The sequence below is a fragment of the Spermophilus citellus genome, assembly GCF_964194105.1.
Source record: "Spermophilus citellus genome assembly, chromosome: 2".
Classification (NCBI taxonomy): Eukaryota; Metazoa; Chordata; class Mammalia; order Rodentia; family Sciuridae; genus Spermophilus; species Spermophilus citellus.
Window position 1 is genome coordinate 244,081,766 of NC_138183.1, and position 144,179 is coordinate 244,225,944.

A 144,179-nucleotide genomic window follows, 5' to 3' on the forward strand; every position below is an offset into this window, starting at 1 on the left:
AATAGTATTTCTGGTTTTTAAAAAATATTTATTTAGCTGTATATGAACACAGAGTATCTTTATTTATTTTTATGTGTTGCTGGGGTTTGAACACAGTGCCTCACACATGCGAGGCAAGAACTATACCAGAGAGCTATAGCCTCAGCCCCCTTTTTTTTTAAGAAAAACTTTTTGCTTATGAATGGTTTCCCTGTTACTAAACCATTTGTCCTTGTTGCAGTATCTTTTTGAGCAAATATAAACCACTTTGGTCTAGTTTCAAGAAGAAAACGTTCTTGTGTCCTAGTGAACTGGGAGATTCAAGGAGAGGAAGTTGAACAAGGGTTGAAAGTAAAGACTTGGGCTTAGATGGGGTGGTGGGAGTGAGGGACCTGAGGAGTCAAAGGGGGAAATGCAAGGTCAGCTCAGTGAAGGGTGAGCATAGGGCTCTCAGCTGTGCTAAACATAGGTTCCTCATGATGGGCATGTTCACATACTCATTTCATGCTATCATCACAGTTTACCCTGTGTGTTGGGTGCAGAGAGGCTAAATGACGTCTCTGAGGCCAGACAACTGATGAGAAGAATAAGGATCTTGGTCCAGCTCTTGATACTAAAACTAGTATTGTTGTATACCCACTTGCACTCGAATACTGTCCTTTTCTGAGGTGATTTCAACAGAAAATAGACCTATATAGGCATCAGGTCTTTAACTCTTAGAAGATGCACATCTTTCTGCCTAACCTGGAATGTAGGGCATAAAGAAACACACCCAGAAACTCACCTTCCTGTGTCCTGTAACAGTTATGACATATGGATTCCAAACCTCTGTCTTTCATCCAGATCTAGAGGCTTAGCTATGAGGAAAGTTTTTGCTCGGGCTAAGCATAGAAGAAGGAAGAGAAGATGAGGATGAAAAGGAGGAAGAGAAAACAGAGAGGGGAGAACAGGAAGAGGAGGAAATGTCAACCACATCAAGTGGGGGACACAGCTGAATGGAGTGGAATGCACTTGGTGCTTGGGGAGCTGCTCCCAGCTCATCTCCAACTCTAGCACTCAGGAGCCATGGAACCTCCCCTAAGTCCTGGAAGGACGCCTATGTACAAACATCCTGGTCTTTAGAGGCTGTTCTTCTGTGTGCTGCTGCACGAGGCTACCTGCTAAAGAAGAGGGGAGGCAGGAGAGACGAGGCAGCTACAGGTTGTCCGGACCATGGAGTCAGAAGCTCCTGATCTTTCCAGGTAATGGTGGCCATGTGCCAGGGAAAACTTTTCCTACAGGTTGGCCGCCTGTTCCAAAAGTCCTTCTTTGTTCCTTTCTCCACCCGACCTATGATTTACCCTCCCCAGAAAGAGTCTGCCCTGTGAGTGATAGTGTCCTAGAGTCTCAAAACTAAGTTGATCTTCTAAGCCAGCTGATTTAGACAAGGACGATTTCTGGGCTTCACATTTAAACTAAAAAATTAATTTGTTTGCTTTGGGAGAGTTTTTGTTTTTCTTTTTATATGCCGAAGTCCTGAACTGCATGGAGACTTAGATTAATTATAGCTAAAAACACCATCAAGCAGTTGATATGTGAGAAGCAAAATGAATCGCTCTCTACCCACGCACACACATTTGCTCACACCATTTAGCACATGAAACAAGACCTAAAGGTGGACTAGCACTGTGCATTATCACATCACCCAACCTCAGAAGTAAGTTTCCAGGCAGATTGTTTTTTCTGGGCAGATTTTTTAACATTCTGATAGCACCTAATTACAGAGCATTAGAAGGCAACAGGAATCCAAAAGTGAGATGAATTAGTAAAAAAAAAAAATGATAATAATAAATAAAAGCAAAGAGGGCCTAGAAAACTATTATGTGTATCCATAATAGACTTATCGAACTTAAAGGTAATGAGAAATGTAATAATTTAATTCAGAAGACAAATATCTTCTTTCACAGCCCTTGGAAAAACTGCTTTTATTCTCCAAATCTTTTGCAAGCTTTGGTAATTAAGCTAGACAGAAACCAAATGCGTAGAACAGAGCACAGTTTCTCTAAAGAAAGGTATGTTTCTTCAGGTTAAATTATAAGTAATTCATCTACTGAAACTGCTTCATCCTTCCATATAAAAGGCAGTTTGTTTTTAAATAATAATAATTATTATTATATAAAAACATAATGATATAATATAATAATAGTGATTTACCAGAATGACCTCAGAACTTCAGTTGAAGGAGATGGAGGATAGAGTGGCACAGAACCTGTAAGAGAGTGGAAATGTAAGTGGGGCTGAAGTGTGGAAGGATTTAACCCCAGATCATCTGTCTTTTGGTCCAGTGCCCTCTCCTTGAAATTGCCACCTTTGCTGAAACCTTAGAGCCACTGAAGTGGGGCACATAACTGTAATCCTAGTAACTCAGGAGGCTGAAGCAGGAGGACCATAATTTTGAGGTCAGTTTTAGTAACTTAGGAGGACTCTATCTCAAAATGAAAAATTAAAAAGTGTGGGGATATAGCTCAGTGGAAAAAGTGTCCCTGGGTTCAATCCCCGGTACCATAAAAATAAATAAATAACATAATTACTGAAGCATCTTTTGTCAACATTAAACAATTACATGTTAATCAGAAATTTGACCAAAAAAATAGTTTAAGGAAATGGAAGTGCTAATTATCCTAATTGGATCTTTACCTATTGTTTAAGTGTATTAAATTATCACATGATAATCCATGAATATATATAATTGAAATAATCATTAATTAAAAAAAGAAACTAACTTTCAAATCCATAGGCCAAAGAATTTCAAAACACAATACTGTGCATTGTGGTTGACAAATATTACAAATGAAGATATGATCCTTATTCCAAATTTAATAGTGAATGGAAATTATCTTACAGTTAAAAATAGGGAGGGGAAATTCAGTACATTCAGCTATAGCCTTTAATCTTCTGCTTTAAACCACATCAAGAAGCTAACGAGGAAGGGTCTGAATGTCCTATGCAGTTGTTCTCTAAACCTAAGATTATCTTCCTGAGTGAGACATTTCAAAGTGCTGCTTTTCACAACGTCTCTTCACTGAGGAAATAACCACTGTTCTTGGGGAAGAAAGAACTGAAATCGCCCAGACCTCAAAAACCATGAAGGCATTTGGGTCTGAGAGACGGTTTATCCCTTAGTTTCCTGACTTCTTCCTGCTCACACTTCAAGATTGGGGATTCATTTTGTTGAATATTTTCCAGAGTGCCCTTTTCACTTCTTTGTTCCTCAGGCTGTAGATCAAGGGGTTCAACATGGGAATCACTACAGAGTAGAACACAGAGGCGACTTTGTCTGTGTCCATGAACTGGTCAGAGCTGGGCTGTAAGTACATGAAGATGACGGTGCCGTAGAAGATGGAGACCGCGGTGAGGTGGGAAGCACAGGTGGAGAAGGCCTTCTTCCGTCCTTCAGAAGAATGCATGTTTCCAATGGCCACGTAGATGAAGTGGTAAGAGATGAGGATGACCAGGAGGGTGAACAAGATATTGAAACCCACAACAATTAAGACATCCAACTGGCTGGTGTGTGTGTCAGAGCACGCAAGAGCCAGGAGCAGGGGCTTGTCGCAGAAAAAATGATTAATTTCATGAGGCCCACAGAAGGAGAGACTGAAGGTGTCTGCTGTGTGGATGGAGGCATTGAGGAAGCCACAGACGTAGGAACCAAGAGTCAAGAGTGTGCACACACCTACTGTCATGGTGGTGGTGTATTGAAGAGGCCTACACACTGCTGCATAGCGGTCATAGGCCATGGAGGCCAGGAGGTAGCACTCTACAGTGGCAAAACCCACAAAGAAGAAGAACTGAGCGGCGCATCCATTATAGGAGTTGACCTTGTTCCCTGTGTGCATTGCAGCCACCATCTTGGGAGCCACAGCTGATGAGTAACTCAGATCTACAAAGGAGAGGTTACTGAGGAAGAAGTACATGGGAGTGTGGAGACGGGAATCTAAGAGGATGATCACCATCATACCGCCATTCCCAACCAGAGTGATGAGGTAGATGAATAAAAATACCAGGAGGAGCAGCACTTGAAGTTTGGGGTCATCTGTTAATCCTAACAGGATGAACTCTGTCACTTCTGTGTTGTTTTCCATTGAAGTCAGCTTGAATTCACCTGGTGATTAAAGAAAAAAAAAAGGCAAGGAAACTCAAATAAAATTATAAGAAAGGATGATAGAGCAATATAAAAATAGAAAACTGGGCTGGGGATGTAGCTCAGTGGTAGAGTGCTTGCCTGGCGTGCTGAGTTTGATCCCCAGCACTGCAAAAAGAAAAACTAATATATACTGAGAATGTACTCAAGTAAGATACACGCTAGATCAGTCTATTTTACTATAGTGTTTAATCCAGTGAGATAGGTGCTATTCTGCCTGTTTCATAGATAAGAAAATTGAGATTAGGTGATTTTACTATTGGGAAAGTTTATTTAAGAAGTAAAAGTCAAAATCAGTTTATTCTTTTATGTTTCTCAATCTAAAGTCCATGCACTCGAAGGTTGAATTCTTCTACATACTCACATGATAAAAATACAAATTATGATTTGGATGTTTCTGACAGCATAGTATTTAAAACTTTACTGAGTTTTTTAAAATCCAAAAGAGAAAACTATGAAGTAGAAGTCCATTGTTCTGTGTCTTTCTCATTCCACTTCAAAGTATAGATTCACTAAAGAGTCTCTGAAATTTTCTGTGTCTTATGATTGATAGTATTAATTATAGAAGTCTTAATATCTGTATGACAGATACTGCTCCAAGGTCTCTGCCTGCATTTAACCCATTTAACCCTCATTCCAACAAGTTGGGAAGAAACTTATTATTTTCCACAATTTACACAAAGAAAAAAAACTGTATTTATGATAATCTTTCACCTTTAATTTGTAATTTATACTTTACCTTTATAAACAATGCTCCACAGGCTGGGGATGTGGCTCAGGCGGTAGCGCGCTCGCCTGGCATGCGTGCGGCCCGGGTTCGATCCTCAGCACCACATACCAACAAAGATGTTGTGTCCGCCGAGAACTACAAAATAAATATTTAAAAAATTCTCTCTCTCTAACTCTCTCCTCTCTCACTCTCTCTTTTAAAAAAACAAAAAAAACAATGCTCCATGATTGAAAACATGTAAACAGAGTACTTTTCCTTCTTACTTTAGTCTATTTCCTGTTGACAGTCTATTTTATATCTAGTTTCCTTTTCCCAACTACTATCTTCTCCTGAAATTGAGAATCTTTTCATTGGAACTCCAAGGAGTGATATTATTATATAACAACAAAAATAATCACTAATAACCACAGTGATACTACTACAAATAATAATAATAGTTAAGTGAATAATAATCAAATTCACATAAGTGAATAAGTGTTGGAGGTAGAATTAAAACACTTCCCAAGCATAGTGGCATTCACCTTCAATCCCAGCTACTTGGGAGCCTGAGGTAGGAGAATCACAAGATCAAGAACAGCCTGTGCAAATTAATAAGATCCTATCACAAAATAAAAAGGGCTGGAAATGTAACTCAGTGGTCAAGAGCCCAAATTCAATCCCCAACACTAAAAAAAAAAATTTAAAAAACACAAGTGCCGAAGTCCGGCTGCAGCAAAATAACGGTGGGGTGGGGGGGAGTGATGAGGAACTTGTATAGATTGATACAGCAGGAGTGGGAGCCGTTTATTGTAGGACAGGAGGGGTATATATACATTCCACACAGCTTATCTTAATTAACATAAACTAGATACAGCAGTCAACCAATAAGGAATCTCCACACTTAATGGCTGCTGGCGTTACTTCACAAACCACTCCCTCTGCAAAATGCCAGGTGCCATCTTGACTTGTTTACAGACTCTAACACACAACAAAACAAAACAAAACAAAAACCCTGGAGTGTTTGATACTAACTCCAGAGATTTTAAGGTTTTGTTTAAGGTCTTTGTGAGTTTATTCCTCAATTAAAACTGAGTGTAGAGTCCCGCTTCCCGCCACCTCTGCTACTCTGCCCGCTGCCGCTGCCGTCGCCGCCCCTGAGGAGCTGTAAGATTACGAGAAAGACACGGACCGGGCCGCGGTGCGGCTAGAAGCCGGGAACGCCGGGGGCGGAGAGAGCGACCGGGGCAGCGCTGGCTGTGGAGGCCGCGGCAGAGAAAGGCGTGGGAGCCCGAGGCTGAGACACACCGGAGGGAGCGAGCTAGCGCCCCGCCATCATCCCGAAATAGCGAGAAGAGGAAGATGGCGGCGGGAAGTGAGTAAGCCTCTCAGGGCTCCGCGCCCCGCGCCGCGTCTGAAAAGCTGAGACAGACAGCTGCGACTCGGCATTAAACCATCCGGCTGAGGCGGCTGGTCAGCCCTTCACATCCTACGGAGGTGGATGCCTGCCGGGCCTTCGTGGGTAGTGGCTGCAGGGTCCAGGCGGGGCTTGGGAGAGACAGTGGGGACCCGCCCTTTGCGTTGGTCGCCCGGCAGGGGGAGGCGAACTGACACCGTTTGCGGGGGACACCACTGTGGCGGAGGGCTGGCGTTGCAGGACTGCGGCGGTGGAGATAACTTCATTGAAGCCTGCTGCTACAGGTGTGTGGACCCCTGGCTTTCCCTCTCCACGCATCGGGGAAACCTTAAGGGCCCCTCCCAGCTCTCCCGTGAGTGCTACAGCCAGCCCGAGGGAGTCAGAGGCGCGGGACTACCGCTCCCGCCAGGGCTGACTGCTGAGGCCTCTTGCACCAGCTACGGGGGAGTGACTACCGGAGGGCAAGTAAAATTTGCTGAGGATTCTCAGCCCCAAGCTCTACAAACTTAGGGTCTGAGGGAATGGCAATCTGGAGGAGTGAGCCCAGTCGTTCATGAAAACAGAGCTCCCGGGAGCAGCAGACCTGGCCTGTAGCCAGTATAGTGGTGAGAGGGGCCTGGCTAGAGGAAAAGTAGAAGTGATTGGACACAAGAAGAGGCCCTAGGCACTCAGGATTGGAGAGTCGCCCAGTCTGGGAGGAGCTGCTGCACAGTGATTGGTTCCCGCGTATTGACAGGAGAGACTTGGCCTGGTGGGCACAGCGCCACCTAGTGGAAGAGAAGTTAATCAAACTCTAAGACTGCATTTATTAGTTTTTTTTTTTTTTTTTTTGATTTGGGTTTTTCTTTCATCTTCATTTTTATATCTTGTTTTTTTTTCTTTTTCTTTTTTTTTCTTCTTTCTCTTCTAATTTTAATTTTAATTTTTTTAATTATTATTTTTTTTTTAATTTTTTTCTTTTTTAGTTCCTATTTATTTCTTCTTTTGTCTTTTCATTTTTCTTATCCCCCCTTCCTTGAATTCTACCTGCCTACTCTCATTCTCCTTAGTGACTTCTTCCCTTCCCTTCAAATACCTTTCCTCCCAAGCATCAAATAAATTTATAGGAATAAGCAGTAACTCAGCAGTCAAACAGAACAAGAAGTAACATGAGCAGCTTCAAGAAACAAGGAAGAAAAGGAGTACAAACAATGCAGGACAGCCTAAATATTCAGGAGGACCTAGAGTCATCAGAAAAATGGTCATATAAAGACCTCAAGGAACACCTTAGACAGATGGAATGGAACCTTAAAGAGGATACAAGACAGCAAATTCAAGCAGCGAAAGAACACATTGAGAAGGAATTACATAAACAGCTAAAAGAAGAAGTTAAGCATCTTTATCAGGAGATAGAGATTATAAAAAATAATCAAACAATAATTCTAGAAATGAAGGAAACGATAAACCAAATTAAAAACACAATTGAGAGTATCACTAACAGAGTGGAGCAAGTAGAAACCAGAACGTCAGATAATGAAGACAAAATATACCATCTTGAAAAGAGTCTAGCCAACTCAGAAAGGCTGGTAAAAAATCACGAGAAAAACATCCAAGAGTTATGGGATAACATGAAGAAACCAAACTTACGAGTCATCGGGATAGAAGAAGGTACAGAGATTCAAACCAAGGGAATGAGAAACCTGCTGAATGAAATAATTACAAAAAACTTTCCAGAAATAAAAAAGGAAACAGATATACAAATTGAAGATGCATGCAGGACACCGAGCACACAAAATCACAGTAGACCAACGCCAAGACACATTGTTATGAAGATATCCAATATACAGAACAAAGAGAAAATATTAAAAGCTACAAGAGAAAGGAGACAGATTACATTTAGGGGTAAACCAATACGGTTAACAACGGATTTTTCATCACAGACACTGAAAGCAAGAAGGTCATGGAACAATGTATTTCAAACACTGAAAGACAATGGATGCCAACCAAGAATTCTGTATCCAGCAAAATTAAGCTTCAGGTATGACAATGAAATAAAGATCTTTCATGATAAACAAAAGTTAAAAGAATTTGCAGCCAGAAAACCTGCATTGCAAAGCATTTTGAGCAAAACACTACACGAGGAAGAAATGAAAAACAATAACCAAAACCATCAGTGGGAAGTGCCTCAATAAAGACAGAGGGCGAGGGGAAAGATAATCACGGAGAAACAAACTAATTTAAAAAAAAAAAAAAAAGGATAAACAATCAAACATGGATGGAAGTTCAAACCATATATCAATAGTAACTCTGAATGTTAATGGCCTAAACTCTCCAATAAAGCAACATAGGCTGGTATCATGGATTAAAAAAACAAATCCAACAATATGCTGCCTCCAGGAGACACATCTGATTGGAAAAGACATACACAGGCTGAAGGTGAAAGGATGGGAAAAAATATACCACGCACACAGTTCTCGTAAGCAAGCAGGAGTGGCCATCCTCATATCGAATAAAATCGACTTCAAGACTAAGTTAATCAAAAGGGATAAAGAAGGTCATTATATACTGTTAAAAGGAACCATTCACCAACAAGACATAACAATTATCAATATTTATGCACCAAACAATGGTGCTGCGACATTCATAAAACAAATTCTCCTCAAGTTCAAGATTCAAATAGACCACAACACAATAATTATGGGTGACTTCAACACACCTCTCTCACCATTGGACAGATCCTCCAAACAAAAATTGAATAAAGAAACTATAGAACTCAATATCACAATCAATAACCTAGACTTAACTGACATATATAGAATATATCAACCATCATCAAATGGATATACTTTTTTCTCAGCAGCACATGGATCCTTCTCAAAAATAGACCATATATTATGCCATAGGGCAACCCTCAGTAAATATAAAGGGGTGGAGATAATACCATGCATTTTATCTGATCATAATGGAATGAAACTGGAAATCAATGATAAAAGAAGGAAGGGAAAATCCTACATCACACGGAAAATGAACAATATGTTACTGAATGATCAATGGGTTACAGAAGACATAAAGGAGGAAATCAAAAAATTCTTAGAGATAAATGAAAATACAGACACAACATATCGGAATCTATGGGACACAATGAAAGCAGTTTTAAGAGGAAAATTCATCGCCTGGGGATCATTCCTCAAAAAAAGAAAAAACTAACAAATAAATGAGCTCACACTTCATCTCAAAGCCCTGGAAAAGGAAGAGCAAAACAACAGCAAATGTAGCAGAAGGCTAGAAATAATTAAAATCAGAGCGGAAATCAATGAAATTGAAACAAAAGAAACTATTGAAAAAATTAACAAAACTAAAAGTTGGTTCTTCGAAAAAATAAATAAGATTGACAGACCTTTAGCCATGCTAACGAAGAGAAGAAGAGAGAGAACTCAAATTACTAACATACAGGATGAAAAAGGCAATATTACAACAGATGCTACAGAAATACAGAAGACAATTAGAAATTATTTTGAAAACCTATATTCCAACAAAATAGAAGATAGTGAAGACATCGATAAATTTCTTAAGACATATGATTTACCCAGACTGAGTCAGGAGGATACACAAAATTTGAACAGACCAATATCAATGGATGAAATTGAAGAAGCCATCAAAAGACTACCAACCAAGAAAAGCCCAGGACCAGATGGGTATACAGCGGAGTTTTACAAAACCTTTAAAGAAGAATTAATACCAATACTTTTCAAGTAATTTCAGGAAATAGAAAAAGAGGGAGCTCTTCCAAATTCATTCTATGAGGCCAACATCACCCTGATTCCGAAACCAAACAAAGACACCTCAAAGAAAGAAAACTACAGACCAATATCTCTAATGAACCTAGATGCAAAAATCCTCAATAAAATTCTGGTGAATCGAATACAAAAACACATCAAAAAAATTGTGCACCATGATCAAGTAGGATTCATCCCTGGGATGCAAGGATGGTTCAACATACGGAAATCAATAAATGTTATTCACCACATCAATAGACTTAAAAATAAGAACCATATGATCATCTCGATAGATGCAGAGAAAGCATTTGACAAAGTACAGCATCGCTTTATGTTCAAAACATTAGAAAAATTAGGGATAACAGGAACTTACCTTGACATTGTAAAAGCTATCTATGCTAAGCCTCAGGCTAGCATCATTCTGAATGGACAAAAGTTGAAGGCATTCCCTCTAAAATCCGGAACAAGACAGGGATGCCCTCTATCTCCACTTCTATTCAATATAGTTCTCGAAACACTGGCCAGAGCAATTAGACAGATGAAAGAAATTAAAGGCATAAAAATTGGAAAAGAAGAACTTAAATTATCACTATTTGCAGATGACATGATCCTATACCTAGAAGACCCAAAAGGGTCTACAAAGAAACTACTAGAACTAATAAATGAATTCAGCAAAGTGGCAGGATATAAAATCAACACGCATAAATCAAAGGCATTTCTGTATATCAGCGACAAAACTTCTGAAACGGAAATGAGGAAAAACACTCCATTCACAATATCCTCCAAAAAAATAAAACACTTGGGAATTACCCTAACAAAATAGGTGAAAGATTTATATAATGAAAACTACAGAACCCTAAAGAGAGAAGTTGATGAAGATCTTAGAAGATGGAAAAACATACCCTGTTCATGGATAGGCAGAACTAACATCATCAAAATGGCGATATTACCAAAAGTTCTCTATAGGTTTAATGCAATGCCAATCAAAATCCCAACGGCATATCGTGTAGAAATTGACAAAGCAATCATGAAATTCATATGGAAAAATAAAAGACCCAGAATAGCAAAAGCAATTCTAAACAGGAAGTGTGAATCAGGTGGTATAGCGATACTAGATTTCAAACTATATTACAGAGCAATAGTGACAAAAACAGCATGGTACTGGTACCAAAACAGGCGGGTGGACCAATGGTTTAGAATAGAGGACATAGAGACTAATCCACAAAGTTACAACTATCTTATATTTGATAAAGGGGCTAAAAGCATGCAATGGAGGAAGGATAGCATCTTCAACAAATGGTGTTGGGAAAACTGGAAATCCATATGCAACAAAATGAAACTGAATCCCTTTCTCTCGCCATGCACAAAAGTTAACTCAAAATGGATCAAGGAGCTTGATATCAAACCAGAGACTCTGCGCCTGATAGAAGAAAAAGTTGGCTCCGATCTACAAATTGTGGGGTTGGGCTCCAAATTCCTTAATAGGACACCCATAGCACAAGAGTTAACAACAAGAATCAACAAATGGGACTTAATTAAACTTAAAAGTTTTTTCTCAGCAAGAGAAACAATAAGAGAGGTAAATAGGGAGCCTACATCCTGGGAACAAATTTTTACTCCTCACACTTCAGATAGAGCCCTAATATCCAGAGTATACAAAGAACTCAAAAAAATAGACAATAAGATAACAAATAACCCAATCAACAAATGGGCCAAGGACCTGAACAGACACTTCTCAGAGGAGGATATACAATCAATCAACAAGTACATGAAAAAATGCTCACCATCTCTAGCAGTCAGAGAAATGCAAATCAAAACCATGCTAAGATACCATCTCACTCCAGTAAGATTGGCAGCCACTATGAAGTCAAACAACAACAAGTGCTGGCGAGGATGTGGAGAAAAGGTACACTTGTACATTGCTGGTGGGACTGCAAATTGGTGCGGCCAATTTGGAAAGCAGTTTGGAGATTCCTGGGAAAGATGGGAATGGAACCACCATTTGACCCTGCTATTGCCCTTCTTGGACTATTCCCTGAAGACCTTAAAAGAGCATGCTACAGGGATACTGCCACATCGATGTTCATAGCAGCACAATTCACAATTGCTAGACTGTGGAACCAACCCAGATGCCCCTCAGTAGATGAATGGATAAAAAAAATGTGGCATCTATACACAATGGAGTACTATGCAGCAATAAAAAATGACAAAATCATAGAATTTGCAGGGAAATGGACGGCACTAGGGCAGATTATGCTCAGTGAAGCTAGCCAATCCCTAAAAAACAAATGCCAAATGTCTTCTTTGATATAATGAGAGCAAATATGAACAGAGCAGGGAGGAAGAGTAGGAAGAAAAGAGTAACATTAATCAGTGACATGAGATGGGAGGGAAAGGGAGAGATGAGGAAAATTGCATGGAGATGAAGGGAGACCCTCATTGCTATACAAAATTACATATAAGAGGTTGTGAGGGGAATGGGAAAATAAACAAGGAGAGAAATGAATTACAGTAGAGGGGGTAGAGAGAGAAGAAGGGAGGGGAGGGGAGGGGGGATAGTAGGGGATAGGAAAGGTAGCAGAATACAACAATTACTAATAGGGCATTATGTAAAATTGTGGATGTGTAACCGACATGATTCTGCAATCTGCATTTGGGGTAAAATTGGGGGTTCATAACCCACTTCAATCTAATGTATGAAGTATGATATGTCAAGAGCTTTGTAAAGTTGTGAACAACCAATAAAAAAAAATTTAAAAAAAAACTGAGTGTAGCTGGGCACGTTGGCACATACCTGTCATCCTATTGACTCAGGAGGCTGAGGCAGGAGGATCATGAGTTCATTGCCAGCCTCAGCAACTTATCAAGGCCCTAAGCTACTTAGTGAGACTCTAATAAAATATAAAAAAGGGCTGAGGATCTGGCTCGGTGGTTAAAGTTCAATCCCTGGTGCCAAAAAGCAAACAAACAAAAAACTAAGTTTATTCCCTCAGTTGAAACTAAACTACTATACAATATATTGCTGTTATGTAGTAATATACACTTACTACATAAATACCCATTTAATAAATATAAATATATATATATATATGAATTCATATATATATGTGTATATATATCCACCTTGTATCAGAAGCCTTTGTAGTTGATCCTGCTTACATTTAAGTCCTCCCTTCCCTGAACCCTCAGAGCTCTTGATTTTAGCTAATTATTACACAATTAGTTGGGCAACCACCCAGCTCCTCAGCATGCTCTGCACTCCTGTATTCATCTCTTCTGGGCTCACACAGCCTACCCCTTAGGCACATAAATAAATATTTGCTGAATTAAATAGACCATCAATGGCAAAGTATTGAAATATTTTTTCAGACTATTTAATCTCATATCAAACAGGCTATTGTTCTCTTGTCTAGCTGGGTGCACACTTCCTGCCAAAATATTAGCTTAGACTTATGGAATGAAAAATATTCAGAAAGAACAGTTTGTTTGGAGACAGCAGGGCTTGGGGAAAGGCTTATGTGCTAATTTTAGAGCATTGTCTCCCCCCCACCCCACCCCATTGTTTTTCCTCATCCTGAGTTGTTCACAAGCTTTCCCTGCCCCTGGTAGCAGAATGGGCAGGAGCGAGCTTAGAAAAGGGAAGAGAGGAAAGAAAGGGAGAAAATGGAATAGAAGGGGAAAAAAAGTGCTTTGGTTCTGCTTGGCCTCAGCTGGTCTTGGAGAACAGCTACAATCAGATTGGTGAGGAAAGATTTTCTATAACACATGAAGAAGAGGATAATCCAGCTTGTCCTATTTGGACAATCATGCAAGCCGTGTGGCTGGTTTCACAAGACCTGGCTCAGCCAGCCTGGGAGGCACTGAGACAGAGACCCTGATAATACTCCCTCCCTTTCACCTTTGTGAGGAATGCTACAGTAGAACCCCTGCAGGTGTCTTCTCGTGCCTCCTTTTTTTCCTCCTTCAAACAACTTCTTAGAATATCATGTTTTCATCCTTCTTTCACTTTGTAGATTTCCATCCGCCAGTAAGCTGTCCATTACATCTATCCAGCCCTTTTAACTTTTTGACAGGTACAATATTTTGTCACCTGTGCTAGACAGTGTCCTGATCTTACATATGTAGTGTCCTCTAGATCACAACACTACATCATTATAAATCTGTACACTTTTCCAGGACCAGATTTCTCAACATCAGCACTATTGTCATGATGGACTGGATAATTCTTGGGTGCAGAGGAGCCGTCCTGTGTATTGTAAAATATTGAGCAGTTTCTCTGGCCATTAGCCACCAGATTCTAGAAACACCACCCACTGCCACCAATTTGTAATAACCAAAATGTCTTCAGACATTACAAAATGTCCCAAATGTCTCCTGAGGGGTAACATTTCCCTTGGTTGAGAACCAAGTTTTAGAGTGTGTGTGTGTGTGTGTGTGTGTGTGTGTGTGTGTGTGATTAAAGAAGTTCTAGAGTTTCTAAAACGTTTGTGTTCATATCTTCATTCAATAATTATATGATTGAATAGATAGATAGAGATATGGATGTGAAGAATCTGAGACATTGAAAGATGAAGTGAATAGTTCAAGGTCTAAAGCTCCAGCCAGATCTTTCCACTCATTTGTAGAGGGAGTCCAGGAAGAAATAACTTCTGGCAAACTATTGTGATTCTTTGACTAAGGAGATATCAACCCTTTCATATCACAACCAAACTCTTTTCCCTGACACATGATAAGATTTAAAAACACGGAAAAAATTCCAAGAATGAAATGTAGCTGACTTGAAGTAAATTCCAATTTTTTTTTTCAAAAACACCTTAAGGACTTAAGCAATCATGGAAGGAAGGAAGGAAGGAAGGAAGGAAGGAAGGAAGGAAGGAAGGAAGGAAGGAAGGGAGGAAAGAGAAAATATTACTGACCATCTGAGTAATACAACATGTTCCCCATATTGAACTGTACCAGATTGCCATCTTTATCTAATATGAATTAATACCCAAAGTTCTTTCTGGATTCTCTTTATGAGCAACACTTTCCTTGATGCATTATAGTTTCTGTTAATAAACCTGACCAGATCCAGAGCAGCAAGAAAAATTTTATATTCAGAGGAGAGTGGAAAGGCCTCTTATACCCAGCACCACCCCTAAAGGATTGTGAGGCCTACATCCAAATCCTAGTGTCGCTGCTCTGTATCCTCCAACCCAAGTTCTGTAGAGACCAGGCTTTTTTCATTGAGCCTCAAATAAATACCAAAAGAATTCTTGAAAGAAAAAAATCACTGGAAAAAAATCTAAGGAAAGTGTATTTAAAACTGAAAAAGCATTTATAATTTAAGAGATTATTATCATTAGAAAGGAGGAGTCTAAGCCATCCAGATAGTTTAGAATAAAAAGTCTCATTCAAAATTGCTTATTGGGCTGGGGCTGGGGCTCAGTGGTAGAGCACTTGCCTAGCATGGGTAAGGCACTGGGTTTGATTCTCAGAATCACATATAAATAAATGAATAAAATAAAGTTCCATCAATATCTAAAAATATATTTAAAAAAAAAAAATTGGTTGTAAAGGGGGTTGAAGAATCGCTCCCAGTCATCACACCCCATTTGGCAAGTTCCAAAGATTTTCAACAGAATGACCAAACTCCAGGAAGGAAGAGACAAGGGCTGTGTTCTTTGTCACTGCTTTGTCTGTTATCATCACTGCCTAGACGGGTTGCTGGCACACAGTGGACTTAAATACCTGTTAAGTGAATTAATGGAGTAGAATTTCAGCAGTGGAGTTAGATCTTTAATGCTTTCTTGCTTTGGATTATAAACAAGTCAATTTCTCCCTGTCCAGGAGGATGAAGTAAGATAAAAAGTAAGGGAGAATCCAGCCACTGCCTAGCCTATGGTAGGTGCTCAGTACAAACTAACTTATTAACAACAAAATATAAATGTCTAAGTGAATATGTTTACATAGTAAGCTCCTTCTGTCTCCATTCTTGTGACACAAGGCAGAGGAGCTTAGGGAAAATAGAATTGAGAGTCTTGTACCTAATTGTGATCCCTTTTCTCTCAGAAAAACCCATTACTTCTACCTACAATGTGAAGAGTGCTGCTTTTGAAAAAACGGAAAACATACCTATGTCCTCGGGAATTATTAGATCTGAATTCAGAATTACCTTCAACAACTGAAGTCTGACAAAAAAAAAAAAAAAAGAAAAGAAAAGACAAGCTGGTTGGGTTCTCAGGAGCTTGGATTTGAAGTTCAAAAGATTTCCTGAGGAGACGTGGTAACGGTGTAAATGCACATCAGCTGCTGTTGCAGTTTGCTTGAGACCCTGAGTAAGTCCCACCCAGCTGTGTGAGAGGTCTGAGAGCAACCAGAACCTGGTGCCTGTGTAGATTTAGGATCCTCTGGAGAAAAGTTCCTGAAGGTCTCTACTCCAATCTAGGGCTCAATGACATGCAAACCAGTAGTCAAAACAACCTTTCCTGAGGGAACATTACTGTGATACCAGGGATCCTCAAAGACTCCTCAAGGGATAAAGGGGAGCCCCAGTTCTTTTGGTCACAGGCTATGATTATTGATGAGAAATTCCCATCAGAAATATCCTCAAGGACTGGGGTTGTGGCTCAGCGCTCGCCTCGCATGAGTGAGGCACTGGGTTCGATCCTCAGCACCACATAAAAATAAAATAAAGATATTAAAAATACGTATATATCCTCAAAAGAGTGTGCGGGAATACGTACTCTGCACTCAGCCCAACGAAGATTTCCTACATTGGAAGTTGGCTCTTCCTCTAAGACAACATGGGGAGGAATTTTTAAAACTTCATGAACAAAAATGTTTATCAAAATCTCCATTTTGCCTAAACCTTTCTCTGACTACAGAACTTCGAGTTCAAAGTGCTCTGTGAATCATAACACTTTCGGGAAAACTGTTTTTCAACCAACTTGGTTTTCAATGAGTTTAAACATGGAGCTTACAAGAAGCAAAGAATCTTATTTACTTAAAAAAAAATGTTAATCTACTTGACTAATATCCATGGGATGCCTCCTACATTTCAAGTCCTCATATGTATGCATAACTCACTTGGTGTGAAATTTCACACAACTCTATGAAAAGTGGATTATCTTTCCAATTTTACAGGTGTGAAAACTTTGGTCTATACCAAGCACATAGATCTTTTTCTAATGTTGTTCTCCAGTGAAAGGAACCAGGGCTTTTAGGGAAGATGGCTAGTTGTAGGATTGCTGAAGGGAACACACCAAAAAGACTGAAGCAGCTGGCGGTTCCAAAAAGTAAGAATGTGGGCAAGTCTGTCTGTCCCAGAGTCCCTACACTTTCACACTGTGCTCTCCTGCTCCTTTTAGGAGTCTATTTAGAAAAGCAAGATGCTCTCAGCTTCTAGAAAAGTGTCCCCCTTCTCCTAGCTTCTACACAAGTGTGTGCTTCAGTATGGTCAGTTGCAAAACGTGAAACATATTTACCAACTTTTTTCTTTTCTCTCGTGAAAAATTTCTTTTCTCTTGCAAAAATTTGCTGCTAGAATAAGCTGAATTTTTGGATAAAAGAAGAAATGAGAAGTGATCAAGTAGGAGTCAAGCTATTCTAAAAAATTAAACAGCGTAAACTGAAGTCTATTAATACTGTGAAGTACAATGGCCCTGGGCTTGGCATGTGAGAATCTGCCCCTTACTGAATGTACAATTTAGGTAAGTTGTCATTAATCTGTTTACAGCTCATCAGTGCCCTGTGGTGTGAAATGATGTATCCTCTTACTTTTCCCTCCTAAAGAAAGTTCTCAATTCCCAGGGGGTAGGAAGCTGATTTGACTCTTACCTCCAAACAGTTAAACCTTTGAGTTTTAGCGGGGAAAGGGAAGGGAAGAGCCAGTTATTCTGACTTTTGGATTACTTCAAAACCAGGTGACAGATTCTGTCCATCCATCTTTGAGTTAATGCTGCCACCTTGAGGTCATCTCGGGTTTTTCATGCAATGAGCTGTTCCCAGTGGTGGGGCTGGCAAAAGAAAGACATCTTGTAGTGCTACTTAGAAAGGTCTTAAAGGAAACGTGCCTTAGAATTACAGAAAGAATCAAACAGCTACCTCTATGGCTAAACACTTAATTTCATGCCACATAGTACGCTACACACTTAGGACCTTACCGATCACCTAGAAGTTAAGGTACGCAGGGCATCAGGGCATCATAGGCCAGAGGGGACACCTACAGTCCTGAAGCCATATTGCCAGGCATAGTTCAAATCCCTGCTCCCTCCTAGTGCCTTGAGGGCACACACAAGTTACTCAACTTCTCCATTCTTCCCCCACTATGGATTCTTAAGAGAATTCATAAAGCTACTAGGTGTGAAGAACTGGAATCCTGAGCTTTGTCATTGTAAATATCTAATATTTTGCTAAATGCACAACTGATCAGCAGTGCAACTGAAACTGTGGCTCCAACAATGACGTACTTCTTTCTGTCCATCAGCTTCTCCAGAATTTCCTGGGTATCTGTTGACTCCTTGGTCCCATTCAGGTATCTGCATTCTGGCATCTTCCTCTCCATTAACTAAAATGAGCACTGTCTAAAGTTAGCTCCACTTCAGGCTTTCCACCTGAATCCATCCTGTCTTCTTCTAACTTCCCATCTCAGAACTTCCTGTGCTCCTTTCTGTAGAGTGCTTCTTCCCTCTGTAGCATTTCACCTATATACACTTTTCTAGACGTTATTATACAGCACTTACTCTCTGTCCCTTTCACCCTCTTGCTCACTCTTATCCCATTGTCTAAAAACATGCTAAAATTTTTTTTTTTTACAATTCCCAAAACATCCCTTCTCAAAAAAAATTCTCAAAAAAAAATGTCAACCATCCTAACATACCCTTGTTGCTATACCAGTATACTTCCTTCTACCATCAAGATGATTACAAATGGTCCACATTACCTCCCACTCTGTCATCAGTCCACTGCGTCAGAGCCTGAGCTATTTCCACCCTCCTCCAAAACACACACACACACACACACACACACACACACAGTGAAAATATTCTTAAATGTAATGTCAGCTCTGGTTTCACAGAGGGACAAACCCCTTGTGATCATAATCACTCAAGACCCTGTGCTCAGAAACATCCCACACTTGAAATTTAATACCCTGTGGTTACTATCTTCAAATTCATGAAAACTTTGTCTTCAAATTTGTATTTTTAAGTTGAATGGGATTACTGAGCACGAACAGGTAGCCTTAGCTCCTGTACAGTTACAGCTGCTGCTCCCTCCCATTCTCCCGTCAGTCCCCATAATGAAATCATTGACTGTTTGTTGCCTACAAAATAATGTCCAATCTCCCCAGCCTAATAGTCAAAGCAATCTAGCCCCGAACAGCTTTTTCAGGTTTTGTTCCTCTTGATAACTACCTACTTTCTATCCAAGGAGACCCTGAAGGACAAACAGGATCCTCAATAGACTATCTGCTTTCTCCACCCACCATACCATGCATGCTTCCCTTCCCCTTCCTTCCCGCAGTTCCCTCAGGGTGGAATGTCCCAGTTTTATCTCTTTCTTTTATCTCTTTCACTTCTAGGTTCAAATGAAAACCACCTCCACTGTGGGGTTTTTCCTTTGAGGTTATGAAACCCTATGTGTGTCTTTCTATTTATAACACTTTGCCAAATTGCCCTGCATTATTTAAATCTGTACATTGTTTCTTCTTTTGTTTCCTTTCCCAGAACCTAAAACTTCAGCTTCTCCCGCTTCTACTTTCCTACCTACCATACTATGCACTACTGTGATTTCTGCCTCCTGGGAAGAAATCATCCTGTATGCACAAGCTAGAATTAGGTACTGACTGTGTGACCTCTTCTAGGCTGCAAATTCTTTGAAGACAGAGATAATTCCTTATTGGTCTAAAGTTCCCCTGAGACCTAGAAGAGTACCTAGATCTACAGATTCTACAAACTACGGATTCTACAAATCACACCTGATTCTCCATTTAGTAAACTGAATGTGACACAGATATCAGTTAAGGAGCCCACTTCAGAAAAATTTGTTTTAAACTCAGCAAACTAACGTTCAGATCACCGGGTACAGTAGTTTAAAATAGTACTGCATGTTCTCATTAGGAACCAAAGTTGGAAATCATGAATTTGTAGATTGTTAAACCCTGAGAGCTATTTGTTAGTTAAAAAAAAAAAAACAGTTTAAAGTGGTGTCTTCAAACAGATTGTTCTCCCACTTTGGACAAGGAAACTAGCATTGTAACTCATAGGAAAGCATGTTTGCATATGTAACCATAGAGAAGATGGGCCCTCCTAGTTCCTAAAGATAGCCGGGTCATCTGGGCTCCTGTCTCCATCTAATCCCTCAAGAGCCTGCTTTACCTACTTTATCTTCAATCTCTTAAATCTCCAATATCTCCATCTCTCCAGCACTTTTATTCTGATCACATTCAAAATGTACTTCTCAGCTATGATCATCCTTAGAGCTATCTTCTAACCCACTTTCATTTTCACATAGCATCTCCAAAAAGTGTTCATATTACCTGAGTGAATGAACAAATGTTCCAAAAACTCGATATTTCTGAGAAGACAGAATTAGTAAGCAGTGGAGCTGGGAAAGAAACTTACACCTGAGGTCAAGACCCACAGAATACAGATCCTCCCACTGCTCAATGGCAACTCAAATTGCATGATTTTCTTTAAAATTGGAGAATTATAATTATACATGGTATTAGGGTTCATTTTGACAAAATCATACTTGCAAGGAATTTTATTTCAACCCTCATTTCCTTCCTCCTGTTCTCTCTCCTCTACTTTCTTTCTTCTACATATACATAAAGGTGAAATTCTCTTTGGTACCATATATATGGATATAACAGATCATGTTACATTCATTCCACTTTCCCCCTTCCTTTCTCCCTCATTCTAGTTCTCTGACTCCTATTCCACTGATCTTCCCTGTATCCTTATGATATCTAATCCCTTTTCCAATTGCCTTCTTTCCCTTGCTTTGCTCTAGCTTCCACATGAGAGAAAACATTCAGCCCTTGGTTTTCAGAGTCTGGCTTATTCCCCTTAGCATGATTTTCTCCATTTTCATCCATTTGCTAGCACATACCATGACTTCATTTTTATTTATGGTCAAGTAAAATTCCATTGTGTATATATATATCACATTCTCTTTATCCATTCATCAATTGACAGGCATCTGGGTTGATTCCACAATTTGGCTATTGTGATTTGTGCTGCTATAAATACTGAGGTGGCTGTATCACTATTACATGCAGATTTTAGATCTTTTGGATAAATACTGAGGAGTGGGTCATACAGTGGTACCACCCCTTAAAAAGCACATTTTTAAGAGTGCTTTCAAGAGTGTTTACACTAATCTGCAGTCCCACCAACAATGTAAGAGTACCTTTTTCCCTATACCCTCACCAGAATTTATTGTTATTCATGTTCTTGATAACTGCCATTCTGATATGAGATTAAATCTTGGTGTAGTTTTGATTAGCATTTCCCTAATTGCTAGAAATGCTGAACATTTTTTCATGATTTCTTGGCCATTTGAAGTTTGTTTAGTTCTTTTGCCCATCTATTAATTGAGCTGTTTGTTTTGGTTTTTGTATTTTTGTTTTTATTTTTGCCATGGAGTATTTTGAGTTCTTTATATATTCTGGATATTATTCCTCTGTTGGAGGAGTAGCTGGCAAAGATTTTCTCCCATAGGCTGTCTCTTCACTCTTTTAATTATTTCCTTTGAAGGGTAGAAGCTTTTTAATTTGATGGCATCTTGCTTATTGTTGTTGTTTTTTTAAGAGAGAGAGAATTTTTAATATTTATTTTTTAGTTTTTGGTGACACAACATCTTTATTTTATTTTTATGTGGTGCTGAGGATCAAACCCAGTGCCCCGCGCATGTCAGGCAAGCGCGCTATCATTTGAGCCACATCCCCAGCCCCTTGCTTATTGTTTTTTGGTTTTATTTCTTGCATTTTAGGGGTCTTGTTGAGGAAGTCAATGCCTGCACCTATATGATTATTGACCCTATGTTTTCTTCTACTAGTTGCAAGGTTTCTGGTCTAATTTCTAAGTTTTTGGTTAATTATGATTTGACTTTTGTACAGGGTGAAAGATAGGCACCTAAATTTATTCTTCTGTATGTTGACCTCCAGTTTTCCCAGAACCATTTATTTAAAGAGCTGCCTTTTCTCCAACATGTATTTCCAACAACTTTGGTAACTACCAAATGGATGTAAAAAAAGTTGGGCTTATATCTGTGTCTTCTATTCTATTCTACTAGTCTACACACTGAACTATTCTAGTCTATTCTCTGCTAGTACCATACTGTTTTTGCCAGGATAGCTCTATAGTGTAATTTGAGATCAGGTATTATGATGTCTCCTGCATCACTTTTCTTGTATAGAATTGCTTTGGCTATCAGTTATCATAGTAGAGATCTTTCATCTCCTTGGTTAGATTAATTCCCAAGGTTTTATTTATGTTGTTGTTTATCATTTTTTATATAAATACTTTTTATTTTTTATTAGTTGCACATGACAATACAATGATCTTGACATATCATACATTTGAATCAAATGGGGTATAATTTCTCATTTTTCTGTGTGTACAGGTTGCAGAATCACATTGGTTATACAGACACGTATATACATAGAGCAATACTAGTGTCTATTTTATTCTTGTTCATTTTACAGTAGAATGAATTTTGATATATTGTACACAAATGGACCACAACTTCTCATTCCTCTGGCTGTACATGGTGCAGAGTCACTCCAGTAGTGTAATTATACATGTATAAAGGGTAAAAATGTCTCTCTCATTCTACCATCCTTCCCATTGTTTATCATTTTTTTTAAGATTCTTGTGAAGGGGATGGTTTTCCTGATTTCTTTCTCAGTTGAATCACTGTTGGAGTATAGAGAAACTATTAATTTATCAATGTTGATTTTGTATCCTGCTATTTTGGTAAATTCATTTATCAGCTTTAGAAGACATCTGGTGAAATTTTGAGGTCCTCTAGATACAGGATCATGTCAGCAGTAAACAGTGATTGACTTCTTTTGTAATTTGTATCCCTTTAATTTCCCTCTCTTGTCTGATTGCTCTAGCTAGAGTTTCTAGAACTATACTAAATAGAAGTGGTGAGAGTGGGCATCCTTATCTTATTTCTGATTTTAGAGGGAAAAGCTTTCAGTTTTTCTCCATTCAATATGATGTTGGCTATGGGTTTGTTGTAAATAGGCTTTATAATATTGAGGCAAGTTCCTTCTAAGCCTCATTTTGCCGGTGTTTTTAACACGAATGGTTGTTGTACATTAGCAAAGACCCTTTCTCCAAATGCATCAGTTTTAAATGAGCCACACACCAAAGACCATAATTTTCCCATTTGAGATTCATGTGATCAGGAAGAATATAGACACGAATCTTTGCTACTCTTTTAAGTAATAGTGACCATAAAGCTTTTCCTTGTAATTTCCCTTGTATTCGGGTTAGACTGGTGGCGAGCAGTGTAAACCTTGACATTAGAAGGTTCATGGATTCTTCTGCCATGATTATGCTTCCTTGACCTGGGTTAGCTGTTTTCTACCTAAGGAAAGCAGCTCACTGCATGGATGCCTTATGCCATGGAAATCATTCACTCTTGAGCATTACTTTGTCAATATGTTCCTGCAAAGGAAGATTATGAGCTCAAACTTAAGCTCTTCTCTTTAATCTCCCAGCATTTTCAATTCCGTCAAGCTTTCATCCTGAACCTTAAAAAAGACTACTAAAATCATACAAAAACAACTAAAAGCCTGCTATGAATTCACGGTCTCCATGGAAATGCTAGAGATAGATGCTGTGTTGATGTCTTCATATATCTCTTAGACTATTTTGTTAATGCCTTTTATGTATGGTACTTGGCAGTTTACAAAGCCTTTTCTTGCTTATTATCTCAGTTAATCCTCACAGCAAACCCACATGGAAAGTATTACCCTCATTTAGCATATTATAAAACTGAAGTTTGGAGAAGATAAGTGGCTTAGCCAAGCTTTAAACCATTTGTAAATGGTAAAATCAATATTTGAATATCAGTTTGTCTAATGCCAAGACCCCTGTTCTTGGCACTATATCCCAAACATCATAGCCTAGAGAAATGGGTTACCTGGATATATTAGTGCCCTTCCTTATCCTGTAAAAATTCACCTCATGGTCCACATCTCTTGGAGGCACTTTGCACTGTTGATACAGAGCCCAAGGAAAGCATCTACAGTAAGGAATTAGCAAATTATGGTTACAGTTCCAGCTTTACAAGTGACCTTGTTCTGCTCATGTAATTGATCACTTTTTCATAGATAAATAGAAATAATTACTGCCCATTCTCTCCCTTTATCTCCTCTACCAACACTACTCTAGATGAAATACAATAAGCTTCCTAAAGCCAGGAACATCATAAAACTTTGAAAATGAATGACTTAGCACATATTCAAAGCACATGGTGATTTCCAGTGATTTGAGGATGTTGGCAAAGATGGTTTTTTTTTTACTCCTCCATAATTTTTCCCAACTGGTATTGTCAGTTCCCCATATAGATTTAAGTCAAGAGAGCCCTCACCAGAAACCAATTCCACCAGTCCTTCATCTGGAGCTTCTAATTTCCAGATCTATGAGAAAATAAGTTTTCATTGTCCAGGACACTCAGTCTATGGTATTTTTGTTATGGAATCCATACAAACTAAGACACAGTATAAATGTAAATCTGTTTCTCTTATTATTTTCTAATTTTCCAGTCATACATTACTCATCTCACCTTTATCCGGATATTGGACAGGAACAACAATTTCAAGAATACATGTATAGGGCTGGGGATGTGGCTCAAGTGGTAGCGCGCTCGTCTGACATGCATGCGGCCCGGGTTCGATCCTCAGCACCACATACAAACAACGATGTTGTGTCCGCTGATAACTAAAAAATAAATATTAAAAGATTCTCTCTCTCTCTCTCTCTCCTTCTATCACTCTCTCTTTAAAAAAAAAAAAAAAGAATACATGTATTTTATTCTAAATATATGAACTACCCACAGGGTGTCTTAACCTTAAAATACAGTTATGTTTCACTGCTGTAGGGTAAAAATATATTATTTTAACCCACTAGGTTTTTTTTATGTTTTTTTTAGATATTTTTTAGTTGTTGTTGGACCTTTATTTATTTATTTATTTATGGTGCTGAGAATCGAACTCAGTGCCTCACACATGCCAGGCAAGTGTGCTACCTCTGAGCCCCAGCCCCAGCCCCTAACCCACTAGTTTTTAAGATGACATGCAATGTAATTTTTGTGCTTACATTGAGTTTATTTGTTCATCTATTTATTCATTCTTTCACTACACTTTAAACTGATAAAAGAATATGTCCATCTTGCTTACTCAAAAAATTTGTAACAGAACCTCAACTTAAATCAGTTTAAACAAAGAATAAACCTTATTTGCTCACATAATATCCCAGTCTAAGGTTAGGTTATTGATATGGTAGAATTGAGTGGGTATCTTAAAAGAGAAATCATGGGGATAGGGATGTAGCTCAGTGGTAGAACATTGGCTAATATGTGTGGAAGCCTGGGTTTAATCCCTAGTACCATACAATGAAGGAAAAAAAGAAAGAAATAGAGGGAGGGAGGGAGAGAAGGAAGAGAAAGAGGAGGAAGAGGAGAAAGAAGAAGAAGAAGGAAAACACAGCCTCTTCATTACTTAGTCTTACTCAGAGGAAACTCTGTGTTGGCTTCTTTCTTAGGCAGGCTCCCCATTGATAACGACAAAGATATTTCTAAGCAGCAATGGGTTTTTATTCACAGCTATTATTTCAACAAATAAGATGCTCCTTTCCAAATATATCCTGCAAAGGCGCTAGGGAACGATACAATTGACTTTGCTAAGGTCATGTGTTTATACTTGATCCAATAACTTACCTTAGTCCAGGAGAACAAGGTCGTCAGACATTGGTTAGACACAGGACTATGTCCATTTCAGGAGCTGAAAGTAAAGTCAGCTCTTCCTAAACACAGGCACAAAACATGGAAAATGCAGTTTCTTGTGGAAAAACTAGACTAGAGGGCCAAGGGCACAGAAAACTAAGAAATTTATTCCCACTCTATTGGACATCCCTACTTATGTTCATTCCCATTACTTACCACAGCCTGTTGAAGTAAAAAAGCATTCAAATCTAAAATCAAGTTCTCCTGAGTTAAGGCTTAAAGAAAGTCCTCTTTGATGTCTTGTTCCGCTCATTCTCAGCTAGAGTCTTTCTATCAGCACCTGTGATCTGAGCGATTTCTCACGGGAACCACAGCATTTGTTAAGTTTTTTTTTTTTTTTAAAGAGAGAGAGAAAGAGAGAGAGAGAGAGAGAGAGAGAGAGAGAGAGAGAGAGAGAGAGAGAGAGAGGAGAGGGAGAGAGAGAATTTTAATATTTATTTTTTTAGTTCTTGGAGGACACAACATCTTTGTTGGTATGTGGTGCTGAGGATTGAACCCGGGCCGCACGCATGCCTGGCCAGCACGCTACCGCTTGAGCCACATTCCCAGCCCCATTTGTAAAGTTTTGGTAATATTTGAAATAGGAAGATAAGATGGATTTACCTCACCAGGATGCCAGGAAGTCTATGCAATGGTCCAGAATCCATGGTCTCTAAACTTAGGCAGAAATTATCTTCCCACAGGATATTCATTGAGGCACTATGCATCTGGAGTGAAGAACCCCCTACACAAATTGTCTCTGTTCCTACTGAATACATTTGAGATATTACAGTCTTCTGGCAAAGGTCTAAAGTTGCAGCAAGCCCAACCCAAGCACTGGCTTTAAGCTGAGAATTCTTTCTTTCTTCATCTTGTGAATTCTAATGACTGCTTTCCCTAGTACTTCAGCACATTGATGGCAAGTTCTGTGTGGGGAAAACCACACAGAAAAAACTGTATCTTGAGGGCAGGCAGTCACTTTCCAGTTTCCTATTTTAGTGGCTACTGCCACTTCTCTTTTTGAAGGTCTGCTTATGACTAAGATGCTTGCTTCTAAAGAAATGAGTTTCCCTTTCTCTACTTTATTTCATCAGGAAGTTCTCTTTTCAGATTCCCAAACTGAAGATGCTTTTGATGCTTTTTAATGCCATGTTCCTAAAGGAGACCAGCACCACACATGGTTCTCATGATGACATTATTCCTAGCTCTCCTCTGCTTTTGAATTCTGAAAAGTTCTCAAGACAAGTTTCTTCAAGGCACTGGCAACACCTACTTCTTACCTTCTGTCTTATGTTGAAACTCAGAAACTCTTTTTAATATTTTTGCTTTTGAACATATGAATTCAAGACTCATCACCTACTTCCTCCTTACCAATACCTAGATTTTTTAATATTCCTATCTCTTCCCTTCCACAGAGTCCTTGGGTTTCCAGGACACTTAATATATCCTCGAATTCTGGGAAGGGTCCAGTTTGGTTTAAACCAAGCTGCACAATCCATTTCTCCAACAACAACAACAACAACAACAAAACAGTAATGGGAATGTGACCTAAATTTGTTTAGTTAGGACAAATTTCAGAACTTTTTCTCACAAAAGTTTAAAAAAGTATGTTTTCTCCCTCCACTGGTCATGGAAACAGGAGTGTGTGTCTGTCAACCATCCAATAACTGTAAAGGAAGGACATGATAGAACTTGTATGAAAAAAGCAATGGATGTCTCTTATCACAGTATCATCTTGGATATCACCTTTACTTCAAAGAATAATTGGCCAAACTAATTGAGGAACTTCTCTGATAATACAGTTCTGAGCTTAAGGCATATTTATTTCTCTCTCACTCACTCTCTCTCCTCACTGGTGGAAAAGTACTATCCTGGGAGGGTGGATTTTATTTTTCAAACACCTAGAAATTACTCAGATTCAAGAGTAAATGAGTAGGTGACCAGCTTGAATAATAGTATTTCTGTGTTTTTTAAAATATTTATTTAGTTGTATATGAACACAGAGTATCTTTATTTATTTTTATGTGGTGCTGGGGTTTGAACACAGTGCCTCACACATTCAAGGCAAGCACTATACCAGAGAGCTAAAGCCTCAGCCCTTTTTTTTAAGGAAAAACTTTTTACTTATGAATGGTTTCCCTGTTACTAAACCATTTGTCCTTGTTGCAGTATCTTTTTGAGCAAATATAAACCACTTTGTTTTAGTTTCAAGAAGACAATGTTCTTGTGTCCTAGTGAGCTCCAGCTTTTCTATGATATTCTTAAATATTTAAATTCTAAAAGAATCTCGAAGTATCTAATTCTTAGAAAAATATATAATAAAACCAAAACTTTAAGCACCTGAACATTGCATCTCAAGGCTAAAACCCAAGTTTCCCTTGACAAATTGCCAACGTGACCATGAACACCTGCATGTGCACATGACATCATAATGAAGACTTGTGAAGAGGGTGTTTCGAAGTGGAAAGTATTCTTTGCTTAGTCTGGTGCGTTCAGACAGTGGAACAGGCTAGAAGGCAGATGGTTGCATATCTGTGTGGCCCTCCCACATGCCTTACACACGTTCAAAGTTCCTATTTTATAGAAGTAACTGTCACTACTTCCTTTTCTCTTAAAAACTCCCTTATTATACATTCTAACAGAGGAGATAAATCTTGGCAAAAATCATTTACATTAAGTTATCCAAGAAATGCTATTCCCATACCAATCTAAAGATGACAAATTTGTCCCCATTTTTTTTTTAAACACCTCCAGTAAAGAAGTCTTCATTATTAAACTATTTCAGATTCCAGGATTCTAAAAATGATTTTTCTGTCATAACAAACAATTATACAATTATTTTGAGGACTATGTTAAGATATAGAACATACCTTATTCAATGTTTTAAAGAAGGATGATCTCTTGAGAGGCTTTTATAAGCAAACGGATAGGATGTAAGAAAATCAGATTTTTTAAAAACGTATAAAGTGCTGGGCATGATGGTGACACTAAATGAGGCCTCAGATATAACACAGGAAGCAGAAAGTTTATCTACCAAATAAATAAGACAATGAGTCATCAAAACCACAAGCCATTTTATTTATCAAGGATGTCAGTTAAAATCTATTTCCCCATGAAAAAGAGAAATACATTGAAGGGAGAGGCAAAGAATTAAAGAGTGGTATCATGATTCCTAACAGTAAGGACAATGACACAGCAGTGATTATTCAGGGAAACAAGGAATCTTGGAGCAGGACATATCTGAAGGCCAAGGGAGAGCAGGGCCACCAGGAGAGGTAGAAATTAGAAAGAGAAAACCAGAGGTAGAACAAAAGGTGCATGCAGAAAATATATCTGCAGAGGGACTTAATAGTAAAACGTAGGTCTAAATCCAAGTTCCGGATTAAAAAGATATAAAACTAGAATTCTAAAATAAAATTTCTAAGTCTAATCATGTAATGTCTCAATGTCCCCTTATTTACTCATCACCTTTACATTCTCTATAAGCCTATTTAAGCAAAAGGTCAGTAACAGCAAACGTACTCTCTCATCTTGGTTTACATTTTCTAGGCCATTTGACAAAGTTGTAGATTGGTTGAGATCAGAGTGAGAAGAGCTTATTGAAGCAGGATTGACAATAGGTCTTGTCATTCTGCTCCCTGAAGATGCCCTTTGACAACTGTGTCAGGCAGAATGCACACACAAAGTGCTCAGGGTGGAATTTATGACCCATGGCACTGATGCAGCGACCAGTGATGGGCTGCCCGCATCCATGGCAGAGGGTTCCTCGACGGTGATGATAGTGGAGCTCACAGAATGGACGTCCATCCAGTTCAAAGAAGGAGCCAGTAGAAAAACTGCTGAAGCAGTCCTAGAGGTGGAAAAGGGGCAGAAAGAAATACATGTGTCAAGAGGTGAAATATCAGCAAAGTAAAATATTCAGATTTGAAATTCCTGTCAAGTTATCTCCTAATTGTGGTAATTTAACTACAGGTCATTTACAAATGGAGTTTAGATTGCCCCACTTGCAAAATAGATGCAAATGGCTCACAGCAAATGCTGTAATTTATTTATCCTTCAGGAAGCCCACATGAATTCCTCAACTAAGACCATGAACCTTTTACAAGTTGTAGCTCTTCTGAGAGAAGAGAACCCTAGATTTCACCTAAATCCAAAAGACAATGGAAAATACAGACCCCGCACACAAAGCATTCTGGGTGCCAGACATTGTCCATAGCTGAAAGGTAGTTTTCCAACACTGGGCGGTTGCAACCACCACACTTGGGTGAAAACATTGCTAAGAAATCTTTTCTGCAATATGGCTTCTTGTCCTTCTCATGAAAGCCTGCAGAGATAAAATCAAAGATTCACAGTTGTAAATTTGAGCCCTGAAAGCTAGGTCAGAAGCAGAGATGAAGTCAATGACCTAACCTCTCCCAATCTCAGTGTCCCCTCATATCAAAACAGGGTAATTAAAAACATCTTCAAAGGGTTCCCGGAAAAAATAAACAAGACAATGCAGATAAAGTGTTTCAGAGTTGTGCTTGGATCACAGGAAGCATTTAACAAGTGTTAAGGGCTGTTTCTCCTCACTGCCTTTGTCCTGAGTATCCTTCACTCTGAGCAGTTTTGCCCCAGATGTGATACAGCTGACTTCTTCTTACCACTCAGGAATCAACTCAAATGTCATCTTATCAGGAAGGAATGTCTTCAGTTTCTCTTTATCACTTCATCTTTTTTCATTGTTCTTAAGACATTTACCATTATCTGAAAGCATCTGCCATCCCTCACTAAACATTAGCTCTCAGAGAAACAAGATATTGTTGATCTTGTTTCCATTATATCCCCAAAATATAAAATGACATTTAAAAAAGTGCTTAATATTTTAAGATAAAATACTACAAAATAATAATTTTTAAATGAATGCAAGATCTCAATATAATAATTCAAACCACACAAATACTTAAATTAAAGTGGATTGGTTTCTCTTTAATCTGGAAATAGGCTCAAATATTTGAAAAGCAGGCTAAAGATAAATATATTTAGTAACATAAAAATACATGAATGAATGACTTACGAATGTTGGAAAAACATCAAAACAATGTCTAAGAGAAAGAACAATGTGAAGAGAAATATTTGCTAATTATATCCTAGAAAAACAAGGCTAATATAAAGAAGCTCCTAAATGTACATATGATTTGGATTATTGTATCAAATTGAAAAGTGAAAAATTGCCAGGTGTTGTGGCACAGACCTATAATGCCAGAGATTCTGGAAGCTGAGGCTGAAGCATTACAAGTTTGAAACCAGCCTCAGTAACCTAGTGATACCCTGTCTCAAAAAATTAAAAGGGCTCAGAATGTAGCTCAGGGGTTGAACACCCTGAGTTTAATCCCCAGTACCAAAAAAAAAAAAAATTGCTTTGAAAAAGTGAAAAATATCCCTAAAAAGTGAGTCAAGTTGAAACAAATTAAATGTATACACAGCAGATAATATGACCAAAGAAAAGAAAATGATTCATTCAAATGACTTTAAAACAGTATTTTGACCATATAGACCTAGTGGGTGTACATTAAAAAAATGAACTACAAAGAAATATTAAATTGCTATTATGCACACTGAAATTTTGCTAATAGAGTAGATTTTTAAAAATGTTTTTACCACATACAAAGAAAGGGGTAACTATGCAGGAGAATAAGTAGGTTAACTTGCTAGGCTATTTTACTATGTATATCAAACATCCCATGCTGCTTTATGAAGATAGTGTATCATGATCAAGTGGGTTTCTTTAAAGGGATACAAGGTTGGTTCAACATACACAAATCAATAAATTAAATTCACCACATAAATACACTTATGGACAATAATCAGCTGATTATCTCAACAGGTGCAAAAAAATGCTTTTTGATAAAATGCAATACTCATTTATGTTTAAAGCAATACAGAAACTAGGGATAAAAGGAACTTAGCTCAACAATTTAAAAGCTATATGTGACAAACCCAAAGACAATATCATACTGAATGGAGAAAAACTGAAAGCATTTCCTCTTGAAACAGGAACAAGAAAAGGATACCTACTTTCACATCTAGTCAACATAGTCCTTGAAACTCTAGCCAGATCAGGTGAGAAAAGAAAATCAACACACATAAATCAATCACTTTCTTATATTCCAATAATGAACTTGTTGAAAAAGAAATTAGGAAAACTATTCTATTCACAATGACCTAAAAAAATAAAATATTTGGGAATTAATCTAAGGAAGGATGTCAAGGACCTCTACAATGAAAACTATAGAACACTGAAGAAAGAAATTGAAGAACACCTTAGAAGACAGAAAGACCTCCCATGTTCTTAGGTAGGCAGAATTAATATTAATAAAATATCAATATTATTAATATGGCCATACCACCAAAATCATTATACAGGTTCAATGCAATTTCCATCAAAATACCAATTATATTGTTCACAGAACTAGAAAAAGCAATCCTAAAACTCATTTGGAAAAATAAGAGTCTCAGAATAGTCAAAGCAACCTGAGCAAAAAGAGTAATGCTGGAGGCATCACAATACCAGACCTCAAAATATACGCAGAGCTATAGTAACAAAAACAGCATGGTCTGGGCACCAGATATGAAGACCAACGGAATAGAATAGAAGACACAGAGAAAAACCCACATATATCAGATAACCTAATTATCTGATACTAGACACAGGTGCCAAAAACATTCATTGGAGAAAAGATAGCCTTTTCAACAAATGGTGCTGAGAAAACTAAAATCCATATGTAAAAGGATGAAACTTAACCTCTCTCTTTCTTACTCTGCACAAAAGTAAACTCAAAGTGAATCAAAGACCTAGGAATTAGACCAGAAACCCTGAAACTGCTAGAAGAAAATGTAGATCCACCTCTCCAATACATTGGCAAAGGAATAAACTTCCTTAACAAGACTACAAGGGAGAAAATCTTTGCCATCTGCTCCTCAGATAGGGCATTAATACTCAGTATATATAAAAAATACACAAAACACCAAAAAAAATCCAAATAACCCAATTAATAAATGGACAAAAGAACTAAACAGACATTTCTCAAAAGAAGAAATACAACTGGCCAACAAGTGCATGAAAAAAATGTTCAACATCTCTAGCAATCAGGAAAATGCAAATCAAAATAACATTGAGATTTCATCTCACCTCAGAATGGCAATTATCATGAATACATAATAAGTTTTGGCAAGGATGTGGGGGAAAAGGTACACTGATACATTGTTGGTAGGACTGCAAATTAGTATAACCACTCTGAAAAGCAGTATGGAGATTTCTCAAAAAACTAGGAATGGAACCACCATATCATCTGGCTATTCCACGCCCTGGTATATATCCAAAAGAACTAAAATCAGTATACTCTAGGGATACAGCCACATTAAATGTTGGCACAATTCACAATAGCCAAGCTATGAAATTAACCAAGGTTCCCTTCCACAGATGAATGAATAAAGAAAACTTATACACAATGGAGTATTATTCAGCCATAAAGAAGAATGAAATGATGTCATTTTAAGGCAAGTGGATGGAACTAGAGCAGACCATGCTAAGTGATATAAGCCAGACTCAGAAAGCCAAAGGTTGAACGTTTTCTCTGATATGTGGAAGCTGGTCCAAAATAAGGGTTAGGGATGAGAGAGAAAGAGAAAGGGAAAAGGCATGGGAGGGGGAATTCCATCAAAATAGCAGACTGGAGGGCTAGATGAAGGGGACTGGAGGAGGCATTAAATAAAGAGGACTGGGATGGCATTAAATAATCACACAGACAGAGAAAGTACCTTTTTCTTGGGATTCAGTGACAGCTTCTCTGCCCCAGCTCCCACAAGGGAGGCAAGAGAGGCTGGCAAAAATAAATAAATAAATAATAAAAATAAAAGAGAGAGCATGCCTGAAACCATCCTATTTACTTTGGGGAAAGACATTTGAGAAAGTTCAACCCAAATAAGGCAAGGGATTGGGTTTCAGGGGATTGCTTGGTGATGTCTTGTGGTTAGCAGATTGACTGACATCTTAGAAGGTCACACCCATCTCAGGTGCTGTGTGGGATCAAAGGCAGAGCAAGAGAAAAGGATACATATATGGCACAGCCCAGTCAGAGAAGCAACATCTTCATGTGCTCAAATGCTCACGGCTTACACACACAGCCCATGGCTGGCTCATGACAAGGCACACTATAACTTAAGAATCCATAAATCTGAATAAATGTAAAATATTTGTAAGAAAAAAATTATGTTGCTTATTTAACAGAATAAGTTACATCTGAAATTTTCTGTGAGGTCTTTATATTGTCTTTACATTTAAAATAAGAATAATAGAATACACTAATCCATCTTCAAACACTTGATCTTCAAGCACCTGTTCAAGTGGTCATTCCCTCTACATGTGCACACACATGCAAGCACATATTTGTGGAGCTGGGAATATGAACTCAGGGCTCATGAGTGCTAACTAAATGCTCTGCCACTAAGCTATACCCCCAGTCAACATTCTCTTAGCTTTAAAATTCACTTCTCTGAGAGAACCAGGTGGCTTAGTCCTTCACTTAACTCAGGATTCTTCTTCAGAGAATAATTGACCCAACCACCCTATCTCAAACACTACCTAATCAGTTGGCTAGTTTGATTATTACTCATCTCTTTGACTGGAATGTATTTACCATGACAGTAGGAACTTTCTTTTCTGTTACTTATCCCTAGGACCCACAATAGTCCCCGACACATACATAGTAGTTGCTTAATGAATATTTTTGAATGATAGACATGAGATTAATAATAGAAGAGCAAAGATGAGATCATTAGCTCCAGAAATGTGTTGTAGTTGGAAAGCTTCAGTTCAGCACTGACTAGAATATGTATAAATAGGGAACTTTTCTGTAAGGAATTCTCCTTAGTACTTACTGGGGGGAGGCCACCTAAAATAATCAGCAATCCACTGTTTCTGCTGAAGACTCTTAACTATAGTACTAAATTAAAATTAGATCCTTTCCAGCAATCCTTTGAAGTGAGTTTTAACCCCATCTTTAACCCCAAATGAAAAAGAAAAAGGAAGGTTAAAGAAGTTACTCATAACTACTCAGTAGAGAAGCTGAGATTCAAATAAAGGCCCAATTTCAATATCATACTCCTAACTTAAACGCATCCTGACACTGATCTCTCCATGGGAACGAACTGACAGTTATCAGCTGAGCCCAAATATCATAACCCAGTAGTTTTATAAATATAAGCACTCTGTTTGTATCTCACTAAAATAACAGGCAAGTAAAGTATACACAGTGGACCACATAGCACCTACCCAAGAAATATTTCCAGAAATCTACCATGATGGTATGATAATGGCCAGATCACAAAATAACAATAGGTACAGCTTGAGATTGTGACTCAAATTATGTAGCTGTTGTTTCTCCCTTAGTTATTGTTACTTTTTGACATGGTTTGCTCTGTTAAAGCCATGTCTGCTTTTTAAAAAAAAAAAAAAAAAAAAAACAGACAATTTATCAGAACTCTGAGGCCTACAGATCCAAGAATCCAAACTAGTAATTTTATAGGCTACTCTATGTTCCGCCTTCTAAATGCTTGAGACGCAAAGGAGCTCACTTTACTTTCCTCCCTTCAACCCCCCAAAATATTTCTAGAGTCTGTTCTAGAGAAAATGAATACAGGAAATTCTACTATCTAAACAAACACCCACGGCCATCTTTCTTGATTTTATGAGGCAGAGTATTTCTTAAACTTTTGCATGCATCACTCATCTAAGAACTTGCTAAATTAGATTACTGGGTTCTCTTCATCCTGCCCCCATTTTTTTTGCTCAATAGGTATGGAATGGGGCCCCAGATTTTGCATTCTTAATAAGTCCCTAGGTGATGCTGATGTGCATAAAGCAAAGGACACAAAATTGAGCTTGCCTATAAGTAGGTACTACTACATGGGAAAACTGTAAGACATGCCAGCTAACCTAGGAATGACCCTCCTCTAGGCATTTACAGGGCAGTTGGTCTCAAGAGTTAAGAGAGCATGGAAGTAACAGCTACTGTTTCAACTTGGGTGACTCTTGGGAGAGGAATCAAAAGCAATCAGCCAAACTTGCTGTGATGCTCCTGCATTTAGTAATCCAATAAATTGGGCAAGTTTCCGCACTTATTTTCCCAGAAGCTCTCTCTGGGGCCAATTACCTCTGGAGGACGAATGTGAAACACTGACAATTAAAAGTTGTCACAGAGACAGGGAGGGTGTTTTTACTATGGTGAGACTTTAGCCACAGGGGAAATTAGGGAGTACCTGCATGGCCTGGATAATGAACAACTAAAATGAAAGACAGGTAGGCACTGAGGACCTAGTCCCTCAGGAGGATGCTGAGGATGCTAAGGCCCAATGTGCTTAGAAACTTGAGCCTTAAAGAGGAATTCTTTGAACTGAAGAAAAAAATGCAGATGAATTAATTTCCCAAGAGACTCTGTGGTTAAACTGTCATTACTGAAACTCTATGTGTGACTATGTGACTTGGGGTAAAAGGCAGGATGTCACCTAATTAATGGACTGACCATATGGTAGGATACCCATCTACAAGAAAGTCAGGCATAGAAATGCAAATACTACTTAACAGGAGCTTCTGATTAATAAATGGTCCTTTCTGTCAAGTGCCTCCATTAACAAATACGTTTTAAGTATAGATATGTGCTTCTTTAAAGTCATAAATGACTCAATCAGTCTTGTCTATTTATAAGAGGCCAAAGTCAAGAACAATGAAACTAGCCACCTGTGTTATGCTTTCTGGTCATCCTATGTACTGGACATTTTTCTTTGGTAACTAACTTACGTCTCTATCTAAAATATGTCTATATCCTGCTGTTCTGCTTCTAGGAAACTTCCATATTACAGTTATCTGTGGGCAGTATTCACTTGCTGATTATCCTACTCAACTAACTCTCAACTTATATGGCTACCACTGCAATGTAAATTTACTGTGACAAGCCTCAATGAAAAGTGATGCTTCACCGAAGGGCAATCTTGAAACAAAATACCTAATGATTTGTGTGAAATGCACTGAGCAAGCTCCAGTGAACAAATTACCACAAAGGGCTTTGCTAGTGGATTGTGTCTATTCCATTGGTCTATTGTCAAATAAAGCACATCACATTGGTACTACAAAAGTAAAGGGATCCAATAACTGCACAGTCAAGGGAAAGTTATGTTGTAGAGAAAACATGGAATTTGCAGAAATGAGACCTGAGTTTGAGTTCTATCTCCTCAACCATGACTTTAAGAAAATAACTTTACTTTCCTGAAGTTCAGTGTTTTCATCTACAACTAGGTAAAAATGAAATAAAACTATTCTCAAGCTAGGTATGGTGACACACATCTGTAATCCTAGTTGTTTGGGAGGCTGAGGCAAGAGGATCACAAGTTCAAGGCTAGCCTCACTTAGTGAGGCCCAAAGCAACTTAGTGAGACTTGTCTCTAAATAAAAAATTAAAAGGATTGGGAATGTGCCTTACTGATTACGTATCCTTGGTTCAACCCCAGTACTAGAAGAAAGAAAGAAAGAGGAGGGACTTCAATAGGACTACTCAGAGAGCTGAATATGTGTGCCCTGTTGTTAGTGAGACACAGTTGATGGTATCTGACTCATCCCTGCAAAATGTCCATAGGGGAGAGCATGGCTGACAGAGCCGACAGCAGCTGAATATAGACAAGTAGCTGCAAATGAAGTACAATTCCATTGGCTGATGGAGAAAAGGGAAGGTTTCCCAAGGTCTTACATGAAAAATTGAGTGAAAGAGATGATATAAAACCATTTTAATAATTTCTAAGGAAACACCAGAAGGGAACAATGAAAAAGACTATGAAGAAAGAATCTCTAAGGAACCAGTCCTCAAAGAAATATGACAAGGACAGAGTAGCCAACAATACATGCAGTGGGCCATCAAAAGAGTTCACTCCGGGACCTGTATTTAATCCATAGAAGGAGAGTTAAACATTACACAGACCCAGAGCAAAAACTCAATTTAATAACAATACTTTATGAGGTAGGACTTGCCTGCCTTCTGTTCCCATCTTTCACATTTCAACCCTAATTGTCTTGCAATTAGAGTGAGGGTGGTAGGGGCAAAGGCAGTTCAGGAGAGGTGAAAGGCCAGGTTTAAGGCCCTTCCAGGAAAAAAGAGCAACTTTTACACTTTAAAAAATCTGGAAGCTTTACTATTGCTCGTTTACTACTAAATCAGACACTGTGAGACTAAATTACCTAAAGACTTAATTTTTTATTTTTTTATAGACACAATGCCTTTATTTTATTATTTATTTTCATGTGGTGCTGAGGACCGAACCCAGTGCCTTATGCCCACTGAGCTACAACCCCAGCCCAGGACTTTTTTGTTTTGTTTTAAACTGATGTTATACCTAAAACTATTTATTAAGGTGATCAAAAAAGACATGTAATTGGCCAAGTTTTTATTTAGGAAGAGATGAGAACTTTCTTCTCTAAGTTAATTCTAAAAGGATGGAAAGTGACAAATAAAGAAATTTTCAAATTCTATGTATGAGTCACAGTTGTTCAAAAAAACATTTAAAAAATGAGCCTGTGGAGTACATTTAAGAGTTAAGCCATAATAATCATGAAGTAACATTTGACTTTTTAAACTATACATTTGTATCACTTTGATTAAAAAATCAATTATCAAAAATTTTAAGAGGTAGGGATGTCATCTAGTACCAAAATGAGTATGTTATGGTTTGGATCTGAAGTTCATGCTAAAGGCTTGGTCCCCTTACAGCAGTGTTTAGAGGTGGAGCCTTTGAAAGGTGGTTGGATTATTAAAGCTCTGACCTCATGAATGGATTAATCTATTTATGGATTCATAACTTAATGGGCTTTGGGAGGTGGTGGAAACTTTAGGATGTGGGGCCTAGTTGGAGGAAGTAGGTCACCAGAGGTATGCCCTTAAAAGGTACATTTTGGCTGGGTGCAGTGGCACACGCCTGGAATCCCAGTGGCTCAGGAGGCGGAGGCAGGAGGATTTCAAGTTCAAAGCCAGCCTCAGCAATTTAGTGAGCCGCTAAGCAATTCAGTGAGACCCTGTCTCTAATAAAATACAAAATGGGGCTGGGGAAGTGGCTCAGTGGTTGAGTGCCCCTAAATTCAATCTCTGGTACCCCTCCCACCAAAAAAGGGTACTTTTGTTCCTCTCCTCTCCTCTCCCTCCCTCCCTCCCCCTCCCTCGCCCCTCCCCCCCCCCTTTCCCTCTCCCGACTTCCTGGCCACCATGTTGTGAGCAGCTTTGCTCTATCATGTACTCCCTGTTCTGCCTCATCACAAGCCCCAAAACAATGGAATCAAGTGACCATGTATGAATCTGAATCGATGACATAAAATAATCCTCTTCTCCTTTAAGATGATTTTTCTCAGGATTTTGTTACAACAATGGGAAGCTAACAAAGGGCACTTAGATGGTACTGGTAGAAACTAGGACTGCTGCAACAGTGAAAAACAGGCTCCAAGGAAAAGCACTGCTGGCCTCTTCCTTACCACCAGCCCCTGGGGTTTAAGATGCAGCCTCCCAGTCCTACCTTCAGCACCAAACACCTCTCCACAGTGAGAGCAGAAGAAGTGCTCTGGGTGCCATGTCTGGTTCATTGCTGTTAGCACTTTCTAAAAAAGGAACACAGAGAGAGACATTAGAAGACTGCAGACCTGTCAAACATTATCTGGGTTCTAAAGAGTGATTAAAACCTACATGAAACCTGAGAGGAGAGAGATTTACTTACATCCACAATAGGAGCAGCGCAATAGGCACAGCGTGGAGAAAAAAGGTGGTGGTAGTCTTTGGGGCAGTAGGCCAAGCCACTCCGCTCGAAGAAGGGACTGGAGCCAATCTCTTCTTTGCAGTGAGTACAGACAAAGTGCTCTGGATGCCATGACTGTCCTAGGGCATGGATTATCTAGGGGATGACATAGAGCCAGAAATGGAAGCCCAGCAGACTACTTTTAAGGACTGAGGTTGCACAACTCTGTAGGCCACTGCATTCCATGTAGACAACAATCCCTGGACTTACAGCACACTTGAGGTGGTCTCCTGTCAGGCTTAATGAATAGTAAAAGGGTGTCCACTTTCCTGACTGATCACTCTGATAAACATGGGTACATGTTCCTTTTCATTCTACTACCTCAGAAAACAGTAGAAAAACATAGAGCACACAGGTGATAGACAAGAGATAACTCCAGTTTTCATATGGAAGGGATCCTTGGAAGAGGAAAGGGCCGACTGAGTTTTAACTCTTCTGCTCTGCACTTCATCTCATGCCCTACAGAGTTCCGGTCGGAAAGCCCTCTACATGGATCTGGTGAAGGATGATTCAGAGCAGGACTTTGTGGCTATGATTTGAAGATACATTCAGCTGAAAACTAATCAATTTAGAGCCGAAATGTTTGAACAAAGGGAGCAGTGAGATAGGTTCCATCAATAAAGATGATAGAGAAAAATGGTTAAGAACTCAACCTCAGGCATCAGATTCTCCTGGTTTCAAACCTCACCTCTGTCTCTTACTAGACTGTGGGCAGGTCAATTGATGCCTCTCAGCTCTCAATTTCCTTGTCTTTACAAAGGGAACTGGGGGGACCATTAAATAATGGCTGGTGGGACCATTAAATGAGGAAATACTTATAAAGCACTTAGCTCTGTTATCAGAGCACTATAAGTGATCAGTAATTATTAATGATTACTTAAAAGTCTTAGATATAAGTAGAAAGTACTTTCTTTGGCAGGGCAGAGAGACAAACACACATATACAAATGCTATAGGACCAGACTTAGCTCATCCCACCTTCCCAGCAATTGGTTTTTGGCAGGAAGCACAGTGGCCCTTGGGCACGGTGGCAATCCCAAGGTCCTGCAATTCCTGCTCCAAACCCCCAAGCATTGAATCCAGGGAAGCCTTGTGATCCTGCTTGTCTGGTAACTGTTTCTTGCTGGCATCTGCCTTCATCACAACCTGGTACAAGGAAACCACAAATAGAGTTAACTTTCAAGTACTTTTGTTATAGTTTGTATGTGAGATGTCCCTCAAAAGCTCATGTGTAAAACAATGAAAAAAGCTTAGAGAAATGATTGGGTTATGAGAGCCTTAACCCAACCAGTGAACAAATCCCCTTTGGGATTAACTCAGTGGTAACTGAAGGTGGGTAGGTTGTGGCTGAAGGAGATGGGTCACAAGGGCATGCCTTTGGGGTATATATTTTGTATATATCAAGTGGAGTCTCTTTTTGTTTTCTGATCATCATGTGAGCCACTTCCCTCCACCACACTCTTCTGCCATGATGTTCTGTTTCACCTGGAACCCTGGAGAATGGAACCAGCTGTCTATGGACTAAGACCTCTGAAACCATAAGCCTGTAAATAAACTTTACCTCTAAAAATTGTTCATATCGGGTCTTTTTTTTTTTTTTTTTTTTTTAGTCACAGCAGAGGAAAAAGCTGATTAAAACAACTTTCTTGGTATTTTCTACACAACCCAGGATGTTCACCTCTACCAATAGATTTCTTGGTCTTCCCTTAACTTTCCTCTAAGATCTGGAGGAATCCAACATTTTAATACCAAAAGAGAAATATTTTCACTTCCCTTTTATTCTAAATTTCTAAAGCCAAATGAAAACTGACCAACCTTCTTCTATTTCTAAATCTTTTCTGACTGTAGAAAATTGAGTACATGAATATGATATCCTCTCTAACTCTTATAATGACCTAAGTTGACAATTAGTCCAGTCTTCATTTTATTTATGTATTCTACAATCTTGGTTGAATTCCTAGTTTGTGCCAATCACAGCCCTCAGCACTTGGAATAAATCAATGTACAAGACAAACCAAGTTTCTAGCCTTATTGATTTACATTCTTTGGTACACAGTAAACAAACAAACATGTTGTAATGTCAGGTAAAGCTATAGATGGAGGATGAGACGGTGAGGAAAAACCGATTTAATGGGCTAATCAGAGAAGACTAAATATCACTGAGAAAATGATATTTGAGCAGATTATTTGTGTGGTACTTAGGGACCCAGAAATATAGACAGCTGTGGGAAAGCATTCCAGAGGGAGAGAAACCACTGAGGAAGGAAACAGTTTGGCATATTAGAAGACTTTGAAGTGCTGGGCTAGAACCCAGGGCCTTACACATGCTAGGCAAGTGCTCTCTACCACTGAGCTACATCCTCAGCTCCTGATACATTAAAAGAAAAGACAAAAGGCCCCAGGTGCCTAGAGTTGAGGGACTGAGATTGAGGACAAGATGATGGACAGAAAGGCTAAGATCAAATGGGGCCCTCATGGTAAAGACTTAGGTTTTATTCCAAGGTGATTGGAGCCACTGAAGGATTGCAAGTATCAGAGTGAAAGAATCTGACTGACAATACCCCTGTAATGGTTCATTGCAGAACTAAGTGTCCATAAGCCATAGGAAAGCAGGGAGACTATTACATATTGACTTAGGCCAGTGTTAAGAGAATGGAGAAATGGTCAGATAAGACATGCCAATAGACTGGATTTTTTTAAAGCAAAATTCCAAGTTAGTTATTATAAGGCAAGCAACGGGAGATTCTCAAATTAAAAAAAAAAAAGGATACTTAACTTGTCTCTCACCACTAATTCCTCATTCTGCATTGTCCTATTCCCTTCCAATTGGGCTACCACTACCTTCTATCTAATGCTTAGCTGATCAGAAGCTACTATGGCTCCCTTGCCTCCACATCAAATGTGCACTGGTTAGAAGGACATTCAAAGTCTCTCATCTATTGCCTTCACTTTACCTTTCCAGTCTACCTTTTATTATGCAGCAAAAGGCCTCTTTGTTCAATGCCAGCAGGCTCCTATGGTCTTCTGATCTTGATGGTTACTCTCTACCTTCAGACCTCTACTTATTCTATTTTGCTGCCTGGAATAACCTCATATTATTTCACCAATAATAATGCTAATTTCCTTTTTCCTCTATTACATAATGCTAGTTAATGTTCAAGAGGTAAGTAAGGCTAACATCTGAAGGCCCTGAAAGGGTGACCATTATTAAGAATAAAAATAACTAAATTAAAAAACCACAGTATAGCTGTATCTACATCTGTATCTACCTCTTGTGTGTATATTCTAGAATACTTTTAGATAAATAAAAAGTAGGATACTAGATGACTGGAGAGACAAAGATAACAGGAAAATAGTTTAATGTAAACTTGTTTGTACTTTTGATTTTTGTACAATGTGAATGTAAGGTTTAACTAAAAACAAATATTTTAAATTTAAATTTAAATATAACAAGAAACATGCCAAATCAATCACAAAACACAATATCATAATGTAAATTTTTTCTAGCATTTTCAGATATACAGCATAATGAGCCAGTTTACCCAGATTGACTACAGATATTAGCTAATCAAAGAACATTAACTTATTAAAGAAAGTTTGCTTGGAATGTTCATTCATTTGTCTCTCTAATAAATATGTGCTACTCACTATGTGCCAGGCATAGCAATGTGCTGGGCACTATGAGTCCCCAGGTCAGTCACAGAGATAAGGTCCCTGACCTCTCCAATCATACACATTTTTAATGCCTTAAATTGTTTTCATAGTTATGTCTTGGATGTATATCAACTCTCCAACCAGATTTAGAGTGGTTGAATCCTCTATCTTACGAATTCTATATTATATTCCTTTAATAAATTCTTAAGTCCATTTATTTGATTTCCATTCTCTTCCAGGACATGTGAGCTTGTTATTTATGTTCTATAGGCAAAAATAAGGTGGTAGGTTTTATCTCAATATGAGCTTGGGATTCTTTATCTTCCTACTTTGATCTTCCCTGCCTTGTCTCATTGGCCTCTTCTGTCCTGCTCCATCAGGTCTCCCTAACAGTTCTTAGATACATATGCCCTCTGGGCTTGTTGCAAATAAAAATACTGCTCATCTCATCTCTTTATGCTCAAACCCCACCCCTTCTTCAGAGTCAGCCCCAAGTCCCATCCCCTCTCCAGTAAAATCAGAGTAGCCTCACCAAATCCCTAAAGTTTGCTCTACATATTTTGGCAAACCACCTTTTACTCTATAGAGGCTTATTACTCATTTTACCAAGCATATTCCAAGCTCCTTGATATCAAAGCCTGCACCATATTATCATTTGTTTCCAAATAACACATAGTACAAAGTTGAGTTTCTCCATGAATTGAATTTAGTCTAGGAAGGCAGAACTGAATTCCTCAAAGAATTGTGCTTCTCTGGGCCTCCTTTATCTTTAAGGAACTTAGCTCATCCAGATTGCACCCACCTTGGCCTGCATTTCACTCAAATGGGCCATGAGTTCATCCAGCTGAGCAGCTGCTGAAGTTTTAGGAAGTGGTGGTGATTCCTTTGGCTCTTGAACTTCACTATAAAGAAAGAGAGAAAAAATCATATAAACTTATCAAAATTCAAATAAATGTTAAGTCACACACAAAATGCACTTTTTTAAAATCTATTTATTTTTTTAAACAGGGAGAGAGAGAATTTTAATATTTATTTATTTTTTTAGTTTTTGGTGGATACAACATCTTTGTTTGTATGTGGTGCTGAGGATTGAACCCGGGCCGCGTGCATGCCAGGCGAGTGCGCTACCGCTTGAGCCACATCCCCAGCCCTGCACTTTTAACTATTAACCCCTTAGGCGTAAATCTAAAATCAGAAATAAAATAATCAAAAAATAGCTCTTAGATTAAAAATCTGAACAAGGTCTCTATGCTTTTTGTCCCTGGTCATCTCAAAAAATGATGTTTTCAAGTGTGTAAAGGAAAGGGCTTAACATGTAACTGAGAGGGTATTTTCCCCCAACTATGATGTACCAAGTAGCCACTAAATAAATCTTTAAAACCATAGCCATACATTTTTAATTTTAATCATATTCTTTTTAAAAATTATAAGGTACTATATCTCCCCCCTCAGGTACTGTCCAACAACAACAACAAAATAAATAAATAAGAATATAAAGCAGGCATTAACAAGCTAAGGTCCATGGGCTAATTCTGACCATGTCCAACCAATGCTGCCTACAGGTGTTCTCTGCAAGGCTGAGTAGTTGCTACAGATACCTTTAGTCCACAAAAACCTCACGTTAATTCCTGGTTCTTTGCAGAAGAATTTTGCAAATCCTTGGTATGGAAAATTGAGATAATGTACATCATGGTGATTCCATATTTAGATAATTGGGAACAAATAAAACATCAGCCTAAAAATAGAATATAGGAGCTATTTAAGTAACTGCATAATCATTAGTAAGATTAACCAAGTATGAGGAATAAAAATAAGGCTCAAGTAAAAATTAAGCAAAAATTATCTACTTAAGAAACAGAAGAGTACTTCTATATAATTATTATGATTAAAAAATAATTAAAACTGAATGTTCAAATAGCAATGAGAAAACACACACACACACATCCTTGGAGTTGAAAACAAAGTGTCACTGAAAGAAAAATATATGAATGTAGTTAAGTCAAATACTGAAAAATAAGAGAGATCACAAGTAAAATTTTTAACTCAAGGCTCTAAAAAAAAGACTCCTAAAATACTTAAGCAGGAGTTAAAGCCTAAATTAATGAAGCAGAAAACAAACAAGGAAAAAAAACTGATAGCTTTTAGGGAATATTGTACAAAACTTCCAAGTATAAAGAAAAATAGGGAAAATGACCCAATTAATTCTATGAATATTACAGAAACTTGATACTAAAATTAGACAAAGAAAGAGCATTGTGTGTGAGAGAGGAATCTTAAAGACAATAGCAGAGCTTGCTTTGGTGACACATGCCTATTATCCCTGCAGTTCAGGAGGCTGCAGGAGGATCACAAGTTTAAAGCCAGTCTCTGCACCTTAGTGAAGCTCTGAGCAACTTAGTGAGACTCTGTCTCAAAATAAAAAATAAAAAGAACTGGGGATGTGGCTCAGTGGTTAGGCCCCACTGGGTTCAATCCCTAGTATAAGAAACAAACAAAAGAAATGTTTTTTAAACAATCATGGGTAAGTAGTGTTTATGTCAATCATCCTGAAGGGTTCAAGATTAGGAAAAGGGATAACATAATTCATTATGCTAACAAATAAGAGAAAAGCTTTCTAAACATGTCAATAGATACTGAAAAAGCAGTAGAAATCAAATTTAATGATCATTCCTATTGTTGAAGATTAAGGAAAAAAAGAAAAAGTCCTTAACCTGATCAAATGTATCTATAATAAATATATACTAGCCTCCATATTTACTCATCAAATACAAAACACATTTTAATTAAGAGATAAGCAGAACACCAATATTACCATTATTTCTTATTTTCAATATTATTTCAGAATGCATTACCAAATATATTAAAAATAAAACAGTATTTGAAGAAAAAAAGCAAAGCACTCTCACTTTTATTTTCTTTTAAGATAGGTAATATGATCACTGACCTAGAGAACGTAAAAAAAAAAAAAAAAGTGACTGAACAGCTATCAGAATGAAGACAAAACACCAGAACCATTACTATATACAAGAATAAAATGAAAGAATGAATTTACTATCAACCAGCACTAAGCAATTAGAAAATTAAATGGGATCCATAATCCAAGACAAAATTACAAAATATTAAAAAATAAATCTAACAAAAATGTAAGATTTCTATGAAGAAAAACACTGGAAGACATAAAAGAAGACCTACATATAAGATTAAAATATGAGCAAAGGATCTGGATAGACATTTCTCCAAAGAAGACATACAAATGACCAAAGAGTATGTGAAAAGGTGCACAACATCATTAAACATCAGGAAAATGCAAATCCAAGTTACTACGAAATGCTATCTCATACCTGGAGGATGCCTATTATCAAAACATCGAAGATAAATATTGGGGAAAATGGTAAGGATGTAGATTGGTGCAGTCATGGAGAAAAAGAGTGGGGAGGTTAAAATAGAACCATTAAAAATTGCTGGCATATGATCCAGCAATCCCTTTTCTAAGCAGATACACAAAGGAAATGAAATCACCACCTGATAAAGATATCTGCACTCCCATGTTCTTTACAGCACTATTCAGAATACCCAAAATATGGAAACAACCAAAGTGTCTGTTGATAAACATTTAAAATGAAATAGGTAGGTAGATAAGAATCTACCTACCTATGTACATACATACAAATAGATATGTACTGGAATATAATTCATCCTTAGAAAAGATGGAGTTCTTGCCACTTGCCACAATGTGGATGAATCTGGAGGACATTATGCTAAGTGAAATAAGACAGACACAAAAAGAAAACATTGCATGATCTCACTTATATGTGGAAACTGAAAAAAAATCAAATATATAGAAACAAAATAAAAAAGTGCTGTCATGAGTGAGGTAGGGAACAGGAAATGAGGAAATTAGGTCAGACATTACAAAATTGATGTGTAACCCAAACAAGTCTAGTGAACTAATGTACAACATGAGTGCTATAGGTACTATATTTGGGATTCCTACTAAATGAATAAATTTTATCTGCTCTTGCCACAAAAATTTAAGAATAATCATAAGATGATGGGTATGTTAATTTGCATCATTAAAGTAATCATTTTACTATCTATATGTACCCACAGCATCAACATGCATAACGAGCTTTAAATATTCACTATAACAATTATTTTTAAAAAATACCCACACAAGCAGAAATGCATGCTATGATGTCACTTTCCTTCAATTAATTAATTCAAATAAAACCCTAATAGAATTATTCAAGCTATGAAACAGATGCTAAAACTCAGGGCTAGAACTAACCCAAGGAAAGTTAAAAAAAATGAGTTGAAGAAGGAAAATTTGTTGCAATAAATGTAACATCTTATAAAGTAACAGTAATTTCTCTCTCTCTCTCTCTCTCTCTCTCTCTCTCTCTCTCTCTCTCATTTTGCTCTCTCCCTCTCTCTTTCTTCTCTTTCCCTTCTCTCTCTCTTTCTCTCTCTTTTTCTCTTCCTTCCCTGTTAAATCAGACACCACTGCAATAAAGATCTTTTGGTCGCTCAATAAATGAATAAATAAAGTGACAGTAATTAAATGTGTGTGATATTTATTAAGAAATAAATAAATATGAAGGAGAAGACTGTAAAACCCAGAAACAGGATCTTACATCTATATGATAAATGTGGTATTTCAAATAATCAGAAATAGGCTATTGGACTCAGGAATAACAAGGTATTTAGAGCATAATAAATTTAGAACCCCCACACACCCTAAAGCTGAGTAAATGTGAGACAAATTAAAAATACATTTTTTTTTTTTTTTTTGGTTCTGAAGATTGAACCCACAGGCACTCAGCCACTAAGCCACATCCCTAGTCTTTTTTATTTTTTATTTTAAGACAGGTCTTGCTAAGTAGCTGAGGGCCTCGCTAAGTTGCTGAGGCTGGCTTTAAACTTGCAATCCTCCTGCCTCAGCCTCCCAAACTGCTGGGTTTACAGGCGTGTGCCACCATGCCCAACAAGATACAAAAGATATCTTAGCCTAAAAATACTACCATAAAATGGAGAATTTTTTTTTTGTCATTTAGGGTTGATGAAATCTTTTCTAAGAGAGGCATAAAACTTTGGAGTGAGGTCAAAAAATAAAAAATACTGATAATGCCAATCTTAAAAAAATACATGTAAATATTTAAAACATACATAATATTTGAAAATTTGTAAAACTTCTATAAATTGATAATAAGAACACCAACTAATAGAAATCTTAACAAAAAGCTTTTAAACAGGCAGGTTTCAGAAAAAGAAACTCAAATAAATGTTTATCAGTATGTAAAAATATGCTTAATCTCATTAATCTTTAAATAAGCAATTTAAGGCAGTGAAATACAAATTTATATCTATTAGTCAAAATTATAAAACCTTAATAACATGCAGTGTTGGAAAGTCAGGATTATACATACACATATGCTTTTATATATACCATGAGTTATATAGGTTTACCTTATCAAAGCAACATCTATCAATTCTTCAAATAGATATAAGTTTCAATTCAGCAATTTCACTTCTAAGATGCTCTTCTACAGAAAAAAAATTGGATACAGACAGACAGATAGAGGTGGATATATGTACAATATACACAAAGATATAAGAGCAATACACATACATATATAAATGAAGATATATGTTCAAAAAATTTATTACAATAAGGTTTTTTTGAGCAAACTGAAAATAAACTAAATGGAGCTATAGCCAAATTTTGGTTTATTCATGCTACAGAATAACATACTGCCACCAAAAAAAAAAAAGCAGACATAGCTTTATATGAACTAAAAAGGATTTCTAAGATATATTGTTAAATTATAAAAGCAAAGCCCAGAACAACATGAAAAGTATCCTCCCATTCATATAAATTTGGGTTGATGATTTTTTGCAGGTGGGGGGATACCAGGGATTGAACTCAAGGGCACTCAACCACTGAGCCACATCCCAGCCCTATTTTGTATTTTATTTAGAGACAGGGTCTCACTGAGTCGCTTAGCGCCTCACTTTTGCTGAGGCTGGCTTTGAACTTGCGATTCTCCTGCCTCAGCCTCCCAAGCCACTGGGATTACAGGCATGCATCACCGTGCTTGGCTCATTCATATAAATTTGAAGTACATAGTAAGTGTGAATATGTGCACAAAAGTCTGTAAAGAGGTATACCTCCCAGTAGTTACCCATGAAGCTAGTAATTAGTTGGTGGAAGAAAGACTCCAAGGGGAAGAGGGGTATCTGACTTTTTAACCTTTATATTTTGGAATCCACTGACTTTTTACACATATGAGTTTATGAAATATTTTTGTATCTTAAGTTGTATTTTCAAAACAAAACAAGGGTCATCTATACTAGAAAAATAGTAATGTACATGGCCAACAGATGAAGTGGTAGGCGTGGCAGATGGGGCCAGCTGTAGTGAAACTCACAGGTGTATCTCATTTGTTACCTAGACACAGACAGACAGACACACACATACACTCTCATATATAATGATTGTTTAAACAATCTTCAGTAAAATAAATACAGTCACAGTATGGAGATCCTTATTTAAACTTTGTTTCAATGTAGAAAACTTAAGAAGAAATATAAAAACAAAAATTTAAACCATACATATACCCCCTCTGAGGAGACAATTATTTTGTACATTTTAGCAGCTATCATTGCAATTTTTTATAATTTTGTCTAATTTTAGACAATTTAAGTGGTATTCTATTCATACGTTATGCATGTATTTATCCATGTTTTGTAACTATAACAACAGCTAGCATTTATTGTGTGCTAATAGTATGACTGACCCTTAATAAAGAGAACACTGTTCTCTTTAAATCTTTACAACAACCTTAATTGCTAGGCACTGTCATCCCAGAGGAGAAAAACTGAGACTGACAAGAAGATAAATTTTTTTCTCAACAAAATACAGGTGAAAAATAAGAATTTGGGACTGCAGGCTGCAAAGTTTGTGTTCTCTATCTTCCAAAATAATGCTTAAAGGCTATATGATTTCCAAATATATAATGTGCTATAATTTATCAAACCAAGTTTATTGTTAGGCACATAGATTTCTCATTTTTGCTAATATAATCAATACTGTTAAATAAATACTCACACCCATTTGCAATTATTTCCATAAAGTTAATTTTAGGAAGTGGAAAAACTGGGTCAAAAGGTATCACAGATAACTGGCTCTGGAATCAGTTCTTAATAAACCTTAACCAAGAGAACTTAGCTAATAAGTCATCAAATCAACACTAATGAGAGAGAGAGAGGAGAGAGAGAGAGGAGAGAGAGAGAGAGAGGAGTAAAACCATAAACAAGAGAAAATATTCTTTCACTAAAACTATTTCAAGAATGAAAACATAGCCTTACTGCTTTACTTATTATTATATATGTGCCAGCCAAGAAAAGCATAGAAGGAAAATGTTACCCTTCTCTCTTAAGAAAAAAGGACTCATTTGGGTTCATGCTCCAACTCTGGCTTAGTTATTTTTCAGTATTTAACAAGGAAAATATGAGAGGAAAATTAATATCTTCCTTTCTTAAAACAAAAAAAAATTGTCTTTTAAGTACCGCAAGGTCCTCTGCCAGATGCTAATGTTTTATTTTTGTTTTTAAATCTAGGAAGGAATCATCAGGTATATAAGTGACTGATTCAGTTCTTCTTGATACAGAGCTCTTCCTCAAAACTTTCAGTCATAATCCCTTAGTACTTGCCACCACAGACATGCTCCTGGGAAGCACATCCTGCTGCTCTGTGTCCAAGCATAGAATAATTGTAGTTTCTTATCAGGATCTGCCCATTCTTAATCACTTGTACTTATTCAAAGAATCCCACTGGTTTTTAACTGTAGTCCTACTGCAACATATACAAAGAAATAGATCACTGCCATAATACTGTAATAATAAATGAATCAACCACATAATATTCTAAATAAGAAATGAGACCTTGCAAGGGGGTAGGAATGATGGTGGAATGAGTTAAGACATCAGTACCCTAAGTACATGTATGACATGAATGTTGTGAAAATACTTTGTATACAATCAGTGACTTGAAAAATTGTGCTCTATATGGGTAATATGAAATGAATTGCATTCTACCATCATGTATAACAAATTAGAATAAATTAAGAAAAAAGAAATAAGACCTTTAAGAGTTGTAATCATCAACTCTTAAAGTGCCCACTGAGGGAAATGTTCCTAGAAAAAAAGGAACCTCAAGTCTTTGAATTGTCCCCTGAATTTTTAAAGATAGTAAAAGTCACCAAAAATGACTATGTCACCAGAAATGACTTATTTCATTACTCAGAGATCTTATTAACACAAATCACAAGACATACATTTAAAAGAATCTGGACTTCTTAAGGAAGGAGTTTCATTGTGTCGGAGTTTTTCCCATTTATTCTTCTGTTCCATTTTTATGAATTGCTGCTCCCTTTTATTATCAAAATTATTATTTTTGTTCATGTAAAACATACAATTCTAAATTATTGCTCATATTACTACTGATGTACAACTGTTAGAAATTTATTTCATTACTATATTCACAGCTGGTATTGAACATTTTTTTCAAGTTATATTGAAAACAAGGTTCAGTTCACTGAAGCAAGCCAGAGTAAATGGTGGAAACATACAGAGATCAAGATTCTGAGTCTACCAAATGTCTTCTTTGATATAAGGAGAGTAACTAAGAACAGAGTAGGGAAGAAGAGCATGAGAAGATGACTAACATTAAACAGGGATGAGAGGTGGGAGGGAAAGGGATAGAGAAGGGAAATTGCTTGGAAATGGAAGGAGACCCTTAGGGTTATACAAAATTACATACAAGAGGAAGTGAGGGGAAAGGGAAAATAATACAAGGAGGAGAAATGAATTACAGTAGAGGGGGTAGAGAGAGAAGAGGGGAGGGAGGGGAGGGGAGGGGGTATAGTAGTGGATAGGAAAGGCAGCAGAATACAACAGACATGAGTATGTCAATATGTAAATCAGTGGAAGTGTAACTGATGTGATTCTGCAATCTGTATACGGGGTAAAAATGGGAGTTCATAACCCACTTGAATCAAAGTGTGAAATATGATATATCAAGAACTATGTAATGTTTTTTTTTTATTGGTTGTTCACAACTTTACAAAGCTCTTGACATATCATACTTCATACATTAGATTGAAGTGGGTTATGAACCCCCAATTTTACCCCAAATGCAGATTGCAGAATCATGTCGGTTACACATCCACAATTTTACATAATGCCCTATTAGTAATTGTTGTATTCTGCTACCTTTCCTATCCCCTACTATCCCCCCTCCCCTCCCCTCCCTTCTTCTCTCTCTACCCCATCTACTGTAATTCATTTCTCTCCTTGTTTATTTTCCCATTCCCCTCACAACCTCTTATATGTAATTTTGTATAGCAATGAGGGTCTCCCTTCATCTCCATGCAATTTTCCTCATCTCTCCCTTTCCCTCCCATCTCATGTCACTGATTAATGTTACTCTTTTCTTCCTACTCTTCCTCCCTGCTCTGTTCATATTTGCTCTCATTATATCAAAGAAGACATTTGGCATTTGTTTTTTAGGGATTGGCTAGCTTCACTGAGCATAATCTGCCCTAGTGCCGTCCATTTCCCTGCAAATTCTATGATTTTGTCATTTTTTATTGCTGCATAGTACTCCATTGTGTATAGATGCCACATTTTTTTTATCCATTCATCTACTGAGGGGCATCTGGGTTGGTTCCACAGTCTAGCAATTGTGAATTGTGCTGCTATGAACATCGATGTGGCAGTATCCCTGTAGCATGCTCTTTTAAGGTCTTCAGGGAATAGTCCAAGAAGGGCAATAGCAGGGTCAAATGGTGGTTCCATTCCCATCTTTCCCAGGAATCTCCAAACTGCTTTCCAAATTGGCCGCACCAATTTGCAGTCCCACCAGCAATGTACAAGTGTATCCTTTTCTCCACATCCTCGCCAGCACTTGTTGTTGTTTGACTTCATAGTGGCTGCCAATCTTACTGGAGTGAGATGGTATCTTAGCATGGTTTTGATTTGCATTTCTCTGACTGCTAGAGATGGTGAGCATTTTTTCATGTACTTGTTGATTGATTGTATATCCTCCTCTGAGAAGTGTCTGTTCAGGTCCTTGGCCCATTTGTTGATTGGGTTATTTGTTATCTTATTGTCTAATTTTTTGAGTTCTTTGTATACTCTGGATATTAGGGCTCTATCTGAAGTGTGAGGAGTAAAGATTTGTTCCCAGGATGTAGGCTCCCTATTTACCTCTCTTATTGTTTCTCTTGCTGAGAAAAAACTTTTAAGTTTAATTAAGTCCCATTTGTTGATTCTTGTTGTTAACTCTTGTGCTATGGGTGTCCTATTAAGGAATTTGGAGCCCGACCCCACAATCTGTAGATCGGAGCCAACTTTTTCTTCTATCAGGCTCAGAGTCTCTGGTTTGATATCAAGCTCCTTGATCCATTTTGAGTTAACTTTTGTGCATGGCGAGAGAAAGGGATTCAGTTTCATTTTGTTGCATATGGATTTCCAGTTTTCCCAACACCATTTGTTGAAGATGCTATCCTTCCTCCATTGCATGCTGTTAGCCCCTTTATCAAATATAAGATAGTTGTAACTTTGTGGATTAGTCTCTATGTCCTCTATTCTAAACCATTGGTCCGCCCGCCTGTTTTGGTACCAGTACCATGCTGTTTTTGTCACTATTGCTTTGTAATATAGTTTGAAATCTGGTATCGCTATACCACCTGATTCACACTTCCTGTTTAGAATTGCTTTTGCTATTCTGGGTCTTTTATTTTTCCATATGAATTTCATGATTGCTTTGTCAATTTCTACAAGATATGCCGTTGGGATTTTGATTGGCATTGCATTAAACCTATAGAGAACTTTTGGTAATATCGCCATTTTGATGATGTTAGTTCTGCCTATCCATGAACAGGGTATGTTTTTCCATCTTCTAAGATCTTCATCAACTTCTCTCTTTAGGGTTCTGTAGTTTTCATTATATAAATCTTTCACCTCTTTTGTTAGGTTAATTCCCAAGTATTTTATTTTTTTTGAGGATATCGTGAATGGAGTGTTTTTCCTCATTTCCGTTTCAGAAGTTTTGTCGCTGATATACAGAAATGCCTTTGATTTATGCGTGTTGATTTTATATCCTGCCACTTTGCTGAATTCATTTATTAGTACTAGTAGTTTCTTTGTAGACCCTTTTGGGTCTTCTAGGTATAGGATCATGTCATCTGCAAATAGTGATAATTTAAGTTCTTCTTTTCCAATTTTTATGCCTTTAATTTCTTTCGTCTGTCTAATTGCTCTGGCCAGTGTTTCGAGACTATGTAATGTTTTGAACAACCAATAAAAATAAAAATAAAATAAAATAAATAAAATAAAAAAAAGATTCTGAGTCTAACATTCTATCTACACATGCTAGCATTCCGGGCTCTGAATTATACTGCCTCTGGGATTCACAAAAGTCTATAAAATATTTACAAGTGGATTTTATATAACTCTCCCACACATGCCTACATAGCAAGTATCATTCAGAACAGGGAATGTATCAAAGTCCAGTCAGGAAAACAGAAACCACAGTGAGTAAACAAAAGGAATTTAATCAGAAACTTGATTACACAGGTGATGGGACAGCCAAGAAGCAAAAGAAGAGAATGAGGTAACTCAGAGATTAGCCACAGCAGGAATTCATCACAGCCTTAAACCAAAAGGATAAAGAAAAGAGGAAAAGCTGCCAGAATGCAAGGGCCCAGGTCAATGAGCTGGAACCACAGCAGATCTGTCACGCTCCAGCTGAAGCCATAAAAATGTAGCTGATGACAGATATACTATGGAAAGACAGCAGCTGGGAGAAATGCCCTGGATTTCCTCCTCTGTACCCCCCAATCTCTCCACAGTGCCTCATATTGGTCACAGGAAGAGCTAACAAGAAAGCCTGAACTGCAGAGTCAGCTCCCTGTAATATGGAAGAAATGAGGGGGAATGGGCCAAGGATTCTATGCAGAGCAAGGGGTGTTGATGTTAGTACTGGTGTTGCTCGAGCTGGTTTTCATGTTATGTATTTGTTCACTTGTATTTCTACCTTCCTTCCTGCCTTCATGGATTTAAGAAACCGAGTATTTTACTAAGAACTTTTTGTGTACCAGGCACTACTTTCTTATTGTTTTGCTTCATTTGTTTTTTGTTTTTTTTTTTTTAACTGGGGCAGGGAGGGGGAGGTCAGGGGAACAGCTCATCCCACAATTTTCTGGAACTAGAACTAACTGGCAAAACATATATTAATAAACTGGCCTCACCCCCACTAAAGTAGAAAATGCCCTCAAGTGAAGAGTTTAATTTATTAAAGACTTCTTATATTGAGTCCTTCTGCTGTCTTTGCCTTGTGTGAATGTATTACTGATTGTGATTCTGAAACCAAAATAGTGTAGTAGAACATGCAAGAATTTCTACTATCTAATATTGTAAGCCCTTTGAACTTTTCCCAGACAATTGTCTGATGTTAAAAACTATAAGCTATGACTGAAGAGAGAACAACAACAAAAAATGGCCTTTAAAAATTTTCAGACTACCAATTCTGCTTGTGTCAGGAGAAAGGATTTAGTAAGTGAATCTGTTTCAGTATGTAACTTTCACTAAAGGAAACTTTTCACCAGCTAAATGAAATTGGAAGAAACATTCAAGAAAGAAGTATATATTCAAGTCTGCCATGGAGCCCCACTATCTGATGTTGTTGGAATCTTCCTTATGTTTCTTGGGTATGTTTTCTCTTATGTGAACTACAGCACATATCTGGACTGGACAAGCTAAAACATCTGTGGTGACTCTGGGACTATTTAGACTTTTTCAGATGGCAAAGGAAATAGCAGAGCCCACAAGCCTGGACAGCCTGTCTGGAAGCCAGGCACCTGGAGAATCTGCCAAGTCAGGTAAGCAGAGTTCTACATCTGCTCAAAGAGAAAAAGGAGGAGCGTAGAGGAGTGATAACCATTGACACTTATAAACCAACTGCTCAAAGAGTGACAAATCAAAGTTATTATCTAATATCGTTAGTTTTTTTACATATTTAGTAAAAACAGAAACCCACCTGTAGACACTGGGCTCCTGGATACTTGTAGTATACACAAGGTGCACCTAAAATATATAAGTGACAAAGAAGAGCAAAGAATGATTTCTGTTGTTAAAATATTGGTTCTTATCAACATTAGGAGTTACAGGATGTTTTTTGCCTCTAAAGGGGGCTCATACACGCCTTTAATCCCAGCAGCTCGGGAGGTTGAGGCAGGAGGATCACTGAGTTCAAAGCCAGCTTCAGCAATGGCGAGGCACTGAGCAACTCAGTGAGACCCTGTCTCTAAATAAAATACAAAATAGGGCTGGGGGTGTGGCTCAGTGGTTGAGTGATCCTGAGTTCAATCCCCAGTATCCCCCCCCCCAAAAAAAAAATTAAAGTGAACTGATAGTTCTGAGATATCAGAGTAACTCACTGAGATCTCATTTCCTAAGACACAGGAATTACCAACCCTCCTGTGGAGAAAGGCCAAACTTTATAGAGTAGTTGGCATGAGAACAAATACTAGCAGTCCCTCCCTGCCTGAAAAGCAATGAAATAGAGAAGTACACCCTCCTCACATAGGAACCATAAAACAAACAGAAGGGCAAGAGTAAAGCCCCTTTATTTAACCACTCAGGATGGTGCCGAGAGTATAAGCTACAACACAATCAAACTTGACATTGGAAAAGAAATACGTGTGAATCCATGGTGATTCACTAAATAAATACTGAGTACCTGTCATGTACCAAGACAGAGGATATAACAGGTCAAAAAACAAAACATAACAATCACATAAAACTGAATGTCCTGCTTCTGGTGGTAAGAAACTGATAAATAACAAATTAATAGGTAAAGTTAATCAGGGGGTGCAAGATGCAAAGTAGGGAAGAGACTGCAGTTATAACTATATTAATCAAGTAATCACTGAGTAGAGGTGCTTGAGCAAGAACTAAGATGAGGAAAATATACATTATTAGTGGTAACATGATTCATGTGGAAGCAATGACTATAAAAAACACTCTGGAGCGTCTTGTGGCCTGAGGAGTGGGCACCAGGGAAAAAGGGGCAACATCATGCATACAGAGTGGCAATTTAACCTACTGTTCAAAGTGGGACACTTTTGAGGGCAAGGGGGAGTTCTAAAAACAATTCACATATAATTTTTGAAATATGTATTTTTATCAAAAATTTAATTTTTATTATATTGGTGAACCTACAAAATAATTCTACTCAATACTCACTTTCTAAATAAAAATTTCTAAAATATTTTAAATGACTATATTTACAAACATTAGGGCAAGTTTCAGAAACTCATCTGAACATTTAAATAGCACAAGTAAATTAATTATTCTTGATATATGGTCACAAACCTTAATCAGTTTCTTAGCATTGCTGTCTCTGACATTGTGATATAAAATTTTTTTGGAAAATATATTCCTTTCAATATGGTGCTATCGTTCTCACAAAATTGAAATCTCCTTCAAGGCTGAATTCTATGGTTAATATATTTGAATTGCTGATAGTTTTAATTTATGCCTGCTTGTAGACCATAATTTTTTTAACTGGTTTGAAGAGACCTTCACTGTGAATTTGTACATTCAGAGCAAATTCTGCTAAATGGAAAATATTCTCAATTCTATTTTTTATGCTGAAACGTGTAAATATTTTGGGACAATATTTTCACAGGTGCTGCCTTTCTGCTTCTCTTTCAGAGCACCTTTCTTCAATAATATTCTTATAAGCCAAAACTTTGATATACTTTGACAATTTTATTTCATTCGGTGGAGTATATAAATTTATTCAATTAAAATAGGGATCAAAATCTGATTTTTTCAGAAGCACAATTTTCAAATTAGTAATTAAACCATTGAACTCTCATCTTTAGATTTGTTCAATTCTCAGCTTTTGTAGCAAGAAATCTAAGCTGCTGCTTTTTCAAACTCATTACTCCCTAAAAGCTTCAAAAGCAGAATTTTAATGCTATATTCACTGAATAATTTAAGATTTCAAACTCTTACTTTTTGGGGAGTGGAGGAATATCAGGGATTGAACCCAGAGGCACTTAAACACTGAGCCACATCTTTAGCCTTTTCTATTTTTTTTTTCATTTTGAAATAGGATCTCCCTGAGTTGAGCATAACGCAGGCTAAATCTGGGTTACTTCATGAACTGAGACATTTCCAAATCGAAGGATGACAGGCAAGACAGCGAGGAAATATATACAGCCATGTAAAATTGTGTCCTTATATTCAGTATCAGCTTCTGTCACACGTTTTCTACATCAGTTACTTATAAACTCCATGTATATATACTAATATTTGTAAATTTGAAAAATTTTGGTTTCCATATTGATTGGTAGACTTTGAATTTTGTTTGGATGCAGTCGTGAGTTTTGTGCACATCAAAAGTAATTCTGAGTACATTTCTGTTCCATAGGTTTTGAGTTAGTAAGAACATTGTTTTTTACCACAAGCTTACCACAAGCTGTGCTTCACCAACATTTGTATTTATATTATCACCACAAAAAACAATATTTTATCTTCAGTGTCAAATTTTTCAATTAAACTTATGATAACCTTAGCAACATCAGATGTTTCCTTTTTTAAAAAAACTAGAGAATGAACTTCCACATAATCCAATTCTTTGAATTGGATGAAATACAACCAAAACATTTTTGTAATTAACAAATTTTCTAGTGGAGACATCTGATAATATTGATATAAAACTGACATTATTTGATGGTTTTTAAAGGGAAACAACTCTTTAATCATCACCACTTCAAGTACAAGCACAAGAAAACTTGGAATGGAAATGAGCAAACTTGATTTAGAAGAGTCATTTGATACAAAGGGAAAGGTGTGCTTCACACTGACACGTAAACACACCTCCTAGAGCAGCTGCATGTTTAATTGTCTAAATTTGTCTTAACTTTTGAAGTAGATGCCAATTCTTCTCCACCATATTTGTGCCTTTTGGTTTTCAAAAGGACAATGATATCTCTACTTGCTCCCATCGTGGATTTGGTAAATGTTGACAAATAAAATTGTGTAAGTCACACATTTATTAACAGCTTCTTTGAGCAAACAAAACCGTAAGTTTTGGCTTCATTTAAGCTAACTTCTAAAAGGCTTTGTTGTAAAGTTAAAAAAGTGTTGCCAAACAATAAAACAAATCCTTAGAGCTTGACAGAAGCAAATAAATAATCTGCACTAGAAAGAATATTCAGATTACACTATACTCTATGACAAGAATGCTTCACTTCTATTTCCTAAACATCATTTGTATAACATTAAGCCACAGCTTCCCATGTTTCTTACTGACTCCGAGGTGGCTCTGTGCATGTCACATATAACCACATGGACAATGGCAGGGCATGAGCAGGTATACAAAGTGGCCAACAGGGAGAAAGACCTCACAAATTTTCCTGCTACCACCTAAGATCAGAGAAGTCAGCTGTCCCTGACTGCTTGTGCTTGATTCTTAGCTTTAAGAGCCAGCAACTTGAACATTCAAGGTACTAGAATAAATGAAAAGTTACCGAGGAGGGATTTGTGTTACCCTGATGGGGCAGGATCTTTGAAGCCTCAGCAAGGTTACTCTCCTTTTTGGAATGCTGATCCAGGGAAGGAGGAGCTGGGTTAGAATATTCATCATTGTCCTGGAGGGTGGAGCGTTCCAATTCCTCCAATAAAGCATCTATATAAGAAATAAGAAAATTATAACATAGAATAAGTCTCCAGAATTATTTTCTCTTTAACCAGTATCCCCATTCATCTCCTTCTTCTCTTGGATAAAGTTATTTTCAAACACCTTCCCTTCCTCCTTATTTCACTTACACTGTGACCTGTTATACCAGGAGATAGTTAATGCCTCCTTATAATCTGGCTTCTTATTTCCTATGGTTGCATTCGATATCATAGTCTCACTCTATACTCTGACTTCTTATATTGCAAGTATTCATTTTATTCATTCATTAGGGCAGACCACCCACAAGGATCCTCAACTAGGAAAAGATAATCCTAAATATAAAGATAGATCCTAAATATGTTTCTTATCAGAAAAATATAAGCAATTTTATAAACATCTTAAAAAATACCAGGGAGGTAACACATTCTTAACCCTGGTGATTTTTTTGCTGTTGTTTTAAATTTCAAGAATGATTCCAAACAAATAAAAAATTCTCAAAACAAAGTGTAAGTATTCTTTTAGGGTGTGGAGAGAATCAGAAGTTGAAGAGAAGACAGATATTGCAAAATCAAGATGTTGCAATTCAAATAGTTGGGACTTGTTTCTCTTGTAGTTTTTTTGGGAAAACTTTATAATCATTATACTAGCACTTTTCTGTTATAATGAAATTAATAATAATTAATAAAAATTAACACACACCAGCCACAGTGCTCAGAAGTTTACACATTTAATTGTCATAACACTTTGAGGCAGATGAAATTATTGTCCTTAGTTTTAAGATTGAAAAAGAGACAAAATAACCAGCACAGGTGCAGAACCAGGACTTGAATCTGGGCTGATTCCCAGTCCCCAAACAAAGTTGGAGGTCACAGTCCCCACTTCTCACATGGATTCTCCAGGTCTTCTTGAGCAAGACATTGTCTCTGAAGCTGTTTCCTCATCTACATAAAGAAGTAGTTGGATAGAACAATATTTTTCAAATTGTGCATCAAGACTCATTAGTGGATTACTAGTGGATTTTTTAACCACAAGTTAAAGTTTGTAAAGCAATGAATTATATTATTTCTAAGAACCTTCCTAGCTCTGAAGTTCTCAAATAAAGAAAATGAACTTCACAGTTCATTCAAATTAATAAACACTGATTTTCATTTATGTCAGATTTGCAGAGTACGGATATTTCTTAAAGGCATAAGAAAAGATCTAATCGTATTTTACAAAAAATTCTGTGGAACTTTCTCAATCATGCATACCACAAAATTTTGACATTCATGTACCATTTTATAAATAAGAAAAATGACATAACTCTTCTGGTCAAATTACCCTTCAAAAATAAAGTTATGGGGAAAATAGCAGGAATATCTAGAGATTAAAAAAGACTTAAGGGCCAGGCTCAGTGGCACACACCTGTAATCCCAGCGGCTTGGGAAGTTGGTAGGAGGATCGCAAGTTAAAAGCCAGCCTCAGCAAAAGCAAGATATAAGGCAACTCAGCGAGACCTTATCACTAAGTAAAATACAAAATAGCGCAGGGGATGTGGCTCAGTGGCCAAGTACCCCTGAGTTCAAATTCCCAGTACCAAAAAAATAAATTAAAAAAAAAGACTTAAGGGATTTATAGCTAACTTCAATATATGATACCTATTTAATCATTAAGTACACTTTAAAACACTATACTTTTATACACCTTTGAACACTGAATAGTCAATAAATACAGTTAGTTTATTCTAGGTGTGATAGTTTTGAAAATATTAAGTGATTTCTGTTAATTTTAGGTGTGATAATGATATTTCATGATATTGAGAGAAATCACTATTAAAACTGTTGTGAGTGTAATACTGGTCTTATGGTATAAATATACCCTTACATTAGCAAATCTGAGAAGTAGCTTTAAAATGATACAGAGATGGAAGGAATAGGTGGATATATAGAGAGAGGTATATATATATACATATATATATATATATATATACATATAGGTATATATAAAAATTGATTATGTATGTTCTACCTTTGCATATTTAAAAATTCCCTTATTATAATGCAAGATTTTTGGTTTTTATTTGTCTGTGTATGTATGTGTGTGTGTGTTTATGTGTGTGTGTGTTTATGTGTGTGTGTTTCTAGTACCAGTGGTGCTTTATCATTGAGCTCAACTCCCACCCCTTTTTGGTTTTTATTTTGAAACATGGTCTTGCTAAGTTGCTCAGGTTGGCACCCAACTTGACATCCTCCTGCCTCAGCCTCCTGGAATTACAGGCCACTATGCCCAGCCTATAATGAAAGGTTTTAAAGAACAAAGAAAAAGAAAATTAAGAAAGAGAAGTAAAACTTTTTGTCTCAGAATTTCATTAGCCAGACTCAATACTAAATTTCAGAATTGCAATTGTTTATTATATTAAAATATAGCCTCTTTTTAATTTTCTACTAAGCTTTGCTACAACCAGAAGTCAAAGTTCTTCCTAGATTAATAAAACGCATTTACAGTAAAAATTGCAGGAAGCGGGAGACCATATTGTGATGCGCATGGAAGCATCAGCTATCAAAAGTCACGAAAACTCTCCTGAGTCATGAGTTAACAAGGCTTTCTCTTCCTGTTTCCTGAAGAGTTTCTGCCTTTTGCCAGATTCTGTAATCTGAAGATGACTCATTTCAGTATGACAGATGAGATTATTGGGTATGGGGAGTTACTAGACTAAAAACCCTTTAGTCCTCTCCCTAGTGCTTCACTATGGAAATCAGTACCTACATTAATATGGAAGGAATGCAGTGAGGGATCTTGGGGGTCTCCCAAGGTTGAAATGATCCATAATACTCCTGGTTCTTTTTATCTACCATCCTTGTGTAATGAGGATTAAGGTAAAACCTATGGGGCTACAAACTCCTAACCTCTAAGGCAGTACTGCAGAGAGGAAAGATTTGCTCACCTAAGTCACACTATTCTCAACGGTATTCCTTTGCTGAAGCGGGAGGGAAACTGTCTTAGGGTAACTATGGAGCATGGGGTACAGCCATCAATAGCCCACTGGATAATATGTACATGTTAGCTTCCAGGGTACTTGGTACTTTCTACATTTCTCAAAAAGGTTTCTTTAACATCCATCCTGCTCAGTAAATGCAAAACTACACAATTTCTTAATGGGGTTATTTCATTGACCAGAATACCTGAACTAACACAATTTTAGTACAGGAGAACACCTTGCGGCTTAATTGGTTTTGATATCAGATGCTCCTGGGAGTAACACTGAACAAGTTATTATGGTTTTTTACCTGAAAAAAAAAGTAGATAATATCTATTTCAGAGGATTGCTGCAAATACTAAAATGATTTACAATATCATCTAGTTTAAGCCAATGTCACTGAATAAGTACTAGTTTTCTTTGATTATCTTAATGAAATTTGGTACCCTTTAAAAAAAAGAAAACCTGATGGGACTCAGGCAGAAATGCAAATTCTCCCAACACTCACAATTCATAAGAATTTGTATTCTATCCCAGGTTCAAAATATGCTACCTCCTATCAAGTGTGGTGTAGTAGGCCTATAATTCTAATGGCTTGGGAGGCTGAGGCCAGGAGGATCCTAAGTTTAAGGACAGCCTCAGCAATTTATCCAGATTCTGCTTTTAAAAAAACAAAAAATTTAAGGCTGAGGATGTAGCTCAATAGTAGAGAGTTCCAGCTTCAATCCCCAGTACTAGAATTTTTTTTAAAAAAGTCAATCTCCAGTATCAAAATAGACTTTACTTCAAAACAGTTCAATATTTATTAAACATCAACTTTTTTCTTTTCATTAACATTTCTCCCCTCCTGTTATTTGTTCTTGTTCCTTCCTCTTTCTCCAGCTCTGAAATCACACTCCAACCAACATTTTCTTAAAGAAATTGTACAAGATATCTCATTTATGGTTGTTGTTTGCACTCTTGACACATTTGTGAACACACACAAATCCTGAACACTGAAGAATTAATACAGCTTGAAACCTTGGTACAAGTTCGTGGCTCAATATTAGGAGACTGCTGCAACCCTCCCCCCCACCACAAAAAAAAGGTTGGCAAAGCCTACTGAATGAGTACCAAGAATGAAAAACTTTGCATTACTCCAAAGCTTGAAATTAGTTCCACTGCCCATTTTTCTTACTTGCCTCAAAGTGTAAGGAGGAGGTATTATATTTTCAGGCCACAGTAATCTACTCCTTCTGGATTCCTCTGAATAAAAAGCTTACCAACAAAATCACTGTAGTTACAGTACTATGTCTTCTTGATTTAATACTACGCCATAGAACAAATAAAACCACTCTGGCCTTTCTCCAACCTCTGCGGATCCTTTTTTCTTGTACTTCTACCTCATTTCTCTTCCTCATAACACCATCTCCCCCCATTTTCTTCCTTTCACATGGTTTCTCCACAAATCACATCTCTGCAGTTGTCTAGCTGTGTAGTCACCCTGTGATCTCCAGCAGTCCCCAAAAGGGAAAAGCCCACAATAAAAACTGACAATTTCGGTCACAAATCTGTCCAGAAGCACTTGTCCCAGAGCTCACACTGTAGTAAGCACCAAACTCTCTGCATATTGTGCCACTGCAAACAGTAAACTTACTGTTGCCCCAGTCATAATTCCTCATGCTCACTCTTGTCTGGATTGAGGATAGATGCGAAAAAAATCTTCCAGCACTATTCCCTGTCTGACTGCAAATACACCCCACCATACATGGAGATGGTGGCCAAGTCTTCATCCTCTCCGTTTCTCCTCCAAGACACTCCTCACTCACCCAGCTCTTCCATTGTTCCACACCCAAGATGCTCTGGTCTCACAGGTTGTGAAGAACTGCTTTGGCATGTGGTGAAGAAGAGGACCACAAAGGAACTAAATGAGACCGTCTAAAGCAGCCTCTACAACTTTTTTTGGTTCCTGTATTTGCTTAACACTTCCTCTCTTTTGATTTGGTGAATTTCTTCTTTTCTTGTAGGTCACAGTTTTTAAAATGGGACCGATATAGGAAGCAGGTTGGAAGGTTTGAGTTTTGGCAGTTCATTGGTCAGGGCGATAAAGATTCAAAACTAATTTAACACCTGCTATGTGCCAAAATTCATCTTGAACTAATGGGAATGGCAGGTATACACTTGTGGGTTTTTTTCCCCAAGTGTAGATAGATAACTCATGTGACTAAGAAACTGCTCTTTTTTGTTTTTTTTGTCTGTGAAGCTGAGGGACCATAGAGGCACAGCCACCTTAAAATTTCAATCAGCATTATCCAACACCAAGTTCTTTACTAAATTATTCATAAATTAAATTTACTTGCTTTCCTGTATAGTTTGTAAGTCCTTTAAAAGCAGGGCAGAAGTTGGATTCTTGGCCACAGGCTTATTCAGTGGTCCAAAATGCAAACATCTATGAAGTAATGAAAAATAAAACTGGAAGGTTTAAGATACAAGGTACTAGACTGTGTGGACATTTGAATTAAACACAATTCCCCCCATGTGACATTACCCTGTAGCAGTTTTTGTTTTTTTTAACTGACACTGTGATTAATTTTTTTATCACTGTTATTTTATTGGATTGGGTGAAATAAAACATTTACTAAAGGCCTACCATCAGGCAGTAAGGAATTGTAATAATTGCCTCTTAAAATACATTTTACCCAGTTTTTAGCAGTGAAGTAGGTTCAAGGAATCGTAATTTATAACACACTAGGTAGCATTTCTACTTACAATAATCCACATTTTAGGTCAAAGCCCACGATCTTTCTTCTAAAACACAGTGGTCTTTTGCTTGTTTGTTTAAGGAATCATTCCACTTTTTTTTTTTTTTTTTTTTGGAAAACAGATATTTCTCTGTATTACTTTATGCAGCCATTGGATGTCAGTGCTGTTTTAAAAGTCTGCTCACTGCAAATACTGAAAAATCCCCCAATGACACTATGCCAAACGTTTTTACAACTGGAAATGACATTAACTCTATCAAAGTGCAAAACACTCAGTAGTGAATATAAAACATTTGCCTAATCTTAAGTGGTAAGTAAAATACTGGAAAGAAAAAATGTACTTCAGCAGTTATCTGCAGTTCAATTTAATGATTAACGAGAAATTTGGAATTGAGTCCCCAGATCTTCTTTCCATCTTCCTCCTTTTCAGGATTTTAACCTAGGATACTTTCTTTTCCAGAGGTAAAGAACTATTCTTGCAAATCGTTCCTTGATTATTAGGGATTAAGGGAAGGAATGGGAGAGGACCACGGCATTAATGACTACAACTTGAAGATCATCAATGGAAACTCCCTTTTGACGCATCAGGAAAACAATTTGCTTGCACACGCTAGCGAGCAGAAAAAATAACTTCTGACAAAGCTGCGGTCCCGACCGTGTTTCCTGTGCAGCAGTAACATTCATAAACCTCAAACTTCCGGGTGGGGAGTTTAGCTTCTCCGAGGTCACTAAAGTCACGCTAATGTCCCTTCACGTCTCTCTCCAGCTCAGGGACCACAGCCAAGCCAGGCAGTGACGCCAGCTCCTTGACGCCTCAACATCTGGCAGCAAAGCCACTTTATAATGAATTCCACACATTTTATTAAAACTGAACTGAGTGGGGCATTGCTAGACCCCTGCAGACCCGATGGACGCCGATTCGTTCCCTGACCTCCAAGGGCTGGCAGGAGAGCGGGTCAGACACAGGAAGACAAGACGAATAATACAAAATGAACGCTAGCCGGCCCCATGATAAGCGTTATTTGAACAAACCAAAGTAAATAAGGATTATGACATGGCCACTCCGGACGCTAACGCCAAGAAAGCACCAAGAACTCGGAGATAGCCTTCCGGGCAAGCCTTCCAGCAACTGGCTCAGCAGCTGAGCCCGGATGTAGGCAGGCGTCGCGGCCTAACCCGGAAACGTTGCCTCCAGGAAAAAAGCAAACTACCTTTCCCGTCGTGACTTGGTCAAAAACTCCCAGCATCCTCTCCGCCTCTGGTTTCCTATCATTTTTCTTGAAGCGTAGGGTCAGTACGACTTCATTTCCCAGGATGCCCTTGGCCAAATTATCCATGCACATGCGTCAAGAGGCGGGCCCACGTTACTCCGCCTCCGACCTACCGCCGCCATTTTTTCGGAGACTTTCATCCGGCAGCCGACGGGGCTTTTTTTCTTAAAGGAGAAGCGACAGCTCAAAAAAATTTCCCCCTTCTCCCCGCAAGACCTGGCGGCGTTGGGGACAGAAAGGACAGAGACAGGGAAGTGGGGTAGGGGTGGAGGCGGCAGAACGCCCAAGCTACTTCTCTGGTTTAAGGAAGCTTAGAAACAGCCCTTGTGGCACTTGCGGCTCCTTTGGGAGGCAGGTGCGCGCGCAGCTAGTCCGGGGCGCGCGCAAGGCGGAGAAAGAGGTACTTTTTCTAACCACCCGCCTCCCTCCCTAGATCTACCCCTCCCACTGTCCCTAGCGCGCATTGAACTCCGGAGGGGGGAAAAGGTCACTTTGTGATTGTCGCGAGACGCAGCCGTTTAACGGTGAGAACGGGTGCGCGGGGAAGGAAACCTCGCGCGCTCCCTTGGAGCTGTTTCCTGATTGGCTGAAGCAGGGGTTGGGGGCGGGAACTTAGTACGTCGCTGCGTCAGGGACCGCGGGAGTACGGGCAGGGAGGCCGATCCTCTTCTTCGATTGGTCCGCTGAGCGTTTGTGGCGGGCGCGCGCGCGTGCCGTCAGCGGTAGCGGGTCTTGAGTGGCAGGGGGCGGGGGGGCACCCTCGGAGCGGGCGGAGGGGAGGGGGGGAAAGGAGCTGTGGGTGAGAGTGAGCCGGACGCTCCGGGAGGTGAGGGGGGCGGGGGGAGCAGCGTCGCGGCCGCCGCCGCCTCCGCCTCCACCGCCTGGAACGAGGGGGTGGGGGACGGACGAGCCCCGATGCCGGGGGAGACGGAAGAGCCGAGACCCCCGGAGCAGCAGGACCAGGAAGGGGGAGAGGCGGCGGCCAAGGCGGCTCCAGAGGAGCCCCAACAACGGCCCCTTGAGGTGGCGGCGGCGGCGCCTGCTGGGACCACGAGCAGCCGCGTGCTGAGGGGAGGTCGGGACCGAGGCCGAGCCGCTGCGGCGGCCGCCGCCGCCGCTGTGTCCCGCCGGAGGAAGGCCGAGTATCCCCGCCGGCGGAGGAGCAGCCCCAGCGCCAGGCCTCTCGACGCCCCAGGGCAGCAGTCCCAGGCCGCGAAGACCCCGTCTCCAGTTCAGGGCAAGAAGAGTCCGCGACTCCTGTGAGTACCGCAGCATTTCAGGCGGTGGTAAAGACCCCCCTCTGTCTGCACGCAACCCTCTCGGCTCCCGTAGCGCCCACTCCACGTGACACCCTGCCTGCTCTGCCCCCTGCCGGCTCTGCACGCCAGATGTCACGCCGTTTCCCGATTTGCGGTCTATCGCTTCCCTGCACCCTGGTGTCCTCTGTCTGGCCACTTTCCCGCTCCCTGAAATCACTCTTTGTACGGTGCTCTCTTTTGCTCCCTGATGACCCCACCTCTTCCCTGCCGCCCGCAGGCATGTCCCTCTCTGGCATCTGCCAACCCCTTTGTCAGCCTATCGCTTTCCCTTCGGCTGCTTTCCAGTATTACATCACATCCCCATTAGGAAATCAACAGCAGGTTCCTTGCCTTCAAGAATGCCCCCCCCCCAATTAATTAACCCAAGAACCAATTCTAATAGTATGTTTATGTTTTTACTCTCCTAAATTGACAAATTCATTTTTCATTTTTTTTTTTTGTAAGAATTTGATACTTCTCGTCAGGGCAAAGACTATAGACTATTTTGTATAACTAAACTAGGTGAATACTTAGTTTTTGTTTTTACCAAGTAGCATGTTTTTTCTCTAGTTATGCATGTATTTTAATAGGAATGTGTGCTTCATTCTTAAGAGAGAGTCTGGAAGGAATTATTACTTAGAGGTAATAGAAGAACCACAAACAAATGGCCTGGAGCATAAATATTTTAAGTAATTTAAATATAATGTTCACATATTAAGAACACTGGAACACACAAAATTTTAAATTACAAAGCTAATCACATTAGCTATTGAATTTATTGCTGAGAACGTCATTTGTGTCCTTAGACCAAGTGAAAAAGAAAACTAGTAAAAGCAAAGAAAATTGAAAGCAGTGTCAGTTTTAAGTTTCCATTCCTCCAGTAGAGAGAGTGGCAAGGTTTGACTTGCACTACACCCAGTACATTTAAAGCCTAAAAGAAACTTGTGACCTGGCATCCTTGTGTTAGAAACCTCAGGAAAAGGAATAGAATTCAGAGGTATCATTTTGGTAGAGAAGTGCTTTCAAAGTTCTAAATGCCATTTAAGTTAATGTAACTTAGAGAATTTATTGTATAAATTGCAGTTCTGTGGACAATAAAAATTTGTATCTAGAAATTTTTCAGCTGCAGTTGGAATTCTAATTGCTGTAGATGCATTTCGTGTTCATAAAAATTTTAAAGTTCTATACTTAATTTCTTGTAAGTTTCAAAAGATAGGTATTATTAATCTTATTTTGATATAAATTCCTTTGGTGACTTTTTTTTACCTGTGCTTCAGGTACTGTATTTCACTATATAATTGTGGCAGATTTCATGCCAATTTTTTTGCAAAAAGGTGGGGTATGACCATTATACAGATTTTTTTTTAAGTGCTGGTATTACTTAAAATTCACTTATTACTAAATAACTTTGGTGCAAGATTAGGATGCACAGAATACTTGTGAATATATGTTAATTAAAATTAAGTAGCTCAAATCCGTGCACATTTGTTTGTGACACTTTAGAGAATATATTTGTTTAAAACAAGTTAACACATTCCTTGTTATTAATTCATGCATTAGAATCAAAATATTACAAAAGAAACTTTACTCAAGAAAATTTATTACAGTGTTGCAAAGTATGAATTTTAGGAAATTTAATCTGAGTCAGATCTTGCTGGGTTATCATTGTTTTTTTTATCTGATGTGAAGTCCTCAGTGCCTCAGGAAAGGTGTGCTTACTGATGGTACTGCAGTGTTATAAACAAAATCTGTTTTCAGAAATACACTGACAAGCATATCAGTACTACTTTTTTTTTTTCCTATTTTGTGTTTTTTATTTCTTACATACATGACAATAGTGGAATGCATTACAATCATAATTATCCATTCACAGCACAGTTTTTCATAACTCTGTATATAAAGTATGTTCACACCAAATTATGCCATTATACATGAGCTCTCATCATTTTTTTTCTTGCATTACAATTCTTAACAAAACACATTTCTCTTTTACCACTATATAAGATAGTGTCTCATTGATAACATTCCTATGAGACCACATTTGTTTCAGTGACATTGAAGGATATTTTTATGTATAAGCATAGTGTTTAGGGACTTGCTATTACATGCCTTAAGGAGAAGACATTATGCAAGATGTTGATTCTCCTTATTTTTCTATATATTTAAAGTGATTTCAATAAAATACCACATATGACCACTTTTTAAAAAAAAATGAAATTCACTGACAATTTACATGTACTGAGAATTCTAGGCTTACAACTTGCAGTGCATAAGAAGACATCCTTATACCACTGGTGAATACATTGTTCTATTTACATTTTTAGCAGTGTGAGCAACAGAATTATACCATGTAATGATTGCATGATGAAAGTTATAAACCAATTTTTGTGCTAAAAAATCAAGGTGACGATTATGTGGTGAAATATGGTATGGGGGATACTCCTATGATGTGAGTTTGTAGAAATTAGATATATCATATGAAGACCTTCATATGTTTCCTGGCATATAGTAAGTACTAAATAAAACGATGTATTGAGTACTGGTGATATGGTATAGGTATGAGTGGTTCGTAATGAGTGGTTTATAATGGTGTTCTTCATGTCAGTTCTACAAAATGTGTTATACATGAAAGAAGTTAATACTTGAAATACTTTCAAAATTTGCTTTCATTTTCACCTAACATGTTAACACATTGGTGTTAAATACACCTTTATCTTAAATACAATTTTACTTACATTAGTAGTTATATAGGCTGTTATGATTTTTATTTTCCCTAACTTGGCAAAAAGTACTAATGTATCCTTTTATTTCCACAGTATAAATGTTAAAGCAATTGAATTTAGATGAAGAGAATTTAATTCTAAGTGTTCCTCCCTCTCATCTAATATTATAAAAGATAGTAAAAGTAATGGTATTCTTTTATAGCATCAGAATTATCTTTTGACTGTGTCCTTAAAATTATACAATTTTATTAGATTGTTAAAATAAAAAGCTTTAATGATAGCATTTATACCTTTTCTATTTATTCCTTGGTGTCTGGGAATCAATCAAAGGAGTCCCAAAGAAATTCAGCTTGTCACCCCTCCTTGAGCAGTAACTGGGCCTGATACTGTTCTGAGCTGATAGCAAAAAGGGTGATTACACACAACCCTTGTCTTCAAGGAACTTGCAATGAAAGGGAAAGATGCCTTGATCAGTGAAGATTTGTTAAACATGTATGCATGGTTTCTAGAATTTCATTCACAAAGCACATTTTTAAGCTAATTTTTTTCTTAGTCCTTTTGAGTATTGAGTTTCTGCTTACTTAATTATAACCTGATTCATCTGTTTTCCAAATAACATTATGATAGTTTTTAAAGGAGAGGTTGAAAATTTAATCCCTATTAATTGCTTATTCCATTCAAGTTCTTTTTCCGTATCCTAGCTTTTTAAGCTGCAAAATCCTAAGCAACTGTTTTAACCCATATTTATTTTTCTCAAATAAAGTGAAGCAAAGTGTACCATAGTTTAAAAGCTCAGTAAATTTGAATTAACCAAACTTCTGTTCCTATCATAGGTAAATTATTTAGTAGTTTAAAAAAAAAAAAAAGCATTGGGTTTAAATCAGAAAAGTTCAGGTCCCAGCTTTATAGTGCTAAGTGGCCCTGGGCAAGTCACTCAGGGTCTTCAGATCTGCTTCATCTGTAATTGATATTTTATGAACTTATAAAATGAGCTTTATGGTTGGGTGATAATTAGGTTATAGTTTCATAAACTTTAATATACATATATCCTCAGCCTTTTTTATTTTTTATCTGGAGACAGGATTTTGCCGAGTAGCTTAGGGACTCACTAAGTTGCTGAAGCTGATCTTGAACTTGGAATCCTCCTGCCTCAGCCTACTGAGCCTCTGGTATTACAGGCATGCACAACCACTCCTGGCTGAATTTATAATTTGTTTATTCACATTGAAATGTTTAGGAGTTAACGGGGAGAGTAGGAAATGTTTATAAGTGAAGGGGAATAAAGAAATTTTTAGTGAATTTATTCAAGAGAAAGGCAGGAAATTTAAATGATAGTCATTAAAAAGTAAAGTCTAAACAGCTAGTTGTAAGGAAAGATATACTGAATTTTAGCAAAGTTTATGCATTCTTATTACTTAATAGTTAGACTCATCATTTGCTGAATTTTAGCCAGTAAAATTATATACATACGATTCTTGGGCTGGGCCTGGGGCTCAGCGGTAGAGCGCTCACCTAGCATATTCAAGGCACTGGGTTTGATCCTCAGCACCACATAAAACGAAATAAATAAAATAAAGGTATTGTGCCCAACTACAACTAAAAAATATATATATTAAAAAAATTCTCAGTTTATATATTCTCATTTAATCTTTTAAATAATTATATAAGGAACATGGTAACATTATTTTAGTAATTTTGGATGTGATTTTTCCCCCTGCTTTAATGTTAGAAAAGACCTTGCTTTTTACTAATGTGAAAACAATGAGATTATTAATATATAAAATAGCTTTTCATTCTGCTGTACAATATATGCATATCTTGTGTATTTCAGATTTTTAAACTTTATTAACATACATTTTAAACCTTTATAAGTTCAGCTAAAACTGGAGTATTTTTTTTTTTAAAGAGAGAGTGAGAGAGGAGAGAGAATTTTTAATATTTATTTTTTAGTTCTCGGCAGACACAACATCTTTGTTGGTATGTGGTGCTGAGGATCGAACCCGGGCCACACGCATGCCAGGCGAGCGTGCTACCGCTTGAGCCACATCCCCAGCCCTAAAACTGGAGTATTTTTAATGGTCATTTTTCAGGTTCAGATAAAAGTTGCAGCTGAAGGAAAGGCATTGCTTTTAATTTGTGGTGTATAGAATTCTATTTTGCTGCTGGCTATGCTGGCACACGCCTGTAATCCCAAGGGCTTGGAAGGCTGAGGCAGGAGGATCTCTTCAAAGCCAGCCTCAGTAAAGCAATGTACTAAGAAACTCAGTGAGACCCTGTCTCTAAATAAAATACAAAATAGGGCTGGGGATGTGGCTCAGTGGTTGGGTGCCCCTGAGTTCAGTCCCCGGTACCATAAAAAGAATTCTATTTTGTTGTCCTTTTAGGGGAGGAATTGATGAAAGTAATAAAATTTTAGGTGGCATTTTTTCCTTATGTTTTTGCTATTTCTCTTTTGAGGGCTATGAATATGAGAAGAGGCAATAATATCCTGACTTGAAAAAGCTTAGAGCATTGTTTCCAGAAGGGTTCAATTGTACAAGACTGGAATCTTGAGTGATCCAGGATCCTAGAGCAGTCAGTATGGTGGTAAAAACATTGAACCATTTCAAAAATTTTTCAGAAATTTAGCTTCTATTCTTATTTTCATTTAAAGATAAGAAGATTGATGGTTATCTTATATTAATTGCACATTTATAATATAAATGAAAGTTATAATCTTTCAAAAATATATGGAACAAAACGTGGTAACTATTATTTCTAAAGAGGACAGTCTTATGTATTATTTTGTGGCTTCTGTGTTATCTGTAAAATAAAAGGATCTTCAATTGTATTAGGTTTACTTGGGAAAAAAAGAAAAATGAAAAACCTTTGTATTGTTCAGAGATGCTATGTGGCACCTTTATGGTGAAGATCCAAAGCCTCTTTTGAATTTGGGTAATGGGTATGGAGGAGTTCACCTTGCTATATCCATGAGTCATATATATATGACAGAAATTTTCCCAAGTTAAAAAACATAGGATTTTTTTTTTATCTGTAGGCTTATGACACTTTATACTACTGCATCTAATTTGAAAAGTGCAAATTATATTTGTAAAATTCTTCTATTGCTTTTGAAATTAGATTTTGATTTAACAGTAATTTTAGGGTCTTTTAAAGTTTCCAACCTTTTTATTATAAAAATTATAAGATCTACATAAAGTAGAGAAAAACGGAATGCCAATGTTTAGCACCTAGATCCAGAAGTTATTGAGATTTTTGCAATGCTTGCTATACCGACCCCCACCCCACCTGCAAAAGTATTTTAGATCCTCTCCCCAAATGTTAAGTCATTTCAAGCATTTGTATAAAATAAGGACATTCATTGAAATATTTTCCTTGTATTAATGTTTATAATTAAAACTAAAATATGTTTTGAGTGATACTTTAATTCTGTTCTGTCAGGTATTATAGCCACTTCAAACTGTTTACATTAATTAAAATTAAAAATTCAGTTCCTTAGTCACACTGTATAAGTGTTCAGTAGGCCTATACAACTGATGTATTGGACAGTGCAGATGCAGAATATTTCCATCACTGTTGAAAGTTAGTCGTATTTTACTCTTGTCCAAAACTGCTTTAGATGCTTTCTGTATCTCTCTGGAGATGAACCTAAAAGAGATAAATATGTATGTTTTCAGGAAATGTGCAAGATTGCTCATTTAATGTTTGATTCTTATTTCTTTCAGATGCGTAGAAAAAATAACAACTGATAAAGGTAAGACTTGGTCATTTTTACCTCTCTTGTATATGTATGAATGACACTGTGTTATAATCTGGTAGAAAGTAGAATAAGCTGCAGCCTAATTCAAAAAAATTCCCATATAAAAGGAACTTTTGTTCAGTAAAACATTAGTGAAGTTGATAGAGCCTATTCAGATGTCATCAATCAGATTTAGATAGTAAAATATCTTGACAGTATTTAGAAACTCAACAATGAAGAACCACAATTTTTTTTTTTTTTTTTTTTTTTTTAGTTGTAGGTGCACAACATGCCTTTATTTGTTTAGTTTTTTATGCAGTGCTAAGGAACCAGTGCTAAGAACCCAGTGCCTCACACATGCTGGGCAAGCGCTCTGCCACTGAGCTACAGCCCCAGCCCAGGAACCATAATTTGATGACAGTTTATTATAATTTTTAAAGCTATTTAGCCTTTTTTTAATGAAGTAATGAATAAAGAAGTAATACATAGTATATAGAATAAAGTGTAGGCAGTGTCTATACTGGTAGAGACTAAAATTTTGATTGCAGTTTGAAGAATACAGAAAGAAAATGTTCTAAGATTTCAGCCTGGTGAATAATTAATTGAAGTTATTAGGTCGTTTCTATGTAATGTTTTAGCCAATTAAATGTTTATTGAATCTAGTTTTCTGTTTGTCTGACTTATGAAGGAAAGCTGATGTTCACTTTTTTCTTTCTAAATACTTTTATTTAAGAGATTTCATTCTGGCTTTGTAGGTTGAATTATAATTACTGCCACTTGATTGAGCCAGTAGCCCATTGATTACATTTTTCTTTTCTAGTTGTTGGTTGTGTTGTTTAATGTTAAACTCAAATATGTGGGATCCTCCTTAAAACTGGAACAGTATACTCTAATTTGTATTTCAATTATTGTATATGCTTTGACTCAGTACTAACAACCAGTTTCCAATATCTGGAGTCTACTTAATAGTTGAGAGTTGACCAGTGGTTTTGTTTTTGTTTTTCTATGTGATATTGGGGATTAAACCCAGAGACACTTTTACACTGAGCTACACACCCAGCACATTTTATTTTTTATTTTGAGAGTCTTGCTAAGTTGCTAAGGCTGATTTCAAATTTGGGATACTCCTGGTAGAAAGTAGAATAATCTCCTGAGTACCTGGGATTATAGTTATGTGTCACGATACCTAGCTACCAGTTAGTTTTTTAAGGTCCACTTACAGCCTGCTTATTTATTTATTTCCATACGTGTGTGTGTGTGTGTGTGTGTGTGTGTGTGTGTGTGTGTTCAGGCAAGAAATATTACATACTAGGCAAAGTTTTGTGTAGAAAGCTTTGCATGATTATTTTGTCTGCTCAGTTAAGTGAAAACAGTAGTTATATCTGCCTAGAATGGAAGGTCTTATGTTCAGAGATCATTTTATAGATTTCTATGATGTAGAGAGAGAGGGGGTCGGGGGACAGACAGACCATAATCAAGTACCAGAGCAGTTCTTATTTAAAAAAACAACCTGCCTTCATCAGAACTATAGTTACTTTATGTGTCTAAAGAAATTACTTTGGGTTGACTTGAGGACAATTTATATAGAAATTTTGAACCCCCTTTTGGGGGTAAATGATCTTTGTGTAGATAATATTAAACCAGAAGTTGAAGTTGGCATGCTATTTAGTTTTGCAGCTGTGGAAAGATTACAACTTTATTCTGGGTAATTCAGTCTCAAAAATCTCATCTCACTTTAATCCACTAGTTAAATGATCTGAGTCTGTGTATTCTCAAACTCCCATCTCCATGTCTTCATTAATTCACCTGTTAAGAGTAGCTGCTCAACCCAAAGACCTGTATCTAACATTATAGGAGAGATTAGTGAAAAAGTGAGGAAGATTCTAGTACTCACTTTTTCCTGTACTATTTGATATTTACAGTTCACCTCAATTCTTTATTGTATGTCAAAAAGTTACCTGTAGACCCTGGCAGAGTCTTTATATTCAGTCTGCTGAATTTTTATTCATTTGTATTTCAAAGAAACTTTTTGAAAACGTTTTATTTTTTAGAAGTTATGACTCTCTTTTATTAATATTATGATATTTTTATGATTGTTTTTACTCGTATTTGCTCCAAACAACCAGAAAGATATGCTTTCCTTGAATTGAAAAGAAGAACCTTTGACGTGTTTCAACAAGTAAACAGTATTGTACAAAGAAAGCAGCATTCCATGATTTTTAAGTTGCAAAGTGCTACATTCATTTTTCAAACTAAAGAAATAATAAAGAAGCATTATCATGAATTTCTGTTCCTACTACATTTATTTAACCTTGATAGGTGTATATAAAACAAATAGAAAGGTACTTTGCTAAGTAATGGTTATTAAATTTATTCAAAAAGTGTAAGTGAAATTAAATCAAAGCAACCAATAGTGTACTCACAATAATAAAGTAAAAGGGTGGTTTATCTAAATGTTTATCTAAACTTATCGGCACCTCTGCTTTCTCATAATTTTAATTTCTTTTAAAAACTATACATAAAACCTAATTTTTTCTCCTGTCTTTTGGGTTCTTAGTGAATAATAGTTAAAATTGCTTAAGATCCAACATAAAAATTGGACATTGTGATGCTTTAATGTTTACTAATGGATGTTTTAGGTGTTTCCTGGAATAATTATCAATACTACAGAGTTAAGTAAATGTGGGCAGTGTTTTGTGTTATTAATGATAGAATATACTGTAGGTTTTCTTAGGAATTTTTTTCTTTTTTAGTACTATGCAGTATAAATACCAAAATGTACAGCAATTACCTAATTTATTTTACTATGAAGCCCTCTCTAAAGAATATCTAATAAAACCAGTTTATGGAAGACATTTTGGGATAACTGTTGCTTGAAAATTTTACTGTATTAAACTTTGGGACTCACCTTTTATTCAGAATAGTTCTATTTTCAGTTACTCTTGTTACAGAGAGGTGATCTTTGACAAAGATTAGTCATTAGATGAATTCAGAACATCTGGAAACTAGATTATTTAGGACAGTTTAGCTCTTAACTCTTTGGCACCTAGTTTATTGTATTCAGCAAATATGTGTAATTATTACGAAAACATTAGCTTGTTTTTCTTTTTATTCCCTCTGCCTTGTATCATATCCTCAGATATTTGTTTTAGATTAATTTAGTCTAATTTATAGATTTTGATCTCTCCAATCCCTGCCCCTATGACCACCGCCACTCTTCCTCCTCCTGGGGTTTGAACCATGGGGCTCTTTACCACTGAGCTACATCCTCATCCCTTTTCATTTTTTATTTCGATCAGTCTCCCTAAGTTGCCAAAGCCAGCTTTGAACTTGGATCCTCCCACCTTAGCCTCCCAAATAGCTAGGATCATAGGGATTCACCAGCATGCCTGGCTACTTGATTTTTAAAAAAATTAGAATCAATTGGTATTCAGTACTTTTTTTATAATTTTACTTTCAATAGTTTTTTATTTTTACTGTGTTGAAATACACTTTATTAATTTCTTGTCCTTTAAAATCAGTCTCCTGTATCACATTGTTTTCTTTTGTAGACATTCAACTTCACAACATAATATTGTTTCTTCTATCCTTTAAAGATGCATCTCATTTTCAGTATTGTTAACACAATATTTGTATTATTCCTCAATTCATAGAACAGGCATTCTAGTTTTTTTATCTCACCCCAGCAAGGAAATCTCACTTTGGCAATTTTTACCATTTGAGTTTCTATACAGAATAAGATGTGCAATATACTCAGGACATGATCTTCATAATTCTTGAATAATTTTCAGTATTCTTAATCACCTTGTTTTATTAACTATAATAAAATGCTGTCAGTTTTGAACATAAAAGAACTGTGGAAGGAAATTCTTTGGTGAGATAGGGCATGTATAAACCCAATCCCAACCCTTAAATGTAATATTAGTTTTAGTTGATGCATTCTCTTTTACATATTAAATTGTATTCTAAAGTGAGCTTAAAAGAAAAAAAAATCTCTTCTCCTGGTTTCTCTTAATACTGCTTAATATTAATGCATCAGTATTAATAATCCAAAATGGAGTTTCTTGTTATAGAAAACAAGCAAAGTGGGCTATCGATAGACGTATACAGAGTAGTCTAGATAGATTTTAGAAACTGAAGTTTCTGACTCTGGTATTGATACTACTCAAGCCTCAGAGCTCTGACAGTACATTAAGTAGGGGTTTATTCCTTTTCTTTCTTTCTTTTTTTTTTTTTTTTTTTTTTTTTTTTTTTTTTGGTAAGTGGATACAATACCTTTATTTATCTTTATGTGGTGCTGAGGATTAAACCCAGGGCTTCACACTTGCTTATAAGCACTCTACTACTGAGCTACAACCCTAGCCCTACATAGGCATTTTATTTTTCCTTCCTTATAAGCCCTTTATCATAAGCAAGAGCCATATTATTTCTCAGTATGAGAATGAACTCAAACATCTTGTTCCTTGTTAGGGAATGGCCCAGATCATTTAGTCTATTTTCTAGTTCAAACTTCCAGATCTCCTATATTTCTTCTGCTCTTGTAAATCCTTTTGGATTATAGAGGCTTAGAAAGACTTATCATCTTATTTCACTTATAGGACATTTTGTCAGATAAATGGGTCTTTCACAAAAATAACAAGTTGCCCATTACAATTCAACTTCTGACACATTTATCTTTATTCTGCTATATATAATAATTATACTAAGATGCCTTTTCTAGTAAACACCTCTTGAGAGTTATAGCAGCATGCTTTGATGGAAGAAAGGGAAAACTAATGTCCTAGGTGGGTAAATTCATACCCAGACTTTAAGAATCCAAAACCCCTAAGAAAAACTCACCTACACATGAGGACATAACATTGTCTTCATTCTAAGATGATCTGAATGGACAAGACACTCTCACAAAAAGGAATCAACTGATTTAATGCCTCTATATCCAAGAGAGATCAAACTCCTGAATTAAAACTAGCCAGATTAATCTCACTACATTCAGGCAAAGGCCCCTTTAGCATCTGCATTTAATTGTCTTAGAGCAAAACTGTGCCTGTCTTCTGCCTCCCTATTTCATTAAGCCTGGCTAGTTTCTTTGATTCTAAACTCCCAACTCGTAACCTATTTGTTGATTTGTGTGTAATTTTGCTGCTTTGTCAGTTTCTAAACCCTGTTATTTTATTTACTGTAATCTTTTGTAAATTTTGGTATTGTCTATTGCTGTATTTTTAAAAACATCTAAACATTTAGTGACTTAAAGAACAACCATTTAATATTTTTTATTTGCATGTTTCCTCTCTTCATTGGTCTTTATCAGTCTAGACTTTTTATGTCAAGGTGGTCTTGGACAGTATTCCAAAATGCTGCAGGCAATTGCTACAAAGCTTTTGCCATCCCACGAGATATAAGATAAATGTATTCTTTTAAAAAAAATCTATTTTTTTAGTTTATCTGCAAGAAAAATTAGAAAATTGAAATTACAGAATTAAAAAATAGTACAGTTTACAATGGTATTGATAATAGTGTAACAATAGGAAATGCTGTTAAGAACATATCTTGGAGAAATGACATACTCTGCAATAGATTATGCTGGGAAAATTGCCCAGCCACATGCAGAAGAATGAAACTAGACCCCTTTCTCATCTTTATGAAAATTAAATATATATTAAAAATTATCAAGTTGAGGTGACAAATGTTTTAATTAGTTTGATTGAATCTTTATACACAATCCAGATACCACATTGTACCTGACTGTTTGGAATGAAACTCTTCCAAGTTTCTCCATCACTTTATCAGCTAGCCACTGAAGGCCAGGACAGAAGAGCACCAGCATAGGATCTATTGACATAAGTCTCTTGCAGGGTGGCCTTGTCCTTTCACAGATCTGATGGCAGGCATGACTTCAGGAATACAACTCAAGGCTAAAGTTTGGTAAGACCAAGTCAGGAGTGGGGCACACCTGGAGAGCACACATAGAATTTAGCACAGGCAGGGAGGGAGAAAGAAGAGAACATAGCAATCAGCAGTAGATATTGAGGAATGGGTGTGAGTCACTTTAATTTCATGGGTAAATGCTTGAAGTGGGGAGCCTGGACTGCTAAGCAGGAGAGCTCTTATTTCTGACTACTCAGGCCATTTGGGTATGATTTAAAACTGGTAACTGTCAGGAATGAAAGCCCTGCCTCTGGTAAAGCTAAATCTGCAAAGTGGATGCTGAGGCAACACAAAATTAAAAATGTTCACCTCACCTATAAGTAGACATGATTTTTGTCAACTAAAAGCAAATTTTAAAAATCAGACTAACCAGCAGATGAGAAATTCAAGTCATAGTTGGTATTGCCTTTTGAGAATAAAATCCAGAGGGGTGGAAACAGTCTGTTGCAGTCTTGAATTTCTTCATGAAATATCAGTCTCTGTTTTTAGGCCTTTGATCTATCTTGTGTTTGACCAAACAGCTGGGTACTGCAGCCGCCTAGCATATTGATACACTTAGCCATTAAGTTCATATTCTTAAATTTTTGACAAATTTTATCATCACTTTTTGATAAATTTGTTACCTTTACTTAATTATATGTTTGGTATTTCTTAACCTTTTCTGTTTTTGTCTTGCTTTCTCAAAATTTGAGATTTTTTTCCAGCTTAATTTCAAATCTTCCAGGTTTTATTTTTTGCTCTTATATATTTTTAGATTTCCAAGAGGGTTTATTGTTTGTTTGTTTGTTTTTAAGTAGTGTGCTCTTCTGCTGTGGTTTGAATATCTCCTCCAAGACTAATGTTGAAATTTTTGTCAATGTGGTGGTATTGGAAAAAGTCAGGTAGGAGGTAATTAGGTCATGAGATCAGTGTCCTTCTGAATGGATTAGAGCCTTTATCACTCGAGTGGCTTTGTTATAAAAGCAAATTTGCCTTCCTTTGCTCTCCCTTGCTCCCCCCTCTTGCTCTCACCATGTGATGCCTTGCAGTATGTTATGCGGGAAGAAGGCTCTTTCTTGCAAGGTCTGACATCCTCGTATTGGACTTCCTAGCCTCCAGAACTGTGAAAAATAAAGTTCTTTAATAATTACCAGTCTGAGGTATTCTGTTACAGCAACATGAAATAATCATAAGACATTTTCTAATGATGTCCTAGCCTCCCATCGAAGGATGCATTTATACATTTGTTTTTTTTCCTGTATTTCTTCAAAGTTTTTTTTTTCCCCATTCATTTAGTCTGTCTTGCATGTGTATATGGTTCTGGGAATTGAACCCGGGGTCCTGGATATGCTAGGAAAGCACTCTACCACTGAGTTAATCCCCAGCCCCTGTTTAGTTTTTCTTACTAGAGATTTTCCTCAAGTTTCTGGTTCTGAGGTTAATAGAGATAAGAAACTGATTTTCTTCTTTACGCGACAGCACCGATCACTTCTGATACTAGATCTGTGGTGATGGTTTCACCACAAACCAAGCAGTCAGTTCTGTAGAGTTCTGTAAATTGAATTCAGTTTTGACATTCAATTTAATTCTAATATTAACTACCTGGAGATAGCATTAGATCCCACAGGTAAAAGGTTTAGTTTCTCAGGCCCCGGGTTGTTTTACCTGTGCTTCTGACCACTGTGAAATTGAGTTTCCACAGCCCAATCCTTGGATTTAGCTGTATTGCTAGAGTGGCTCATAGAACTCAGGGAAACACTTCCCTTTGATTATAAAGGAAATGACAGGATGCAGAAGAAGAGATGCATAGGGCAAGGAATGTTGAAAGGAGTGAGGGGCATCTATACCTTCTGGGTGCATATCCTCGAGACCCTCCACATGTTTAGCTATCTGTAAGCTCCTTGAACTCAGCCCTTTGGGGTTTTTATGGAAGTTTTGTTATGTAGGCACAGGCCATTGGCCTTTAATGATCAACTTAACTTCAGCCCTTGCCCCCTCCTGGGAGGTTGGTGGAATGAGGCTGAAAAGGCCCAAACTCACCATACCCTATTCTTTCCTGTGATCAGTCCCATACTGAATCTACTTAAGGGCTAGTACTAGTCAAGTTTATTAGCATATAGAGAGGTATAATTCCAGACATTCCAAGGAGTTTAGAAGTTATATGCAAGGAGACAAGGATAAGGACCAGCGTGGTATGTATTTTGCAGTACTACACTAGTGTTCCTTGATGTTCTTTTGATGTTTGGAAGAGTGCTAAAATGCTAATTGGAAATGCTGTATGTATGTGTCAGACACCTCCCCCCCCCCCCTTTTCTCTTCAGGGATAGTTTGGGAATAGCTTTTCCATGAAGCAGTTCATTTTCTTTAGAGATTCTTGTATCTCTTCTAGGTAGAATTGGTGGGGAATGAATGAGACAGATCCTCTATGATCCTAACTTTTGCTTCCATTTAACTACCTTTTTTCTCTGACTGTAATTTCACTTCTGCCCTCAACTGGAACTGTTAATACCAGAGCTCTGTTTATTTTAACCCCTCCTAAATGGTAAAATTCCACTCAAAAGGCAGCATGGGATGAAGAAGTCTGGATGTTAAATTTACTTTAAAAAACTTTTCTAACTGTTCTGCCTCTTTTGATTCTTCCCCACATATATATATTATAGATATCTATATATTGTAGATATCTAAATATGACTCAACAGTTCCTTAACCTTTCTGAGGTTGTTTAAAATGTATTCGCTTGTTTCTTTTTCACAGCATTTATTTGATCTTAAAAATCACTAAGCACTCACCCTGGATTTGTTCTTCTAAATCTTTGTTGAAATCACACAGTTGATATTGTCTCCTTGTGTTCCTTTGACTTTGCAATTTTTAGTCACAATTCCTTTTCTGTCATTTTAGCAGTGTTTTAGGAGAAAGCAGAAACAAAAGTGTGTATTCAGTTTGTTCTATTTAACTGGAAGCCCCCTAAACACCCTTTAAAACCTTGATTAATTCTGATAATCATTTTATTCCATCAAACCTATGTGAATGATATTCATTCTCATTAAATCTGCTTTTGTTGTTATTTGGTTTGTGTCTTAAATCTTGAAATTTGAGGAGTGGATTAATGTTTGAATTGGATATGATTTTAATGATCATTTCCTATAAACTTTCCTTTTATCCATGAAGACATTGAGACCAAAGAAAACTTAAAGATTTGGTGTGTCTTCGTTTTTGCTACCAAACAAACATCATAAATTTAGTGTCATAAAACAACAGTTTATCTCTTTGTGACTCTGCTACTTTTCTGGGCTAATTGGGCATTTGTTCAGCAACTGAATGGGCTTGTTAACATATATAGAAATTGTTGCTAGTTGTGGGTTCTCTGCCACATGGCCTCATCTTTTAGTAGGCTATACTAGCTTCCTTATTACATGCCACTCTTTATGAAAGGGCAAGCACCACTGCAAAAGTAACTATTCATCCTCTGCTTATGTCCCCTTGAATCTTATATTTCATCACTAAAATTCTCTAACTTCATATTTAGTTCCTCATCAAATTTTAATATCACTGAAAGTCCCATGCTTTGCCATGAAACTGATTAGAAAGTTGATTAGTAAACATGGCATTAGAAAGGACATCAGTGATCTTGGGAAAATTTAACTTTTCCATGCCTCATTTTGCTTTTCTATAATGAGAAAAAAATAACTACCTCATGAGGTGTTTTGAGAATTTAGTGTGTGGTAAGACTGACTGATCACATGGTAATGTTAAGGACTTATTAAAGTTGTTATTAACTAATTAACAACTAGTCGAAGTGCTAGATCCATCCATTTTAAGTGAATTTGCTTATGTACTGTATTTTCACTATGTATTGGTTCACAGTTTTGATTTTTAAAACCAGTGCGTGAGGAGTACAGTTAACTTTCAGTACCCTTACACAATCCTCCTCAACTCACTTTTCATTTCCTAGCTCTGTCTAGCATCACCTGTTTCTCATGTCTCTAATTATTGCCATCACCAATGTTACTACACTTTCTAAAGCTATTATTTGTGACCTCTTCTATTTCAGTAGGCTTTTAACTGATAAGACGTCTATCCTCTTCCTGTCTAGTCTTCAGTCAGACTAAACATTAAAAATTCAAATCTAATCATGCTACCTCCTTACTTTCTTAAACTCTTTTCATGGCTATAGGATAAAGTGCAAAACCCTTCAGGGACCTTCTTAATTAGACTTTCTGAACAGTGTTATAAATGATGACAGTTTGTGCCATGTTTCCCCTTCTCCAAACATTTAGGTCTTAACTTTGATTTCTTAGTTCGGTATATTAAATGCACTGTTTTTCCTTTCTGCTTGTATCTTCCAGCTAAGTACTTCTTTATTCTTTCTCTTGGGGCGCCAACATCTTTTTTTAAACTTAAGTGTTGACCTAATTGTTAGCTAAAGAAACCATTAAGTTAAATAACACTGGTTTTAAGAGCTGTGGGTTCAGAGAAAAGCATCTTTCCACTTTCTCAGACCTAAACTAATTCACCTAATGCCTGTACTTTGAAAGTTAGTAGTATTACTTTGTGATTTTAGGGTTGATCCTCAATTTTTAATATCTGTAGAAATTTTGTGAAAGTTCAGTAATATTTGTTATCCTTTACTTCCTTTTTTATCAGTGCTCCAGGGACTAATATCTGCTTCAAATAGTAAACAATGAGAGATAATTAGAAAAAGAAAAATCTAATTTGCATATTAACATATATATGTATGTGTGAGTGTGTGTGTGTTATATAAACATTTGTTGATTTATAACTGAATCAACCAAGTTTGGGTGTAAAAATCATTTTCTTTAAGTTAGATCTGCAAACTTTTTTCCTGTTTGTAATCACACATAATAAATTTCTCTGGTTCTGAAACAATAAAATACTACTTGCAGTTTTAGATTTAAAATTTTATTCTGATGGAATAATTTGTGTGGGTCTTTTAAGTCAGTATATTTTATAAATGGGTTCCTCTCTTGGCACTTGTACCCAAGACTGAATGGAAATGAGCCAAATCTAAATTGAGCTCTTGCACTGATGTTCTCCATTCTTCTTTTATATGATTAGGTGTGGCGTAGTAGAAGGGTATAGACTTTGGACTGAGATAGATACTCCTGGGTTCAAGTCCAAGTTTCAAAATTTAATATGTGAGCTCCTTTAATTTAATATGTGATTTCCTTGTAGTTACTTGCTCTCCTCATCTGTAAAGATTACTAATTATTTGAGAGTTATAGTAACTAAATTTAGATAAATTGAAAAAAAAATACTTCTGGCATTACTAAGTACCTAAGGTTTGCTAGTTTCCTGGAATACTCTCAATAGAGATGAGAAGAACTTTTAGTTTGTTCCCCAGTATGTCAACCAAACACACCCTGTTTGATTCAATTAAATATTAGTTTTATTTAACTTTTGTAAGCTGCAGTTAGCAAAAGATGGCAACCTGTGGGTCAAAAGACCAGATCATATTAAGATGATCCTTCTAATTTGAGGTATTTTATCACAACCAGGTAGCTATCATCACTTGGAATTTGATGCATTAGGTTGCTTAGTGTTGTCTTTGGCTATAAAACTGAGAATCTCTTGTATCATATTTTACTACCTTGAAGAATTTTTTTAAAATGGTCCTTCTGGTAGTATCAGTTTCTCATTGTCTCAATTTATCATATTACCTACTCTTACTTGGTCTTCTTTTTTAAGAATATAAGTTGTATTCAGTGTTACTACATATTGCTCATAGATTGACTGGCCTGATGTCTTTCTTCACCTCAACTACTGTGGCTTTTGTCTCTTCTTGCTATTTATATATCATGGTATCTCCTCAGGGTTAACTGCTATTGTGAGAAATTACTAGAAATCATCTTTAAACAAGACAAATTTGTTTTTGGCTCTTTTCCTATTTGGTCATAATTGTTTATGCTAATATATTGTCAGACCTGACTCTGTATGTATATGTATTGAGATGGAAATCACTTAACAAAGACTTAAAAAATTAATCATTTTAAAGCATGCAATTTAGTGACATTTAACACATTTGTAGTATTGTACAACCATCTGTCCCGTTCAGAGCATTTTCATTAAGACCAAATAAGACTGATACCCTTTTAAAAGCAGTCATTTCCCCTTTTCTGTTTCTATGAATTAAACATACCAAACATCATAGGCTAGCAATCCAGTATACTCTATAGAGTATACTTTGCCCTTTCAAAGCTGACTAGGTGCTTTGGCTTACTGTTGCTTCCTGTCATTGAAAGAAAATATTTTACTGTTAGCCCAGGAAAGATCAAAATTTAAAACTGAATGTCTTATCACTTTTGTACTATAATAAAGTCAAAGAATTGGAAGTTGTACCATCTTAATTTGAGAACTGTCTGTATCATGTTTTTCCCTTCAGTTGTTTTTTTATCTTTTAATTGATTAAAACACTTGTCAATATATAGTATATTTGTATCATGTAATAGTTTTTAAATTAAAGTATATTTTGTCTAATATTAATATTAGTATTATTAATTGAATTACCTCCCCCTAAAGTCCTAACTCAGGTAACTGTCAATGTCAGATCATCATTTGAGAATGGGATCTTTTCAGATACATAGGTCTTCGTGGTAATTTTTTTTGGCAGCACTAGGAATATTAACGTACTGCAAACATGATATAACAAAATACCCAAAAATGTGAGTGTAGTTTGGGGATTAGGTAATGTTTAGTGGCTGATAGTATTCTGAAGTGTTCAGTTGCCTTGAAGTAATAGTTGACAGGAATAGTATTAGAAGCAATCTGCAGAAGCCTTGGAAGGAAATGATGAACATGTTGAACAGTGGAGAAGAGGCAATCTTTGTTATAAAGTTGCAGAGAACTTCAGGGCTGAATTGTGCTTTATCATTGGGTGTGAGTAGAGCTTGTAAGGAATGAACTTGGATGTTATACCTGAGATTTCCAAGCTAAATGTAGATAGAACCTGAATTCTCCTTGCTGCTTATACTAAGATATGAAAAGAGAGATAGAGGAATGAATTGCTTAGCAAACAGGGAACCAGCACAAAAACAAAACAAATAACCACTCAGTACTTTGGAATGGTTTTAGTCTATCTATATAGATAACTTATGGACCCAACCTACCATCTCCGCAGTTCCCAGTATAAGATGCAGTAATCAAGGAAAGATTGGAGAACCCTCTGGTTTGATGACTGGGACCCCATGAGTTACACAGGAGAGACTGAAAAGAATTTTTGAGAATTTTGTTCCAGCAGAAAAGGACAAAAATAGGGTGAAATGAAAGAACAGTGATTGTGACAGTAGAACCATAAATTCAGAGGCCAAGCTGTAGGAGACTTCCTAGGATCAGAAGGCAGGCTGTTGTCTCAGTGGGTCAGAGTACAAAGTACTTATGCACAGAGGGTTATTATTGTTAGACCTTAAAATAAAATAAATAGGGTTTGCTTTGCTATTACTCACACTAACATCTATGTATTATAGTGTTTTCACAACCTTACCAGTATATTGTGTTACGTATTTTGATCATTATGAGCATGATGGTTGAAAATAAGCAAAAAATTGGGTATTGCCTTGTCGTTTTGTTTCTTGCTTGTTGTGAGTAGATAGAGCTTTTTTTGTTGCTCATTTATTTGACAGCCATATTTTTATACCAAGGTGCCATTTTTCTATTGGGCTGTTAGATTTTGCTTCTAGCTGAAATGTATCATCTTGTGACCTCAATATGTACTGCCTTTATCTAGGTCTAGGCACTCCCAAAAATGAAAGTCAATTTCTAATGTTGACTTTTTATTACTTGTTGTTCAGGAGAGTATCACTTCATTTACCCTTAAAATGTGATGAAATGTAGACTAACAACAGATTGTGTATGTATCTGTGTGCAGTATCTCACAGGACATCTGAAACAAAACAACACTGGAGCTGGACTTTGCTGTGGAATTGCTCTATGGATCAATTTAATCTCTCTTAACTTAGAGCTAATGGCTAGAATTCCATGAATCAAATTAGTTCAGAGTATTTTACATACTTCATAGCATATAAAATTACTGCTTTGCAACATGTTAATGATGTCAAGGAGAGGTTTTATCTAGTATCCTCATCTTGTTTCTAATATTTCAGTAATAACCTGGGTGTTTTGTTTTTTTTTCCTTTAGAAAACATTTAATTTCTCCTGATTATAGTTCTGTTTATGATTAGTAGATATATAGAGATGGTTATTGGTTAACCATAAACTGAAAAAGAATGGCTCACCTTTGGTTCTAGATCCTAAGGAAGAGAAAGAGGAAGAAGACGAGTCTGCTCTCCCTCAGGAAGTTTCTGTTGCTGCATCTAGACCTAGCCGGGGCTGGCGCAGTAGTAGCAGGACATCTATCTCTCGCCTTCGAGATACAGAAAACACTCGAAGTTCTCGCTCCAAGACTGGGTCATTGCAACTCATCTGCAAGTCAGAACCAATTACAGATCAGCTTGATTATGGTACATTAATAGAATATGAATACTTAATACCCCAATTTTTTAAAATCTTAAATGTAATGTTGAACATTTATCTAAAAATTAAAACTTTTAAGGACAGGTTTAAGGAGAATTTCTTTTAGATAATTAGTTTTCTATAATTACCTCATACAGTTGTTTGACTTAAATCTTTTGTCTGCATAGAGAAATATTAATATATAGATTGTATTTTTACTTTTATTTTTCTAGAAGTTGCAGAAGAACATCAGTCTCCTGGTGGCATTAGGTAAAAAAATGTTTTTATATTTCTTATTTAAACCTGTGGGTACATAGAACACAGTTAATTTAATGTTTTGGAAGTTGTTTTTTACTTTGAGCTCTAAGATAAATTAACTTGTTTTGATGTCATGTTTAGATTTAATGTTGATCTTAATTTGAGCTTAAACCATGTAATTTTTCGTTGTGCAGTTCAGAATCTGTGTCTTAAGTGTCTTCTATGGTTAGGTTTACTCCATGCTGCACTAATGTGAAATGTGGGTGTTTTGACCACTGTTTTAAAAATATAAAGTCAGTTTTGTTTTGTTTTTTTTAAGTTCTTAGTGCCATCAAACAATTGTCACTTTATCTTTATTTAATAAAGTGATAGTGTATCTAGGATTTGTATGGTTTGCCTTATTATTAGGGAACAGTAGTAGATTACAGTCCAACTAACTTGTAAGGAAAAAAATTTTAATTTTAGATAACTTAATGTGAATTTTTATTTACCTCTAAAATAAATTACCAAATACAGAATAGTTAGTCATGATCATTATAACCAGAATTTCTTATTTCTGTTTGCTTATTTTTAGTAGTGATGAGGAAGAGGAGGAGGAAGAAGAGATGCTAATCAGTGAAGAAGAAATACCATTTAAAGATGATCCAAGAGATGAGACCTACAAACCTCACTTAGAAAGGCACGTCTCAGATTTTATTTTATTCTAGACATGTCAGTGAAAAATGGGGGGGGGGGGCAGGGGGTTATAGCTCAGTGGTAGAGTGATTGCCTAGCAAGTACGAGGCCCTGGGTTCAAATGAATGAATGAGAAAACACTGTTGTATGTTTTTATTTTGTTTTGTTGCCTAACTAAATAGGTATAAAAATAATTTTAACTGAGTAATTAATATTCACTTGTTTTGTAAATCTGACATTTTTTCACTCCTACAGTTCTGATTTGCATTTACAGAATTTTAATTTGATCTTATCCAAATTATTAGTTGTGTATGTTTTATCTTACCAAGATGTGATGATTTGCATGGATACTTAGAATTTGGGGGTGTGGGACTTACCTGTCTATACAACTAAAAGGAAAATTGATTTTTTTAGGTTTCTTTAGCCTAGGGGTTTTCCCCATGAACTTCAAGCACATACATCATTACTGTGCATTTGAGGAACCTTTGGATTTCATAGGAAATCGCAGTTTGTGAGCTGAGGATCTTAACAATGATTCTGTGCCTTAACCTTTGAAAAGGTTCTTTGCAGAATGCAATTTTGAATTGCATTTGTGTTTTCAGGGAAACCCCAAAGCCACGGAGAAAATCAGGGAAGGTGAAAGAAGAGAAAGAAAAGAAGGAAATTAAAGTGGAAGTAGAAGTGGAGGTGAAAGAAGAAGAGAATGAAATTAGGGAAGATGAGGAACCTCCTAGGAAGTGAGTTGGCAAATTTTATTAAAAATGGAAGTCTAACAAATTTTGAAGCCACTAGTGGAATAAAGCATGTACATACTTCAAAATATACAGTTTTTTTTTTTTTTAATTTAAAAATATCTAGCCTCAAGTAGCTGATAGTTTCATTGGAGAAGTTTCATTGGAGAGACCTTTCACAAAAGCTTGAAAAATCTTCACTTTAATTCAAAGCAATAATTTAAGTCTAAATAAGAAGCTGAGACACTGGCTTTATGGATGCAGAGGGAATAGAAACAACAGGGAAAAATAGGGCAAATATGGGTCCTTCAAAGTAGAGCAAATAAGCCAAATGTAATAACCTCGATGCTATAAAAATTTTCTGTGTTAGCAACCACATTTCATTTTTTGTTATATTGCAAGGGAAATTTAGTTTCCATTTGTAGGATTTTAAGATAATAAACTTTTTAAATCTATTTTTTAAATTTGATTAATATAAGTGATGAATTTTCGTTCTAATGGATCATGACATGTGATTCTGTAGTAATGCATAGTTTATGGAAGGTGTGTGTCTAATCTGTGATACAGACTGATTTTGAAAATGAAATCACTTCAGAGTAAAATGTTGCTAATTTACCAGATACATCTTTGATCTTATGTATTCTGTCTTATCCTTTGTGTTGGCAACCTGCTCTTTGTCCTCATGTCATAGGCTCAGGTATATGCCTTCGGCCATCCTTCACCACTATAAATTTCAGTCTAGAATATGTGGTCAGTTACTCTTTCTTTAATTATAGGAGAGGAAGAAGGCGAAAAGATGACAAAAGTCCACGTTTACCCAAAAGGAGGTGAGGAATTTCTACTCCTGTTCCTGTGTACCTTGTTTCTGGTGATAGGTACTTTATTAATAATTATTTAGCTCTCATAATAATTCTGCAGGGATGACTTAATATTTTCACTGAAGTAGTTTCATTAACATCCATGATATAGATCCTGTTTTATTTTCATTGCAGAATGTTGAAGTTTCTGAAATTCTTAGTACTTCCTTTACTTCTTGAGGGGTTGCTAGTTTATTTGTGCTGATTATAAACTATGAAACATTTGGCAATTTTGGGTTACTTCAAACACGAATTCTTTGCAAGTTGTATACTAATAAAGAGGTTATAATCCTTCATACTGTAAGATAGTTATTTTTAATAGTACATGATGATACTTTTCTGTTCTTGATCTTTCTCCTGTACTGTGATAATAGGAAAAAACCTCCAATTCAATATGTCCGTTGTGAGATGGAAGGATGTGGAACTGTTCTTGCTCACCCTCGCTATTTACAGGTCAGTGAAGTTGTTACGTAAGACAGCCTTAAGTAATAAAATTATTTAATCGTTCTTAGTTCATAGTACTACTCAAAACAAAATAACCTGAGACTGGGTAATTTATAATGAACAGAAACTATTGGCTCCTAGTTACAAAGGCTGAGTATGGCCTTGGTTCTGTGTCATTCCATAGCAAAAGGTAGAAGGGCAAACAGTCCTTTTTTTCACATTAACAGCTTCAATCCATTTATGAGGGCAGAGCATTTGAACACTTCCCATTGGACCCTGTCTCCTAATATTGAGGATTATGTTCCCAACACATCAGCTGGCTTCAAGCAGCTAATCATTTCATTGGAGAGACCCTTCTCAAAATCTTGAAAAGTCTTCACTTTAATTCAAAGCAGGGATTTGAGTCCAAATGAGAAGTCAAGACAGTGGGAATAGAGGGAGTAGATGCAGAGGGAATATAGACAAGAGAAAAATAGGGTAAATATGGGTCCTCAGAATTAGAATGCATAAGGCAAATGCAATAACCTTTAACCCATTGTGTGTGGGTTTTTTTTTTAAGACAACATAGTACTTGGGCCAAAATAGAAGGATTTTCTTGGAATTATCAAATATTACAGGATTTCCCAAACTTGTGATAGAAGAGTTGATTGTAACAGCACACCAATACTCACAATAACAGATTTCATTTTAATGTGTATCAAAAAAGCATGTCAAACCAGTGATTTCTTAGAGACTGTGCAAAATGAATAAAAATTTTAGTTTTGTTTTTGTTTTTCTTCAGTGAATAGTTGTTTAAAAATTGAGTAGTGGGACAGCTTATATTTAGGTCTAGAGAGAATATGAAAGTGAAATACTGCTTAGATACATATTCGATGTTTAGCAGCAAGTGTGGTATAAGACTGGGCCTATTTTGGATTGTGGTTCTGTAATGATAGCTATTATTGGAAGGTATGTTTGCTGCATTAAACTCTGTAAAATATGTGATCCCATTATTCTCACAACAAAATTATAATTATTGTCTCCATTGTACAAATGAGAGCTGGAATTTAAATATGTGAGTACATCTCCTAAGATTTCTCTGCTTGTGAATGACAGGTCCAGATTGGAACCCAGGTCTATATAATTCATAGCCTATGTTTTTAACCATTTTACTATACTTCTTCACTATCCATATACAAAATATTTGGTTTACCTTCAGCACTTTCAACCTAGTTGAGAAAAGAGCATTTAAAAAACCTTAAATTTTTTTTCTATTCCTTTTAACTTTTCTTTTAATGTTTTAGCATCACATTAAATACCAGCATTTGCTGAAGAAGAAATATGTATGTCCCCATCCCTCCTGTGGACGACTCTTTAGGCTCCAGAAACAACTTCTGCGACATGCCAAACATCATACTGGTAATTTTTAAAACAAGATTTTATCAAGTAGCCAGGTGAACTCATCTTTAGGTTGGCAAATGGATAGTGATAAAATTTTTCTTAAAAGAATCTGCAGTCAAGCATGGAAGAAAGGTTTGATAATAAAACAAATTTTACAAAGTGTGATCGAACTAGGGCTTTTGAACTTTTTGTCTGTTGACATCTTTGAGAACTTAACAACTAAGATAATGATCCTTTTTTAGTAGAAATGGGATTTAAAAATTTTTTTCCAGATATTTGTAGTAACTGTTTGCAGGGTTAAAAGTGGGGAATATTGGAGAGAAAGCCTAAACAGTAAAAGAGGCTGCCTTATAATTATGGTTAATCATAAATGTCTTCTGGGACTTATTGAAATCAAAAAAGCTAGATTTGGGGATTTGCATGCAAACTCTTGTTGGAATTGTCAACTAAAAAACAGAAGCTGAGTGCAATATATATTATAGAATAGATTCATTCCATTCATTTATAGCCATTGACAATCTCAATGAAGTGAAGCTTATAATGCAATTTGAGTCAGATATTGGTGGCATATAATACTAATGTGGTAATTCTCAGATACTTTATTACATGCTAACCTTTTTGTTTTGGGAGGATAAGGCTAGAAATTTTTGTAGAAATAAGTCCTCCCCAAGATTATACTGACTAGCATACTTTTTTAAATTTGTTCTGTATGCATGACTTAGACATATTACCACTCCTCAGTTTCCCTAACTATAAATTAAGATACCAGTATCACAGAACTACTGTCAGGATGAAATGAGATCACATATAAAGTTCAGGTCACTGCACAGAGCCTGGCACATGATAGACATTTTTGAAACATTGGAATTTAATTTGGGTCTTGATCACTCTAAAATCTACTATCTTTGCTTCATACCGTGTTTCTGGAAAGAAAATAGTATCCTTACTTTGTTTCTTAAATGTGATTTTTCTGCTCCTCTGTCCCTGTTATTATTGTTATATCCAATAGAAAAAACGTTTCTGGCAGCCAGTTTAGAATATTTCAGCTATCATAAGTGTACTGTGAAAAGAGAAGCTGTTACTAGTTCATTCTGTTCCAAATGTTTATATTTAATTAATACAATTTTAATGTGTCACTCTTCCCTTTCCAAATTAGTGTATATGAACTCCCTTTTCTAGTATAAATTATTTTAAAAATGGATTCCCTACCCAGATTTGCCATGCTGTTATGGAGCAGAACAATTGGACAAGACTTTATTGAGGCTAAGAGTTGTCATTATGTTAGGGTTTGGGGGTTTTTTGTTTTGTTTTCGTTTTTCTTCCATTCAGTGCTGGGGATTGAACCTAGGCCCTTTCACATGCTATGAAAGCACTCTGCCACTGTTCTACATCCCAGCCCTGTCACTGTTTTAGAACTCTGCATTTTTAGACCCTGCTATACAGTGGTGGAACACAAACCAACCAACATTGGCATTACTTGGGTTTTTGTTAGCCATACAGAATCTCAGGTCTTGCCTCAGACATGGTGAATCAGCATGTATGTGTGTTTAATAAGATTCCTAGGTGTTCCCTATGCATGTTTAAACCTGAGAAAAGAAGGTTTTAAACTATTTGGGAAGTAGTATTGGATTTAATTGTCTATAGTTCACCATTTAACTTATGTTCATATTTTCACTGTGACTGTATCCAGTAATTTTAAATGGATCAGAAAATATAGTGAACATTAATTCAGCAAATATATATTTAGCACCTGTTTGTCCATTGGCTGCCTAATCAAGTAATAGAGAAATAAGTGCAGTGTTCTTTTGTCCCATCAGTTTCATACCACATTACCAAATTTATCAAAAATGTTAGGGGGAGTTATGCAGTAACAGCGGTAGTTAAATGCTGCAAAAAGGTGTAGGGGAGAATAAGGTCTAGAAATACGAGTACTTTTTTGCATATGTTTGAGAGAAATTTAAATTGTGGTAACATTTTTTTAACCTGAAACAGATATAATTACTATTTGAGATATGGATCAATTTTATTTTTTTATGGGGGGAGTGGCATTTAAAGTTGAGATTAGGATTTCAGCTCTCATTTCTATCTGTGATTTTTTATTTTTTATTCTTAAACTACTGAATATATGGACTAAAATATCCAAATAGCATATTTCTTTTTAAATGTTTATTTACTCAAAGTGTTTAACATTGAAAATAGTATCAGTTTTACTCTAAATTGACCTACCTGATCACCTGCTCATTTGTTTTGAACTAGTGGAAATATTAATAGGGTGTCTAAATGGAAAGCTAACCACATTTTTTTGCTTCTTAGATCAAAGGGATTATATCTGTGAGTATTGTGCTCGGGCCTTCAAGAGTTCCCACAATCTGGCAGTACACAGGATGATTCACACTGGCGAGAAGCCATTACAGTGAGTATTTACTGGCAAACATCTGGATGAGAAGTGCGTACACTCCACATGAGTATTTTCCTCTTACCAACATCTCTCCTACCACTTTTATTAGCTTTTGTCAAATTAAAGAGTGGGAATTGTTTAGGGCAGCTACTTAGTGACCTTTTTCTTCGTTTTACTTGTTTTTCAAGTAAACAAAAGAAAAAAATTGTATTTTCACCTAGTTGTTTCCACATCCTTCACTAGCAGTATATGTTACTGATTATTTGTTATATGCTCTAAATTCTCACCTAACTTTTAAGTAAGAACTTCGTTTCTTTTAATCGCACATTTTATCTTCCACTCCCCTTAGATGTGAGATCTGTGGATTTACTTGTCGACAAAAGGCATCCCTTAATTGGCACATGAAGAAGCATGATGCAGACTCCTTCTACCAGTTTTCTTGCAATATCTGTGGCAAAAAATTTGAGAAGAAGGACAGCGTAGTGGCACACAAAGCAAAAAGCCACCCTGAGGTGCTGATTGCAGAAGCTCTGGCTGCCAATGCAGGCGCCCTCATCACCAGCACAGATATCCTGGGCACTAACCCAGAGTCCCTGACACAACCTGCAGATGGTCAGGGTCTTCCTCTTCTTCCTGAGCCCTTGGGAAATTCAACTTCTGGAGAGTGCCTGCTGCTAGAAGCTGAAGGGATGTCGAAGTCATACTGCAGTGGGACAGAACGGGTGAGCCTGATGGCTGATGGAAAGATCTTTGTGGGAAGTGGCAGCAGTGGGGGCACTGAAGGGCTGGTCATGAACTCGGATATTCTCGGTGCTACCACAGAGGTTCTGATTGAAGATTCAGACTCTACTGGACCTTAGTGGAAAGGAAGACTTTGGACACTGGGACAGTTCAGACTTTGTATTTAAAAGATAAAAAGGACAAAAAAAATTTAAAGCATTTAAAATCTAGTAAAATAACTGAAGGGCCTGCTCTTTCCATTGTGGATCACAGCACACACAAACCCCATCCCAAGAGCTCCCTCTGTTCTCCCTCTTATAAAATTGATGTTGCCTTTAACAGAAAGGTAGACAAAAAGCAGCAGCAGCTCTAAAAGTGAGGGTTAATCCTCATACTCGGTTCCAGCCAGCAGCAGACTTCTGCTCAATTGGCAGATCCCCTTTCCAACCCGTAACTCTGATGTGCTCTGGATCAGCTTTTGACTCAATAGTATACTACTGTCCTTTCAATCCTATCTTCTCTTCCACTGCTGCCCTATGGTTCTGGCTTCTACCCACTGCAACACACTTATCCTCAAATACTATATAATTCTAATCTCTGGAGGCTGGCAGCTTGACTTGGCACTTTAGGGCCCCTTAACAGGATGTGCTGTTAAAACAGCACATGTTTCTCACCCCTCTTTCTCCATTCCCTACTGGGTTTTGGAAAGGAAGGATACATGTGGACCACCTCCCTCCTCTTTGATCCCAGCACCTCATTCCCCCTCCCAAACCTTCATATGGCTCTTAATGGTGCTTATTTGCTTGGAAGCAGGCTCCCAAGAGGGAGGGGGCTGCCCTCTACACAGTCTTTTTGACTGTAAGATAGGGCTGTGTATTAGTGAGACAGTGAGAAAAGTCCCAGGCTAATGGCAGAAATTTGCACTTTGAACATGTGTGTTTTTGTGTTGTGGAACCTGATATTCCTTATTTATTAATGGAAAGTCTGATTTTTTTGGGGGGGCGGGTCTTCGTTGCTATATTTTGTGGGGCTGGGAGAGATTAGATTATTCTGACATGGGATCCTTTCCACAAGAGGTACTTTGAAGGCAAGGCATAGGGTTGAAAAGCACAGCCAGCCTCTAAAATCATAGCTCTCCAGTGGCCTTTAAAGAAAGCTGGTCCTCAGCACTAACAAAATCACTACAATAGCCTAGTGCTTTTTTTGGAAGCCTTCTTAGGGAAGGATAATGGGTTCGTGGTAACCAATGTGCTCTTTTGAGATTTTAAGAGCATTGAAATTTAAGGAATTTTGAGGGGATGAGGATGGTTGTTCAGGTCTGAATTACAGATATGAGATTTTTTTTTCTTGTGAATTTCCTTTTGTCTCTATCATTTCCTTTTATATATCACCCTTCTTGCCTGTTGGTTGTTTTGGTTTGTTTTTTTTTTGTTGTTGTTGTTGTTTTTGTTTTTTGCTTTGCTTTATCATTGGTTTGCGGCAGCTCCCTATTAGACACTGTTAGAGAAAGAACAAAGTGTAAGAGTCCTAAATAAGTCAAAGAAAACTGCTGATTTGTTTCTCTTTTAGTAACACCTCAGAAAAGACTTCAGTAGACAAAGTTAGGCTATATGATAATGGCTTTGGTTTTCACCTGAAGTTCTGGAAATTACCACTTCCCTTCAGATAGATTTTCATGGGGTGTGGATTGCTTATTACTATACATGGGCGTTTTTGTACAAGCTTGTAACTCTCAAAAGACTAAAAACTTATTTTATTTTGACTGATTTTTAGAGTCTTAGAAGGGCAATTCCTATCCTGTGTACCTCAGAAGCCAGAATTGAAAACTTAACCCTATTTGTTTATTGTCAGAAATGTGTGATGGCTGTTGGAAAGAATGAAGTTTTGCTGAGAACAAAATAAGGAACAATTTGTTTTTCACAAACACTAAAACTACCAAATTTGTCAGTTTTCTCTTTGATTTATTTTTTCCAAAAGGGGGGTAACAATGTCATCTCTGAAAGAGGCTTACTGTACACCTACTAGTGTCGGTAGTTGGGATTCCAGGGAATAGGGAGTGAGACACCTACAGTAAATAGTCTTAAATGCACTATTGTTTCAGAGTGTTGCAGATCTGCCATCTCTCCGATGTGAGGGTAGAACATGGAATAAGGATAGAAGGGATACAGAAAAGATAGAAAGGATGCAGAATATGCTTTCCTGCCCATGGGGAGGGGTTTGCAGTTTTAATTTGGTATGTTGAGTAAATTTGAAAATACTAAGATGGATTGAGTGGGTCTACAACAAAGTTCCGTTTTATACTGTTTCACTAACTAGCATCTATATCCCACACTTACCTTTTTGTCTTTGTCACACCTAGACTTTGTCTTCATGAACTTCACTTGCACTGGTTAGTCATCAGATATTTTAGCCACCTACACAAAAGCAAACTGCATTAAGGGGGGGAAATGCACTTCTCTGGGATGGGGGAATATGTTCTCCTTTGTATCACACTCCCCTCCCCATAAAAAGCAACTAGTTAGTTCCAATTGGAAACTCCTATCCTTCCCCTTTGTTGGGGGTGGGAGTCCTCTTTCACAGCTACCATTTGCTGACAATAAATTATTGTAGCAGTTTGCAATAAATTTTAAAATATTTTTCATGGAGTTTATATTTTTCCTTTTGAGAAAGGAATGCTAGCATAGTAAAGAGTCTATATAAGTAAACTATCTAAGCCCCATTTATGTTCTGCTCCCCCTGCCATTGTTTATTTCATTGTCTTTCCAAGGAGCTCTTTTAATCTTGAAAATCTGTATTTCATACTCTTTATTAGTCTGATTTTGTTACCTTTTTAATAACTTGCCACGTCGTTCTCCAGCTTGAATTGGCATTTCTAAATTCTGATAATGTCATTGAGATGTCACTATTCGGTATTTCTAGAAGATGTACTTCTCCCTTGCTTGTGATTGCCCAGGGTTATTTTGAACAATCTTAATATGTTTCAGACAGTTTAGATACTGGCTGGGAGTACTGGGAATAAGAAAATTATTTAGGTATAGAAAGCATCCACATAGAGCACTTGAACCTCCTTTGTACCTGTTTGGAGGGAAAAAAAATCATAAAATATACTACCAACCTAAATAAGATTATTACAGTCTCATTGTTTGTAGTACCATTTTTCCTCCTGTCTTTCCCACTTTCCAATGTACTCAAGAAAATTGAAAAATTGTAATGGATCAATTGAAAATATTTTATTTCCTGAAAGCCTTTTTTGCCTATTGTAATGTGCAGGACCCTTCTCCTTTGATGGAAGAGATGGGTAGTTAAGATACCTGAATCTAGGTTGAAAAGGTTGTGTAAAAAGAAATTATAATAAAAGGGATACTTTGCTTTTCAGATCCTTGTTTTCTCTTCACCTAGGTAAGGCATACCCACAACAAGTATGTAAAGAAGAAAATAAAAGTTGTCCTCCTGGAAGCAACTTGTCTTCCTTGGTTCTACTGAGTTAAGTTATCCTATGGGTGAAACAATTGCTAAATGAGAAAACAGTGCTCTTGACACATTTCATATTCAGTGTAACTTTGTTTGCTGGTACACAACTGATTGCTTTTTCTGAGAATCAGGCACTTAACATTTGACTCAGTTTAGCTCTTGATGTTTAATGCTGGAATGCCATGTGATTCAGTTATCAACAAATTTAGAAACTTCTTTGATAGTAGCTTTCCACTAGAAAAAGTAGCCCTATATTGACCTAATAGTGGGGACATTAAGGTTGCTGTGAGATCATTAAATCACTCTAATGATGATTTAAAAAAACAAAAATCCTTAATAGCATATTACACCAATGCTTAATAAGACCTGATATCTGTGTGGAGTCTTTAACTCTTAACAATAGACACACAAAACTATAATACTCTATAAACAGTCTCACTATAACAGCTTGGCTGGCCTCATATTTTCCCCATTACATCTCTATTTATATTGTTAATCTATGTAAATTTGCTCCTGAAATAGTGTGCATTTCAACTCATTGCTAGCATCTGTGGTATGAAATAGTGAAAGCTAATCAGTCCATTTGGGGATGAAACTTTTGAGACTATCCAATTAGCATCACCCTGAGTTAAATGCAATACTCTCCAAGCACCTTCTAAATCTTCTGTCCTCATTTCAAAGCCTAGCACATTCTCTTATTTTGTTAAGCATGTGGTATGACTGGGACAGGGAAGAAGAAAAAGCATGTTGTCACTTGAGCGAGACTGCGTAAGAAATGTTACCAGGTAAAGAACCTGTTTCACATTACCTTTCCTTGTACAAAATGTGAACTATCTATAAAGAATTGGAAAGTCAGTGGACAAAACAACTGTAGAACCAAAGACATCTACATAAATTTTAGCGTAGTTTATTGTAGATTTTGTGCACGTTATTTAATGTCTTAAAGCGTAGTTTCTTAGGATGGCTAGTATTTACCCCAGAGTTACTCTAAGGATCAATGAAGTTGTTTTAAAGCCTTTAGCAGAGTGTCTAACCCTTGGTAGGTATTTGATAAATGGCATCTACATGAATAATAATATTTTTTGACCATCAGGCCAAGAAAAGAATAAGACATGGGGAGCATAAGGGAGGATGATGATATAGTGAGCTTGATTTTAATCATATAAAATAGATTACATTAGGCAGGGATGTCCTGAGGATTAGCGTGATAGTGACTTTGTTGCTAAGTACATAAAGCAAAACAATGACATAAAAACAAGTGTGCTAAGTACTGAGTGGAGGAGAGAGATGGAGGCAGACGCTGCAGGGGAAAAAAAAAAAAAAAGGCTGATTAAAAAGGGCCCTTTGATTCCACAGGCACAAAAATCCACAGCCAGGAATTTGCTGCCACCTCTGAGTCAGGCAGGGGGTGGGGGTGCACAATCCCATTAGAGAATGCCCAGTGGATTTAGTCTGTGAGAGTCACATTTCTTATTTGGACCAGTGTAGACAGAAGCAAACCCAGCTCACTTGTTTCTTGGGACAGTTAGGGGATGGCTTTTGCAGAGCATTCACCACGGACCCCTCGCCCATGGGACCTCTGTAGCCGTTCCATCTGGCTAGCAAGGAAGATTCGTTCAGACCTGACTGCCCTTATGGAATCTTATGTAAGTCGTCTATTTTCCCATCATGTCTTCTGACCCAGCTCCTTAACATCATATTCCAGACCCACAGCCAATTATGAAAGCCCTAATCACAGTCATTCATGTACTGGATGCCTATTATTTGACATGGCCCTTTCTAAGCTCATGTGAGCTTATTACTGCCTTCCTCCATGATGCTTACGAGTCATGTTCCTTGAATGAGAAAATATATATGGTGGTGTAGGTAGGATTGGCTCTGTGTCTTGAAGGCTGTTCCTAATTGGCCTGTATTCTGAATTCTTCCAGAATAGATTAACCTTGGGCCCTCTAAGTTTGTGTACTTCACAGGCATTGTTATAAATTTTTGAGCTGTGTAAATGAAAGGTTTATATGATTAGGCGGAAGAACAGTATGAATATGGAAGAAAATTTTAAATCCAAACAATACCTATATAATATTAGCCACCCACTTTTCAGTACTATACACCTAAAGTGTCCTAGTATCTGAGTGAAAAAATAAACTATCAGAATAAACCCCTGGAAGACTCCTGGGAAACTTGTGAAACTGTCAAATTCTAAAGGTGTTCTGGGCTGGTTTGCTGATATAGGGGATCCCTATCAGTCTTCACCTTAGGCTTACCTTGGAAATACTCCAGACCATTGTGGAAAGTTCTGGATTTTTGTTCTCTGAGAATCGGTTTATCTTTGAACAACCTTGTCAGTTAGAAATTAGACTCTGATTACCTTTTCTTTTGAGAAAAGTAAAAGTGTAACTCTTTTTTTTTTTTTAAGAATTGATCTCACATTCAGAGTGGGCAGTGGGAATAAAGAGATTAGGAAATTCTAAAATAGCTACTTTAGACTTTCCTAGATTTGGCTAGTGTCTTCATGTATGTTTAAAATACTTGAACTCTCCAGTATAGTTAAATATTTCAGTTTCTAGAAAAGAGTGGAAAATCTTCTAAATTAGTAGTGTATTTCACCCATTAGAACTTAATGAAAACAAAACATTCTTCCAGGAAAAATGCAGATATTCCATATTGGATCTTCTAAAGTCCAGTTATGAATCCCAAGTAGAGTTTCTGTTCTGGACATTTTATTTTCTTTACAACTTGGATCCTTTACCAATGAGGTGAATGAGGTTTTATATGTGATTTTAAATAATATTGTTGAGGTGATCACAGCAGATTATGCCATGTTTCCTGTGACTTTGGGCAGGTGAAGCATCAGGGCCTGAACAAGAATGTCAACCTGGACTCTGTGGATGGTGTGCCAGTAGCAAGCACTGATCAGTGGAGTGAGCTGACAGAGGCAGAGAGACTCCAAGAGAACCTCCAAGCTTACCGTACCTTCCATGTTATGTTGGCCAGGCTTTTAGAAGACCAGCAGGTACATTTTACTCCAACCCAAGGTGACTTCCATCAAGCCATACATACCATTCTGCTCCAAGTTTCGGCCTTCACCTACCAGCTAGAGGAGTTAATGGTGCTCCTGGAGCACAAAATCCCCCCAAATGAGTCTGACGGGATGCCAGTTGTTGGAGATGGTGGTCTCTTTGAGAAGAAGCTGTGGGGCCTAAAGGTGCTGCGAGAGCTTTCACAGTGGACCGTGAGGTCTATCCATGACCTTCGTGTCATTTCTTCCCATCAGACAGGGATCCCAGCACATGAGAGCCAATATGTTGCTAAGGACAAGAAGATGTAGCAGTTAGCCTTCTCTGTCTTCCTTGCTCTCTGTTCTGATGGAATATACATAGTTTTCTGGGGCCTCGTTTTCCCATCTTCAGTTTTTGAAAACCTTTTAAGACCACAAGCATTTCCGTCAAGTAGGATTGGAGACACAGACAAATGGGTAGAGAGGTTTACATAGCTTGGGGTGTGGGTCTGGGTGTAAGACAATGGGAGCAGGAACAGCATCCTTCCACTTTAGTGTTCTAACCATTCTACCCACTAAGTAACCTTTACCATTGTTTAACAACATTACAGATAGAAGAGAGAAATATCTCAAACTCTAGTTCTGGAAGATTTCTGAGAAGACTAAACCAGTGAATGGACTCTGTACAGTCATTCATACTCTTAGATAATAAAAATAATAATAGCCAACACTTACGGAGTGGCTGCTGTATTAAGGCAGTGAACCAGAGGTCTTACATATGTTATGTATAACCTGTACAGCAACTCGTGAGGAAGGTGGTGTCATTCATCTCTGATGAAAAAACAAGCTCACAGAGACCATTAAGGTCATGCAGTGCCAAGTGACATACTAAGTTTGAACCCAGATCCTCACTGTAAAGCCGATGTACTTTTTACTTTAGAGGCTTGATTATGAAACTGTCACTGACCTTCTGTCTCAGAGTGTTGGAAGGTGTAATCATCTATGTACAGTATCCTCCACACTAAAGAAGCCCTTACACACACTCATAAGTCAGCAGCAATTTTTAGTGTTAAAGGCAATATTCGTTGCCCATGCTTAGCAAAGAAGAGAAAAGCTGGAGATCGTAGATCCCATTTCAAAGGTGAGGCCTACAAGACTTCTGAACCTTAGCAGTTGAAAATGTGCAGTAATACAGCCTGGTTGAAAGTGTCTGCTGATGTTCTTAGATATTGGGTTGGGCACAGCCTATACCAGCTTACTTCACATTCACTATAATTAGCAATCCAGGGATATAGATCCAAGCATTTGTAGATGATGGGTGGAATTCTACCCAAGTTAAAAAGTCACAGGACTGTCACTTCACATTCTCTGAACTTCGTCATGAGGAGAGGGTGAGGCCCGCTTTTCCCACTGGGAATGCCAGAGAGTCTGCAACAATATACAGCAAAGGCTCCAGGGGATGAAAAGCCAGTAAGTATGGACACGAATGGAAAAGGCAAGGCCCATGTTCTAATGGTACATATGTGATAGGTAATATTTAACTTGTCATTAAAACCCAAGATCTTCGATTGGGGACCTCAATTTTATTAGTCAAGGTGTCTTTACTCGTAAGTGAACCATGAGTCAGAAGGGCCTAGCTCCCATTAGGTCACTTGAGGTGAGGATGGGTGACTTGACTTGTCTCCTTCCCCACGTGGGTTCATGTCCAAATTCCACGAAGTCAATGTTGTGAAAGTTCAAGGGAAGTAAGTCTCTGCCTTCTTAGAATGCATTTATGGAAATATGGGTGTACGTGTGTGTAAAAGATCAATAGTAGGTTGGAATTACAATCCCTGGGTTTAAGTATTGGGGAAATCAATGAAGGCCAGAAATAGTTTCCAGGAGGAAACAGGAGTTGTGTCACAGAGGTTGGCTGAGTACAAATAGGAAGAAATCATAAAGAAGGAAACCGAAGAGTTGGCTGCTAGAAAAAACTTGGGCAATAATAAACATTGGGGCCCTGGCTGCCAGCAGAGGCATGTTGGTTTTATTTCATTGGTAATATGGGTATAGATACATAGTTACCTAATACATGTTGTTTGTTTCATTCAAGCTTTTCCTAATTTAAATGGTTTCTTCTGCCTACCAGCAGCATTTTCAACTAATAATATATCTGCTTGCTTTGTAAAGCTCTTAGATTTATGCAGATGATCCATTTGCTTAATAAAAGTGTGAATAAAATTTCTTTATGGGGGAATAACTGATCATAAACTTTCTGGATATAAAATAAGTGACCCTTTTCCAAGTGTTTTTATCATCAGCAGATGTGACAGAGTGGACATCTGCAGAAGTGTCAGAAACCAGCAGAGCTTGGTTTAAGCTCTGCTCAGTGGCCTCTGGAGGAATATTTATGTATAAGAGGCAGATCTGAAATGGCAGCAGGTCTGGGAAAGGTACAAGCTTTAACTCTGAGGACAGCAGCCTATCTATATTTCAGTCAGCTCACAGAAGCAGGAAATCTTTACCAAGTGCATTTCTCAGCACTGTGCTAAGAGCTGGGTATTAGTTTCTCCTTCAAGAAACTTCTAAGTGCCTGAAGAGAGAAGCATGGAGAAACCCCTTAAAAAAAGACAAAGGGAAAATGAGTACTTAGCCATGTAACAAAAGCAAACACTCCTGAGATCTAAATGTTAAGCATTGCATTGTGTTTACCTGAAATGGATAAGTCAAACTGAATAAGGTACTGGCAATGGGCCATTGGTCCATTGTTCTAGGTGTGTGTTTTATGATATTGATAAGAGATAACAACTACACTGCAGAAGTATATAAGTTTTAAGGATCCACAATCCAAAAGAGATTTTTGTTCTTTAGACTTTATTCCCTTGTTTCTTAGATCTCTATGTGGATAGAATATCTGGGAAAATCAATTGATATAACTATATAGAGTTATAGTTATGATGTGCATTAAATTTAGCTCCAAGCCTGTGTTTCCACAGCCACCGGAAAGTCCTCTCTGCAGGGAGAGATTGTTTTCCTGAGTCCATCAAGGAGTCGAATGAATGAGAGCTGATAAATTTTTCTTACATTAAAAAGGTTATTTGAGAAAGGCTTGCAAAATTAGCACAAACCTGATGGCCAAGCATTGAACAACATTAGTTTTAAGATAATCAGGTACAAGGGAAGTGAGAGTTTTGATAAAAGTGGAAAGCCATAGCCTGACATTGCTGTTATTTCGGGCTGCTATGGATGAAAGCCCAGTGGATGACTCATTGTGACCACTGGTCAGATAGGGGGAGAACAAGTATTTCAGGGTGACATATCTGAAAAGTGGCTTGAAATGACTTTTGCTTCTGAATCCCCAGCTCCTCACTGGGTACCCAAGCATCGTCTCTCTCTATAAAAGAGTAAAAGATGTAGGAAGAGAAAGACCTCCACCAGAATGGGGAAGGGATTGGTGAAGAGGAAGGGGAGGGAGTAGAATCTAGACTTGATTTCAGTTGATGTGTGTGTGTGTGTGTGTGTGTGTGTGTGTGTCCGTATGATACCAATGTGGTGTTTAGTGCAGGGCATTTTTTTTTTAAAGGAATAATTTGGCCTCCCGCCTCATCTCAACCTCCACCTCAAGCCTCAGACCTAAGAATGAATCCTCTGAATGTTGGACAGTTAAAAAGGGAAAAGTGGTAAAAAAAACCTTGACCTCAGCACAAAAACTTCAATAGAACTCAGGATTACAGATAAAAACCAAGCAAAAAGATAATTTGACTATTTGATGAAATGTATATAGGGTGTGAAAAACCTGTCTGCTTTGTAATTCATGACATAAAATATATCTCTCAAGTCAATCTATTTTTAGCACATAGGAAATAAAAGATGCAAGAATGGCTAACAATAAAGTTCTCTTCTCAGCAAGACCATGAGTAGCTTCTTTTATTTCTGTGTCTTTGGATGAACAAGGGGAATTTCAAATGATTTCAACATTGGATGAAATGTAATCCTCCCAGCCAGGGCCAGGCTCAATGAAGCGTGCTGGGTAAATCTCCATGATGCCAGGCCACTGGGCAAAATTCCCAGGCCCAGTCAACCTAGAAAAGGTTGATTGGCCCTACACCATCAGACAATGCTGCTTTTCCTTTGGATAATGTAGTCCTATCAACTAGCCTGCAAATGAGGATTTCCTTGTATGTAGTTTAATTTCAAATATATGATCCCCAGTCTAATCTTTGACTGAAAGAAAAAACCCTTGCATAGCCCATGTCTTGTTAGTTTAGAAGTAGAAATTGTGGAAAATCACATAGGGAAAGATTTGAAAAGTTGCTGAGAGATTTTGTATTTCTATCCACATAGTCAAGATGGTATGAGGGCTGGGATTGTAACTCAGTGATAGAGCGCTTACTGAGCATGTGTGAGGCACTGGGTTTGATCCTCAGCACCACATAAAATAAATAAAGGTATTGTGTCCATTTACAACTAAAAAAAATATTTTTAAAAAGATAGTATGAAAGGATCATGCATTTATTTATCACATTAGGCAGCTCTGTGCCATTTAATCCTTAGAGATGCTACTTCCCCCAAATGAGGGAAATGACAATGAGCATCAATTTGCCCAAGTTCATTCCTCTAGCGTTTGACAGAATGAAGTTCTAATACTGGCTTCAAAGTTCACCCTATGACATGGGACACGTAGGAAGCAAGCTCATCTGACTCTAAAATCCATTCTCTGTCTTGGGAATTCAGTTTTCCTTAGATAAAGACAGTGCAGACTTGTGTTAAACCTTGCTCTGTAACAAAGTAGGTAAGTTTCCAAACTGGGACAGGTCTGAGTTTTCTCATTCGTGGAATGGAAATGATTACAAATAACTAGCTTCCCAGTTGTTACAGAGTTCAGACAAATTAAGTACCTGAAACAACTTACAAATGACACACAAACGTCAAGTCTATTTCATGTCTCAAGTAACCTGGATTCAGGTTAGACTGGATTGAGGAGTGGCCTCAATAGAGAATGCCATTTGCTTCCCAGGATGGACCTGGCCATAGCCTAGACTCTGCCCTGTTGGCCTTTGGTCAGTCTCACAGTCTCCAGGAATCATCCCCCTTCTTGGAAAGTTGAGGCCCAGGCTGTTCACTGAATCCAGAAGATGGCTTTCACAGTAGGTGGGGTCAGACAAGTCCTGGAAAAGCCTGGCAGGCTCTCGAGAGAGCCAAAGAAACAAGCAAACCCCTGTGTTTAGACCTAGATTCATCCATGTACTCAACATCCTCCACTTAATACAGGAAGGAAAATAAACTTCATTTAATTCAATTTCTTCATTAAACAATACAAAGAGTCCAAAGAAGTTGGAAATCTGCCCAGGTTTTCTGGCTAGAAAGTGGAAGAATGAGAATTGCAGTATAAGTCTGTGGTTCCCCGATTGCACGCCCATGCTTCTTTAAACTGACTGCACAGGAATCATCTTGTATCTCTATTTATGTCCTTTCTCTCTGGCATCCAATGCCTTCTTGCTACCTTACCTCTAATGAGTCTTTAGAAGCTTTAAGACTCCAGAGCTCCAAACCCTTTGCAATCCTTCAGCGCTCTAGCAACTCATGACCCAAACTTCTTTTGCATCCCCAAATCTCACCTGTACCCTAAACTGATGGTACTATATCCCATACCTCACCTGATATGATGGAGAAGAGGGACACATTCTGAGGTAATGGCTAAATATGCTATTCCTCCTAGGGTATGTGTCATTTGAAGAAAGCCCCCAGGGAAGATGTAAAATAATAATAATAATAATATGCTGAGGCAGGGTCTTCAGATCAGATCAACTTTTATGCCACACCAATAAGCAAAGGGTTAGGACTAGTTTCTTTTCTTACCTAACAATTCCTGACCCCTGTTCCCAAAGCTTGAGGTGGCAGAGGGTTGGGGTTATAAAAATATTAACTTGAGAGGTCACTGGACAAAAAGCCCAGTATTCCCAATCTGATTCTAAACTCTAAAGCTCAATCTTTTGGAAGTTGCCTTCCTCACTCTAACCAAATTAATCAGAAATACATATCGACACCTACTTTGAGCCAATACTAAGAATACAGAAATAAATAATAATGATATTATAAGCCCACGGTGCACAAATGATGGAGGCAGGAGATGGGAAACAACCCTTGGATCAGCAAGCTTTCCTTTATTCTGCAGAGAAGTCAATCCATCTGGCTTGGGAGAGCTCATTTTCTGGGTATGGGAAATGGTCCCCAGGTTACAGAAGGAGTCTGGGCTTTATAGTTTACAATGAGGGTGAATTAATCATTGGAGACTGCGGTCATGCAGTTTGGACAGTCACGACTGAATTGTAACTCAGGAAGGGAGTTGTAAAAAGTTTGAAACTTATTGTCACTGGGAAAAGCTCACAATCTGGTGTTCACTTATCTCTGGAGGCTCATTGTCACCCAGGACTTCACTATTTGCTCTTCTCCTTCCGGGACTCATTGGCAATGGGAAAGGATGAAAGTCCAGGACCCAGTGTTTTGGTATTCACCTCCTCCCTTCACAACCCATTGTGGTTGGGAAGGAGTCAATATTTTTTTGCCGCAGTCTGGCTGGGCAAACTAACTGGGGGGGTGACAAGCAACTTGTGAAGATTGATACAGCGGGAGCCGCTTTATTATGGGACAGAGAAGTATATATACCCAACTAATTACACACAGCTTAACTTAATTAACATAAACTAGATACAGCAGTTAACCAATAAGGAATCCTCATCATCTTAATAATTATACACAGCTTAACTTAATTGACATAATCTAGACACAGCAGTCAATCATTAAGGAATCTCCATCCTCTTAATGGCTGGCTGGCGTTACTTCTCAAACCACTCCTCCTGGCAAAGTGCCAGGCGCCATCTTGACTTGTCTGTGGCCCTCAACAATTTATTTTTGGTGGAGATGCTGGGGATGAACCTGGGATGGGATGAAAGTTTGCTTTTTCCCTCTAGGACCATTATTACTGGGAAAGGATGTACTAGAAGAGGTTTAATGCTTGGCTAATTTCCCTTCCCCCCTCCTGAGTTACACTGTCCCTCCATTTTTCCCAGGGAGCTGTCTTGTAGGAATATTATTTTCTATAACCCTTCAGATATTGGCATAATGTGGTCAATTTCATCCACAGTTCCTTTTCTTTTTCTTTCCTCCTCTATCACCTTTGATTCCCTTTCTCTTCTACTGTCCTCATTTCCACTTTCTCCTTTTTTTATATTCATTACTTATTTCTAGCTTCTACATATGAGAGAAGACATTCAACCCTTGGCTATCTGAGTCAGGCTTATTTCACTTAGAATGATGTTCTCTGGTTCCACCCATTTACCAGCAAATGCCATTCTTCCTTATGGCTGAGTAGAACTCGTGTGTGTGTGTGTGTGTGTGTGTGTGTGTGTGTGTATCATATTTTCTATACCAATTTGCACTAATAAAAAAAGAAAAGAAAAGAAAAATGATAAGGTGCAAGAAAATGATACTAGCAAATATGCATACAGTATTTATTATGTGCCAGGCATTGTTCTAATTACTTTATGTGTATTAATTACATATTCCTCACAAGAACCCTGTGAGGCCGGTGTGAAGATTCTTTTTTACAAATAAAGACATGTACTCAAAACACAGCCTCTTGGAAAAACAACAGGTGCACAACCAACTCTGGTTTGTAGTTGATATGGATGACAAAGAGCGGTGGGGGCACAAAGGACAGAAGGAGAGAGAAAGCACTTCTTCAAAGAGGCAGTTTGGAAGTCACGGACTGAGTTGTGTAGGTTAAAATTGTGCAGGTTAGGGAGGGGCAGGCAAGAACTTTGCAATTAGAAGCAGCAGGACTAGTCCGGGCTTGGCTACTGGAAGGCATGGGGCATGTTGGGGACCATTTGACATTACCAAATCTCAGGGTTCTTTGAGCACTACAGTAGAAGACAAGACTGGAGGAGGGGCCAGGACACCTTGAGGAGAGGATCATTGAAAGGAATTTGAAGATGGGGTGTACTGGGATCAACCCTCTGTTTTAGAAAACATAAGAAGCATTAAGAAGATGCTAGAGTTCATCTATTCCTCCCATGGGTCAGTCACCTTATATCAGAGAAAACATTTGGCATTTGTTTTTTGGGGATTAGCATTATTTCCGGCAACATCCTAGTCAGGGAAGACCCAGAGGAAAGGGCGGTCCCACTCGGGAGGTCTCATTTTCTATAGAGTTCTGCTTGGAGGAGCCTCAGAACAGCTGGTGGAGACAGGATACAACCAGGGCATTTAGGAGTTTGTGCCCCACGCCCAAGAAAGCGTCACCTTGACCTTCTCTAACCACTTTTGTCCCATCATCCTAAATGTGAGAATCTCAGTCTTATGTACATTCACAAGACACTAACTTAAAAAAAAAAAAAAAAAGAGCAAATAGCAGAAAGACCAGCAGAGTAGAGGGGAGGGAGCAAGGGGAGGGGGGAGGGAGGAGGGGAGGGAGCAAGGGGAGGGGGGGAGGGGAGGGGGGAGGGGAGGGAGCAAGAGGAGGGGGGAGGGGAGGGAGCAAGGGGAGGGGGGAGGGGAGGAAAAGGGCAAGTCCTGGGGACTGAATTAGAGCAAATTATATTTCATACCTTTACAATTATGTTGAAATGAACCCTATTGTCATATATAACTAAAGAGAACTAATAAGCCAAGTGCCATGGCACACGCCTGCAATCCCAGGGGCTCAGGAGCCTGAGGCAGGAGGATCCTGAGTTCAAAGCCAGCCTCAGCAAAAACAAGGTGCTAAGCAACTCAGTGAGACCCTGAGTTTATAAAATACACAATAGAGCTGGAGATGTGGCTCAGTGGTTGAGTGCCCTTGAGTTCAACCTCCAGTAACCCCCAACCAAAAAAGAAAAAAATAAACCAATAAAAAGGGGGAAAAAGCCTTAAATGTAGTATATAATATGTAACTAGAATTATATTACTATAATTATACTATAATTACTATAATATTACTATAATTATGAATTAATTGTAATTAATATAGTCACATACATAAGCTCTAGATTATTATTTCCAGCATACTCCAATGCACCCATGTCAATTTCATTGAAATATTTGCAGAATTGAAAACTTGGGGCTTAATATAACTCAGGGGGTTACATTTCACGTGAGATGTGCATGATGCTGAGTTAGCCATAAATAGATCTCGGTAGAGGAAAGAAACCATTAAGTGCAGAGCCCAGGGGCAGGAAGGAGCTTCCTCTCTTCAAGGAAATGAATGAAGGCCGAGATGGCTGAAGCCAGGCCAGCAGACAAGCAGGGCCAGTGGCCTTCAGCAAGAGACCAGGAGAAACACACTTGGCATTAAAAAGTTGAGTTCTTACTTGTTTTAGCGTGGAAGGCTGCAAATTATGGGGAGCTGTGGGCTGTCTCAGGGAGACAGCTTAGCCCTTCTATAGGGTTTAGGCTGTGGCTGGGTGACTTGGGGGAGGTCGAAGGGAGCAGAGCTTTACTCTAGATTGGTCGCTGCTAGAGAGTGGGTGCAGCTCTTTCCCTGTACATGAAGGCAGAAGCTCAGTTGCCTTCAAGTTTGGGCTTCCCCGATAGCCCCCCACTGTAAGAGGCATTGCTGCTGGCTGTGCAGGGGCGTCAACACTGCCTTACAAGAGGCACTAAATAGCCTGCCCTTGTCCAGAATGGCTGAGCACATGTTGCTCACAAAACTGCCCAAACCTCCAGAAGGCAACAAGCTCATTTTTGTGTGCTTGCATGCAACTGTATGTCCACCTGGAGACCCTTTGTGCAGAACACCAGGTCAACCCTGGTGGTCTGATGCCAATGAAAAACTTGGGGCATAGGCATGCCTCTGTAAATCTGACCAAGAGGGAAAGTTCCATAAAGCGGTTGGTTGCAGTTGTGTAGCAGGTGAGGAGCAGGGCAAAGAATCCCCAGGCCGAGTCAATCCTCATGGCTTCATGTGCAGGAACAAAAGAAATGTGACTCATGTTCCTAAAAAAAAAAAAAAAAAAAAAAAAAAAAAAGGAAAAAGGGGCAGCAATTCTACAACTGCATATTTGGTGGGTGGTAAGTGACCTTGTTTTGGTCTGTGCTTAACCAAATTACAAAGTAGGCTGTTTTGTTCCATTTTATCAAGGTCTTAGGGTAACTCTGTCTGAAGTTTTTATTCTTTGAGAATACTTAGATTGATGCGGCTCACTGAGCTGTGAGCCTCAAGCCCAGCTTGTAACAATACTGCAGTCCAGCTGTCAACACCGGACCAGTTCTGGATGTCAGGGGCTATTTTTCTTTTCACTAGTGGCACAATTATGCATAGAAAGAGATCTGGATTTATCCTAACTGCAGAGCACAGACAATAGATATACAACCAACTCTGACCAAAGTCAATGTGTAGTTAGTACTGGATAACAAAGGGCAATGCCTCCTAGATTAAAAAAAAAAAAAAAAACTTTCTAGCTACCACATTGCCTATTCTTTCTGGCAGCACCCAACCCAAAGCAAATAGGCTTTATTGAATCCTTCCTCAAACTAACCCAAGTCTAAATCCTATCATAAATCCCTCCTGACACTTATGGAGAGGCCCCAAAGTCCGCCATGATGTGCTGCCTCCTCATGGCAACAGGCCAATAAACCCAACTGTGTTTGAGTGCAGGCGTCGTCCTGGTGATGGTTGGCTAAAAGGCACTGCCAAGAGAGACCATTGCAAAGTTTTAAGCAGGAAAGTGACATGAGGGAGTCTATACTGTATTTTTTAAAAGGAGCACTCAAGTTGCTTTGGGCAAGAATGTGGAAGCAAGAAATCCAGATGATGAGAACCTGAATTAAAACAGCGAAAGTAGGCAAGAAGAAGTGAGAACAGCTCTGGAAAATATGACCGGGAACTTGGCAGGGACTACTGAGGAGAAGAATAGTGAGTTTTAAAGAGGGAGGAACCAAAGAGAACCCACTCCCAGATAGGACAGTGAATAAATTAGGCAGGAAACAAAAGAAGGGAGTAAATTTGGGGTGTGGTTTGGAAGAGGAGAAGTCTGGTTTTTAAAATCACTGAATTGACTGTGGAGAACCCGGAGCAGGGGAAGGAGTGGGGCATGAATGACGAGGAAAGCTCGAGCTCAACCCCCAAGGGCCTTGAGCACCAGGCTGACCCGTTCAGACTCGTCCTGTGATGTAGATCCACGACCCCCTTCAAATCAGCATTCAGAGAGTAAGACGGGAGGAAAGGAAAAATAAGGCAGAATCACAGAGGGTCAGGTCAGTTCCCTAAAGGCGACTAACAGGGTCCCCTTGTCCACATCCAATGCAGATGCTTCTGATTATGAGGCGTGCCAGAGCTTTACTTTACCTAAAATATATCAGGAAAGCACCCACTTGACATCTCCTGTCTTGGACAGAGTGGCATCTCCTGAGAAGCGTATTTTATTCCGTTTATTCTTTTGGTGTCCCCATCTCCTTCTCCATATGGATTTTTAGTTATCTTTCCATTAATTATGAATTATCTAAGCAAATCAACTTGTAAAGAGAAGAGGTCTGTTCTGGCTCACAGTTTTAGAGGTCTCAGTCCATGATCAGCAGGGCCCTTTGTTTTGGGAAATCTGGTGGCATCATGACAGGTGCACATAGCAGAGCAAAAACCCCTCACCTTGTGGCTAAGGAGCAAAAGAGAAGAGGAAGGAGCAGGATCCCACCATCCCTTCAAAGCCATGTCCCCAGTGATCTCAGGGTCTCCCAGTTGGCCCCACCTCCTCAGCTCTACAGTTTCCCTCCAAGAGTATCCCATGGGAAACCAAGCCATTAACACACAGATATTCGGGGGACACCTGAGATCCAAACTCTACCAATGGATAACTTCTGTTCACAAATCAAGATCCAGATCACAGCCAACTTCTTATGAAACTATCCCCCATCACTTTCCCCTATCTCATTGCCTTTCTTCTTTGCCACAACTGCTCCTCCTCATCTGCTACCATGACTGCTCCTGCCACTGACAGCTACATGTCTCAGCTGCTGACAATGATACTCTTGAGCATTCACACTGAATTTCTTGCTTTGCGCACAGCAGCTCTTTTAATCCTCATGACAACTGTTGCCCTTTTTTTCCCCCCTCCCTGGTCCTTCTTCAAGGCCCAGCTGAAATCTCCTCCCATCCCTCCCAAGATCTCTCCCAGAATTCACTTTTCCATAGAGTGTTATTGGAAGCTACATCACGTCTTCACAATGAGCAGTGTATAGTTTGTGTTCATCTGCTCTCTTCAGTGGTGAGCTTTGATTAGACCCCTTTGTGTCTTTTGAGGTACCTAGAGCTCTGCTGCTCACCTCCACACATCACATCCATCCTCAGAATGATCATGACAGCTCTAAATGATAGGCCAGGCATTACGAAAGGGGTTTCCTTGAAGTGTCCTGTTCAAGAGTTGCCACCATCTTCCGACATCAGTCTCATGACTATCTCCACTGTGTTAGTCACCTTTCCACTAATACAACAAATACTGGAGATTATCAACTTATAAAGAGAAAAGATTGATTTTTGGCTCAGGTTTAGAGGTTCCAGACCATCACTGGTTGGCCTTATTGTTTTTGGGTGAGGAAGCACATCGTGGTGGGTGTTTGTGGTGGAACAAAACTGCATACCTCCTGGCCAGGAAGCAAAAGAGAGAAGGAAGATGGGGTCCCACAATTCTCTTTAAGGTCCCCCCATGACCTACATACCTCTCACTAGGACCTACCTGTGAAAGTTTTCACCACCACCCAATAGCACCACCCTGGGGACCAAGGCTTTAACACACGGGCCTGTGGAGAACATTGCAGATATAAACTGTGGCATCCACTTAACAGAGGAGATTAACTCTTAGAGAGGTGAGCTAGTTTGCTTGTGGTCCCAGTGCTGTGTTGAGACTGGAGCCCAAATCTGTCTGATTTGGCTCTGGGGTCCCACTCTTGAATTAGCTCAGCATCACAGACTTGGAGGTTCACATGTAGAAAACCCCTGTTCCACAGGGCTTTTCACCCATTAACTTATGTTCTCATGTAGCCTAGGAATTTGACACATTAACTTCATTTTATAGAGGACCAAACTAAGGTACAATTATCAGTTGATGTACATGATTCAGACCAAGCCCAACAGTTGTACTGCCATGCTAAGCAACAGTATCCCTTAAAAGCTACTTAACTTTTCTGAGCCTCCGTTTCCTCCTATTTGGTAAAATAAGTGCCCAGGAAAAGTCATTTTTTAAAGAATTAAAGGAAATAATCTTTGTGAAGGTAAATGCTTAATACTTAGTACTAAATATTATTAATCTTTTTTAATTTTTTTTAATATTTATTTTTCAGTTTTCAGTGAACACAACATCTTGATTTTATTTTATGTGGTGTTGAGGACTGAACCCAGTGCCCCGCGCATGCCAGGAGAGCGCGTTACCGCTTGAGTCACATCCCCAGCCCCATTATTATTCTTTTTAAAAAAATTCTAATTAGGTATATATGACAGCAGAATGCACTTTGATTCATTGTACACAAATACAGCACAACTTTCCATTTCTCTGGTTGTACACCATGTAGCATCACACCATATGTGTAGTCATACATGTACCCAGGGTAATGATGTCTACCTCATTCCACTATCTTTCCTGCCCCCACCCCCACTCTCATGCCCTTCCTCCCCTTTGCCCCAACAGAGTTCCTCCATTCTTCCCATGCCTTCCCCCCATGATGGATCAGCATCCACTAAACAGAGACAACATTCAGGCATTTGGTTTTTGGGGAATGGCTTACTTCGCTTAGCATGATATTCTCCATCTCCATCTGTTTACTTGCAAATTCCATAATTTTATTCTCATTTAATGCTGAGTAATATTCTATTGTGCATATATACCACATCGTGTATCTATAATTCCTAAATAAAATAGGAATTACTGTACTAATCCACCTTAGGATGTGTTAAGGTTAAGTGAAAATTTATTAAAGTATCTATAAGTGATGGCGACCTGCTTCAAGACCAGTAAGAGTCAGGAGGACACCTGCTTGTATCAATCAGATGAGTAGATAAAATTGTTCTAAATGTTCCAGAGTTATTTGGCTTTCAATTGCCTTTTCCTCTCAGAATTCAGAATTGGTACTAGTATGATATCACCAGTATCCTGAGGAAGCATCTCTTATGTATTCCAGTTTGCTGCTACAACAGTTGAAACATTGACAATGCTTGGGGTCACCCAGAAGGTCAGGAGCTCCCACCAACCCTATTGGATCACTTTCCTCAACCACCAGCATCTTGGATACCTCCCTGTGCTCCTAAAATTGGCTCTTAAACTTTGCAGTTTCCGGGGGCCCCCGTTGGACTAGGTTCTGCTTGCCCTGTGGTTCCAAGATGAGAGTGTAGTTTACACCTTTATTTTATTCTTGGAGTAAGTTCCCATACTCTGGAGTCAAATTGTAATGAGGCCTATGTTCCTGGAACCTTACAAAACTGAACTGCTGCCCCAAGATTCTTTCCTGCGGTCAGAGGAGTCCTCTGGCTTACTTGAGCCACACAGAATTTTCGAGGCAAATATCTTCTGATTATGCGGATGCAGGTGAGACAGGATTAGGGGAAAGTAACAAGATTTCCAAATGTAAGTATCATGAAGCATCCACTGAAAACCGTGGCTCACAAATCAATGACCACACTTTTAAATATATTTAACACTGTGAGACATATGTATATACATATATATGCACATAATATATAGTAATATATACTATATACAAAATATGCATATATTATATACATATATAAATATATATATATAAACCATACAAAAATGTCATGTTTTGTGAGTCAATAATGATTGGATATGAGCAATATTATATGATCAACTTTATATTTAACTGAAAGTTTCACAAAACAATTCTTACATTTATTTCATACAAAGCACTGTTTTCTTTTCCTATAGCATTTTAAAAGGATGTTGACCACAACCCAATGTATTTCACAATCTACAAATAGATCAAGCCTTGTTTAAAAACAACTCAGACTTAGACCAAGCATAAGAGAGAACTTTGAGTATTTGGGTAAAAGGCAATGATATCATGAATCTTATAACAATTGTAAAAAAAAAATAAGTATTCCAATTTCCAAGTTAAATTAGATGTCCCAGGGTCAGTGACAATTCTGTATTCTCTGTTGATCCATCCTTTCATGCCAAGACCACCAGTGATACATCTGTATCTGAACAAAGTTGGTACCTTCGTAACAAGGAGGGCAGCCCAATGTAGGGACACACTTGATGAACCGTGGTACTTCTCAGCAAGAGGGTGTTAGCAAGGGGACTGTTAAGGATTTGAGCTTGGGTTGGGGATGTGGCTCAAGCGGTAGTGCGCTCGCCTGGCATGCGTGCGGCCCAGGTTCGATCCTCAGCACCACATACCAACAAAGATGTTGTGTCTGCCGAAAACTAAGAAATAAATATTAAAAAATTCTCTCTCTCTCTCAAAAAAAAATTTAAAAAAAAGGATTTGAGCTTGTATTGGCTGATTTGGAGGAGGGATTGAGCCAATTCTGTGGTTGGGTATCTTGTTATCTATCTTTTTTTTTTTTTTAAGGTTTATTAGAACACAGCCACACTCCTTCATTTACATTTTTTTTAAAGAGAGAGTGAGAGAGATAGAGTCTAGAGAGAGAGAGAGAGAGAGAATTTTTTTTTAATATTTATTTTTTAGTTCTCGGCGGACACAACATCTTTGTTTGTATGTGGTGCTGAGGATCGAACCCGGGCTGCACGCATGCCAGGCGAGCGAGCGCGCTACCGCTTGAGCCACATCCCCAGCCCAAGGGTATCTTGTTATCTAGATGGCAGAAAGAACAGAGAGGGCTAACCCTTTCATTAGTACAGTAATGATGTATTAGTCACATTGGGTTGTTTTAAAGGTTTGGACAATTCTTGTCATTGTGCCCTCTGATCAACCTGGGGCTTGGTGGCCATTTCAGTGGCTCTCTAGTTCCCCTGTCCTCTGAAGTTTCCCTTCTTGTAGGACCTGAAACCATAGCTTATCCCCAGAGCAACAGCCCTCACCTGTGAGGGTACCCACCCAGGTCCCAGTAATAACTCTACTGTTGAGTTCTGAGCCAGCCTGGCTCAAGAGATGGCCAGCAAGGTTGGTCATTGATGTTAGCCTGATGCTGGTTGTTAGAACCTTGCATTCTCACTCTGACCCACTCACTGGCCACTGGAGTGTACTAGGATAGAGGGTTCTATGCTGTTGATCCAGGGTGGGCTAGGAAAAATGGGAACATTCCCACATGGTTGCTCAACAGCACCCCACCTGAGGCAGTAAAGAATCTAACAGCCACTACTGAAGTAGGCCTGATATGCTGACTGGACCCCACTGGGCACTTCATAGAGTTTCATTGGACTTTCTTCATAGAATATCTTCTTCAGGAGTCCAGGGTTCTGGTCCCTCATGAAACCCACCAAGAGTCTGGCTACCAGACAGTTGAAGAAATCCCGAAAGGGGGATACCTGAGCTACATCTAGTTCTAGGTCACCACTGACACACACCTGGGGGTCACCAGAGAACATTAATAGGTGCAGGTAGGAGGGATGTTCAATCCTAGGTTCTGGTGAGCAGGTTCAGGTGGCAGGGGCTAGAGAGCCTTTCAAGGAGGAAACCCATGGGTGCCATGCTGTACTACTCCTGGGTGGCACACACAGTCTGGCAGCACTGCAAGGAGAGCCAGCACTGACAGCCACACTGCTGGCCCTCAGGGCTGAGGTGCTCCCAGTCTTCAGTGTGCTGTGCAGAGCACTGACTCTGTAGTGTTCTGGGCACGAGGTGTTGTCAGTGAGCAGGTTCAAGGGATGCAGGATGCTCGGTGTCTGCTTGAACATGGTCTCACGCTCCTGGAAGATGACCTTAAATGTGAAGCCATCAGGGCTGCCCACTTTGCATGGCCTCAGACTCCAGCAGCTCTGGTCTGCCCATGGCCACCAGTCTGTTGCCAATACCCTCTTGCTACTCCTGTGAAGGGGTTCTCTGGCTGAGTGTCTTGGAGCTTCCTGTGTTCTGTGTGTAGTTCTGGAAGAACTGGCTCTTTGTCTGCCACAGGAAGCCTCTTTTCCAAGATCGACCACCTGAAAGAACATAGCCAAGGAGGCCACAGTGAGGTTGCTCTTCTCTCTGGCCTGACTGTCCACCTCACTCGGTCCTCCTGTGTCACGGTAGCCCTGCCTCCACATGGCTGAGGATGTGTGTACCATGTCCGAGCTCAAGCATCTCTGCCAGGTACTCAGTCTTATGGTCACTGAGCATCAGCACTTGCTGCTGGAAGGCAGACCGGAAGTCAGGGTTCTCATGGAACTTCACAGAACATGTGCTGAGGTGGATCTGCACCCTGCATGTGACCATCTACAACTCCAGGTTGTCTGCCTTAACATTCTGGAAGTCAGCAGAGAACTTGCCACTAAAGCTGAGGAGGAAGAACTCCGCATGGATGGAGACTGCCCAGGTGATGGTGTAAGTATCAGTGCGCTCTGTGTCAGTGTCCATGATTCACACTGTGTGTCTGCAACACCACGTGTGCATGGTTTGGAAGGAGGGACCTACCATACTTTGGCCTAGCCTCACTTTGTGCAGGCTGCTCCAGCTGCCTCCTGGCAGTGTCCTCAGCACCTGCAAGCTCCATACCTGCTTTCAGTCTTGGAAGCCTGTCCTCATCTTGCCACCCCCAGTGGAGATCAGGACCTATAAATGAGCAAGGCACAAGGACATGGCTGGAGGAGAGGTTTGCTTTGGCATCTGCCCTTACCTTCTCTATGGCCAGGGGTGCTGAAATCTGTGACCTGGAAGCTAAAATATGCTTAGCCACAGGGTGGTGATTCCGCCCTCCTCAGTGAGCAGGCCCCTCCCAGGCTGCTCTCCAGAGCAGAGAATAGCAAGGACATCTCTTATCAGAAGCACACAGGGAGTTGAAACTGGGACAGATTCCAGGCTTTGGATTGTACCAAGGAGGGCTGATGGCAGGCATATGGCCCATGGGCCCTCTGGACTCAGGTCTGTGGAGGACATCAACCTAACATCTGCATTTATGAAGCACTTAATATTTTAGTGTCCCACTTGCTCCTTACCGTAGCCTGTAAGCAGGGTCATACTACTGCAATTGGCAAATGTAAGGTTCAAGATCAGGCCATGAACTGGCCAGGAACAAGCCCACGTCCCAGGCCTGGAAGTCTGGGCCCCTCTCCTCCCCGATGGGCTAGGCTGGGAGACATGGGGGCTGGGGGTTACCCTCACTCTTGATTTCCCTGTGGTCCTGCAGCAGGTATTTCAGAAGGGGGCTCAGGGATGCTCTAAGAAGTGAGGGTGGCTGTGCTAATGCTCCAGAGCCCTGGGGCACCAGGAATGCATCCCACCACGTTACACACCTTACAGTGCGGAGCCCAAGGATTTTCCTCCTGTTCCTTCCCCCTGGAGCCCTCTGGGAGCTCTTCCTTTGCCTGAGACTAACAACTGCTCTAAGCGAGACCCTGGTCTCAATGCTTGATGCCATTTTAACCCCCTATCATTCTTGTTTTATACATTCAGGAACCGAGACCCAGAGAAGACAAAGTGCCCAAGGTCCCTGAACACCACAGAGACAGTATCTGAATCCAAGTTCATTTGATATCACCAAGGGCAGTTTCCATTCCCTGATCTCTATCTTGTATTTCATTATCAGGATCTTGCTTTCTATCCCTCCCAAGGCTTTGGCAGATAACGGGCTCTTGGAAAGGGCATATGGAGTTACTCCTGGCTAGGTCTGGTTGCAGCCTATGTGGGAGTAGAGGTCTTCACTTCCCACCACATCTGAGGAGAAGCCTGGATTGGAATCTGGGCTCTATTATTTAACAAGAAGCCTCCTACTCTCCTGACTTTTACCACAATCCCTCCTCCCTCCCGGGTACAGGATGAGAACAATACAAACCTCTTCAGGCTTGATCTGTTGCATGTCTGAATGCCCCGAGGTATGCCTGGCACACAGCAGGGTGTTCTTTCAGTAAAGTGGGATTTGACTTGCACTCAGATTTGTCTAAACCCCAGGCCTGGTGCTCTTTTAATCCAAAGGCTCCTTTTGATCTGTATTTTTATTTAAAAGTAGATATTTTAATTCCTTTATTCAATAGTTTTATTGGACTACCCTAAGGTCACTTGGGATGGTTATTTGCTGTTATCTGGGAAAAACAAGGGTTTTCCTCCTTCTCGAATTCCTTCCTATGGAGAGACAGGATGGAAGGATGTACACCCACCTGTTCCCAGACGTTATCTCTGCTCCTGGACATCCTGCCCAAGCCCCTAAGAAAAAGCACCTCAGGGCATTACAAACCCAAAGGAGTCTGGAAATTCATCATGTTTGGTTAGATCTTTTTCCTAGCACCTAGGGCTGGTTTGTGGGCATTTCTTAGCCGTGAATGAAAGAGAAAATAAACATGTTTTGGCTGAATGGTGGCTAAACATTTGCTGACTTGGATCAGATGCCGGCAGGAGGAGGGCGAGGAGAGCTGTGAGGATGTTTTGTTACCAGCCCTGGGCAGCACTGGCTGAGGCTGAGAGGTTAGGATGGGTCAACTGGTGCCCAGCACTCACATCCCCCAATTGTTCTGAGGCAGCGTAAGGAATACACAGGCAGGCCAGCCTGCAGAATCAGACACTGTGGCCCCCAGCAACCGACCTTGGAGAAGAAGGATGACTTCCTTTCATGAAGGCACAAACAAGACCTTTCAGCTACTAACTTTTAAAAATTACAACAAGTGCTTGCTGTGGAAAATTAGAAGGGGGTTGACCAAATCATGCTGGGTGTGTGTCAGTGTAGCATGGTGAGTTCCACTTTTGTGGATACCTATAAATATACACAATTTATAAAAATAACAAATAGATGGGGGAAGCCAGTGGAGTAGAGGAAGGGGAATGGGATGGGTGGGGGAAAAGTGGGGGGCAGGTACTGGGGACAGAAATGGAGCAAATTATATTCCATGCATGTGTGATTATGTCAAAATGAACCTCACTATTCCTTAGAGCTACAATGCACTAATAAAAACATTTTTAAAAGAGTAAAGAGTTTATATAAAGTGAAAAAGTTCCCCTCCAGCCAACTATGTTCCTCAGAGATAACCTCTGTGAACAGGTGGGTGTACATCCTTCCAGATGTTTCCATAAGTGCAGGTGTGCACCCAGACACTTGTACACACACTGCTCGACACAAATGATACCAGGCCATGTGTGCTTTTATCCACCCAGCAACTGATTCCCAGAGAAAGGAAATGCTGTGCACAAAATCATACAAAGATAGACTGTAGCAAGGACCTAGGTCCCTGTCTCTTGCACCCTGCCCCATTCTCTTGGGCTGTGCTCATTCGAATTGACCACACTGGGGGACACAAATACACTTATTCTGGCAGACAGATAGGAGAAAGAGTTGCAGTTTCAACCAATCACAACTAACAACGGGTGCCAAGGGTCTTCCTAAGGTTACTGGCTAGATATTTGCTCTGCACGTAGGGGCCTCATTTTATACTCGCCTGCTTGGGAAGGAATAGGTGAATGATTAAATAAGGATACAAAGTGGTCTTTTAAAAACGTTTTAACCTTTGTTTTTTTTCTGTATTTTTTAAATTGGTACATCATAGTTGTACATAATTGTGGGATTTGTTGGTACATATTTCTATATGCACAAAATATAATAATACAAAGTGATCTTAAATGATACTCAAAGGAAGGAACTCTTTCATTTGGAGCACAATGCTTTTTTAAATTTTTTTTTCTAATTAGTTATACATGACAGCAGAATGCATTTCAATTCATTGTACACCCATAGAACACGATTTCTCTTTCTTCTGGCTGTACACAATGCAAATTCACACCATTTGTGCAATCTACATGTGCACAGGATAATAATATCTGTCCTATTTCACCATCTTTCCCACCCCATTCCCTCCCCTCACTCTCTTCTGCCCAATCCAAAGTTCCTCCATTCTCCCCTAGCACCTTTCCCCAATTATGGATCAGCATCTGCATATCAGAGAAAACATTTGTCCCTTGGTTTTAGGGAATTGGCTCATTTCACTTAGCATTATAGTCTCCAGTTTCATCCATTTACTGGAAAATGCCATAATTTCATTCTTCTTTATGGCAGAGTAATATCCCATTGTGTATAGGTACCACATTTTCTTTATCCATCCATTTATCTGTTGAACGGCACCTAGGTTGGTTTCATAGCCTAGCTATTGTGAATTGAGCTGCTGTAAACATTGATGTGGCTGCATCATTGTAATATGCTGATTTTAAGTCTTTGGGGGTATAAATCGAGAAGTGGGATAGCTGGATCAAATGGTGTTTTCATTCCAAGCTTTCTGAAGAATCTCCACACTGCTTTCCATAGTGGTTGCACCAATATGCAGTCCCACCAGCAATATACGAGTGTACCTTTTTCCCCACATGCTTGTCAACATTTATTGTTGTTTGTATTCTTGATAATTGCCATTCTGACTGGGGTAAGATGAAATCTTAGAGTAGTTTTGATTTGCCTTTCTCAAATTGCTAGAAATGTTGAATATTTTTTCATATATTTATTTGTTGATCAAATGTATTTCTTCTTCTGTGAAGTGTCTATTCAGTTCCTTTGCCCATTCATTGATTGGGTTATTGGCTTTTTTGGGTGTTGAGTTTTTTGAGTTCTTTAAATATCCTGGAGATTAGTGCTCTATCTCATGTGCATGTGGTAAAGATTTTCTCCCATTTTGTAGGCACCCTCTTCATGTTATTGATTGTTTCCTTTGCTGAGAAGAAGCTTTTTAGTTTGAATCCATCCCATTTATTGATTCTTGATTGCATTTCTTGTGCTTCAAGAGTCGTGTTAAGGAAGTCAGGTCCTAAGCTGAAACAATAAAGATTTGGGCCTACTTTTTCCTCTATTAGGTGCAGGTTCTCTGGTTTAATTCCTAGGTCCTTGATCCATCTTGATTTGAATTTTGTGCAGGGTGAGAGATAGGGTTCTTATTTCATCTTGCTGCATATAGATTTCCAGTTTTCCCAGCACCATTTGTTGAAGAGACTATCTTTTCTCCAAAGTATATTTTTGGTGCCTTTGTCTAATATGAGATAACTGTATTTATGTGGGTTAGTCTCTGTGTCCTCTATTCTGTACCATTGATCTACCAGTCTGTTTTGGTGCCAATACCATGTTGTTTTATGACTATTGCTCTGTAGTATAGTTTAAGGTCTGGTATTGTGAAGCCTTCACTCTTCTTGCTAAGGACTGCTTAGGCTATTCTGGGTCTCTTATTTTTCCAAATGAATTTTATGATTGGTTTTTCTATTTCTATGAAGAATTACATTATGATTTTGATAGGACAATGTTACTAATTGCAGCATTACCATCTGCATATTTTAAATATCAGGACCCCATAAAAGGGGAAGAAGCAATTACAAAAAGGGAAGAAGCAATTACAAAAAGGGAAGAAGCTGAGAGGTGGGGTTTGGGAGAGTTCAGCAGAACTGGATTTGGGATAAGTCCTGCCTCTAGAGGTTCTATGACCTCGGACAAAAGTTTTCATCTTCTTGAGCTTTTCATTTGTAGGCACCTATAAACGTAAGGAGGAGAAAAGGAACAAAGAACAATTTAACTGGAATTAATTTATTCAGGATTATACCAATTAAAGCTCAAGCAGGCTGAGGAGTTTGAGGGACTTTTAGTCTAGGAAACTAATAGTTCAATGTCAAAGGCAACCCCTCTCAGCTTCTCAGGAGACTGAGGAAGGAGGATCTGCAAGTTAGAGGTCAGCCTTAGTAATTCAGTAAGACCCTGTCTCAACATTAAGAAAGAAAGAAAGAAAGGAAGAAAGAAAGAAAGAAAGAAAGAAAGAAAGAAAGAAAGAGAAAGAAAGAAAGAAAGAAAGAAAGAAAAACAGAGGGGGTGTGTGTGAGGGGCCAGTCCTGAGGATACCACTCAGTAGTAGAGTGCTTACCTAGCATGCTTGAGGCCCAGAGTTCAATCCTCAATGCTAAAGAAGGAAAAAAAAGTAACTCCCTGGATCTTGAATCCAAGAAGAGATCTTGAGGAATTTCTCAGTTAACTTCTAAATAACTCATGTTCCCTATGTGTGCACTCTACCCCAATGTATCACCCGACCAAGGAAACTACAAACTTAAAGAAACAGCTGTGGCTATAACAATTAAGTGATTATCTCAAAACAGCTAGTAGAGAAGATTTTGATGTTTCCAACACAAAGAAATGATATATGTCTGAGATGACAGATGTGGGGAGCCATTCTGACACGTGATTGGGTGACTCCCGTTAAGGGTCTGAGGCGCTTTGGCTGTGTCGAAGCTTTCCCGACCCTTTCCTGATGAGAGAGCCCATCCGTGTGGGGGTGTGCCTGACCACTGACCCCGGGGACCCAATCACTGACCCTGACCTTGGAGTGCAGCCCCCCCATCAACCTTCATTGGATGGAATTCTCCCCTGAATCTCTTGTTCCCCAATAAAAAGCTACTCCCAGGCGTGTTCACACTCTCTCTCTCTCCTGCTAGCCCTGAGTAATCCTTGCTGCCCTGCTGGGCGGTTAGAGGTGGGAACCAGAGAGGGGAGCCGTCTCGGACCTAGCAATATAAATAAGGTAACTGAGTCTGTGTGTTTTATTTCGATCTCTGCTAACTAACTTCCATGCCAAGAACCTCATTAATGAAACCATTGCGCTGGCCGCACGGTGGAGACAGATATGCCAATTACCCACCTGATCATTATTCATGGTATACATGTATAGAAATGTCACACTATACCCCATAAATAGTTACAAGTACTACATGTCAATTAAAAATAAAACATATTAAGGAAGAATTTAAAAACCTACCAGGTCCCTCACTTTTCCATCTAAAGTCACCTGGGAGTCCCTGCTGCCTGAAGTCTCCCTGCCTTTTTTATGATACTTTTCCTTAAGGATTCATCATGGGTCTGTCTCACTTGATAATGGACATACACATTCTCTGTTCCTTGGTTTTGAGAAGATCCAGAAAAAAACAAAATGAGGAAATCTGGGAAGAGAAACAGAGACAAAGCCCTTGTTGTGGTGGGGATATGAAGGAGGTGCCCCTGAAAGCTCATGTACAAGAAATTCAGAGATGAAATAATTGGGTTATGAGAGCCTTAACCTAACCAGTGCATTAATCTAGTGGCAAAATAATTGACTAAAACAGCCCTGATCTTCATCACTGTGTTCTCAAAATGCATAATTGATATCTCATCTTCCCTGGAAGGTTGCTGTAAACACCCAGCAGGTGTCTGTACTTCCTAAAAGACAAATGGGGTCTTGATGGCCCCAGAAAAAAAAAATTCAGGGTTCGTTTTGCTTATGGTATTGATTTCCAGTTAAACCTAATCAAATTGAATTTCTGAGTTTCATTGAATCAGAGCTGTAGAAAATGAGTTCTGAGAACCCAGCTACCTACAACCCACAGAACTTGTGTCACATTCACATGATATAATTACTCCATTGTCTCCATGTGAAACGAAACTCTCCAGACTGAAGGAATCTCTGAAATAAAAGGGTTTAGTGAGCCATTACAGATACCAGCAAGAAAAGGTCAAAATCCCAGCAACTCAGGAGGCTGAAGCAGGAGGATTGCAAGATCAAGGCCAGCCTGGGCAACTTAGCAAGGCCCTAAGCAACTTAGAAAGATCCTGTCTCAAAATACAAAGGGCTGGGAATGTGGCTTAGTGGTACAGTGCCTCTGAGTTCAGTCCCCAGTAATGCACATAAACACACACATACATACCCCCACCCCCCCCACACACACATGCATAAACAAACCAGGTCCATGGATGAGCTCCGCATGTCTAGTGGCAAGGCTGGATAGCAGTTGGAAATAAGCCCACTAGACCTAAAAACCCAGAGCATTTTTATAAGAAAAATCTCTGGAAAGAAAATATAAATTATTTACATTGAACCTACACTGGCTATACAAAAGAAGGGCAGGATAAGGAAAAAAGGAGAAAGCTTTAGGACAGGAGTGCACAGGAAGAAGTCCTGTTGCTTCTGTCTTCGTTGGGATTAACAGTCAAGAAAGTTGTAACTGACAAAGTGGTGCCTGGAGGTGGGTCACAGGAGATTGAGCCACGGTTTCAATGAATATTTAAGAACATGAAACAGGCTTTTGTCTGTTTTTTTTTTTCCCTGTGGCTGCTGGTTAACTTCCCATATCTCTTCTCCCCTCTATATTCTGGCTTTTGTAATTAAATGTAAAGCATCTTAGAATTTTTTTTTAATGAAGCAAAACTTTACTATTCCAGAAGAACCTTTGCTGACAGATGGCTTGATATTCATCATAAAAGTTTCCAAAATACCCATCAAATCTTCAATGAAAAGCCTCCACCCCAAGATTGTGTAAATTCCTTGCCTTACCTTGCTTCTTCCACCAGCCTTGGCATGTTGTGTTGTGATCTTTGCACAATTTATATCAAGACCTTCCCTCTCTCCACTGAAGAGACTTCCTTAGACCAAATTTCCATTTCCACAAATTCTAAACTGATCCTCCAAGACACTGCCACCTGTCTGCTGAGATGCTGTTCCCCTTGTCTCATCAACAGTTTGCCTTGGTGATAGTTCGGGAAAGGGCATCGAACAGTCCCTAGGAAATTCTGTGGCACAGCTAGGTTTAAATATTGGATAAAACTAGATCCAAATTGCTGAGCCTAGTGCTCAAGGTCTCCAGCTGTCTGACTCTTGTCTCACCTTCAAGTCAATTGCTCATCTACTCTGTTACAAACCATATAAACTACGCTGTTCTCTTGTATTTTATCAGCTTTGTGCTTTCATTCATGTTTTATGCTCGCTCTGTTCATTCTTTCACATCTCAGCATCTTTTTGTTACCTGTGTTGTATCTGGTCTCCAAAGATAGCCCCCAGCAAACCACCCATCCAGGACTGTTTTTCTGGGAAGACCTGGCCCACAGTGAATCTGCCCTGTTCCTGTGACTCACTTTAACTACTTTAAAATGGTGGGCATGAAGCTATCTCTGTACCTAAGAAGACCTGGAAGCTTACACTTCTGGGAACCTGATCTATTCAGTTACTCTGCTGGAGAGCGAGAGATCATAAGACTGGAAAAAAGAAGAGCCCGACTCCGCACTCATCTTGCCTCACCTCAGCCTTCATGTTTACCTCACTTAAGTCTAGATGACAATGTAAACAAGTCATTCTGGACATTCAGACCCAGCTGAGCTCCTGGACAATGTGCTATGGATCAAAAATGGCAAACAGCTGAGTCCATTCAGATCACAGAAGAGCGAGGTATAAAGGACTGTTGTTTTAGACTGCCAAAATTTGCTGGTTTGTTTTTATGGCCCTAGAGATTGAACTCAGGATCTTGCACATGCTCAACATGTGCTCTACCATTGAGTTACACACACAGCCCGTAGACCACCAAATTGTTTGATGGCTTGCTATGCTGCAACAGATTACCAAATACCCATTTTCAAAGCCTGCTTCTTTAAGAAGCTCCCTCTCTCTTCCCTTCCACAGCTGCAGGTGGGAACTACTTTGTTCCCTGCCAAAGTCAAACAGAGACACTCAACTTCCCTCCTGGAATCTCCTATTATTTCCTGGCCTCCTCCTGAAAAGCATTCCATCAACTCAATGTTTTATGGCCAATGGGCCTTTTTTTAGGAGAGACTGGAAATTTATAAATTCCTTTTCATTAAGGACCAGAAGAATTTGTGCTGTAGAGTTACCTAAAGCAAATCAAATGTGCTGCCTACAGAGAGTAGCCCTGACCACCCAGGAAGGGGATCACAGCTTCTGATCATGACAGCTGCTCAAGTGATGGTTTATCTAATGGAAACAGAGATAACTATTGAGAAAATGTGGAGGTCTGACCGCAGCGTTAAAAAAGTGGAGGGGAGTCCACTCAACCTTTTTGGCTTATGGTACAGCTTTTGGACTAAATTGTTACCCACCATCATACTTTCTGCCTATTTTGGGAAAAAAAAAAAAAAAGTAGTGAGCATAAGGTGAAAGGCTCCCCTAGTGGGGAGCAGCTGAATTTATTCTGGAGGGTGGGAGTGCCACACTGCATCCACCTCAATGACCAGCAGAGGGCAGTGTAGACACAAGAGTTGCCTCCCTGAGATGCTCCTTCCTCCAGGAAGTTTTAAGCAGCAGACAGGGACACGGCTTTGCCAGCTGTTTTGGAGATGAAATGACTCTGTTTGGCTGTAACATAATATGCACATGGGACAAGTCTCCTCTTCCTTGATCAGAGCACTTCCTGTCTGGCATGTCCGATGTATCTGCAAGTGGTGCGATCCTGTGTCCCTTCAACTTCTGCCTGCCTCAGCTATACCACAAGCTTACCATACAACCTGGTGCTTTATGGGGAAAAAACAAATAAACCAGTGCACTCATTCATTAGGCAAAGTCCCTGTGAAGAGCAATCTGGCTACTTGTGCAAGAGCCATGACTTTGTTCACACTCTCCTAATTTAACCTGGTTGTTTTCAGGTCTGGGGCTCATCCGGAAAGTATGATTCAAAGGGAAGAAAAATATTCACATTAAAAACATTTAGAGTTGCATTAAGTGTGGCACACTGCTCATGTATCCCCCTGCAAGAGAGAAACTGAGGAGTGAAGTTAGCTGACATCCTTCAGCTGCTGCCCACATGGGATCTGCGACAGCATTTGTTCCCCAAGCTGCTTCTAGAAGACTGGAAGAAGCTTCTCTTAGAAACAGCTCTCAGCTAAAGCTTGGAGGATGAACAGGACTTGCTCAGACACAGAGTGCATAGATAAGAGTTCTAACAGCAGTGTCAGTCACCAGCTAGGCTGGACCCAGGGTTCCTTTCTCTACCTTGGGTTATGCTTTCACGGGATCCATCTTTCCCACAAATGATCTACAAAGGTTCCCGCATCCTGAATCTGTCAAAGACCTCTTGTAAATCTCCTGGATTCTTAAATAGGCTTGGAAGGTGTCAGTATAATGAACAAGGCCATCTGTCATCGCCTGGATGGGTTGAATAAAGAGAAAAAGGAAGGATAGATTTTGAACACTGGAGAATCTAGGCCAGCAGAAAAACTTATCAATTCGGCTTTGGCACAAATATCTCAGGTTCCAGGTAGAGAACTGTCATTCCTACTTGCTTTCCTGTCCAGAGGAGGACGATTAAAACTAGGCTACCTGTCCTCCAGTACCTCACACTTCAGTGGGTCCTCGGTTTACATGAAAGAGGGCACCAGATGCTATGCGAGCCCAAAGGATAGGATCAGAACATGGGAGAGGGCAGTAGAACATTCTGGAAATAAATACATAGACTGGAGGCTTCCAGTATTGGATTCTATCTACAGCACATTCACCAGGTGGTGTCTGTTTGAACAGCTTGAGTTACAGGAAAATCACTGTCTTTGAACACAACCCAGTTCTGCTGGTAGGAATTGGTGTCCATGATGACTTCACGTTCCAATATCAGATTTGGAGACACAGAAAAATTCTACCTCTAATTTCCATCTCACCAAGCTTCCAGTGGTTGAAGAATAAACAGTCTCTTATGTAATAATGATTATTATTATTTAACTAACCCCTACTATAGATGAACTACTGCTAGACACTTAAGATGGTATCCAATTTAATCTTTGTCACCTCCTGGTGAGGAAGGTCCTGCTGTTCTCACTTTAGAGTCGATGACACTGAGGCTTAGAGGAAACGAGGAACTTGTTGTTAGTAAATGATGGGATTGTGGTCACATCTGGGTTTGTGTGGCTTCACACCTTGTACTCTCTACGCTGTCACTCTCCATGTCTAGGACAATTAAAGTTGGAGAAAAGCGATACGGAGGGAGAAGATCGTTGAAAGGAAAGAACACATTTTAGCTGTTGAGGAAGATGTGAGGTTAAAAGAATTTGTGTTATTTTTGCAGCTGAACTTGACTTCCTTTGGGTCTAGGATGAGGAAGCCACTGGATTTAGAAGGTTGGTGGAGGAAGTGGAGACATGTAGCACCTGAGCCCCTGGATCTTCTGCAGTTCGTTTGCATCATTGTTCCACGTCAGCTCTGGAGTCAGACTCGGCATCGGAATCCTGGCCTGGCCACTTGTCAGCTGTGAGCCCAGAGGTAGCTTACTTAACTTCCTTTGCCTCAGTGTCCCGATCTATAGAATCACACTTGCTTTTGTAAGCATCAAACAAGAATATACACTTAAAAGGATATTTAGCACATGGTAAACCCACTATAAATGCCAGCTATGATGACTGCCACCTCCCCAAGGTAGTGTCAGAGTCAGGTGGGGTTGAGAACTGAAGTGCAGTGCTTTAATTGGGGGGAGGGGAATACACATACAGACTTACTGCACGGAGTATTGGTTATTCCAGTTGCTGAATTCTGGCATTTTAAAACTCTTTAAATGGTGGTAAAACACACACAACGTCAAATTTATCATCTTAACCAATTTAAAATGTACAGCATTGTTAAGTGCATTCACGTTGTTGTGCGAACACCCTCCAGAACACTTCTCATCTTGCAGAACTGAAACTCTATATCCACAACTCCCCCTTCCCCTACCCTGGTAACCACCTGTATACTTTCCGTCTTTATACATTTGACCAGTCTAGATACCTCAAAAAGTGGAATCATGCAGCATTTGCCTTTTTGTGAGTGGCTTCTTTCAGTTAGCATAAAGTCCTCAAGGCTCATTCAAATGGAAGCATACATCAGAATTTCCTTCAGTTTTAGGGGTGAATAATGCTCCCTTTGTTCTTCATTGTTTGTGTAGCCAGTCATCCATTGATGGGCATGTTCACTGTCTGGCTACTGTGAATAATGTTGCCATGACCTGGGAGTACAAACACCTCTGTGAGACCTTGCTTCCAGTTCTTTGGGGCATATACCTAGAGAGGGATTGCTGGATCATATGCTAGTTCTCTTTTTAATTTTTTGTGGGAGCAACCTCCATACCACTTTCTGGAATGACTGCAATAGTCTGCATTCTTGCACAGTGCTCCAGGTCCTCTACATTGTCACCAAGACTTGCTATTTTCTGTTTTCCCGACAGCAGCCCTCCTAAAGAGTGTGAGACTTGCATCTCCCTCATGATTAGTGTTGAGTTTCTTCACGTGTCACTTTTGGTTGTTTGTATGACTTTTTAAAGAAATACCTATTCAAGTCCTTTGTCAATTTCTAATCTAGCTGTTTATTTGTTGTTGTTGTTGTTGTTCAGTAATTGGGGTTATTTATGTATTCTGAATATTAACCCATTATCAGATATGTGATCTGCAAATATTTTCTCCCATTTAAAAAAAATTTGTACGATATTTTTAACTGGTTTCTTCTGGTTATACATAACATTAGGATTCATTTTCACATAGCTATAAAAGCATGGAATATAAGTTGTTCTAATTCAGTCCTCGGTGCTTCCCCTTTCCCTCCCCTCCTCCCTCCCCTGTTCCTTCCCTCTACTGAGCTTTCTGCTCTTATAGTTATTTTTTTTAAGTTAGTGTCTTGTGGATGGACATATATGTCTGTGGTATGTTCATATATGTGCATAAGAGAGTGAAGTCAGGGGCCAGGGTTGTGGCTCAGTGGTAAAGTGCTTGCCTAGCATGCATGAGGCACTGGGTTTGATACCCTGCACCACATAAAGATAAACAGATAAAATATAGGTATTGTGTCCATCTACAACTCATCTACAACTGAAAAAAGAGAGAGTGAGGTCAGACTCATTTCACTGCCTTTCCCTATTCCATCCCTCCTCCCTCCCCCTCAACCCTCTTCCTTTACTTCACTGATCTTTCTTTTATTTTGGTGGACTCCCCCATTTCTTTTCTGTTTTCCTTTTCTTGTTTTGAACTAGCTTCCACATATCAGAGCTATTTTCTCCCAGTCAGGGGTTGCCTTTCCACTCTGTATACTGTCTGTTCAATGCATGGAACTTTGAAATTTTGTTGTAGTCTGTCCTGCTCCTCCATATTTGCTCTTGTTGCTGTGCCTTTGGTGTCATCTTTAAGAAATCATCACTAAATCCTATGCCACTAGCTGAATCCAGTGCTTTTATCCTCAAGCTTGGGGGACAGGTTTGCTCAGGCAAGAGAAATGACAAATTTCAGAGCACACTGGATTATAATTTCATTCTTCTTTATGGCAGAGTAATATCCCATTGTGTATATGTACCACATTTTCTTTATCCATTCATCTGTTGAAGGGCACCTAGGTTGGTCTGATAGCTTAGCTATTGTGAATTGAGCTGCTGTAAACATTGATGTGGCTGCATCATTATAGTATGCGGATTTTAAGTCCTTTGAGTACATGCTGAGGAGTGAGATAATTGGGTCAAATGGTGGTTCCATTCCAAGCTTTCTAAGGAATCTCCATACTGCTTTCTATAGTGGTTGCACCAATTTGCAGTCCCACCAGCAATGTATGAGTGTACCTTCCCACCCACATCCTCACCAGCATTCTTTGTTACTTGTATTCTTGATAATTGCCATTCCGCCTGGAGTGAGATGAACTATCTGTAGTTTTAATTTTCATTTCTCTAACTGCTAGAGATGATGAACATTTTTCATATACTTGTTGACTGTATTTCTTCTTCTGTGAAATGCTTTCTTTTGTTTTGCCCGTTTATTGATTGGGTTATTTATTTATTTATTTTTGGTGTTAAGTTCCTTGGGTTCCTTATATATCCTGAGATGAATGCTTTATCTGAGGTGCAGGTGGCAAAGATTTTCTCCCATTCTATAGGCTCTCTCTTCATGCTCTTGATTGTTTCCTTAGGCAAGAGGTTTTTTGAGGACTCAGAAATTATCTCAGAGCTGCTGTATGTGGGCTGATCTTCTGTAGAATGTGCAGGTTCTTAGGTCTGTGGAGTTCATCCTTTCCTGTCCAGGTATGTTTAAGATGAAAGCAAAAGATATGCAACCATGGGCTGGGACTATGGCTCAGTGGCAGAGCACTTGCCTCCCATGTGTGAGGCACTGAGTTCGATCCTCAGTACCACATAAAAACAAAGGTATGCTGTCCATCTACAACTGCAAAATAAATAAATAAATACTACTACTACTACTACTAATAATAATAATAATAAAAGATATACAAAAAATGAGCAAAAGAAGCAGAAGGTAACTGAGGTTAAGATCATCCCCAAATGGTTAAATATAAAAAAATAAGAAAAGAATGAAAGAAAGCTAAAGAAGTTATTAGTCAGACTTGAGGTCTTTAAGGAATTTTCTGGCAAATTTCTCCAGAAAAGGGTTTCCTGTGGAGATCACAGGCTGTGTTTCTTCTGGAAGTGGGGCTTGGCAGAACTTGGCTGTGCACTACTCTCCTTTGCCTGGTTCTTCAGCTTGTGCTCTGATGATGTGCTTTTTTTCTGCAGGGGGCCCAGGGAAGAGCCCAGAACAGCGGCATCCCAGCAGCATCTACAGAGCAAGTCCCACTCTCTGAACAGTGAGCCTGCCCAGGCGTTTACAGCACAAGAATCTGCAGCATTTCTGGAACAAGTCACCCCAGAGGGATGATGAGCCAACTGGAGAGTCCGCTACGTGAGGAAGTGTTTGAGTAATTAGGAGAAAATGGAGTAAGGAGCAGGTTGGGAACAAGGTCCTCCACTGGTGGAAGGTTGAGAGCAGAGTCCAGCCCTCAGGGCAGGTGTAGAGGACAGTCAGTTGATGAGGATGCCTGGGTGTAAGATTCGAGCCAGAGGAGGATATACCTGAGTCCTCACCCCCGGCCCCCCTTGGCCTCTCAATAGATCATTCATCAGACACTAAGATCTGTCTAAATGACATGTTGTTATCACATGAAGCAATGGACAAGAAACAAAGGGACCCCACCTGATGACCTTTGTTTAATTTGAGATTGAATTTGAGAGAGATTGAAACGGAGACTTATGTCTGAAGAACATTTGAAGAATAAAATAACATTTGATGGACAGAGAACAGAGATTTAATTTAAGATTAATAAATGCTTTGGGGCTGGGGATATAATGTAGTGGTAGGGCACTTGCCTAGTATATGTAAGGCCCTGGGTTCATTTCTCAGCACAGGAAAAAGAAGAGAGTGAGGCAGGGCGGTGGGGGTGGGAGAGAGAATAATGCATGCTTTAAAATAACACAAGTTGGTGCAACCACTTTGGAAAACAGTAAGAAGATTTCTCAAAAAACTAGGAATGGAACCACCATTGGATTCAACTCTCCTACTTCTTGGTTTATATCCAAAAGATTGAAAATCAGCACACTACAGTGATGCAACCACATCAATGTTTATAGCAGTTCAATTCACAATAGCTAAGCTATGGAACCAACCTAGATGCCCTTCAACAGATGAACAGATAAAGAAATTGTGGTGCATATACACCATTAACTATTACTTAGCCATAAAAAAGAATGACTTTATGACATTTGCAAGTAAATGGATGGACCTGGAGACTATCATGCAAAATGAAATAAGTCAGTCCCAAGAAACCAAAGATTGAATGTTTTTGCTGAAATGTGGTAGCTAACCTACAGTAAGTGGGTGTGGGGAGAGGGAAAGAATAGATATTTAGTAGATTAGACAAAGGGGAATGAAGGAAGGGAAGGGAATAGGAAAAGAAAAGACAGTGGAATGAATCTAAAATAATTTTCCCTGTGTACATATATGAATACATCACAGTGAATCTCACCATCATTACATCCATAAGAATAGGGTCCTAACTAAAATAAGATATACTCCATGCTTGCACAATTATATCAAAATGAATTCTACTATCTTGTATAACTAAAAAGAACCAATTAAAAATAGGATTCTCTTCTGCCTTCATTCAATCTAATAAATTCTAATGCAGAGGTATTATGAAAATTAAAAAAAAGGAGATTGAAAGAAGAATGACACAAATGTGCAGACAATGTCTGTAAATCAGAAAATATTAACAAGAGATACTGACATCTAGTTATTTCCTACTGAAAAATTTGAGTTTCAGGGACAAAACTATCCTCAAACCATCTGGACAGAGTATTATCTGCAAAGAGACCAAAACATGTAGCTTTCTTGGACATCACTTACAAAATATTAGATGTGAAGGAAGCTACATGCAAAATTTTGAGGAGAAAGGAAGTAATATAAAAATATCACAGAGCTAAGATGCTGTTGATGTGTGATGGCTTCCAAAAGACTTTCTACATATCTACAGAATTCAGGAAGTGGATGACTTAGATATCCTAATTGAACAACTGAGTGAAAGCATGCTCTAGTTAAATGAGGTATAAGTCAAAACAGATCAAGAACAGACAAATTATGGGAAAAAGATGAGCATTAAAACCAATGAAATACAGAATTAAGTCTAGTTAAGTGTCACAGATGCTAGTAAGTAAAGGACCAGGTCAAAAGCCAGGCTTGGGGCTGGGCATAGCAGCACATGCCTGTAATCCCAGGGACCTTGGAGGCTGAGGCAGCAGGACTGTGAGTTCAAAGCCAACCTCAGCTACCTAGCAGGCCCTAAACAACATAGCAAGACTCTGTCTCAAAATTAGAAAACAAACGAACAGACAAGACAAACACACACACAAAATACGGGCTGGGGATGTGGTTCAGTTGTGAAGCATTCCTGGTTTCAATCCCTGGTACCAAAAAATAAAATCTTTTTGGCTGGGGATACAGCTCAGTTGGTGGAGTGCTTGCCTAGCATGCACAAGACCCTGGGTTCAATCCCCAGCACCATCACCACCAACAACCCCCCCCCCACCAAAAAAAAAAAAAAAGAAAAGAAAGAAATATAACTTTTTTTAGAAAAAGCCAGGCTTGGTGGCACATGCCTGTAATCCCATCACTCTGAGGGCCAAAGCAGGAGGCTCTCAAGTCCAAGGCCAGTCTCAGCAACCTAGTGAGGCCCTGTCTCAAAATAAAAAAATAAAAAGGGCTGGTGGTATAGCTCAATGATAAGAGTGCCTGTGAGTTCAATCCTCAGTACAGAAAAAGAAAAGAAAGAGAAAGAAAACTTACATTCAGGATTTCACGAAGTGCAATTTACAGGGGAACTTTCTGACAAAAATGTGGCCCAGATAACAGCAAGATCAAGTGGATCTCCCTAATTTGGATCAGAAGGAGAGACATATATACTTCAAAAATAAGAGCTGTAGTGTACAGAGCGCTGACTTCAGTCATTTCATAGTGTGACCTACATATGGGTCAAGCTGTAATAAACCTGGCTTATCTCAAGCTAATATTAGGCACATTCCCGATGCCAGTGGCTGGTCTCAAAGTCTCACCTCCCACTTGAATGGACCCCACATACCACCTGAATGGACATTTTTATTTATAGAATGCTGGGAAAACTGACCAGAGTTACTCAGGAGCAATCAGAGACTATGACTCAAGATGACTGTGGTCAGGTAAAGCTGTATACCTGCAGAGTGCTAATTAAATCCAAAATAGAATCTGTAACTTCCAAACTGCTTTGATGACAAAAAAAAAAAAAAAAAAAAAATCTAGGGAGAGATTATACTGGGGTCTTTTTCTTTTCACTTTCTGCTGTTGCTAAGTTTTTTATCCTTCCAGAGACGTTCTCTACATAATTAAAAGCTGGTCATGAGTAGCTTACTGAGCCCCTCTCCACCTGAAGCATCGCTTTTAAACTTAAGGGGGCCCTTGACAGTCTGGGGAAGCCTTCAGATGTCTTCTCAGGATCATAAGTCATGAATTATCAAATAAATAAAGTAAACCACATGGATTATGGAGAAAACAAAGTTATATTGAAATACAGTTATTCAAATTAAAAATGGCGATTAAGTTAAATAAGATGTAGCGGCAAAGTCTAATAATGAATGTAAATGTTCATTACATAATTATCAATTATGCCATCATTTTTAATATGATAAGAGTGAATGACATTTCAGTTATCATCAGCAACTGAAATCAGATAGGAAATAATTTCATCACCATTCATGACAGTCAGAGATAATATAAACTTACTGTAGTTTGGTGCATATATTCATAATTGAAAGAAATGCTAATGTATGGTAGAAGTTAATGAACACAAAGATGCAATTTTTTTTCCTCTTCAATTTCAGAGATTCCCTGAATTTAAATGAATGCCTGGGAAGTCTGTGAACCCAGATCAAAAGTCTCTAACTAAAAATCCCCATTTCTCCTCAGCAAAATTTCTTTTCATCAAAACATGACATCTAAAATTGGCCCCCACGAGGTTGAACACTCCTTCCAATATTGTAGAGGGGACCTGATTCTCTATCACTTCTCAACAGCAGATCCAACCAAATGCAGTCACCCTTTATGAGTCTAAAAGAAAGGAGAGGTAAAAGATAATCCCATTATAGTTTTATTTTGCCTTTCCATAATTCTCATTCTGATTCCTTTGTTTCCAATAATTTCTTTTTTAACAATTATTTTTTAGGTGTAGTACCTTTATTTTATTTATTTTTATGTGGTGCTGAGGATTGAACCCAGGGCCTCACATGTGCTAGGCAGAGCACTCTACCACTGAATTACAGCCCCCCAATAAATTCTTTTCTTTTCTTTTTAATTTTTTAAATTTATTTTTTAGGTATAGATGGACACAACACAATACCTTTATTTTTATGTGGTGCTGAATTGAACCTCGGTCCCGCCCATGCTAGAGGAGTGCTCTACCAATGAGCCACAATCCAAGCCACCAATAATTTCTTGTTTTTTTATTGGTTGTTCACAACATTACAAAGCTCTTGACATATCATATTTCATACATTAGATTCAAGTGGGTTATGAACTCCCAATTTTACCCCAAATGCAGATTGCAGAATCACATCGGTTACACATCCAAAATTTTACATAATGCCCTATTAGTAATTGTTATATTCTGCTACCTTTCCTATCCCCTACTATCCCCCCTCCCCTCCCCTCCCATCTTCTCTCTCTACCCCATCTACTGTAATTCATTTCTCTCCTTGTTTATTTTCCCATTCCCCTCACAACCTCTTATATGTAATTTTGTATAGCAATGAGGGTCTCCCTTCATTTCCATGCAATTTCCCTTTTCTCTCCCTTTCCCTCCCATCTCATGTCTCTGTTTAAAGTTAATCTTTTCTTCCTGCACTTCCTCCCTACTCTGTTCATAGTTGCTCTCATTATATCAAAGAAGACATTTGGTATTTGTTTTTTAGGGATTGGCTAGCTTCACTTAGCATAATCTGCTCTAGTGCCATCCATTTCCCTGCAAATTCCATGATTTTGTCATTTTTTAGTGCTGCGTAATATTCCATGGTGTATAAATGCCACATTTTTTTTTATCCATTCATCTATTGAAGGGCATCTGGGTTGGTTCCACAGTCTAGCTATTGTGAATTGTGCTGCTATGAACATCGATGTGGCAGTATCCCTGTAGCATGCTTTTTTAAGGTCTTCAGGGAATAGTCCGAGAAGGGCAATAGCAGGGTCAAATGGTGGTTCCATTCCCAGCTTTCCCAGGAATCTCCAAAATGCTTTCCAAATTGGCCGCACCAATTTGCAGTCCCACCAGCAATGTACAAGTGTACCCTTTTCTCCACATCCTCGCTAGCACTTGTTGTTGTTTGACTTCATAGAGGCTGCCAATCTTACTGGAGTGAGATGGTATCTTAGGGTGGTTTTGATTTGCATTTCTCTGACTGCTAGAGATGGAGAGCATTTTTTCATGTACTTGTTGATTGATTGTATATCCTCCTCTGAGAAGTGTCTGTTCAGGTCCTTGGCCCATTTGTTGATTGGGTTATTTGTTATATTATTGTCTAATTTTTTTAGTTCTTTGTATAATCTGGATATTAGGGTTCTATCTGAAGTGTGAGGAGTAAAAATTTGTTCCCAGGATGTAGGCTCCCTATTTACCTCTCTTATTGTTTCTCTTGCTGAGAAAAAACTTTTTAGTTTAAGTAAGTCCTATTTGTTGATTCTTGTTATTAACTCTTGTGCTATGGGTGTCCTATTAAGGAATTTGGAGCCCGACCCCACAATATGTAGATCGTAGCCAACTTTTTCTTCTATCAGACGCAGAGTCTCAAATTTGATATCAAGCTCCTTGATCCATTTTGAGTTAACTTTTGTGCATGGCGAGAGAAAGGGATTCAGTTTCATTTTGTTGCATATGGATTTCCAGTTTTCCCAACACCATTTGTTGAAGATGCTATCCTTCCTCCATTGCATGCTGTTAGCCCCTTTATCAAATATAAGATAGTTGTAACTTTGTAGATTAGTCTCTGTGTCCTCTATTCTATACCATTGGTCCACCCACCTGTTTTGGTACCAGTACCATGCTGTTTTTGTCACTATTGCTCTGTAATATAGTTTGAAATCTGGTATCGCTATACCGCCTGATTCACACTTCCTGCTTAGAATAGCTTTTGCTATTCTGGGTCTTTTATTTTTCCATATGAATTTCATGATTGCTTTATCTATTTCTACAAGAAATGCCGTTGGGATTTTGATTGGCATTGCATTAAACCTATAGAGAACTTTTGGTAATATCGCCATTTTGATGATGTTAGTTCTGCCGATCCATGAACAGGGTATATTTTTCCATCTTCTAAGATCTTCTTCTACTTCTCTCTTTAGGGTTCTGTAGTTTACATTGTATAAATCTTTCTCCTCTTTTGTTAGGTTGATTCCCAAGTATTTTATTTTTTTTGAGGATATTGTGAATGGAGTGTTTTTCCTCGTTTCCGTTTCAGAAGTTTTGTCGCTGATATACAGAAATGCCTTTGATTTATGCGTGTTGATTTTATATCCTGCCACTTTGCTGAATTCATTTATTAGTTCTAGTAGTTTCTTTGTAGACCCTTTGAGTCTTCTAGGTATAGAATCATGTCATCCGCAAATAGTGATAATTTAAGTTCTTCTTTTCCTATTTTTAATGCCTTTAATTTCTTTTGTCTGTCTAATTGCTCTGGCTAGTATTTCAAGGACTAAATTAAATAGAAGTGGTGACAGAGTGCATCCCTGTCTTGTTCCAGATTTTAGAGGGAATGCCTTCAATTTTTCTCCATTCAGAATGATGCTAGCCTGAGGCTTAGCATAGATAGCTTTTACAATGTCAAGGTAAGTTCCTGTTATCCCTAGTTTTTCTAATGTTTTGAACATAAAGGGATGCTGTACTTTGTCGAATGCTTTCTCTGCGTCTATCGAGATGATCATATGGTTCTTATCTTTAAGTCTATTGATGTGGTGAATAACATTTATTGATTTCCGTATATTGAACCATCCTTGCATCCCAGGGATGTATCCTACTTGATCATGGTGCACAATTTTTTGATGTGTTTTTGTATTCGATTCGCCAGAATTTTATTGAGGATTTTTGCATCTAGGTTCATTAGAGACATTGGTCTGTAGTTTTCTTTCTTTGAGGTGTCTTTGTCTGGTTTCGGAATCAGGGTGATGTTGGCCTCATAGAATGAATTTGGAAGAGCTCCCTCTTTTCCTATTTCCTGAAATAACTTGAAAAGTATTGGTATTAATTCTTCTTTAAAGGTTTTGTAAAACTCCGCTGTATACCCATCCGGTCCTGGGCTTTTCTTGGTTGGTAGTCTTTTGATGGCTTCTTCAATTTCAGCCATTGATATTGGTCTGTTCAAATTGTGTGTATCCTCCTGACTCAGTCTGGGCAAATCATATGAGTTAAGAAATTTATTGATGTCTTCACTATCTTCTATTTTATTGGAATATAGGTTTTCAAAATAATTTCTAATTGTCTTCTGTATTTCTGTAGCATCTGTTGTGATATTGCCTTTTTCATCCCGTATGTTAGTAATTTGAGTTCTCTCTCTTCTTCTCTTCGTTAGCATGGCTAAAGGTCTGTGGATCTTATTTATTTTTTTGAAGAACCAACTTTTAGTTTTGTTAATTTTTTCAATAGTTTCTTTTGTTTCAATGTCATTGATTTCCGCTCTGATTTTAATTATTTCTTGCCTTCTGCTACATTTGCTGTTGTTTTGCTCTTCCTTTTCTAGGGCTTTGAGATGAAGTGTGAGCTCATTTATTTGTTGGTTTTTTCTTTTTTTGAGGAATGACCACCAGGCGATGAATTTTCCTCTTAAAACTGCATTCATTGTGTCCCATAGATTCCGATATGTTGTGTCTGTATTTTCATTTATCTCTAAGAATTTTTTGATTTCCTCCTTTATGTCTTCTGTAACCCATTGGTCATTCAGTAACATATTGTTCATTTTCCATGTGATGTAGGATTTTTCCTTCCTTCTTTTATCATTGATTTCCAGTTTCATTCCATTATGATCAGATAAAATGCATGGTATTATCTTCACCTCTTTATATTTACTGAGGGTTGCCCTATGGCATAATATATGGTCTATTTTTGAGAAGGATCCATGTGCTGCTGAGAAAAAAGTATATCCATTTGATGATGGTTGATATATTCTATATATGTCAGTTAAGTCTAGGTTATTGATTGTGATATTGAGTTCTATAGTTTCTTTATTCAACTTTTGTTTGGAGGATCTGTCCAATGGTGAGAGAGGTGTGTTGAAGTCTCCCATAATTATTGTGTTGTGGTCTATTTGATTCTTGAATTTGAGGAGAATTTGTTTTATGAATGTCGCAGCACCATTATTTGGTGCATAAATATTGATAACTGTTATGTCTTGTTGGTGAATGGTTCCTTTTAACAGTATATAATGTCCTTCCTTATCCCTTTTGATTAACTTAGTCTTGAAGTCGATTTTATTCGATATGAGGATGGCCACCCCTGCTTGCTTACGAGGACCGTGTGCGTGGTATATTTTTTCCCATCCTTTCACCTTCAGCCTGTGTATGTCTTTTCCAATCAGATGTGTCTCCGGGAGGCAGCATATTGTTGGATTTTTTTTTTTAATCCATGATACCAGCCTATGTCGCTTTATTGGAGAGTTTAAGCCATTAACATTTAGAGTTACTATTGATATATGGTTTGTACTTCCAGCCATAT

General features: G+C 38.4%; 4 protein-coding genes across 10 annotated transcripts; 2 read left to right on the forward strand and 2 right to left on the reverse strand.

The window, feature by feature from the left end:
* Positions 1-3,167: 3,167 nt before the first annotated feature.
* LOC308641176 (olfactory receptor 5B21-like) lies at positions 3,168-4,100 on the reverse strand (the record flags this gene model as incomplete). The annotated part of the gene is made up of 1 exon (XM_081279486.1): positions 3,168-4,100. The coding sequence occupies one exon, from the start codon at positions 4,098-4,100 to the stop codon at positions 3,168-3,170; it is 933 nt and encodes a 310-aa protein (XP_081135612.1).
* Positions 4,101-29,078: 24,978 nt separating this feature from the next.
* On the reverse strand, positions 29,079-67,496 carry LPXN (leupaxin). Of its 6 annotated transcripts, none has more exons than XM_081279460.1 (9): positions 67,375-67,496; positions 60,165-60,302; positions 56,640-56,686; positions 44,340-44,439; positions 40,862-41,029; positions 39,807-39,980; positions 39,609-39,690; positions 30,197-30,345; positions 29,079-29,871 (listed from the first exon to the last, which is right to left on the reverse strand). In XM_081279460.1, exons 1-9 carry the CDS (start codon positions 67,399-67,401, stop codon positions 29,602-29,604), a joined length of 1,155 nt encoding a protein of 384 aa, XP_081135586.1. In that variant the 5' UTR covers positions 67,402-67,496; the 3' UTR covers positions 29,079-29,601. The 6 variants fall into 6 exon arrangements, with proteins under 6 accessions (XP_081135586.1, XP_081135584.1, XP_081135588.1 ...); XM_081279458.1 differs by having other exon boundaries at positions 67,202-67,383; XM_081279462.1 differs by lacking the exon at positions 67,375-67,496 and adding an exon at positions 65,998-67,342.
* A 542-nt stretch (positions 67,497-68,038) lies between these two features.
* Positions 68,039-100,231, forward strand: ZFP91 (ZFP91 zinc finger protein, atypical E3 ubiquitin ligase). Of its 2 annotated transcripts, none has more exons than XM_081279456.1 (11): positions 68,039-68,520; positions 75,008-75,036; positions 89,187-89,399; positions 89,625-89,661; positions 90,224-90,328; positions 90,927-91,061; positions 91,832-91,882; positions 92,287-92,365; positions 93,640-93,754; positions 96,050-96,149; positions 96,484-100,231. In XM_081279456.1, the coding sequence occupies exons 1-11, from the start codon at positions 68,177-68,179 to the stop codon at positions 96,992-96,994; spliced, it is 1,719 nt and encodes a 572-aa protein (XP_081135582.1). In that variant the 5' UTR covers positions 68,039-68,176; the 3' UTR covers positions 96,995-100,231. The 2 variants fall into 2 exon arrangements, with proteins under 2 accessions (XP_081135582.1, XP_081135583.1); XM_081279457.1 differs by having other exon boundaries at positions 90,227-90,328.
* An 886-nt stretch (positions 100,232-101,117) lies between these two features.
* On the forward strand, positions 101,118-107,200 carry CNTF (ciliary neurotrophic factor). Its single transcript, XM_081279500.1, has 2 exons — positions 101,118-101,971; positions 103,165-107,200. Exons 1-2 carry the CDS (start codon positions 101,858-101,860, stop codon positions 103,648-103,650), a joined length of 600 nt encoding a protein of 199 aa, XP_081135626.1. The 5' UTR covers positions 101,118-101,857; the 3' UTR covers positions 103,651-107,200.
* Positions 107,201-144,179: the final 36,979 nt, after the last annotated feature.

Excerpts from the sequence above, each read along its gene's own strand:
- LPXN (XM_081279458.1), bottom strand. The coding sequence starts at position 67,333 with ATGTGCATGGATAATTTGGCCAAGGGCATCCTGGGAAATGAAGTCGTA. Across the intron at positions 60,303-67,201 it reads ACCAAGTCACGACGGGAAAG|ATGCTTTATTGGAGGAATTG; the intron begins GTAGTTTGCTTT and ends TTTCTTATATAG. Across the intron at positions 29,872-30,196 it reads CAGAATGCTTTGTGTGCGGG|GACTGCTTCAGCAGTTTTTC; the intron begins GTCTGTATTTTC and ends TTCCACCTCTAG.
- ZFP91 (XM_081279456.1), top strand. The coding sequence starts at position 68,177 with ATGCCGGGGGAGACGGAAGAGCCGAGACCCCCGGAGCAGCAGGACCAG. Across the intron at positions 89,400-89,624 it reads TACAGATCAGCTTGATTATG|AAGTTGCAGAAGAACATCAG; the intron begins GTACATTAATAG and ends TTATTTTTCTAG. Across the intron at positions 89,662-90,223 it reads CAGTCTCCTGGTGGCATTAG|TAGTGATGAGGAAGAGGAGG; the intron begins GTAAAAAAATGT and ends GCTTATTTTTAG.
- CNTF (XM_081279500.1), top strand. The coding sequence starts at position 101,858 with ATGGCTTTTGCAGAGCATTCACCACGGACCCCTCGCCCATGGGACCTC. Across the intron at positions 101,972-103,164 it reads CTGCCCTTATGGAATCTTAT|GTGAAGCATCAGGGCCTGAA; the intron begins GTAAGTCGTCTA and ends GACTTTGGGCAG.